The sequence below is a fragment of the Manis javanica genome, chromosome 10, assembly GCF_040802235.1.
Source record: "Manis javanica isolate MJ-LG chromosome 10, MJ_LKY, whole genome shotgun sequence".
Classification (NCBI taxonomy): Eukaryota; Metazoa; Chordata; class Mammalia; order Pholidota; family Manidae; genus Manis; species Manis javanica.
The window spans coordinates 92967969-93112147 of NC_133165.1; the positions used below are offsets into that span (position 1 = coordinate 92967969).

The 144179-nt window shown below is 38.2% G+C and overlaps 1 long non-coding RNA gene across 1 annotated transcript; it reads right to left on the minus strand.

Annotated features, from left to right (window-relative positions):
- Positions 1-33263: 33263 nt before the first annotated feature.
- Positions 33264-91187, minus strand: LOC140843817 (uncharacterized). The gene is made up of 3 exons (XR_012121774.1): positions 90809-91187; positions 85623-85703; positions 33264-33852 (listed from the first exon to the last, which is right to left on the minus strand). It is a non-coding gene; the product is annotated as an uncharacterized lncRNA (long non-coding RNA).
- Between the last annotated feature and the right edge of the window lie 52992 nt (positions 91188-144179).

Consider the following 144179-nt stretch of genomic DNA (forward strand, 5'->3'; position numbering starts at 1 on the left):
TGAATTCATTCCTCACCTACACTGGTCTGACCTGCTCAAGAATTCTTTCTTGTTCAGAGTCAAGAACCCTCCCCCATCCAGGCTGAGGTTTCACCTGGTGCACAGGGAGAGACCTCCCAGATGCAGCTGCCCGGCAACAGGAGGTCTACATACTAGGTGATTTGGGGTTACCTACACAGCATTTGCACTCTGGAAAACCCCTCATCCCCTTGTTCTCCCACGCTTGAACAGTAAGTCTTTTCACTCTGATTTTTGGACCTAGAAACACTGGAAATCAAGGTGGTCTCTCTCCTGCTATTTTATGTGTTGCAAATAAGATCTAGAAACCATTGTTAGTCATTTTTTTCCTCCCACTATGTGAAGAATACCATTCGAGAGAGAGAGAGAGAGAGAGAGAGAGAGAGAGAGAGAGAGAGAGAGAGCACGAAGAACCAGAGAACTGAAAGGCATAGAGAATATCCTGGAGACATTTAATCTCCTGACTTGAATTGTTCCAGAGGGCCTTGCTTCATTCTGACCCTTCGTGTGACCTGGTTATTTACTTTCTCCTTAGATTCTGTGAGAGACCCCAAAGCCTTCCAGTAACTTCCTTTTTTTTGCTGAGGCTAGTTTAAGTTATTACCCCTGGCAACCAACAGAATTCTCAATAACAAAGGCTTCTTATCAAATAATTAACTTCTTGATAGGAATATGAAATACTCTCTCCCATCTCATAATCTTGAGCTAACAACTACAAGTGTGAAGTGAAGCTAGATATACATCTTCCTAACCTCCTTGGACTCTGACATAACCTTTAGGGCACTCCAGCTCCCCTACCCACTACAGTTCTGCCCTGAAGCTCATGCCCACTTTTCTCAGTTCTACTTAACTTCGTTAGGACTGACTTTTTCAGGGAAAGAGAACAAGGAGTATTCTTAGCATTTCCTACAGAGCACCAAGTATGTGTACCTGGCACACAGTATGGATCAAACAGGCATGCTCCTGACTCTCTTAGTCCTTATCATACTGCTAAATTCCATGAAGCATTGTGCTGGTTTGAGCTATAATAGCTACTTAAACTGCTTTATTCTTAGTTGCATATATTAAAATTTATATTCATAATGGAATTGTTTTTAAGGCAGGAAGTACAAGAAACTCTGATATGAAATACATCCTAACAAAGAGCATAGATTTGACAGGATGAAAATTCAAGACTTCTAGCCACCCCAACTCACAATGAACAAAAGGAAAAAGACTAAAGGCAAAACTAGGCAAAATATTTTTAAAGGCTTAACAGGGTTGGTATTCTTAATGAATTGGCAGAGACAGAATGAACAAAGAGTTGTTGGTATGTTATGAGTTTCCCATTCACCTAATAGAGCCAGTGTCCAGGGAAACATTTCCTGCATTAACGTTACATAGACAAAGTAGCAAGAATAGGTGATAGTAAATGATCACATCTGAAAAGATTCCTCTGACTGAAGAGACCAAATGGGATGCTATTACATCCCAAATTACAGCAACATGGAAAAGCCAATTTAATACACAACACACACGCACAATGTGTACAGGAGCAAAGGATATGAAGAGGTAATTCCCAAAGGAAATGTGGAGAGAGGGAGAGGCAAAAAGAGAACAATAATAGGGGCACTGGCACTTGCTAGAGACCTTGCTTTGGTTCATAAGCAACCTCTGGGGCTCTGCCTTCTGGCAATTTTCAGAGGGAGGCTTTAGGGCTATTTGCATTTCTACCCAGAAAAGTAATCTAGCATATGGTCTTCCTAAATTACTCAGATGAATATTTTTGACCTGGGTCTTTTGCGTTCTCTGGTAGACCTGGCAAAAGGATATAATCTGAAGCATAAGAGGGCAGGCTACAGGGCTACATTTGGAGCAGACATTATTCTCTGGGGTGCTACTTCCTCTCCACTGGTAAAAGTGAACTATTAAAGAGAGATTAAAATAATAAGCCAGAAATTTAATTAACCAATTAATGAGATCATTGGAACCTGTAGATACAATCAAAACACTACAGAGTCACCCCAGCCAGGCCTAAATCAGAAATAGAACTAACAGCAATGTGACTCGAGTAGCAGATGCAATGGCAGGGGGCAAGCAGGCAGGGGTGTTTCTTAACCAGGGTTACAAGGCAAGGTCCTGAGGCCTCACACCTCAGGCTTGAGCACTCTCCCTTTTACTATCCTAAAGGGTTATGTGCTCTGACTTACTCATGGGCCTGAACAAGCTCATAAGCTGTTTGCAAATTCTCTGCACTCTCCCTTGACCCCTAAAATGTCACAGGAAGATTGTAGAACTATAGAACCCTTGTGTGTTCCCCTAAAATGTGGGGTTTCATACCAATGGTACAAACAGCCCTCCTATTTTAAATTCTGCTCTGGAGGAATAATCATCTGGTCTACATCCTATTTATCTGTGCATCCAAATGTCAGTTCTATAAATATTCCTTTGTCATATTAAAAGATAAACTGCGACATATGAAACATTTTAAGAGTTTATTTCAGCAAAACTTGAATGGGATCTGGTAGAGCCAAGCCGGAAGTGATCAGAAGTGCTCCACCACCAGAAGCCAAAGAAGAAGAAGAAGCAAAGTAAGGAGCTCACCCGATAGGCTAGAGCTTAAGTGGTCATGTTACTCGGGCAAAGTCACCTTGGCTGTTTGGGGTTGGGTGTCATCAGATACTGATTCCTTAACCTGCAACATTTACAGGCATGGGTTTGGGTTTACTTACATAGGCTACCAAGGTATAGAACCACTTCAGTTTAACAGCCTCCTTAGCTAATCATTATTTATTTATTTATTTATAATTAATTAATTATTTTTATAGAGTTAGGATAACTTTTTTTTTTTACTAAAGAATCATTAATATGCACTCTTATGAAGGTTTCACAAGAAAAAAAATGTGGTTGCCACATTCATCCATATTATCAAGTTCCCCCCATACTGCATTGTAGTCACTGTCCATCAGTATAGTAAGATGCCACAGAGTTACTACTTGTCTTCTCTGTGCTACACTGTCTTCCCCATGACCCCCTCAACACCATGTGAACTAATCATAATGCCCCTCAATCCCCGTCTCCCTCCATCCCCACCCACCCTCCCCAGCCCCTACCATTTGATAACCACTAGTCCCTTCTTGGAGTCTGTGAGTCTGCTGCTGTTTTGTTCCTTCAGTTTTGCTTCGTCATTATACTCCATAAATTAGAGAAATCATTTGGCACTTGTCTTTCTCCACCTGGCTTATTTCACTGAGCATAATACCCTCTAGCTCCATCCATGTTGTTGCCAATAATAGGATTTTTTTTTTCTTACAGCTGAATAGTATTCCATTGTGTATATGTACCACATTTTCCTTATCCATTCATCTACTGATGGACACTTAGGTTGCTTCCATATCTTGGCTATTGTAAATAGTGCTTCAATAAACATGGAGGTGCATATGTCTTTCTGAATCTGAGACCTTGCGTTCTTTGGGTAAATTCCTAGGAGTGGAATTCCCGGGTCAAATGGAATTTCTATCTTTAGTTTTTGAGAAACCTCCATACTGCTTTCCACAATGGTTGAACTAGTTTACATTCCTAACAGTAGTGTAGGAGGGTTCCCCTTTCTCTGCATGCTCGCCAGCATTTGTTGTTCCTAGTCTTTTCGATGTTGGCCATCCTAACTGGTGTGAGGTGATATCTCATCGTGGTTTTAATTTTGCATTTCCCTGATAATTAGTGATGTGGAGCATCTTTTCATGTGCCTGTTGACCATCTGAATTTCTTCTTTGGAGAATTGTCTGGTCATAACCTCTGCCCATTTCTTAATCGGATTATTTGCTTTTTGGGTGTGGAGGCATGTGAGTTCTTTATGTATTTTGAATGTTAACCCCTTGATGGAAAGTCATTTACAAATATATTCTCCCATACCATAGAATACCTTTTTGTTCTACTGATGGTGTCCTTTGCCATACAGAAGCTTTTTAGCTTGATGTAGTCCCATTTGTTCATTTTTGCTTCTGTTTCCCTTGTCCATGGAGATGCATTCAGGAAAAAGTTGCTCATATTTATATGCAAGAGATTTTTGCCTATGTGTTTTTCTTCTAAGAGTACTATGGTTTCATGACTTACATTCAGGTCTTTGATCCATTCTGAGTTTACTTTTGTGTATGGGGTTAGCCAATAATCTAGTTTCATTTTATTGCATGTAGCTGTGCAGATTTGCCAACTCCAGTTGTTGAAGAGGTTGTCATTTCCCCATTGAATATATGTTTAGGTTTATATCTGGGTTCTCTAGTCTATTCCATTAGTCTATGGGGCTGTTCTTGTGCCAGTACAAAACTGTCTTGATTACTATGGCTTTGTACTAGAGTTTGAAGTCAGAGAGCATAAACCCCCAAGCTTTATTCTTCCTTCTCAGGATTGCATTGGCTATTTGGGATCTTTTGTGGTTCCATATGAATTTTAGAGCTATTTGTTCTAGTTCATTGAAAAATGCTGTTGGTATTTTGGTAGGGATTGCACTGAATCTGTAGATTGTTTTAGGCAGGATGGTCATTTTGACAATATTAATTCTTTCTATCTGTGAGCACAGGCTGTATTTCCACTTATTGGTATCTTCTTTAATTTCACTCATGAGTGTCTTGTAGTTTTCAGGGTACAGGTCTTTCACTTCCTTGGTTAGGTTTATTCCTAGGTATTTTATTCTTTTTGATGCAATTGTGAATGGAATTGTTTTGCTGATTTCTCTTTCTGCTAGTTCATCTTTAGTGTACAAGAATGCAAAAGATTTCTGTGTATTAATTTTGTATTCTGCAAGTTTGCTGAGTTCAGATATTAGATCTAGGAGTTTTGGAGTGGAATCTTTAGGGTTTTTATGTACAATATCATGTCATCTGCAAACAGTGACAGTTTAACTTCTTTACCAATCTGGATGCCTTTTATTTCTTTAGGTTATCTGATTGCCAGGGCTAGGACCTCCAGAATTATGTTGAATAAAAGTGGGGAGAGTGGGCATCCTTGTCTTGTTCCCAATCTTAAAGGAAAAGGTTTCAGTTTCTTGCTGTTAAGTATGATGCTGGATGTGGTTTTGTCATATATGACCTTTATTATGTTGAGGCACTTGCCCTCTATACCCATTTTGTTGGGAGTTTTTATCATGCATGGATGTTGAATTTCGTCAAGTGCTTTTTCAGCATCTATGGAGATGATCATGTGATTTTTGTCCTACTATTTGTTGATGTGGTGGATGATGTTGATGGATTTTTGAATATTGTACCATCCTTGCATCCCTGGAATAAATCCTACTTGATCATGATGGATGATCTTTTTGATGTATTTTTTAATTCAGTTTGCTAATGTTTTGTTGAGTTTTTTTCCATCTATGTTCATATATTGGTCTGTAATTTTCTTTTTTTCTGGTGTCTTTGCCTGGTTTTGGTATTAGAGTGATGCTGGCCTCATAGAATGAGTTTGGAAGTATTCCCTCCTCTTTTACTTTTTGGAAAACTTTAAGGAGGATGGGTATTAGTTCTTCACTAAATGTTTGATAAAATTCAGCAGTGAAGCCACCTGGTCCAGGATGTTTTGTTCTTAGGTAGTTTTTGGGTTACCAATTCAATTTTGTTGCTGCTACTTGGTCTGTTCAGATTTTCTGTTTCTTCCTGGGTCAGCCGTAGAAGGTTGCATTTTTCTATAAAAGTTGTCCATTTCTTCTAGGTTATCCATTTTGTTAGCATATAACTTTTTATAGTATTCTCTAATAATTCTTTGTATTTCTGTGATGTCCATAGTGATTTTTCCTTTCTCATTTCTGATTCTGTTTATGTTTGTAGACTCTCTTTTTCTCTTAATAAGTCTGGCTAAGGGTCTATCTCTTTTGTTTATTTTTCTCAAAGAACCAGCTCCTGCTTTCATTGATTCTTTCTATTGTTTTATTTTTCCCAATTTTATTTATTTCTGCTCCGATCTTTTTATGTCCCTCCTTCTACTGACTTTGAACCTCATTTGCTCTTCTTTTTCTAGTTTCGTTAATTGTGAGTTTAGACTGTTCATATGGGATTGTTCTTCTTTCCTGAGGTAGGCCTGAATGGCAATGTACTTCCCTCTTAGCACGGCCTTTCCTGTGTCCCACAGATTTTGTGGTGTTGAACTATTGTTGTCATTTGTCTCCATATATTGTTTGATTTATGTTTTTATTTGGTCATTGATCCATTGATTATTTAGGAGCACGTTGTTAAGCCTCCATGTGTTTGTGGGCTTTTTCATTTTCTTTGCGTAATTTATTTCTCATTTCATACCTTTGTGGTCTGAGAAGCTGGTCAGTGCAATTTCAATTTTATTGAATTTACTGAGGCTCTTTTTGTGGCCCTGTATATGATCTATTCTTGAAAATGTTCCATGTGCACTTGAAGAATGTATCCTGCTGCTTTTGGGTGGAGTGTTCTGTAGATGTCTGTTAGGTCCAACTGTTCTAATGTGTTGTTCAGTGCCTCTGTCTCCTTACTTATTTTCTGGCTGGTTGATCTGTCCTTTGGAGTGAATGATGTGTTGAAGTCTCCTAAAATGAATGCATTGCATCTATTCCTCCCCCCTTAATTCTGTTAATATTTGTTTCACATACGTAAGTGAGTGCATAGATATTTATAATGGTTACATCCTCTTGTTGGAGTGACCCCTTTATCATTATGTAATGTCCTTTGTCTCTTATGACTTTTTTGTTTTAAAGTCTATTTTGTCTGATACAAGTACTGCAACTCCTAGGTTTTTCTCCCTATTAGTTGCATGAAATATCTTTTTTCCATCCCTTTACATTCAGTCTGTGTATGTCTTTGGGTTTGAAGTGAGTCTCTTGTAGGCAGCATATAGATGGGTCTTGTTTTTTAATCCATTCAGTGACTCTATGTCTTTTGATTGGTGCATTCAGACCATTTACATTCAGAGTGATTGTTGATAGGTATGTACTTATTGCCCTTGCAGGCTTTAGATTTACAGTTACCAAAGGTTCAAGGGTAACTTTCTTACCATCTAACAGTCTAATTTAACTCACCTACTATGCTATTTCAAAGAAAATCTAAAGGTTCTTCTTTTTTTCCTCTTTTTTCTTCCTCCTCTATTCTTTATATATTAGCTATCATAGTTTGTACCCTTTGTCTATGCTTTGATTGACTTTGGGGTTTGTTGATTTGATTTTGTATCTGCTCAGTAATTACTTGTTCTATTTTCTTCACTGTGGTTTTATTTCCTCTGGTGACAGCTATTTAGTCTTACGAATACTTCCATCTATAGCAGTTCCTCCAAAATACATTGTAGAGGTGGTTTGTGGGAGGTAAATTCTCTCAGCTTTTGCTTATCTCTGAATTGTTTAATCCCTCCTTCAAATTTAAATATAATCTTGCCAGATAAAGTACTCTGGGTTTGAGGCCCTTCTGCTTCATTCCATTAAATATATCATGCCACTCCCTTCTGGCCTGTAAGGTTTCTGCTGAGAAGTCTGATGATAGCCTGATGGGTTTTCCTTTGTATGTGATCTTTTTTCTCTCTCTGGCTGCTTTTAATATTCTGTCCTTATCCTTGATCTTTGCCATTTTAATTATTGTATGTCTTGTTGTTGTCTTCCTTGGATCCCTTATGTTGGGAGATCTGTGCACCTGCATGGCTTGAGAGACTATCTTCTTCCCTGGATTGGGGAAGTTTTCAGAACTTACCTCCTCAAAGACACTTTCTCTTTCTTTTTCGGTCTCTTCTTCTTCTGGTACCTCTAAAATGCGAATAGTGTTCTGTATGGATTGGTCACACAGTTCTCTCAATATTCTTTCTTTCATGGAGATCCTTTTCTCTTTCTCTGGCTCAGCTTCCTTGTATTCCTGTTCTCTAATTTATTTTCCATTTACTATCTCTTCTACTGCATCTAATCTGCTTTTCAATCCCTCCATTGTATGTTTCATTTCAGGTTATTGCATTCCTTATGATTGAATCTTGGTCCTGAATTCTACCATGTTCTTGAATATTTTTCTATACCTCCATGAACATGTTTATGATTTTTATTTTGAAATCTCTTTCAGGAAGATTCATGAGATAGGTTTCATTTGATTCTTTCTCTGGTGTATGTATGATTTTGCTTTGAGCCAGGTTCCTTTGACATTTCATATTGTATGTGGCACCCTCTAGTGCCCAGAAGCTCTACTCTCTGGAGCTGCTCAGCCCCTGGAGCAATGTCAGGGGTCTCAAAGGGGAGCGGTGCTGGTGCCTGGGTGGGGAGGAAAGAACTGTTTCCTCCTTCCCGGTTGCTGTGCCTGTCTCCACTGATAGAACCAGAAGGCTGAGTGTGCAGGTGTAAGCCTCTGTGCTTTGAGTTTGTAGCTGCCATAGGTGGTGCCTCCCTCTGGCTGGCCTGTCCAGTGCCAGCTGGGCAGAAGGTGCAGCAGGCTGTATATCACAGTGGGGGGCCTCGGAGCTGCATAGCCAGCCAGGGGGATGGAGTGCGTGAAGCCCCTATAAGTTCCCAACCTGCTGGGCAGAGTGCACCCAGACAATTTTGTTCACCTTTCCTTTCTCCTGAGCAGCAAGCTCTGTTCAATCCTTGCCCCTTTAGCACCCCTCAAGCTATTAGGAAGTCTCTCAGACTGCCTGCCTTTCTTTTATCCCAAAGCAGCTGGGTGTGGATCCCCATTTTCCACAAGCAGCTGGAATCTCAGTCTCTCCAAGTATTCTGCCTGTCTTAGCTTTCAAACCCCACTAATCTCCAGAGCACCATGCAATGTATGTTCGTACTCCCAGAGCAGATCTCCAAGGCTGGGTGTTCAGCTGCCCTAAGCTTCCACCCTCTTCCTGCTCCATTTCTCTTCCTCCTGCCAGTGAGCTGGTGTGGGGGAATGGCTTGGGTCCCACCAGATCATGGCTTTGGTATGTTACCCTGCTCCATGAGGTCTGTTCTTTTCTCCAGGTGTATGCAGTCTGGCTCAAACTTCTTTCCTGTTGCTCTTTTAGGATTAGTTGTATTAACTATATTTTCATATTATATGTGGTTTTGGGAGGAGGCCTCTGTCTCACCTCTCATGTTGCCATCTTTAATCTCCAAGTGCTTAGCTAATTATTTTAGCAGTGGATGTAGGAGGTGGAATTTTCAGTGCCTGTTATGGGTCTCATAAATGGTCATCCTGACTGTTAAACTACAGCTTTTTCTTAGGATAACTTCTCTTTAGAATGTTACAGAAAACCAGTTGGCTATAGTGGGAGGTATTCATATTAAAGTTACGAACAAGAATATATGGTGTCCCAGAAGACAGCTTTTTTTGAAAGTAGGCTCTGGTATTTTCCTAATCTGCAAGTACATTTTAAAGCAATTATATATTAAACTATTTTAGAAATTGCTGATTTTGGATATTAGTGATAACATATTTCAATTACATTTACTCTGTGGTTAAGAAATGATATCAACTGGCATGATAGTATATCTATAGAAGGGTTACATTAACTAAATTACACATTTGGCTACACTGCCTGTCTCCATGATAACTATGGTATCTGTAGAGCTTAGAACAGTCAACTCTGTCACAGAGGAGCAATATGAAATCTATTTCTCTAGGCTTCACTTTGCACATTCTAAATATTAATAGATTGTAAGCAGGTGAAACAATGGAAATGACATTCAAATATGTTCTGCCTTTGGTTTACTTTTTTTGCTTTTCAGTGGAGAAGGTTAAAAATTAGGTTAATGTTTTCTGTAGATTTTAGCCTTTCCTGTATCTTTGCCACAAATCCTAGAGCACCTGTGCTTGATAATCACCTACATTATCTTCATTTAGGATACACCTAGACCCAGGACAGGTGATAGATGTACTAGACCCACAGGATTTGCTTTATTAAAAGAAATAATCAAAAATTCAAATCAGTGGGAAAAGGGAAGAAAACAAACATTCTCTAGATGTGAGAAGTATTATGCAGGGCTAGCAATGGTTAAAGTGTCCCATTCAGCTGAAGGGGTCATTGTCAGAGGGGCGCAACTAAGTGCTGGCTGGCATGGAGTGGTTTCCTACGGATACCTTAGCATTTCCCTCCATGCCCACAATTAATAAAATGCTCTTTAAAAATCTGTGGATGTCACTAAACTTGAGGGCTAGCATATTTTATAGAGATGGGTTGAGATAGGGGTAGGATTGTCAGATAAAACTAGGATATCCAGTTAAATGAAAACCAGACACAACAATATGTTGTTTTAGTATATGTATGTCCCATGCTCAAAAATTATTTCCTATTTATCTGAAATACAAATTTAATTGGGTGTCCTGTGTGTTTTATTGCTAAATCTGGCAACCCTAGATAGGAAAGTTACGGAGGAAAAGAGCTTAGACAGTGATGAAAAATAGGTATGAAATTCAGAGTGATGGACATCTTTTCTTAGAATTCAATATAATCCCATAAAATTGGAAAAGTATTCAGATTCCAACAAAGAAGTTGGGTCAAAGAAGAATGTAAGATAGAAAAGATAGGAAAACAATGAAAATTCTATGAGCTCCTAAAGGGCAGTTTTCTTTTTATATCATCTTTGTATTCTTAGTCAACAATCTGTTTTTCAGTAGGTTAGCATTAAGTGGTTTTGAATGAGTGAACCCTTACCTTAAAGATATTCCCTTCACAATGTCCTTAAAAGCTTCTTAAAATTATGGGCTTTTTGTTGTAAGAAATTCATGACATTTATTTCTCAGGGAAAAGATCAGGGAGCCTGTGTAGTGAGGAAATACCCAAGTTTGAGTGCCCCCTAGTCCACAGGAGTTTGGGGATATAAATTACCTATTTGAGATAAATCTACTCCCTGGATAACTTTCAAAACACTGTGACTTTTCCCTAGAAAGAACTTAACCAAGAAGTTAACTGAAAGAGATCCACCTTGAAAGGAAAAAATCAGGCATGATCCACTGAAGGACAGTGTTCCTATAACCCTCTCAGCAAGGGAGGGAGGGCCTTTGAGAATTAAGCTTTGTAATTGCCCTACTGTTATTTTTGGAATCCCCCTGCTCTTGTTTCCCCACCATGTTTTCCCATAGTGATTGACAGACAACCCTCCCACCCACAAAATAAAGAAGGATCAGTGGGTTTGTCTGCAGAGTGGCAGCATGGAAGAAGACATTCAGAAGTAGTCTGGCATGGAAGGGGAGAAGAGTAACTCCCACTCCAGGCCCATGCCAACCCATGAGAGGGTGAGTGTTAGTCTAAAGATGGTAGAATAGGCTTGGTCCCTAGGGAAGGGAAATGTAAATCTACTAAAAATCTATTGAAAATATTTGTAAATTGTATTGATGCAATCTTGGATGTGAAGGTCCATATCTTGTATCAAATGTTAAAGGGTTCTTAAAGATGGCCATGACGAAAGGTTGAATAGGTAAAGTTGGGGTTTGGAGGATAGTTGTGAAAAACTTCCCTTGAAAGCAACAAGATGTGATTTCTGCATTTTTCTTCATGGCAGCCATATTAATTCCTTACCACTTCTAATTCTTAAAACAATAAAACATTAACTTAAGTTTTAAACATATCAAGGCTTATGAAACCACTTTAAAAAATTTCATTTTCTATTTGCCTATTCAGACATTGAATATACAGCAAAGGGAAGAGGATCATGACAAAGTTTACTTGCTTCACAACTTCATTCAAGGTTAGTCCCCTGTGTTTAGCTACCTCAGATTATTAATTATTAATAATTATTTTTTAATAGACACCAGGGCTTTCTGAAAGCAAAGGCATCTTCAATATAGTTTCAGAGCCTGGTTCTGGGGTGATGTAGGTTAAGTCAGCACGGGCCAGCAGAAGTTGCTGTTGTAGAAATACAACAGATTCCTGTGACACACCCTGAACATGTGGTCTGCTGTTTGAGGACAAAGCCTCTATCATAGAAAACATAACACCTAAACTCACCAAGAATCTAGGTGGGATAGGGAGAGGTGGAGGTGAACTTCACAGAGTCTAGAGATAACACATTTGTCACATTCTGAGTGCTGAAAATAAGTGTTCTTGCACCTCCGAAGTTATTCTCACAAAATGAGGTGCAATGACAAGTTAACATCTATGCTTCAGTTACCACTTAGCTGCAGGAGAGTATTTTAAACTATTTATGAAATTAGATTTATTTTTTTTTAAATCCCCTTAAAAGAAGTAAACCCATAAAAAGAGTTTAAATATCACCATGTATCATGGCAATCTATAATCAATTAAACAAGTAATTTAGAAATCACTGACATTTTGTTCCAATGAATCAATAATCAGAAACATGTATATATACAGTAATACACTTTCCCTATTTTAAGTAAATATGTATTTCTCACAGGAGACAAACGTTAAATGCTCTATTTTAAATTAAATGTTATAATCCAAGGTTCTGATTTGTTATATGTTGATATTCATTTGCCTGAAAGCTTGGATGCCATTGTATTTTAAGCAAGTTGGCTGAGCTCCCAAGAAAGTTGCCTAGTTTCTGTTTAATCCACAGGGCAAGAATGGTCTGTCTACCCAAGCCCCTTTTCTTCTTTCCCAACTATATGCCTTCATTTGGCATGTGTACTTTGAGTAAATGAGTAAAGAGCTTGTAATAGCAGATTTTATTTCCTCAGGGAGCCCTCTAAAACCACTTGGGGATGAAACACCATTTTTCTCTGTTAACAATAGTTCCAGAGAACCTGTTTAGTGTGTATCTTCTCCAAAATACCATGAACTTTTTTAAAGGAACCACTTTGTGTCCCAAGATTTGACAAACAGTGAGTAGCCCTAAAATGTGAGTTGAGTAAATGGGTTGAAGTAAAAATAAGGTAAATGGCAAGAGGAAGTTGGAGGCATTTGGAAACACTATCATTTCTGGGGTTGAAGAATGTAAAATTCATGTCTACTCAAACCTCAGAATGTGACTTATTTGAAATAAGGTCTTTATAGATGTAACTCATTTAGGATCTCCAGATGAAATTATCCTGGATTTAGGGTAGACTCTAAATTCAATGACTATTGTCTTTATAAGAGAAAGGAGAGGTGGGGGTTGATCGGATTGAAGATGGTAGAATAGGAAGGCAAGATGGAAACCTCCTCCCAGAAACACATAAAAGAGGAAAATACAGCAAATGCAGCTAGACCTGAAAACGGCCTGAAGACTGTAGAACAGACCCTCTATATCTGAGGAAGAACAGAGGACAGCACAGAAAAGGGTGAGTCAGCAAAGCCAAGACTGACCATTACCCAAGCTCACCCCCAACACCAGCCTACAGGCGGGAGAAAGAGGAATGGAGTGGGGAAGGGGTAAGAGCCCAGGAGTGCTGAACACCTGGCCCTGAAGATCTGCTCTGGGAGCACGAGCCCACATTACATTTGGTTCTGACAATTATCAGGGCTAGACACCAGGGGCAGGCAGAACACTCTGGGAGACTCCAGCCAGTGTGGAGGGCAGGCACGTTCCACCAGTCCTGAGACCCAAAGCAGAGGCTACAGTTTGAAAGACTTACCAGCAGTGGGAGGGGTACAAGAGGTGATGATGTTTGGACGTAACTTGTCCTCAGGAGAAAAGGCAGGTGGAGGATACCTCCCCAGATTTTCCTTGGTCCAAGACATCAGGAACTCTCAGGAGCTCCAATGCTCAATCCCCCTTGCTGGCAATGCAGCCCTGAGGCACCTCCCTGCACTCTGCCAGGAACCAACCTATTTAGCCCAGCAGCAGTGTCAGACTTTGCTGCCTGGCAGATAGAGGGAGACTCTCCCGGCTTGCTTGGCTCCATTTCGGCCCAACCCGAGAGATGCCTGAAGGAGCCAGCCCCAAGAGCTCCTTCCTCCCTGCAGTGTCCAAACCCAGTGCTGTGCATCCAGCTGGGGCACACTGGTCTGCCTACCCCATTAACCTTGCAGCCCTGCCACTGCTGCAGGCCAGGCTGAGGGCAGCCCTACCCACAGCGAGTTCAACAGAGATTCCTGAACTGATAACAAAGGCAGCAGCTCAAGCAAGCTGCCCACTCAGACTTAGACCACTACAGAAGCCAGACAGAAAGAAGGCCCCCCATTGCACCCCAACAACTGGGGTCCCTACCAAATAGAACCAGGCACTAGAGAGTAAAGAATCTTGAGTTTCTGGGTGCCATAGCATAACTTCTTCATAAAACTATTACTCTTTAGATGAGAAAGCATAGCAGGGACATCTAATACAAAGGAAGAAACACAGAATCCCTGACAAAATGAGCAGGCAGATGAATTTGACCCAATCAAAACTACAAGACAGAACCCCAGAAAGAGTGCTAAATGAAACAGAGATCACCAATCTTCATGATAAAGATTTCTAAATAAAAATCATAAACATGCTTGAATACAGAAAAGTATTCAAGATCTCAGGGAGGACTTCAACAAAAAGATAGAAAATCTGAAAAAGAGCCACTCAGAGCTGAAGAATACAGTATCTGAGATGAAACATACAATGGAGGGACTTAAAAGTAGATTAGATTATGTAGACGAGATGGAAATGAAATAGAAATAGAAAACAGGAAGACAAAGCAGCTGAGAGAGAGGAAAAAAGATCTCTAGGAATGAAAGAATTATAAGCTATGTGACCAAAACAAATGAAACAATATTCATATAACAGGGGTACCCGAAAGAGAGAAGAAAGACAAAGGGATAGAAAGTCTCTTTAAGGAAATGATTGTTGAAAACTTTCCCAATCTGGGAAAGGAAATAGACACTCAGGTCATGGAAGTGCAGATATCCCCTAACTAAAGAAAGCCCAGCAAGACAACACCAAGACATATAATTATTAAAATGGCAAAGAAAAAGGAGAAGTTGGAGACGGACTTGCACAGGGAAGAGGGCCATGAGAAGACAGAGGCAGAGACTGGAATTATGCTGCCATGGACCAAGGAACACCCAGGAGCCCTCAGAGCCTGGAAGAGTCAAGGAAGGATTCTGCCCTAGGGCCTTCGAAAGGAACATTACCCTGCTGACACCTTGACATTGGAATTCTTCCCTCCAGAACTCAGAATAAATTTCTGTTGTTTTAAGCCACCTAGTTTGTGGTTGTTACAGCAGCCCTAGGAAACTAATATACCACCCTTTTGACTGCAGCTGTGATCCCAGATGATTGAGAAAGAACTACCAGCTCATTTCCCTTCTCATTCCCAGTGAATTAAGAAAACTGTCGTAGATTTAGTGAGTAATGTCATATGTTGGTTAATACACATAATTTTATATGTATCCTGCTTAAATCATTTCCCTATTTGACAAATGAGGACATTGAGGTTGAGAGGTTAAATAACTGGTGTTAGAAAATATGCAATAATAGGTAACATCTGAGTGCTTACTATGTGTTAGGCATGGTGCTAGAGTCTTTATATGAATTATCTCATTCAGTAAGACTAGAAAGGTAGGAACTCTTTAATTTTTCCCATTTCAAGGATGAAGAAACTGAGGCACAGTGTCTATTATGTACCCAAGCCTCTAGAACTTGGCAAAAGTTAGAATTTGAACCCAAGTAGTGTGATTCTAAAGCCCAAAGGTAATCCAAGCACCTACTAACTTCCCATTAGCATCTTGCATATGTGGTTTTATTACCTTGGCCATTTTCAACACAACACTTTCCTTACCTCTATCACTAATACTCTTAGTACACTAAAAGAACGATAAAGTATGTTTATTTTCTCTAATTTCAGAGCTAATTTTTACAAAATACTTTTGCAATTTAAAGCAAGTCTGATGGTCAAAATATAACATCTTCTACCCCATTTGTTTTGTTTGGATCCCAATGAGACAGCTGTTTTGTCTACATTGTTTGATCTCAGTCCATGTTCTGCTCTTATGTGCATAGGCAGCTCTGAAGGGATCTTTGCATTTGCCACAATTATACAACTCCCCTAGCTTGATAAATACTATAGCTTAATAAATGCTCATCATGGTGGTACAATTGATCTCAGATTTTTCTTGTTTTTGGTTTTTCCCCCTTTGCCAGAATTTGAGCAGTTTTTCTACATATGTAGGGCAATAGGCATAGAATGGAGGCCGAAAGGAGTTTGTGATATGATTGGGGTAAGAAGCTTCAGTTGGCCTTAAATGTCAAACCATTTCCTTCCTGAATAACCAAGAATATCAGTGTCTATTGCGTTCTGCTTCTCGGCATACATCTTATACTAATCTCAAGTTTCATATGACACATTTTCTAGATGGAAAGTTTTTTAGGGACCTTAAAATTTTCTCCATTTACTTTTTAGAGTTATAGTATACATTAGTTGAACAATTCAAATATATTACTAAAATATGTTAGTAATTCAAATTATGCAAATGATAGGTCAAAGTGAACAAAATCTTGAAACAAAATGCAAATCTACCTATCTTATCTAGTCTTCATAATGGCTACAAATGCTGCTATGTTAGGACACTTGATCTGAGCAGAGTCAATCACAGTCTCTTCCTTGTACGTTTCCCTCTTGGGTATAGACCATTGGCTTAGAAGTGGGCCTCTGACCCAAGATCACCCATTCCAATTACTGCCACTAGAGTTTTGGAAACATACCTAAAAAGACATAAATTTCCCTCTGTATGACAGAAACTGAGACAGGTACATATGGGTGCTATTGGTATACTCAGACCCTGAGGAGCAGGCAAAGCAGCTTGGTAATGAAAGAAATGAATGAGACAAACACACAGAGAAAGAAGAATCAAGGAACAGAAAAAAACATTTTATGGATTTCCCCCAATGTGCCTCCTGTCTGTTGCTGACTATTTTAGTTATTTATTGTTGTGTAACAAATTAACTAAAAATGAAATGCCTCAAAACAGCAGCATTTATTATCCCACAATTTCTGTGGGCCAACAATTGAAACATGACTTAACTGGATCCTCTGTCTCAGGGTATCTTGTAAGATTATAGTTAAGGTGCTAACCAAGGCTGTGGTTTTCATCATCAGAGTGGAAAGAGAAACAAGATGGAAGCCACAGTCTTTTTTTAACTTAATCTTGGAAGAGACATCTCATCACTTGCTGTGTTCTATTTGTTAGAAGTCACTAGACCCAGCTTACACTCATGGGGAGGGGATTATATAATGGTATACATACCAGGAGTCAGGGAACATTGAGGGCCATTTTATAAACAGTCTAGTACACTGACATATCTCGGCCCTTAGGTACTATAGAATAATGCTACTATCCCTGTAATGAATCTTAGCTTTTGCTTAACTAGCCCAAATTGGTCTCTATTATTTACAGCCAGAAGTTTAGTAAAATCCATGTTTAGAATCAAGAGATAATTATATTATGACAAAATTTCTTACTACATTTCTAAATTCCCTTCACACATACACATGCACACACATGCACACACATCTAACAGACTATTTAGTAGTGATAAAGGCTAACATATAAGAAAACTAAATATTCAGGACTCTTACCAATAGGAAAATCAATATAAGAAAATAAAATCTCTGGAATCAGTATATATGATGAATAGTGGCCTTTCCTTTTGGTCAGTGATTTCTATGCTTTTGGTTTTCCAAACATTTCAGTTTTCTCTCATCATATTTTAAAGTAGAAAGGCAAACAAAAATACTCTGACCAACTGGTTTGAATATTTCTTTCTGCTTCAGATTGTAAAATGCATTTTTGTAGCCAATGGAGAAATTGAAAAAAAAAAAAAACTTCGGGAAAACCCCTTATCTTGGGTTACTGTATCAATCTGTAGGAAGTAAGAAGCTTTAAAAAAAATAATAACCTTTCATAAAAGTCCCTTCCCTGGTTTTTCCTGCAAACATTAACCTCAAGCATATTACTTATACATTTATCCTCAAAATTTCATCTGAGAAGTCACAAGCAGATATAAGAAAGAGCACACATATCAGCCAAGCCATCTGTAGACCAGACCTGACAAGCTTTATGGTGGGGATGAAAAGCCCCTCATTTCAAAGAACTAAAAAAGGGCCATTGTATACACCAGAAGTTGGGCTGCTGCTCCCCTGAGTCTACCACCCAATCAGGACTTCTATAAATATGCATCTCAACCATATAAACATTTCCTTCTCAGTTTCTGGGTTGGAGTTTGTCTTTGCTATGCAGAATCAATTTAGCTTTGGACAGAAAACATTGCAAGGAATCAAAAAAGAAGGTTTAAAAAGTAAACAAAGAGAAATAATGGGTGTAATTTCCCAAACATGTCAGGACAGGACCATGTGTTGGATTTTATTTAAGAAAGCAAAGAAATCCCCAAAGGATTACCTCAAGCTGGTTTCTTATTTTGGTAAAGATTTCTTGTGTCTATTGAGTCTTTCAAATAAAACAGACCCTGCAGGATATACAGTGATATTATAAACCATGTTCAAAAGACCTCAGAATTAGAAAAGGAAATTTGGTGCCACCCAAAGAGGGTGGGAGTTGCAGGAGAACATGACAAAAGTAGGTCACCTTTCCCAGGTGCCTCCTCTGGATTTTGACAACTAAAAAACAAGGGAAACAAGAAGAAGAAGAGAGACTCACACAGGCTTTTTCCATTGATGTGCACGTTAATTTCTTTTTCATTTATCCTCAGTTGGCAAGCCCCTCAAATGACAAAGCAAAAATTCCTTCTTACAACCAGCCATTTCCTATACTACTAGTTCATGTATCTTGTATTGGTTGGGGCCCTACTGGTAGATCCTGCTGATCTTTTCCAATAGTGAATATACTACCTCATCCTGACTGGCATATCTCATCTTCAAGAATGTGATGTCTTGCATCACTGATAACACTAGGCGGGCCAGTAAATCTCAATCCTGACTGTACGTTAGAATAATCTGGAAAAGCATCAGGAAAAAAATCCCATTTTCTAGGATGCCCCCTGTATCAAGTGTATCAGAATCTCTAGTGGTGGATTCAGGCACAGATTTTTTTTAAAGCTCCCCAGTGACTATAATGTGTAAGCAAAGTTGAAAACCATTATTAGGTGCCATTTTGGTGTATTAAGTAGGACAATAACTGATGAAAGCTACTGAACTGTTAGGGAACTTGCTAAAGAATAAAAAAAAAGTTTTAAAAAAATGAAATGAGCTTTCACTTGGAAACACAATGACCACCCACTAATTTAAGGCAGTAAAACTTGCACAAACTTGCTATTCTCCTTAAGGAAACACATTGCATAAAATTCCACAAACTGTAAAAGATATGGTCTTCTTTCTTATGGAAGAATATACCATCAGGTTCACCGGATGGAAAAAAATGGTGCTGCTTTTGATAAACTACCAAAGAGAATATTGTAAAAAAAAAGAAGTGTCAATTTGTAACCAGCATAGAAGTGCTAATAACACACCCCAAATAACAGGCAACCTTTTCACAATCAGGTTAACTCTGACAAAGTAATAGAATATTGAAGTCTGGAAGGCACTCTTTAGGATATGCATTTATATCCTTCTATGCCTGGGGAAACTTAGGGTCAGAGATAAGTGATTAATGTAATATTTTATCACTTATGAGGGGCATTATCAAAACCACCTTTCTCATTCCTAGTCCAGGATTGTGTTTCTAATGTATGCAAAAGCCTTTCATTTCATGTCTGGCCAATAGTAAATGCTCAATAAACTGCAGGGATTCATAGAGATAATGGTGGTAGTAATGACTATATTGGTAATAATAATGTCTGCAAAGCTTTATGATCACTTCATTAAAATATTTCACAAATAAAAACAACTTTCTTTTATTGACAACACCTCACTTATTCAAAAAACAGGAAGTTGAGGAGCCAATAAAAAGGGGGAGTAAAAAAGGCTTTTATTAGAGTTACAATGAAAACTTAAAATAACCTTTTACTATTCAATTGTTCATCAGCTGAACATTTTATGTGATTAATAATAATATATAATTTGATTTTACTTAATCCTTCATTTACAAGATCCTAGAGTATCCCTTGCCAGATGAAAATACTTTCTATACCTATATATATATATTAAAGAGGTTAAAGTACTTTCATATGTTACTTAATTCTCATATACTGTCATAAAATATAGATATTATTACACCTTCTTTTCAATTGAAAAGAAAAGCACAGAGAATGAGAGGAACCTAGCTAAAGTGGCTGAGCTAATAAGTGGCAGGGCTAGTATTGCATTGATCATTTTCTATCTTTCAGTCCTTCATTAGGTTACATACTTGGACTGTAACAACAGCCTTTTGAATAATTGACTTCACAGAGTGACAGTGTAATGTTATGTCCTTGGCTTTAATTGAGCAAACTGTGAAACACTTCTATTTGAAAAATGCTTTTTGAAAACGTAGTACCTCATTATGTTGTTCAGAATTTCTTATTTAAGGCCTTGGAAACAAATTATTCTCAGAATTCAGGGCCAGGAAAGTATCTTTATCACACAGGCTGGGAACCTCCTTTGGTTAGGTTCAGAGAGTTACATGATCCATTGAGTGTCTCTCCCTGCCTTGGCTTGCAGGAAACTCAGAGCAAAGTTTTATACTTGATCATTCTAGCTCTTCAGTCCAGGTTTCCATGATACATAGTCCCTCCTTCCATTCCCCAACACCTCACAAGACCACCACCACCTTTATACATGACATTTGCTTTTCAATATTTGCCAATGATTCCATTTTATTGCACTGTGTTGTGACAGACATCTGTAGTGTTCAACTAGCAGAAGGATATTTTCCACTTTTGTGAGAATAGAACCTTAGTACTTCTTGGTTACTTCCTTTTCCCCATTCTCAGTCCATACAGGTTAGAGGGGATTAATCCTAGTGTTTTAGAGCCAAGGATGGAAACATGATCCAGACCAAGCTGATCAGTATGTTCTATTGCTTTGGCCATGGTAAAGTGGATCAAGAATGAGTTCATGACCTGTCACAAGTCAGTCTTATTAAAGCATATTCAAATGCTTTTACTAGCATGACTAGGAGGGAGGTGTTAATTTTCTACTAGAATGGCCAAGAAGTTGGGATGAAAAACTAAAGCTTCTGGCTGCCATCTTGTTCCATAGGAGAGAGTGCTTGAGAATGGATCCAACCCAAAGGAAAGAACACCTGAGATATGAAGACAGGGAGACAGAGAGGCCTGTTGATCTCACTGAATCCTTGGATCTAGTTGTGTTAAATTTGGGTTCTACCTCAGGACTTCAAATACATGTGCCAATAAATTCCCTTATGAGCTTAAGGCACTGTAGTTGGGGTTTTCTGGACCTTGCAATCCAGTGCTGCCAACAAATAGAAAGACTGATCTCTTCATTACTATAAATTCTATTTGAAAGTAGGCAGGACACAAACCAAAATGAATACATACCATGTGCAGGTTTTTATCCATAATACCACAATCAACCAAGACAAGTTTTTAATTATGATTATGTTGGTCATCAACCCTTCTTTCAAGAGTACTAAAATATTACAGCATTACAATACATCCTTTCTTTGTTTTGTTTTTGCTGATTGTGTAGAATACAGCAAAATTAAAAATGAGCTCATTTTCTGCTACTTTGGTAATAAATCTGGAACCAATGCCAATAGAATTGTTTTAAATTTCAAATAAGTGGGTTCTATGAAAATTGTACCCTTTTAAGATGAGATTGCTTCAGCATTAAATACAGCTCTAAGATGCTCAAGTTAAATTCAAAAAAGGCTCTTCTGGACTGGTTATTTCAGTGTTTGACCTTCCTGCTGACTTAATTACATCTAAATAGTTCTGATTTCTTTACCAATGATGTCAAATGCATGAACCATCCCTGTTTAGCTTCATTTGTTCTTCTGTTGTGGATTGCTACTCTCATTTCCATCATTCAGATTTAGTACCTCAAGACTGGACATAACCTCACCCATGGTCCCCTTGTCAAAGGTTCAAAGTGTCGGTTAAAGTCTCTCAAGGGTGTGTGTGTGTGTGTGTGAGAGAGACAGAGATGGATTCAGTTTTATTTCTTTTAGTTATAACTCCTGTTATGAAGGAATGTTGAGTCCCCCAAAATTCATATGTTGAAGCCTTATACTCAGAGTGATGGTATTTGAAGATATGGCCTTCGGGAGGTAACTCAGTTAGATGAGGTCATGACTGTAGGGCTCTCATGATGAGACTAGTAGCCTTATAAGAAGAGGAAGAAAAAAGGAACATCTCTTCCTGCCATGTAAGGACACAGCAAGAAAGTGGCTGTTTGCAAATCAAGAAGGGAACGTTCACCAACCAGCACCTTGACTTTAGAGTTCCCAGTCTCCAAAACTGTAAAAAATAAATCTGCTATTTAAACTACCTGTTCTATGTATTTTGTAGTGCAGCAAGCTCAACCTGGCAAAACATTTCCCATGGATGTTTCCAGACTGTCTGATATCAAATATATTGCCAAATACATTGTCTTTTTTAATGTGTTAAATATGGTAATTTAGGAAAAAAGTATGCTAAAATTAAGAATAAATAACCAAACTTGTAACATTGTATTTTATCTCCCTGATGGAAGAAAGATTCCCCATTACAAGGCAAATCTTGCAAAAAAAAAAAAAAAAACTACATCTGGTTAAATACAGGGTGCTTGTGGAGAAAGTGAAGGTCCCTGTGGCCAGGATTCTCACCTGGCCCTGATCGCCTTGCTCACTACCCACATGTGGGCAATACATTGTTATTGACTAATAAAGACCTCTGCCCAATGCTGTGGGCTACATGGAGGCACGGCTGCAGGGCTGCAGGAGAGCAGAGACTAGAGTGGTGACAACACCAAGGACAGAGACTAAGATGGCTGTGGGGGCAGAGACTCGGAGGATTACAGTCCTGCCCACTGGGACTGTTGGATGCAGATGTAATTCTATTGCTCAACCCATTGCCAGGCAATAAACCCTTTCACTACAAGAATGTTCCATTGTCATTCCTCAATCTCAGTGAATCCATAGTGAACTTGCCTGGGGTTGAAATCCATAGGCAAGACAATGCTGGAGATATAAAAATGTAAGGAAAGTTTTTGGCTTTTATCCATAGCATTCTCATTTGAGGATGAATTGGACACGTTTTAATTTATGCACAACTCTGAAGTTTCCTCCATGTTTTTTTCCCCCTTTATTGACAGGCAAACAAGTAAATAGAGTCTGTTAGTTTCATTAGTATTATTTCCATCCTTTACATTATCTATTTTTTGAAGGCAGTGTTTTTGCTGAAAGAATACTAGTTTTAGAGTTCAAAGACCTGTTTTAGACCTGCCTTATTAGCTGAAAGAGTTTGAGCAAACTATTCAATTTATCCTGTTTTCCTATCAGAAAGATCAGAACACTAATACCTGCCAAATTTAGCTCATGTGGTTTTTGTAGGGATTACATGAGTAATTCTGGTAACTGTAATTTTACTCAAAAATAAGTAATCAAGATTAAGTGTTTTGCACTGTGCCATGTCCTGTGAAAGGCACTGGGAGTAAGAGGAGACAAAATAGAAGTCTGAAAAATATGTATTTCAAAATAACACATTGTTTGGGTCAAGATTCTTATACACCGATAGATAAACACATAAATGTGGGGCATGCAATGTGCTCTCTTGGAGTACTTTGTCCTTCTAGCTCTATCAAAGCTTGTAACTCTGTTATTATCTATGTCCTACTTTTCCTAATGTCTTTTTTCCTTACAAGGTTATGGACACCATGAGGATATCATCTGTTTTGCTAACCACTCTCTCCACAGTGCCCTTAGCATATTATTTAGGAACTGAGACACAAAAAAGTCTGGGGAAGCCCATTGAGAAATACAGTGTGATATTACTTCTTAAGCCATTCAATGTTAAATGACATTTGCAGGGCAATCCTTAAAGGAGAGGAAAGCCCCAACCTTCCATTTTTGCTTTCCAACTGGGAGCTTTTCCTTCTTACAATTCTTTGCAAATCAGTTAACCACATACAATCCCTATCACTAGACCCAATTTTTTCTTGGTACTGATTTTTACATGAGGAAATGAAAAAGTCATGTACCAGTTTTCATCCTCATGGACTAAATTACATTAAACCAACAACGTCAATGATAAAAAAGCAAAATTGATTGGCTTCATTTCCCAGGTACACAAGGATGCTCCACTGAAATAATAGCCTTAAGTATTTCATGGTTAGACTATTTCCACACATTTCCAGTTTCAAGCTGCAGCTGTGTCCGGGTTGTCCTTGCAGTAAATATAGCACTAGGGTGCATGATTTTGTTCTGCAACCTCCTGTAAATATCAGAGATGTGCAGAATTCATCAGCTCCAAGGTAAGTGAGGTGGGAGTTTGAAGAGAAAATAATCTCCCTCTTACAATTCCAAGCATATTAAAGAAATGCCCTTAGCAGGAATTTTTACTGATAGGACCTCTTCACTGCAATGATGTAGATGTGTATTTAATTTATTTTACCAAGAAGAGTTTATGGAAACAGATCCTGAAGGAACACAGAATCTGGACTGGTATCTGCCATTAATTTATTCTGTTTTCTAGAACTTGATACCCAGAAAATAGATGTATTGGAAATTATAATGGAAAACAGTAAATTCTGGTTAGGTTGAGATTATATTGCAAAATACATGCATTTATAATTTATACTGTTCCCTATGAATTAGAAAACAGAATCAGAAGGATGTTCTTAATTTGGAAAAATTTCAGAGATTCTCAAAGCATATTTATTTATTTTTTACTTTCCAGAATGAAGGGAAGGTTGAGGGAATGTGCTGATACAAAGAGGCCCTTTGGCTCTGAAAATCAGCTCAATAGTAAGTAACAGATTTTCTAGCCATTCTGACCTTATTTGAGAAGATAATATTGCTTTGTCAGGTCAGAACTTGTATCAGAGAGCCAAGTGTCAACTTTCCACTTAAGGATTAGGCAGGCAGGAGTCAGGATGTCTGGTTACACAGGACACAATCTGTCCTTGACCTGTAGCATTACACTTGTTCTTTGCTGCAGAAACAGTTTTCCAAGAGATCTTAAAATGGAGTGCTGTGTAGGAAAGAAACTTTCATCTCATTATTTCTCCCCAAGCAGCAGATGCCTCTATGATAATAGGAAAATAAGAATATTATTGAATTTTCCTAAAGGCGTTAACTTACTACCCTCAGTCTGGTATTTTTCAAAGCCCATTAAAAGCTGGAATCCATGGCTTTTTTAGAAGCCCTTTCTCCTTCTCCAAAAACACAAAGGAGAAGATTCTACTATTGTGTACAATAGAATAGTACATTTCCAAAAGGTCTGAATAATCACTTATATTGATGAATAACTTAATTTCATCACATTATAACTTTCCTTAAGAGCAATTTATACTATCTATGAGAGAGAGAATATAGAATGGGAAAATTACTAAAATCTCTCAACTGTCTAAATTTGTTCGGGTAATTTGATCTTTTCCTCTGGGGCACAGAGGTAATAGTATTTACTGAGAATAATGTTACCAAGATGGTGAAAATTTGCCCTTGATACACAGGCTTTGAAATGCTGAAGAAGTACATGTGAATAGGTAATGCTCACCTTTGTTGGTTACTCAGGAAAGATACATTACAGTCCCTGCCTCCTTCCTTACTAACCCTCTTGTCTCAGCACATACCGCTTGCCACACAAAGTACATCCTAAATTTATCATCAAATTACAGGGAGTTGTAGAGCCCAGCCACTGAAGTAAATTGTTTTTCATAAGTCATATTGTGATTTGCAAATGCTGGTAAAGCAATGCTAAAGCTGTAATTTTTAATGATAGATCACCATCAAAAGCATTTGATTTAGGAGCACCACATATGATCCCAAAACCAATATTCAACATGTTTGATTTGGCTATCCTTTTGCAAAGATCCATTTTCTCTTATACTCTGTTCTTAATTCATATGGTGAGAACTGGGATAATTAAAACCTAATACCAATTGAAGAGTTCTGAAAATGCTTACAAATTGATGTTACCCGTTAGTTCACTTTTTAAAAAAATTGAATAGGCTCAGAGATGTTGGTATGAATTCAGTTTACCATATGCCCACTTAATGATTATTTGGAAACAAGGAGCAGACCTCCCACAGACAACTCTCTTTATTACTAGATTTCTTCAAAGCGCAGAATACAATGTGTTTTTAGCTTGAGAATGGATAAGAAGCTGGCCCCAAGTAGATAAGTAAATGAATTTAACTGGTCCCTTGGATAGTTATTCAGAAAGACCTTTATACAAAATATACAATGAACTGTAGCCTTTTATCCCTTTGTATTCGAAGGCATTATGCACTCAACATTAGAAAACGAGGAGGGAAAGGGTTATAATGGCGTAAAAAAGCAGAGGGATCCATCATGTAAAATTTGTGCTACACCAAGGAATTCTGACACTAGAGAGAAAAAAATCTGGTTTCAAGTTTGGCAGATTATTTTTTACGTTTTAATGTTCTTCTTTCTACTATAGTGATACAGTAACTATTTTTTGTTCTTGTGATAATTAAAACAGGTAACATATGAAAAGGTGATTTATAAACATAAAGCATTACATTAATGAGATACATTATATTATTTGAATTATATGGCAGAAAAGGTCTGGGGCATTAACATATAAGGTAAAACAGATATTATTTATTTAAGGATAATTTCAATGATGGGCCAAAATCTATACTTGCTGATTTGTACTGGCTCATGACAGCTGACTGTTACATTTTCAGGAATTATGTGAGCCCATTGACATAATGTTGGTAGCCTGAAATCAACCAAAGTGGGGGTATTTATAAGATGGAAATGGGCAAGTACTACAGTCAGTTTGTCCCCTTTTCCCCCACTCTCCTGAGAGGTAGATGACCAGTACATCACTGGAAACTCATTCTGTATGCTTGGGTTTAGTACTAGCAATCTACTGCTATATAACAAAACCACTATGAAATGTATCAATTTAATACAACAGCTACCATATATTATATTCTGTGCAGTGACTGGTCTCAGCTGGGTGGTCCTTCTAGTCCACTGTGGTGTCAGCTAGGGCTGCAGTCATCCAGAGGCTTGACTGAACAAGAATATCCAAGACAGCTTATTCTCAGGATTAGCAGTTTGTACCAACTACTACCAGAAGCTCATCTAGGGCTGTCTTTAGGAGCACCTAGGTTCTCTTCCACATGGTTCCTCAAATGAACTGGGCTTTTTACAGTATAATAGCTGAGTGGCTAAATGGGAGCATTCCAAATATGGAGATTGAAGCTACACATCTCTTACGGCCAACTCTTAGAAGTTAGAGTTTTATTTCCACCCACATTCTCTTGATCAAAATAAATCAGTGGCAAATAATTTGCCACCATATTTAATTCATCACAGATATCATATATCTGAATCCATATAAACCCAAGAGTATTCATTACTAAATTGGATGCAATATTTTTAATGATTCCCTCCCCTAACTTCTTTAACTAAGAGATAAATTTTACTGCTTTATGCTACACATTTTTCTCAAATAGAAAGTCTCCTTTAGTCTTGATGTTTTACCTATGCACCTGGTCAAATAAAGCAGACTACTGAAGATAGAATTTTAAGAAATTTTCTACATATCCTGTACAATGGATTTTTAAATAAGTGTACCAAGAGTTTGAAGAATGAAAGGAAGCTAATCATAAACTTAACAAGGAATTTTTTGAGTGGCTGGATGATTCAAGTTGGTAAGGTTATAAAAGGCAGTCTCACAGGCATCTTGATATAATAAATATAACTGGGTTAGATATAGACTGGAATACTAGACCACCATCCAATCTAGGGAAACCCTATAGGTCAGTAAACATCACAGAAAGAGCACAGGACATGGGATGTATGTCAGTTTTGATGCTCTCAGTGGCAAGAAAGAGAAAACCTAATGAAATGAGATTTATAATCTCACAAAATAAGAATTATTGAGTTTGGTGATTGTAGGGTTGCCTAATTTAATAGCTCAATAATGTCAAGAACTGTGGGCCTGCTTTTTCTTCTCCCTCTCTGGGCATTACCTCATAGTGGGTTACAATACATATGGTGCTCAGACCAAATCCTCACATGGCAAATTCCAGGGACAGAGCAGAAGAACAGTGGCAACCCTGTTTCCTACATCTCTCTCTCTCTATTCAGGAAGAAAAACACTTTCCGGATACCAATTACCAGATTTCCCTTTTTCCCTCATTGATTAGAACTGGTTCCCATTCCCATTCTTCAACCATTCACCAGCAAAGGGGAATGAGTTATCCACAGTCCAGCTGAGCCAATCTGCTGGGACTCTGGAAAAGACTCTTTCTTTCTTGAACACATGATTATCTGATATCTGAACAGAATGGCAGTTGTACTGGCAAGAAAGAGGAGGGATGTGGCTATTGGGAGCAACTGACTGTGTCTCCTGAGTTGATTCTTAAAATGGCAGCATGGTTCTGTGGAATTGACCCCTCTAGAGACATGTCTCCTTAGGAGCTAGAAGTGAAAGAACATGGTGTAGACCCTGGAGGTAGGTGTAGAGCCCTAGACAAATAGGCCTGGGCTAAGGACAGTGTCAGCTGAAAATTGAATGATAGAAAACAGTAGCAGATTTATAGAGCACTTATTATGGGCCAAGCACCATGCTAGGCAGTACCCCTTCCAACATCATATTTAATACTCAAAAAGGAGGATATTATTATCTCTGTTTTAGGAATGAGCTTTAGAGAGAAAAACTGATAAGAGTTAGCAAAGTTAGAAATTACAACTCACATCTCTAACTCCAAGGATGGTTTGGCTCAATGTCATGTTGATGAGAGCATTTCATGATCCAGCTATTACTAGATATCCTTCTCTCCTCATTTACCTCTCCAATATCCTCACCATCTCAACCACCCCACACCATTGAAAGGAAGGACGATGGTGAGCAGTAAGAGCCAGAAGCTTCTAAATTTTCTAATATATACCAATCTACTGTCTCAAAGTTCTGTTCTGAGGGAATGAGAAAAGCAAAAAGCAGCCATACAAACAATGGTAACAGTACATTGCGGTCTTTTATTTAATGTCACTGACCTCATCAATTTGACCAATTTAAGGTGAACTGATGATGGCTGGATGCATCAATATCAAGGGTGAATACCCTGAATACTCAGTTTAAACCCAAATTGGTTTTGAAATTCAGAATTATTTTGATATTGGATATTTTCACGGTTAATGGTACTGAAAGACCTCACTGCATTAAAGCTTTGACCTCAGAAATTTGGTGAGATATAGAAGCAGATTACCTGTACGTACTTATTCTTTCGAGCTGTCTGATAGAGAAAGCAGATGGATGATTGACCTCTGCTACAGAGGACATTTCAGCAAGAAAACAGTCATTAGACTCCTCATACAGCTTTTTCAACTAGGCAGCTGAGTTTATCAAAGATTATTATGTTTTCCTCTGAATCTTCAGGAGGCCACTATATAAAGGCTCATCTCTGGGAAACATTTTAAGAGAAGCTTGTTCTAGGAGGTTTTCTTGGCTGGGGAGGCAGGTGTGGAGGTAGCCAGGGATCAGTTTGGCAGGATATTTTCAGCCCACAGATTAGGTTGTTTATGCACCCCCAAACACATTCCCTTCTATTAAAGAGAGTGAAACAAACTTACATCACTCCCCATAACATTTACTAACATATAATGCTTCTTTCTTTGACATATAAGCTATTTTTCAGGATGGCAAACATCCAGAAGGAATTGCAAAATTCAAGCAATTACTCAGATTCTCTAAACCCCAAATATTTAAATATTTGTTTTATTAAAATATTTTGCAAATGGCCAGGTAATTATCTAGGTTTTGAAGTTTCATCCTAAAAACAATGACATTTAGATGGTGCTTCAATTTAGGCCTGCATAAGTGGTGTCATATTTATAACTCTCTTTTTTTTCCCCTTGCAATGTCTGCTTTTCAGTAAAAGAGATCAGGAACTTGATGATCATGGATCGTGAAACAAAGAAACTGCAACAAGAAAAACTACCCAATGGTGCCTTTATCCTAGTTTTTCTTGGCTCAAAACATCTTTAAAAGTGGCAAGCCTTCCCCCGGGGAGATCATCCAACCAGCAGCTTTAAAAAATAGTGCTTTTAGAAGCCTTTGGTTGTGAGAATGAATTGAGGTGATTACTAGGGTGCTTGTTTGGACAGAGTGTTTGTTCCATTAGTAAAATGGCAGCAGTGAAATATGGAAGAAAAACACATTTTAATAAAAGGAAAGCAACTCAAACAAAAACACATTGCACTGGCTATAGTGGCCCTTAGGTTCTGGTAAATTAGGGCAATTGTCCCCAGTGCCTGTGTGTGGGGTATGTGTGTGGCACAGGCACGCACTGAAGAGGGGGAGGGACCACACTGCAGCTGGGCATCTGGAGGAGAAAAATCCCTCCAGCTGTTGCCAAACAAGAGTGGGGTCTCATTCATACATAATGCAGGCCGTCAATTATGCATGCCCATGCATATTATCAGACATGTATGTCGCAGAGGGAACAAATAGCCATTTTCAACCTTAAGTCCTTGTAGGGAGGGTGCAATGAAAGACCCTTTTGTCCTTTTGTGTACTTTGAAGGTGGGTCTGCATCTAGGTCTGCAAGTAGGGCCTGGAGAGCAATCCTGACTCCACTGGGGAGCCCTTTTGACCAGTCTGGAGAGGAAATGTTTCGAAGCCTCTGTTAATAACGTATATATCTGATTATTAACTCACTTCCACAGGAAGCACAAATTCTGCTTAATTTCTCTTAGATTTATCTTAGATTTCATATACAATACCACCAGAAAAATGTATCTTAAGCTTTTTCACCACTTCCTCTTTTTATTCAATCTCCTTCAGCCATGTGATTAGGAAAAAATTAACATCTGGCTTTAAGAGGAAAGTTTTAGCTTCCAAAATGGACCAGACTTCCTGCTCTATCTTTTCAATCCCTTTTCCTTTGGACTGTACCCAGGGGGGGTGGGGGGAATTCTGTAAAGGTAACAGCAAAATTTTAGAGCTGCTTTCTAAACTAAACCTGCCAGCAAAATTTCACTGAACTGCCAAATTGTGTGGTATCTAAAGATACTATACAATTGAGAGGTATCTGAAAAAAATTAAAAAACTGCTCAGTGTACACATTTATCAAGCACATAAGTTGTGAGTATATATGATGAATCTATATGGTCATATTTATTAACATACCTATCCCCTCTTCCTCTGTTCTTGCTGCCTCTATAGTAAAGACAAACATATTCCATAGAAACTCTGATCCCAGGTCAAGGGGATTGGTTTAGGGTTTGCTAATGAAGTGGGATATTTTTTGGGGGGGACAAAGAAAATGACCTGATATTCCTATTCAGAGCTGTAAAGTTCCAAAGATGTTAGCCATAATGTTTTCCACATGTGGCAAAGGGAAACTGAATCCGAATAGTTTTGTTGTCCTTGGTTGAAATTTTTTCTGAGATCAACTAATATTCTTTACTTAGGTTCCATGAAACATCCAAGTATCCTCATTCATAATAAGTTATCTTCTATTTAATCTAGCTTGAATTGAGTCTCTGTCCTATGCTGGGAAAAGAGTCCCAAGTAATAGAGCAGCTATTTAAAAAGTATGCCAAACTTTGCTCCTGGTGTGGATCTGTGCTCCTCACTGTGAAGACAGGCAGCTATTAATTAGAGAAAAGACAAAAGAACTTCAGCCAAAGGTTGTTTTAAATTCCTTTTTTATCTTTTACTAGCTCTGTGTTCTTGGGTAAATCACTTAAACTCCGATAATACTATCTCCCTTTTAGTATTGTTTTTAGATTTAGAAATAGCACGTGTAAAATAGCAAGAGTATAATAGGTATCCAATGAATAGTAACTATGCTTTAAAAATAACTATTGCAATTACTTACAAAGAACTCTCAAAAGTATAAAACTACAAAGCAGACTCAGCTTATTAGGTGCACTTTTTCTTCTTTGCTCCCCTCACTCTTCCCTCCTTTCCTTCTTCTCTCCCTTTCCTCCTTCCTTTTTGGTTTATTTCCCTTTTGGATAACCTGAGATTGCACAGGAATTCAAGTATTCACTCACTTGGTTGTTAGGAAGTTCCTAAAAGGTTAGTGGAGAACACCTTTTGAACACAAATTCTTGCCAGAACTCTTTTCTCTATTGTTTTAGATCCACTGCTTCAGGGGCCAGTATTTCCAGTATGACCCTTTGTCTTAGGCTGGGGTCCTCAAAGATCCAGTACATACCAGTGGTTAACTGGGAAGAACTTGTGGGAACAACACCTGTGTGGCTGAGGGAGCAACAGGGTTGGGCAGCAGAAGAGTCTGTGATGCAGGTGCCTCTTCAGCTTCAGTCTGCCTCCCACAGAGAGCCTAGAGCTGGGAGAGCCCTTCAGAGTCATTCCCCATAGAGGCAAGGTAGCTGGGCTTCCACAATGAACCCCAGGTTTCAGGCCACTGCAAGAGAGGATGTGTCCTAAGGCAGATCCCTTCAGCCAAGGGCAAACTTGGACAGGAATTCAGCAGCCAGCACTCCCAGCAGCTGGAAGAATGGGTCCCTGGCACATCACAGTGCTCACCAATCTCTAATTGAGGAGTATGTCTTTCAATTCATCACTGTAGTTAACTGAAAGCAAAGGGCTCTTTATGCAACAGAGGAGTCAACCATGTAAAAGACCTTAACAATGTATTTTTAAAATATCACTTTTTGGTTCCTTAATCACAGAGTACTTGCTCACTTCCATGCTTTGAGAAAAAATATTCTTCAGTCACACTCCACTACCAGGCTAGTACTCTTTATGAGAGAACACTATAGTCTACTGTCCAAACAAGGTGCTACATTCCATGTGTTGAGGCTGTCACCTCCATTTTAAGATAGTGTATTTTAAATCCCTACATGGACTAATCCTAGGAAATGTATCCAATAATTTCTATAATCCAAAAGGCCTGTATTATCAGCACAGGCTGCAAAAGGATCTGATGTATTAATACTGATGAGGCAGGAAATTCAGGGCCTTTAAAGACTGGATGTAATGGATTAATACAGAAGAGAGGACTAAATAGAGGGGATGTAAAATTTCACCATACTTTATATCTCATTTAAAATAGGATGACAATGTACTTAATCATTATAATCAAGATGGAATTAGTTCTCTGCTGAGGACATCTGAATGATTCATTATAGGGTTTATTTGGATCTCAAAGCCAAGGCTTACCACTGAGAAGTTCTGTTGTGGTATTTCCACATGCAGGACTTTGTCGAAGACTCAATTATTCTTTCAGTTACTGGGCTTCTATGACACTTAAAAGTCATTCAGTAGTTGTTCTATTTATGTTTTCCAACAATTCTTTTTTTTTTTTTGATACCACTGTGCCTATTCAAAACACTGGTCAAATGATTAAGCTCACAGTGGGAGGAAGTATTAAGTTGTTTGGCATCATGCTTTTCAAAAAACTGTATTGATAGGAAAGTTATACTTTAAGCTATTCATGTTGGTTTATGTGCCATGGCAGATATTTGTGGGTTTGGATACCCAAAATTTCCTCTTAGAAACTATTGGCCTTCTAGTCCCATCCACATGGTTACCTTAAGGAATACAGTTTTTTATAGGACCATGCCCTGTCCCCGTCATGGCTGATTGTTCTACGAGTGAGCATCTGAGCAACATGGGGTCAATGTGTTCTCTTCCCAGAACTTAAAAACTGAGGTGTGCCAAAAACTGGAGAGTGTGCCATTATGGAGAGAAGCAGAGATAAGAGAAAATAATACACATGGAGAAAAAGAAAGAGTGGGCAATGCATTAATTTGCTATAACAAGTAACCACAAACTTGGTGGCATAACACCAGAAATTAATTCTCACAGTTCTAGGGACCAGAAGCCTCAATCCAGGCATTGGCAGAGCCGCACTCTCTCCAAAGTCTTGAAGGGAGAATCTTTCCTTGCCTCTTCCTGCTTCTGGTGACTGAAGGTTTTCCTTGGCTTGTGGCGGCATACACCAGTTTCCACCCATCTTTAGTATTTCTGCATCTGAGTCTTTGTATCTCCCAAATCTCCTCTGTTTCTCTCTGATAAGGACACCAAATCATTGGATTTAGGGTCCACATAAATCCAGGATTATCTCATTTTGATATCCTTAGCTAAATCTGTAAAGACCATTTTTCCAAATAAGGTCACATTTACAGGTCAGTTCCTGATGAAATTATCTTTTGAGGGGCCACTATCCAACACAACACAATTCATTCTCAGTCAAGGGTGATTTGGCCCTCCTGAGTCATTCTGCCGGGAACCACTTTTGTTTGTTACTACCTGGGCAGGTGGTGATACTGACATGATGAAGATGGATGCCAAGGATGCTGCCTAACATCTTAAAATGTACAGGACAGTCCCCTACAACAAAGAATTATCTGGTCCCTGATGTCACTAGTATTGGAGACACCATGCTTTAGACATGACTGTTGTGGTAATATGCCAATCTGATTAATGCTGTGGACAAATGTAACGAATACAGTGAAATACTCCTAGACTGACCTTACATAACTGGCTATCTATCACTGAGGGTAGTTATTACCACATAATTTAATAAATAACCAATTACAACTAATACAACTGCTGTGAAGCAGAATAGTTATCTAGTTATTTCACAATGTAAAGTCACACAGTTACCAAAGATCTTATATTCTTATTTTCACAAGCTTAAGATAAATATTTTCCACATTTTAATCTTTCTAAAATCTGACATGTACATGATATATGTATTTAATGTGTATATTCAATATGGAATTGATTTTTATTTTGTCTTAAAAACCATTGTTAAAACGATGGTACTTCTTAAAATACATATTATCTTAGAATCAGAGACATATATTATAATATATATTCCCCTCCTAAAAAAAAACTGAGGTGAGCAGAAAACAAGTGCTCTGTAAGCAATTTACTTCTTTTTTCTGGAACAAATTGCAAAGTCTTACACAGAATTAGAATTAGAATCTCTGTAGATGAGATCTGGAAGCAGCATTTTACACACTTCCCTTTAGATGATGTAGCAGGTGTTGAGTCTCCAGACTTGGAGATTATTGATATGAAGAAAACACTAGGTTTGGAGATAGGGTTTTAGTCCACTAATTCTCTCGCCTTGGGTAAGTTAATTAACATCTTTGGTCACTACTTTCTTCATGAGAATGGTGGTTCTCAAGCTTCAGGGTGCATTAAGATCACCTTGAGTGATACAAATCTTAGAGAATCTATGAGTTCATGAAGATGTAAGTTAATAGATGAATAAATAAATGGGACAGAAGGGACAGCTCTTTGTTATAGCAGAATGCCAACTACTACATATATAAGGAATGGTGGAGTTAGAAAATCAGCAATAAACACTAAACAAGGTGGGAAAAACTGCATGAAGAACAAGACAATTATATACATTCAAAGTATCTCCCCACAGTTACTTATTAATTACAAAGTGAAGAACAGTAGTTTTATGGTAGATAAACCTGGCAGACACCACCTTAATTGAGTGAATAAAGCTAATATCACCAACAATGGGACCAACGGACATCATGTGCCTACTGATATCATGCACCAAGAGCACAGTGACACTTTAGTGACATTCCTGCCCAAAATGTATAACCTAAATTTAATTATGAGGAAACATCAGACAAACCCAAATTGAAAGGCATTCTACAAAAACCCGGCGTGTACTCTTCAAAAACATCAAGTCTGAGAAACATACAGAAAGACTGAGGAATTCTCGCAGATTAAAGGAGATTAAAGAGACATGACAACTAAAGACAATGTGTGACCCTGGATAGGAGAACTGACACAATGTGAATATAGACTGTGGATTAGACAATAGTAGCATATTAAATTTCCTGATTTTGATAATTGGACTATAGTTATGTAAAAGAATGACCTTTTTCTTAAGAATCCATATTAAAGTATTTAGGGATAAAGGAACATGATTTCTGCAATCTGTTCTCAAATGTTTTTGAGAAAGAAAAATCTTTCCTTCCTTCCTTCCTCCGTCTCTCCATCCCTGCTTCCTTCCTTTCTTCCTTGACAGAGATAATAAGCAAATAACATAAAACGTAAAAATTGGTCTGGAGATAGAGGAGTACTTAATGCTATCTTGCAACTTTTCTCTAAGTTTATACCAAAGAAAAAGTTAAATAGTGATCCCATTCCCACTCTTTCCCATGTTTTGGAGATGAATACTAATTGTGTGTTGCAACAAATAAAGACAATAAGAGCAGTAAGAGTGATTAAAGTTTAGTTCAAAGAGTTTTTTCTTGATTAAAGATTTTTATTGTTTATCTTTAAGCTGTTTTGAGAGGCAATTGGCACATTCATTACTAGAAGCTGAGTTCATGCACTTGAAAGGAGGGACAGTAAATGCATAAAGAGCTTTGGGGAACTTCTTTGAAAATGCCTTAGAGTAGGGGGTCTCATATTTTAATGTACATAGCTATCACCTGGGGATCTTATTAATGCAGATTCTGATTTAACAAGTCTGGAGCAAGTCAAGACTCCACATTTCTAATAAGCTCCCAGGATGCTACTGTTCTGAACACTACACTTTGAAAAGCAATTCTGAGTCAAGAGCACCTGTAACCTGTTTTTTGTAAAGTTTTATTGGCACACTTAGTCATGTCCATTTAGTTACATATTGTCTATGGCAGACTTGGGTAGCTGCAACAGAAACCAGATGGCCCACCACATTATTATCTGGCAGTCAGAAAAAGTCTGAGGTCCCTTGGTTTACAATGATTAAAAATTACAGAATCTGGAATCAGAATGTCTGAGTTTGCATACTGGCTTTGCCACATATTAACTTTGTGCCCTGGGTCTGTCAGCTTCTCTGAATCAGCTTCCTGTTTAAAGAATGGATAATAATGGTACATGCTTCATAGAGCTGTTGGAGGATTAAGCAAAACAATACAGTTAAAGAACTTAGCATACAAATGTAAGTGTGCCCAAGATACCTAGGGAACATTAAGTCTAAATTCCTAGGCTGCACTTCCAGCAATCTGATTCAGGAGGTCTTGGGTAGGTACTGGGAAACTGTATTTGAAACATGCTTCACAATGGATTCTCATGCAAGATAGCCATATAGCTCCATATGGAGGCAAACATTTAGCAAGTTCTTATGTTCACCATATGTTAATACCCACTTCCTCCTCACTATCTATATCATCCCCAGGCAAGGGAAGCTCTGTCGTCTGTCTTGCATCCTCTCTGACTCCAGGTGCTCCAAATGAGCCGGCCCTTAGTCCAAGGTTTGTTTTCCAACATGTCTCCATGACTCCAGCCTTAGACCTTTGCTCCCAACTTATCAATAACTCTCTGGAATGAACTTTTTACTCATTTCATACTCAGAATTCCTTTTGGGTGATTATGATTTCTCCCTCTTGCATATCTCTTATTGCCCTCCTTTGACTCCCTTTTAAGATGGTGGTGCTCAGAAGCTCAACATGGCTGTGACCTAGATTCATCTCTTAGGTTGGCCTTGAAAATCATTTCTATGGAGGAACTGTAGAGGACCACTGAGTATGGAGAAATAGTTCCTATTGGCACCTCCTGAGGACAGTGGATGGAGCAACTGAATATCTGATCCACAGGTGATGTAAGAAGGTTACTGTTGATTCCAAACATAGGGCCTCTGCTTTTGAAAGTACTTTATTACAGAAGTAGTAGGTTTAAAGTGTTTTGAAAATCAATGTTATTCATATCTTAGTTTACAACATCTATTCACTAATGTAACAGTGGACTTTGCAAAGTTTTCTCAACTGTCCCTCACTCTACCCATACACCAACACATATGCAAATAAAAAACCTCACTGATTTGAATGGATTTTGGTATTTCTGAAGAAAGAGAATATAAAATGAATATTAAAGGTCTTATTATCACAATTTCTTAAGAATGTTTTTTCCCTTTCAAGAATTCAGTGCTATCTAGTAATTTTTCATTATGTACCAGTAACTGGCTTAGAAGTTAACAAAGTCAGACACTGAATCTTTTTGAGTAGCCTTTAATATACCAATCACTGGAGGAATAAAAGGTGTCATTTCTGAAGACTGAGTCAGAGAGCATTGGAGCTCACCGCTGAACTAACTGAAAGTCACACTTTAATACCTCTTTTACAATTCGGAATTTCTACTCTAGATCTGCCTCTGACTCCTGTTTATACTACTCTCAGGGTATGATTTTTTTCCCTCCAAACAAACTATATCACATAGAATACTGTGCTAAATAGAAGTCCGAGATACTGTGCAAATGCTTTGAGTTTTCCCTATATAAGGTAAAAAAGAAGCAAGATGTGTATTTGCCTCATCTAATTGCCAGCCATAGAGACTGCTTTAGTTTAAGAAATTGAAGCCCTGACTATACGTCCAAACTATTTTGACTTGAAATTCACTTAACCAAGCAGAAATGGTTACATTTGGTTATGGTTTTATATCTCATTATTCCTTTTTTGCACAAGATGTGGTTTTTTTTAAGTTTCTTTTTCACTTTAAGCAGCATGTTGAATTATAAATTATTTTCCTTTCTTCCTCTCTATGATCTCACTCCCACTTCATTCTATAGGCATGGGACATATTTGTGCATTAAAGCAAAGGGGTGAAGATGAAAAGTCAACAGAATAGAGAGAGTCATATTTAGGATGATGAGAGCATGTGGAAGATATTTATGTTGTATTTGTACATCATATTTTTTGGAAAGTCATAAAAACCTAAATATGAATAAAATAGAAAAAAAAATCAACATTCCAATTTAGAGAAAAACTTAGCATCAAAGAAATGCTGTAACTTATTGATTACTTTTTGCCAGGCTGTGGGCTAAACAATTCATTCACTTGCTCATTCATTCACTTTTTCAATAATTAAAAAAAGAAATTGGTTGAGAGCCTGCTCTGTGTACTTAGTACCAAAGGGCTGAGGATAAAACAAAATTCCTCTTCCAATGAGAGAAGACTTTCTAACCTTGGAAGAGAGACAGTAAGCATAGAAACAAATATATAATATGTTGAGTGCAACATAAAAGGGAATGATGGGAGAGGAGGGTAGGCATGTCATTAGGCTATTTAACATAGGCTATTTGATAAGCTGGAGTTTGAACATAGATTGAAGGAAGTACAAAAGTGATTCCTGAGGCTATCTAGGAGGAAGAGCATTCTAAGCAGAGGGAAGAAAGAATGTGGACATGCTTGCCATATTTGAGAGGCAGTATGGCAGCTGGTGTGACTGTAGTAGACAGAGTAACGGGGAGAAAGCTAAGAAAAGAATCGAGGACAGGGCTGGGAGGTAGATCTTGCAAAGCCTTAAAGTCATGATAAGGACTTTGGAATAAATAAGAGAGATGGAAAGCCATTAGAAGCTCTAGGGCTTGGAGCAAAGAGGGATGTGATCTGAATTAGGTTTTAAAAGGATTTCAGGTTGATATGTTGAGAGAAAAAAGTGAAAGCACAAAGTTATAAATGAGAAACCATTTAGAAAATGTTTGCGATTAATGTCTAGGCTGAGAGTGGCAGAGATTGCCTTGCTATTTATGAAAACAATTCCTCTTCCTCCTAGACACACAGTAAGACTGTATTTCCCAGTCTCCTTTGTGGCTGGATATGACCATTTAACCAACCTCTGACTAATGCAATGCGAGTAAAAGTGATGTACATCACTTGCAGGTGTGGCTCATAACATCTCCATATGCAGCTCTCCATACTCTTGCTTCTGCAGCTTCAATGCCAATGCTGAAGGTGCAGAGTCACAAGTATGAAAGAGGATGGATCCCAGAATCACTGCAAAGATGATAGCAGCCTATTGATCAAGAGCATAAAACAAACTTCTTTGGTATTAAACCACTGAGGTATTGTGATGTAGCATCTACTATTAACTAAACTAAGAAGTGATGGGTTGCTTTTCCTTGGACCAAAGTGTTAGAGATGCAGGTGGTGAAGAGTAGCCAGATTCTACACATATTAGCAGAGTAACAGGATTTTCTGAGGATTTGGATGTGGTATAAGTAAGAGGAGCCAAGGATGATCCAGATGTTTTTGACCCGAACATCTGGAGGAAAGTATTGCCATTTATTGAGATGAAAAGACTAGAGAAGGGATAGTTCTTGCAGGGTGGAAAATCAACAGTATAGTTTTGGACATGGTAAGGTTGAGATACCCTGATGTTATTTTCATAACTATCTTATCATACAAATATTGTTCTCTTCATTTTTAGGATGAGGAGATAGAGGCCTGGTGAGGCCAATAATTTACCTAATGGAATGTGTTAGGACAGGAATTTGAATCCAGCTCTCTGCAACTCAGCACCTGAAGTGAGCTCTTCACCACTCCAGCATACTGTCTTTTTCTAGAACGTATCAGGAGAGGAAATGCACCCAAATATATTAAATACATTTAGCAAACAGAAATCATTACAATGATGTGATACTTTCTGATTTAGCTAATTTAAAGAAAAGGGAAAGGAAGAGGAAAGAAGGAGGAAAACGAAATGATATATAAATTACTGTATTTTTAGAAAAGCAGAACAGATGCCTCTTTTACTGTTTAGACTGAACTGTAAGGCTTAGTGCCTTTAGATACAGAAGTGCTGAGAGCATGGTGGGTCAGCTGAGTCCTGAAGTTGGAATGATGATGCTGCAGAATCCAGAATTTAGATGTAAGACAAGAAAAAAAAACAGGCATATCTCAGCTGATTATACTATAGAACATAAATCAGATTAGCAACTTGATGGCTAATCTTCAGTGAAGACCTTTGACAGTCTGGATATCAGAGGTCCCCCACTTAATCTATCAAACTATGAGCTGTTATTCCACCCTACACAGATGACATCTTAAGGATGAGCAAGGAGAAAGAAAGAAAATTCTGAAAGTCTGAAAAATTACCTGAAATACAGTGAGTCATTAAAAAGAGACTATTTAAATGGAAACATATTGGGACACCATTATTTGGTACATTTAAGATCTGTCTCCTTGTCTCCCAGTGGAGTTAGGGTACATGAAGAAGATCTGATCCTTTATATAAAAACTACATAGAAAATTTTTTTTTCTTTGCCTCTTAATTCTCTGTGCATGGTACATTTGTGGCCCAGAGCTTTGGATATACCATTCGCCAGAGTTTTTATTCAACTGCTACTCTTCCTCTAAGACTATAAAGACAAATGTGTAAATAGAGCTAATTTTCTGCTCTGTTGTCCAAGGAAATTTAAATTTTTTGCTAGGGCTTTTGGGTTTTGTTGTTATTTTGTTTTATTTTAACTTGAATGTGTCTAAGAATTAAGGAACCCTTAGGTAAACCCTTAGGTAAAAGGGAGGGTTTCCAGTTAACTATGGTAGCAACCTAGTGAAATCAATAAATTCAAACACTCTCCTGAGAAAGATGTACAAAAGCATCAGTACATATGAATTATTGTGTACTTGATGCCTTCTGCCCCTCTCTACTCACTTACCCCCCATGACTTTGCTCACTCTTCTCTTTCTGGATTCTCTGTTTGTTTTGTGGATCTGCCATCAGTGATTTGGTAAGTGTTCAACTTTCACCTGTTCTTGAGAGAGAGGGCATCAGACTGTCCTCCAGGTCTTCTGGAAGAACAGTGAGAAGTAGCCTGTCTCACACCATTAGTCTCAAAACCTCTGGAACTGGTCTGCAGCAGTAGTGAGTCTTTTCCAGGACCAGCTCCTATGTGGAAGGGCTCCAAAGTACCATGATGGGAGTGGTTAGACCCTGAGGGTTTCATTTTCATAGTAGCAACAATAATAATAAAATTGGTGAGAGAGATAAGAAACAAGTAAATAAGGGAAAACTGACCTAAGTACAAGAACTAGTTTTCAAAGGAAAAGCAAATGTGAAGGCCTATCACTCAAGCAGTAAAACAGAAAGGGAGATTCCATATCAGGAAAATCACATTCCAGCTATTCCATCTGCCTTTAAGCAAAGTCCAGAAGTAGAAAAATTTTTGTTTAAAAAACAATTCTGTTTTGATACTATTTACATTTGATGTTGACTTTTTAAAAAATATAAAAATTATCAAATGTATGCAAAATAGAAAGAAAGGTACTTTCTTAAATTAGTAAATTACTAGTGATTTACTAATCACTAAGTACAGGTACAAAACTCTGGTGAAATGGTATACCCAAAGATTTGGGCCATGAATTTACCATGCATAAAGAATTAAGAGGCAAAGAAAAAAACTTTTCTATATAGTTTTTCTGTAACTGATCAGATCTTCTTCATGTACCCTTACTCCACTGGGAGACAAGGAGACAGATCTTAAATGTACCTGTTATTTGAAAAAAATAAGCAAAAGACCTTCCACCTTAGAAATGGAAATATACCTAGGACTAAGAAATTTCTTAATATTTGAGAAGAATCCCACTTAAATGATATCTGCAACAAACACATGCTTTGTGGTTGTTACTGTTAATGTTGTTAGAAATCTACCTTCCTTTCTGGTTATTGCCTAATTTTTCAAAATTGAAATATGATCAACATATAACATCATATCAGTATGAGGCATACAATAGAATGATTTGATATTTGTATATATTATGAAATGATCACTACAATAAGTCTAGTTAACATCAATTAGGACACAAATTTTTTTTTTCCTTATGATAAAATATTTTAAAATCTAGTCTCAGCAAATATACAAAGCAGTATTATTAATTATAGTTACCATGCTGTATCTTATATCCCCAGGACTTTTTTATTTTGAACCTTTAAAAAACACCCATTTTGCCCACCCTCCATCCCCCATCCTGGCAACCCCCACTTTTTTTTCCTTTTTCTGTACAGCAGAAGGCAAGCACCCAAGTAGGAACAACTAACCCTGGCGCTAACACAGGGTTGGGCCACCATCCTGCTTCACTGTATGAATGCTTATTGTGGTTCCTCCTCTAGCATATGTGCGTAATTAGCTGGGTCATTTTGGGATTCTAGAAATCTATTCCTTTCCTCCCATTCCTTCTTTAAGGACTGCAATTTTAACCAGATTCTGAGAACTCATGTTTCAGATGCGCTGGCTCTATTATTGCATTATGATACAGTTGGGAGTACTGAGTCATTCTACATCTTCCTTTATATTAAGTAAACTCATCAACTTGTTTCTCTAACCATGCAAATTATAACAACAGCTGGTATTTACTGAAAATCGATTGCTGGCTAAGTTCTTAAGGTGGGTTTTCCAACTTCATCTTTACATTAACCCAATGAAGTAGGTACTATTATTAGCTCAATTTTCCTGATGAAGAAATTGAGATACGGTTGGTTGATTACCTTATCTAAGATTTCCAACCTACAGAAGGTAGCAAAGCTAGATTTTGATCCCAGGAAGACTGATTCCAGAGTCCGAGCTCCTAGACGTAGTATCAGTGTCTCTGGTACATAAAAGCACTTGGCTCCATACTGAGTCAATAATAACTAATGGAACAACTAGTCTACCTACCTTTAGAGAATATATGACTTTTTTTATTATTTCTTGTTGGAGGTCAAGTCTAAGCTTTCACAAATTGAGCACATTAGTTCTTGTTCAGTTTCCAGGACAGTCCCATACAGTATCACGATACACTGGTAGGCTTCTAATAGATTCTGTTTCTGGTCTTGATGTCTTTACTGAACAATTTTACTGAGTTATCTTTGACATATAGTGTTCTTGAAGTTTTACTAAATGTTAACATTATTCATAAAGCTCTCCTAGTGAAAATGAGTAATTAATTTTCTTCCTTCAGTAGATAAAGAAATAGGTTGTCCTTGGAGCAACATTTTCATTCATCTGATGTCTTAAATACCAGGTTTCTCCAGCTCCAGTTTTGTAAAAATGCTCCAGATCTCTTAGCCTTGATGATAAAAATATAGACCATTAAATTCATCAAATAGTTTTTGAATGACTACTCAATGCTGATTGGTTTCCCTCTGGAGAGACAATGATGAATAAACATGGCCTTTTACTCTGATTTATGAGACAAATCTGGAAGTGGGGCAGACTAATAATTAAAGCACAATGTGTAACATGCTCTAACAAAGGTATACCCAAAGCCCTGAAGCACTAGGAAGCACAAAGGACAGAGAAGGACATAATTTACTCAAGGACTGAAGAATCAAAAAAGGATTCAGAGAAGAGGTGCCTTCTTTTAAAGGTAGAAGCAATTCTTTGAAGGACAGTTAAGTACTGATGAGAAGGAGGTAGGTGGTGCTGGGATCAAGGGGGGAATAGTCCAGGACCTTGATGAAAAAGCATGGAAACCAAAGGACTTGGTATGTTCAGGGAATCACAAATAGTTTGGTTGGGCTGGGACATCACATTGGGGTTGGTGGATGGGATATATGAGAGAGAAATGGAAAGATGAAGACAGCTCAGCAGGTGCTTGGGAAGGGTTGTTGGTGGCATGCTGATGAAGATGTGCTCTAGAGTGTTGGTGCTAATAAAGGATTTAAGTGACACAGTGGCATAATCTTTTATTTTAAAAGACATCTCTAGCAGCAGTATCAACAGTGATCTTGGAGTAGAGTGAGACCAGTTATACCAGACACCAAGTGTAGGCTTGATATAATTTTTAGCATTACAGTGATAAAGATCATGTTAGCATGACAGCATTTACAGTGTAAGGAATGTCATGTGCGACTTTTCTACTCAGGACCCAAAGCACCACACACTTTGAGTATCTGGTAAGTAACATTACAGATTTCTCCACATTTGAGAAAAGAGAATTGAGCAAATTTCTTCTCGAGAAAGTTGAAATAGAATATGCAAAAGCTTTATACCAAACCAAACTTTATTGTTGTTAATTCCATGAAGGCACTATCTCAGGCTATCAGAGATCATACTTTCAGTTTTGTGGAACATCAGAATTATTTAACAGTCTCCAAGAAGTGGATTAGTACATTATTTAACATTAAATTCTGTTCTAAGCGACACTCACAAGGCATCTGATGATATTAAACTACACACTTTAAAAACCTCCCTTTTCATTCTTATCTAAAGTTATTTACCTAGCTAAAGGAAGCCACCATTTCCATAGCTAAAAGGGGAAAATAAATGGGCTTTCATCTAAGGAAAAAGTCCATTCTTATTCTAAATCCTAGCCAAGGAGCCCACAAATAATGCCAAGACTGCTTGCTATTTCATCTTTTACCTGTACACTTAGTTTTCATAGATTTAACTATAAACCTTCAATTGTTTTTTACCACCAGCTTTTTAACAGAGAAATTCATCATTAGAACCATTGTATAATGATTTCAAGTTACTGCTCTTATATGTAAGAGAAAAAATTTTTTTTGGAATAGCAAAAATGTGTGGGAAATTACACAGAAATGATCAGATATTGTATGGCTAAGAGATGCAGTTACATGCCAAGACTGGGAATTGTGAAATCCAGGACTGAAGAAAATAAAAAAGGCTTTGACACCGGCAGTATGCAGCAACAGTGCATTTCACTTTTTTATTTTCCATGGTGCCTAAATAATGGAGTTTGTTTACAACAGAACAAGGTTATCCCACAGAGGCCAAGTAAGAAAGAACAGAGTGTGGTGAGAGGTGGGGGCAGGATGAGGAAGAAGTCTTGGCTGAAAATACAGATGTGCACATCAGTGCTAGAAGCAGCTGTACATCTAGAGGCAAGGTCCATAGCAGAAGAGGAAGCGTGGGGAGTGGGTAGGTCTCTTTGGAGAAGGGATTAAACAGGGTGAAGATGCAAACACATATCCAAATCCACCAGGGTGGATAAGGGCATGTTTGTGAGCAACATACAAAAGTCCTGTCCTAGAGGTGCTGCCAAAGGTCACATGAAGAGTTTTCTGGAGGCTGGCTGTCAAAAGATTTACATTTAGATTCAAATTCAACTAATGTTTATTGAGGACCAGGCAGTTTGCAATGGGCTTTCAACTAGCTTAATTTGACTAATCAAAATTTTGCAGTAATTCCATGAGGTATATATTAAATGAAATGGTTTTATGGATCAGGAAACTGAGTCTCAGAGAGGTTAAGGAACTCATTTAAGATTAAAGAGATGATAATTAGAGGAGTCTGGATTCCATCCCAGGACACTTTCCTAGATGAGATTGGCGCCACTCATGTCCTCCCTCTGAAGGTGCTGCTTCTCCTTGTTCCATTCCTGTCCTGCGCTTCAGTGAAAACAGAAACTGCAAAATGCACATGGTCAAGGTGACTGTCAAGGACAGTTCTCTGCTTGCCAAGCCTCAGGAAGCAAGTCAGAGCCATGAGATAGCTCCCAACAGGGCCAGACTAGTAGCACTCGGGGAGATTAAGAGATGACTTAGATTGTCAGTTCGCAGTCTGAAAGGAATGTCCTTGGTGGCCCTGCTCTTCTCCCGATTTTGCTGCTCTTAGGAAACAATGTAGATGTAGCTCCAAAAGCTCTGCCTGGCACACTGACATCCAGAAACTGAATACTGAAAAAGATTGTTGGACAGATATTATTCATTTAAGAATATTTTTCATTTAAGAGTTAGGTCTGGCCCAGACCAAGCTGAGTCGAGGTGTGCAGAGAACAGCTGAAAGATTCACTTGAATCATAGGGGTGGTGGTAGTAGCGGTAACAAGAGCAGCAGTAATGGCAATTTAGTAGTAGTAGTACTAGCTCACACACAGAGTACTTACCATATGAAGACACTATTCTAAGTGCTGTGTGTATATTGACATAACCCTCACAACTCAGTGAGGTAGGTACTATTATTATGCCCCCTTTCCAGAGAGAAATATGAAGGAAAAGAGTAACTGAGTAACTGCTTAGGTCACAAAGATGGGAAGGTGATGAATGTGGGCTAGGTAGGATCTAGGAAGACGTGACAAAGGACACAAAGATCATATTCTGTCTACTACCTCATTCATTTCAATTGGATTGCCCTCCAAATTGAATCTTTGTCCAAAAAGCAGCACAGAATAATCTTTTCCATTTTCTCCATGATGGATTCCAATTGCTGCGGCTGGAATCTTCTCATTAGAAAACTTCCATGAATGGGCAGCTGGGGCTGCTGATCCCACCCTCCTGTGACAACATCTCCCTGCCATCAAATTGGCTCAGACTTAAGTGTGCTTAGGAATACCTGGTAAACTCATTAAAAATGTAGATTCCTGGCCTGAGAAGTCTTTCTCAGTCTGTTTGGGATGGCTCTGAAAACCTTATGTTTAAGAAATAGAGACATGTCTTCTGAATCAAATCATCCTTAGCATACACATTAAAAAAAAATTCAAATATTTATTTTCACACACTGACAGTGAAGGAAACACTACTGTTAAGGACTTAGATGCTCCAGTGCAACGGATTTTGTGTTCCAAACCCAGGGGCCAAAGCCTTGCATGGATGATGTGGGATCTCCAGATAAGTATATCTTCCCACACAGACTGGCTTTCATTGAGCTGTCCAGAGCCCAGGTTCTGAGTCTTGAAAGGTTGTCACAAAGACGCATGTTTGACCTTACAGTGATAAATTTCCAGGAGAAGACAGAGGTTCAAATCTTAGTCCTGTCTGTTACTTTCTGTGGCACTTAAGAAAATATTACTCATACATTTATTTAATCTTCAAATCTTTTTTGAGCACCCCTCCTGTGTGAGGCACTGTGCTAGATACTTGAAATTTAGTGACAAACAAGGGCGACAAAGTCCCTGCTCTCAAAAGTTCATGATCCAGGCAATGAGATAAATATTACTCATTAATTGTGACTGTGGTAAGTGCTGTAAAGGAAACATTCAGGTGCTATGAAAATTTATAAAAGGGGAAATCACCTAACCTGGAGAACAGCACAATTCTTCATCCCAATTTCTTCATTTAAAATATGGGAATAACACTTCTTGCTTCACATAATTGTTGTGGGGATAAAATGAGTGAATATAGCAGAAAATGCTATATAAAAGTACATACTTTTTTTTATTAGCATGGTGATTTCTAGGACATATGCTCCTGATAATCTGCTTTGAATCTGATTTTACCACACACCAGTAATCTGTACAGACTTCAATTGCCTTCTAGATATTAAAAATCTTAGTAGGTAGCTGGCTGGTAATAACTGTCAGGCTTTCTGGTCAGAGGGGAAGCCCTGAGTAGGATGGGGTTGGGATGAAAAGACAGAAATAATAGCCTTTCCTTCTCCATATGTGTATGCATGCTGTCTGAAAGAAACAAACTTGCATTTTATAAACTTAGGTATTTTCATGTCATCTAACTATATTCCATAAATCATATAATGGCATACTTATATGTCATCCAATAATCTTTTAAATCTTTTAACCAGATAGTTTTCCTGACTTGGCTTTTTAATTTTATGTATTTTTTAAAAAACACCCTTGATGACATATTTTTGATTATACATTTTGAATGCAGAACTTTAACATGTCTGGCAGGCAGAAATGTCCCTGAAGGCACAAGGTTCATGCCCCTATGTTTTATTACTTCATGTTCAAATTCCACAGTCAATCTAAGTTGTTTTTTTTCTTTAGGGTAATTAAATATTATTACAATGGCTACTTCTGCTGAAATTATTTCTTCAACTTGGAATTCATTACTATGTCTTCAGCTAGAGAAACACAGTGCTCAAGTTCCCAAGAGTCCAGGTTTCCACACATGTACTTTATTCTCTTAATGGTCAAAGAAAGAAAACCCTTTGCACCTTTAAAGAAAGGAGGCTTGGCTTTTCAAATTACAGGGTCCTTTTTATTACTACATTAAGGCATTCGGCTGAAATATACCTTAGTTATAGGACCTAGTTTATTACTGGGAATAACAGATAGCACAGTAGAGGAAAAAGAGAGAGAGAGAGAGACAGGCTGAAAGTTTATACTCATATTTAAATGGTTTAGTGCAGCAGCCTTCCATTTTGGGTTTATGAAACAGTTTTTTTGCTCAAACCCCAATGCTTATATCTATCTAGATCTCTCTCTATATATATATAGCCATAGTTTAATCAGAGATCTTTCTTGGGTTTCTATTGAAGGTTGTTTTTTTTTAAATTTATGCATATACCAAACAACAGGTTTGCACTTTCAGAGAGTTTCTCTCTGAGAAAACATAGTACCTACATCATCTCATTTCATCTTTGGATCCCAAACAGTCGCTAGGATCCTGTGATACCAAGTAAGAAAAGGAAGTACTTAAAGATGCCAACAGCTCTCCCTCCCATGGATTATTTACTTCTTTTCTCCATTTTCCTTTTGGCCAAGTACAATCTTGGTGATGGCTGATTCAAGAGATGGATGATGTCAAGCTGCTATCAAGCCAATCATGTGGAAAAAAGAAGAATTAACATGCTCTCCCTTCAAACCGTAAGTTCCATTGCTCCACATTCATCACTGGCTCAACATGACCAACTCTTCTTAGCCCACTGCAGGGTGACCTCATTAGCACTGCCCGATGCCCCTACTGTCCCAGCAGCCACCTGGAGGCTCTGCCTGTGTGATGTGGGCTAATGAGGGTCTGAGCCACTGAGTTAGGCTCTCACCTTTACAGCCATCAGGCCCAGCAGTGCTCAAGAAAGGCAAAGGGCCACACTCACACATACGTCCATTGACTAAAGGAGAATGTACTCCTCTTGGTGAGATCATCTCTGTGACCTGGGCTGAATGATTGTTAGACAGTTAGAAGGCCCTGAGCCTGTGGTAAAGGTAAATCTGGCGGTAAATTTATCACCCAAGACAGCCTGCTTTGCAGACTGCAACATGCATGTCCTTAGCAAGAGAGGTAGCCCCAGGAGCATCTGTTCTATTACACTGGGATATTTAAAACCTTGTATAGAAAACTAATGGTCTTGTTTGATGTCTAATGCCAAGGTGAGATAAGTGAAATAAAGAAATTTCAAACAAATTTTGCATTTGAGCAAGGCCCTCACATTCCTCCTCTCAACCTTTACCCCCAAACTCCCTGAAACTTTTGCTCTCCTTTGCTGCTTGGGTACTTAAGTGAGAAAATTTGAACAGAACATCTTAAGACAGTGTTTTCCAAACAGTGGGTCATGACCTGTTAGTGCATTGTGAAAATAAATTTAGTGGGTCACAACTAACATATTTAAGAAATGAAATAAAATAGAACACTTGGTGTGCAGTAAAACATATTTCTTATTGAGGATCATGGTAAAAAATGTTTCAAAGCTTCTCTAGTGATAAATTTCCATAACTGCTTTCTATACATAAAGCAATCATTTTTAAAAGCCTGAAGATAATTAAAACTAAGATTTTATAATGACAGATATTGGCCATGTCTGATGAGGAACAGGAGCAATGAGAAATAATGTTTCCCTAACTTCAGCCTTGTGATCCCATTATTTTTTCTTTAAGAAACCTCTAAATTCTCCATGGTGGAGAATATAACTGACTCAGGGCATGGTGTATACATGTGTATGTATTATCTGTGCACAGGAGCATTTAATTTGACACCTATGGAGAGAAAATCACATTACTTACCAAGTGAAATCTTTGGACATGGTTTTTTATTTCAAGACTTTTCAGTTATGTGGTTCCTTTAAAAAGTACAAAATGAAAAATTGTTTGGGTATTGGTATCCAAATCATGTAATTTCTCTTCCCAATGCCCTGCTTGTTTGTGTATTTCTTTCTAAAACTGTGTATAAAACCCCAGTAATCAGGAGCATTGCTGTATGTTTGAATCATCTGTTTCTATGATCTTTGCCTAATTGATTTGTTTTCTTTTCCCCTATTTTTAATGTTGCATTTGAGATTACTATTTTCTTCAAGAGTAGGTGAATGGTGACTTTTCTGTTAAGAAAGAGAAATTCTGATAAGGAGAAAGGAAGATGGGTAGCTCCACAAGGTGTTTGTCTGTTTGATAAACCTACTCAGAGAGCAAGGAGACATAGACTGTCTACTTCTATCATGAAAACAAAGGTTATTAGTAGGAACCAAAAATGTTCTCAATAATAACTAACATTTATTGAGCACTTACTATATACTTATCACTATTCTAAGCACTCTAGAGGTTTTATCTCATTTAATTCTTATAACCATAAATGAAAGACATTGATATATCCAAATTCTCTGCAGCTAAAATTGAGCTTTACAGGGTAAGTAGTTTGCCCAAAATGCCCAAAGTAGTGAGTCACGATTCCAGAGAGATGGAATGACTCCACTGGCCTTCTTTCCAAACATTGAGTATACTCTATATTACTTACCTTAAAAAAATAATTAATTCAAATAACAGATAGTATTACACATATTCAATTTACCAAATATTTATTGTCTGCCTCCCATGTGCCAGGGTATATGCTAGGTTCAAGGGATGTACTGATCAGTTGAGTTCGAGGTAACAAATCTATAGTATGCAGTAAAATATGTAAAACTATATGTCTCTCGCGCTCAGCTCCAATCATAGCTCTCTTACATATGTGAACTACATAAGTGATTAGGATGGAGGAATGGCGAGAAGAGGAAGGAACATTCTGTGTTAAGAACTTTACTATATTAGTAGTTTAAAAGAGTATCACAAATTAATCTGCAGCCAGTATCCAGTTATTCCTAGACATTATCCTAAGAAGAATTATGATTGTGATGGAGTTTTACAGCATATTTACTTAGCTTTATTAGTACACTGAAGTGGTTAATAAACTAGCTAATTTTTTGTAACCTTTCACTGCACTGTCTAGGAGAGCTTGCACGGAGCAGTAGCAATGGAAGCAAGGAAAGGGATTCCAGTGAGCTTCTTCATCTTTCCTCCAAGTGGCATGGTTCCTTCACCATGAAACAAAAACCTATCTTGTTTCTTCCTGTTTACTCCACATTACTCAATGGTGTGTAGTCCAGGGAGGCTCCTCATCAAACCCTTCATTCCTAGAAAAATAGTTTCCCCAAGAAGACTTCAGCACTGCCCAGCTGGTACAAAGTGTTAATGTAATGCAGAGTATGCAGACTTGTTGGGGGAAGTTCAGCTCTGCTTTCCCTTTAGCAGCTACGTGACTTTTAGCCAGTTGTGGAATCTCTCTCTTACTTTATTTTAAAATCCTTGCAAAACATTTCAGTTGAACAAAAATGGGCAGGGATTGCTACAATGATCACCCATATGCTCAATTCCTAGCTCAAAAATACAACATAAAAATGGAACGGAAAGCTGTGCACTCTTTCTGATCCCTTTTTTCCTCCACCAGAAAAGAACTACTTTGAATTTGATGTTTATCATTCCTGCCCATATCCTTAAGCATTTACTGCACATGCATTTATGTCGAGGCAGTATGTACCATTGTTTGGCACGTGTTGAAAAAAAGTACATAAATTATATTATCCTGTGGATATATCTGTAACTTGCTTTTTTCATTCAACTTTCTGTTTGGGAGACTTATGTATCATATAACCTCTTTCAGTCTTAGTTTCTTCAGTCTATAAAGTGAGTACAGAGACAAATTACATAAGGCTGGTGTGAAGAAGATCTTCAGATAACATATAGGCTGTGAATGGCAGAATATTTGGCACATTGTAGATACTTAAGGGAATGCCATGCCTTTCAGCCCCACAAGGAACAGTGTTCTGTATCTGACAGTTCAGAGGAGGCAGCCACTAGCTTGCTCAACTGTAATGTTCACATTAGTTTGCTCCTAAACATTCCCATTAGTATCAAAATGGACCCATGCAGAATAGGCAGTATGATTAAAAACATTAGCGTCTAATGTTTCCTGAGAGGACCCAGCCTAAATATGTTGCTTTACATGGTTATAGTCATAATTTCTTTTGGTTCTTCAAAATCATGGTTAGATTTCTGAATATAGAAAAATATAAAAAATACCATACCAGTGCTGAAAATGGAACACTGAAAATTCTATGTTAATCATCTCTGATGAAGATATAGAAACAAAACCAAACAGCACTATAATTTAATATACTCCTATTTTCCCTCAATCTATTCTTTCCACACTCTTGTGTACAAGTTTCTATTTTTGTTATTTTATATAATTGCTTCTACTAAAGCAAACATATAGCAGAATTGCCAATTACCTTATAAATATTCAAATCATGCATTGCTTTCATAGAAATGGTTTTAGTTTTTCTGGAATCCCAACATATTTCAATCAATCATTCACACTATAAAAATGTGGTAGTTTAGAAATCTTTGGATAATTTGTCTGAGTATCAGGTTGCTTATAACATTTGGCCTAATGTTGGCTCTGAAGGGATGCCTACACAATGTCAAAACATGTGGCAATTCAATCATTTCAGTAAAAATTGCTGTCATTTTGTAAGAGGGAAAAAGGGCGGAGAGGAAATCAAACTGATTTTTTACTTCTGCAGAGCGTAAACAACTGGTTTATTAATGAAATAATTTGCTTTTCTTAGATTATTTATTTGTTGTGTAAATGTAGGCACAATCACAGAGAACACATTTCTTGCAGGAAGCAACATTAAAAAAGAGAAATTCTTACAATCTCAATGTAGTAAAACATATTGAACCACACACTAACAGTAAATGATTAGGGGGAGGAATAGAACTTATAGAACTTATACTCCAAAGGTTTATTGTTTTCCAACTGAATTCAACTTTCAAGTAAAGCCAGTGCCTAGCACTCTGTGCAAAACACAGAAAATGGCAGCTGTGTGTAAATCTAATTTATAATCTATCTGAAAATCCTACTTAGACAACTGATTAAAGATGAGGCTGGTCATCTGATTAAAGGAACTATTTGATCTCTACATTAAACATATAGATAGAAGAGGTCTTCTACCAGGATAATGCTTAAAGCACTACTTGGTACTATTTTTTGTAAAACAAGCTCAGCCCAAGGTAGATTAGTAGTGATTCACAAAACATCCATAAAAAATTATTATCCCAAAGCTGTTAGTTTTACTTTTTTCCTTTTTATAATTATGATACAGTATCCTTACACATACATACTTATATGTACTATTCTTACATATAAGGCTATATATATATATGTATATATATATATATATATATATATATATACGTATATATATATATGTATATATATGTATATATATATATGTATATATATATATATATATATATATATATACAAGGTTATCATATCCTCACATATGCATAATTAGAGCTAAGGAGATGTTAAACATGTCTATTTCATTTACATGAGACATTATTCTTCACAGGTGGTGAGGACTATCTACAAATTATATAACATGTTACCAAAATATTTATTTGAACTAAATATTTTTAACTGAAAAACTCAGTTAACATTGGTATCCTTGGCTGCAAGACTTCACAGAACTGATGGGACAGAATCTTTTCAATAACTGGATAGCTTTCTTCACACCGGGGCTGTCCCCTGCTTTGTTTCACCAAAATGACTGACTGCTTTACAGGAGTTCAAATGGGATCAGAATTCATGTGTAATGATTATCTAAGATACTGTTAGACAAATAATTAGATGAAAATGAAGCCAGTGATTTTGGATGGCTTTTTGGCATCAGGCAACACAAAATTATCTGTTTTCTAAAAAATTATCTTCTTAGCACATTTATTGTTAGTGTTGCTAGTCCAGAGATAACCATACATTCATGTTTTCCGTGGGTTATACAGGCACTCTTTGTGTTGCCTAGTACAGGATGGTATAAACAACTATGCTAATATGGGCAAAGCTATCTTAATAATCAGTGGGAAAATTACGATTGTTCTGTGACCTTTAGAATCTTTTGTCAAAGTATTAACATCACCATCAGTGTGACCACTGATGTAAATATTAATCTTACTGTTGGCTATAAATAAATAAGAGAATAAAAAAGCAGTAAAACTAACATGTATTTAGTATACTGTAGCGTAAAACATTAGAAATATTGAGAAGTTGTTTTCTTTCTTGGTAAAAATTTATCAAGAGTAGTTTGAACAGTACTTGTTCTCATATAACTTATGATATGGAGCAAGCATTGTTTCTATGCCTCAGCTAATTGTCACACACCTTCTGAAGTTTTAATTAACTCCAACATTTTACTCTTTGCACTTTCAATCTGGTACGATCTCTGAAAGTTCCATCAATGTGGAGATTTTTGCTGGGATGTCAGGCTCTCCTCCACGGGACATCCTCATCCTTTTCGTCAAACCACGTTCCTCATTTATATTGGTAAGTTAGTGGCACCAAGTTCTTCTACCTACATATCTCGGCTTTCTCCAAGTACAGCTGTGTCAGCCTTCCCATGGTCAGCTAATTTCTTTTATAATCCATTTACACTAAGATCAAAATTCACTTCTTGTGCTACCACTTCTTGTTTTGTCTCTGCATTTTCACTTTTGTTGGCCAATTCCCTCTTTCAATGAGTTGTTTTTGTAAAATGCCACGTAATTTTATCACTGGACAACAAGGAGGCAACACAACCAACTGTTTGCTGCCTTGACGTGAACTGAGTAACACACGTTCATTGACCAATAAAGTGACAAATTTTGAAAGAAGTGACATGATTAATCACCAATCATTAAGAGAATCTGTTATTTACATAGTGGTTGTGGACTGAAGAGTTAGCAGTGAAGTCTGGACTTTATGAAATTACTTACAGCTAGTATACTATGGAAACTAAAATCTGCACCATGTGGTTGGGGGACTGGTGTTGTTTAACTAAACCATGGTAACTAAAATGTGTGCATATTAGAGCCATGAAAAGCAAAGATTGCCTGTACTTGATTCTTTAAAGCAATTGTTGGAGCAAAGATTATAACTGCTGTGATTGGTATCACAATATGAGGACCTAGAAACATACATTTTTATATATCAATAAAGGTTGTATCTCAGTTTTAAATTATAAATAAAAAATGTGATTTCATCCATGATATATTTCCAGTGTAGAAGATGAAGAAAAAAGCTAATCTAAGTTCAGTCACTCCTTAGAATTCAGAAGTATAAATATTGATCAAACTCACAATTGAAATGCTTTGGAATGGCACACAAGTTAATTTTCCTAGGATCATATTGGAGTAGTGCATTATTATTCCTAATAAGGATTACTGTATAGTGGCATAAACAGACACAATCTCTTACTTGTCCATTCATGCTTCATGTTATACACAACATAACACTGAACTCACAGGATATAAAAAGATCAGCTCTCCGATGTAGGAATAACACATATATTGATTGTATACATGAAATTATAACATTATACACACACACATACAGTCAGCTCTGCTATAATGCTTGTTTGGGAGTATGAATTTGTTCTATTAGGGAACATTTAAGCATAATGCAAATTTTGCATTTGCTCATGCATATGCACATATGCACACATGTCAAACATCTACCAGATGTGTTATGTCATATGTATGTCATGAGCTACATTCATCCACAACTAGTGCAACAAGCTTCTGTTATGTTTCAGATAACTACCATTTCACAGTAACTCACAAACTACAATCCTTCTGATACTCACTTCCACAAGTAAACTTCAGCTCCCTTTCAAGATAGAATGCCATTATTATTATACATTTGTGTGTTTACTAATCATTTAAGATGGGGAAACTATTATTGCTATTTTTGTTAGGTTCCTATTTCTTTTTGTGCGTATGTGTGTCATTGACAGTAACATGCCCCAACTTCATAAGGCCTGTGGCTTTTACTGCACAATTTTGCTTAGTGCTATGATTTTTAAAAGACATTTATCATGTTATATAGGTATATGTACACTGTACCTAATGTATGTAACTTTTTCTCACCCAAGGTAAAATTCACTAGTATAAAATTATTTAAAATCAGAGTGGTTGGCAATGGAATACTATTCAGCCCTAAGAAAGAAACAAATCCTACCATTTGCAACAACATGGATGGAGCTGGAGGACATAATGCTCAGTGAAATAAGCCAGGCGGAGAAAGATAAATGGCAAATGATTTCCCTCATTTGTGAAGTATAACAATGAAGCAAAACTGAAGGAACAAAACAGCAGCAGATTCACTGACTCCAAGAAGGGGCTAGTAGTTACCAAAGGGAAGGGGTGTGGGAGGGCAGGTGGGGAGGGAGGGAGAAGGTGATTGAGGGGCATTATGTTTAGTACACATGGTGTGGGGGATCAATGGGCAAACAATGTAGCACAGAGAAGGCAAATAGTGAATCTGTGGCATCTTACTACACTGATGGACAGTGACTACATTGGGGTATGGGTGGGAACTTGATAATATGTGTAAATATAGTAACCACATTGTTTTTTCATGTGAAACCTTCATAAGAGTGTATATCAATAATACCTTAATAAAAAATTTTTTAAAAAATCAGAGTGGTTGGGTCCATTGTATGATGTTATCTGAAGGCTTTAAAATCTATATGACAAAGCTAAATTTGACAAATTGTCAAAAGAATATCCACCCATTCTGACCTCTCAAAAGCACACACAGGTCAGTGAAGGTCATTTGACTATCCTGTCAGTACAATCTGCAGTTGATAAGAATTTTTAGCTTCTGCAGAATAAAATTCTACCCATCTAGCAAATTGTTCAAGCCAGTTGTTCTCAAAATTGAATGCGGTTCAGAATCACCTGAGGAGCTTGTCAAAACATACATCGCAGAGTTTCTGATTCATTAAGTCTAGGGTAGGCCCCAAGAATTGGCATTTTCAAGTTCCCAGCTGATGCAAGGACCAACTTATTCATTAGGTGCAGCAGGCATAGTGCCTATGCACACTTTATTTTAGTGGCCCATGAAAATGGTTGGATTTTAATTTCTTAAAATCAGAAGAAAACAATTAATATACTAATAGTGGATGTATAATGATGACTCCCACCTGGACTGCAGTCATATTCCTATCAATGTAGTTTACAAATATTAATTCTTTATCTTTTTTTTTTAACAGAGGGGCACATGAAGGCAAAGGTGCCCCTGGCCCACGGAAGTTATGGCAGGGGCCTGGATGACGCCGCTGCTGGTGGCAGACAGTGAACACTTATGCCACTGCTCCAACTGCACTGATCATTTGGGATTTTTCAGTGTTCTGCTTTTGATTCTGAATTGTTTTTACTTGGAAGATACAAGGTCATTAGGCCTTCTTTATAATACCAAGGAAGTTAATTGAACAAGATGCTAATTTAAGGACATGGTGGTGGGAGTGGGGTCACAAGAAATGGTCAGAAATATGCATCTGATGGGGCTGTTCTCTTCCTTACGCAGATGTAAGTTGCCCCTCCATGATTACAAAAGGACCAATTAGAAAATTCAACCAGTGAGGAATCCGGACTGTATAAGACAATACCTTACACTGTGTTCGTACAGAACTGTACTGCCCCCAAACTACTTTCTCATTTAGGATCCCTTTCTTCCTCACAACCACCTGTTTGTAATTGTTGCAACACTTTTAAATCTGGTAGCAGTAAGAATAAACAAAAACCCTCCACACCCCACAAATCAATCACAGGATAAATCAAATAGCCCTTTGCTAACATGGGGCAACTCTAATTCAACTGTGGTGCCCCTCCTTCCAAAATCACTATAGTAAGAACTACACAAACTCGAAGGATACAATGAGGGCATTAATTGCAGCCTAACACCTTAAGCATTCTCAATCCTCTCCCCCACTTAATATGATCAGTAATGAAAAAGGAGAGTCTCATGAAAATGAATAAAGCAAAATTCTTATTGTATTTTGATATTTAAGATGTTTTATAAATTCATTTTGGAAAATGTAGAGCCTACCAACTGACAAGTAAAAAAGAAAAAAATAAAAAACCATAAGTCCTCAGAGATAACCATTGGTAATATTTTATTCTCATTTACCGGTATTTTTGGTTATTTCATACATAGTATTTAAAAAAAAGATGATACAGTTTATACTGTTTGCAATTTTACTCTAAAGTTTGACATATATTGCAAATACAGTAAGTAAATCATTTGGCTAAATTTGCATGGTACACCGTGTGGATTTTTTCTTCCTCGCTGGAGATTTGTTTTTTATTTTCTGTCTTACATAAAATGCTTAAATGAACTGTGTGTGTGTGTGTGTGTTTAAATATTTTTTATTTTTTATATTATTGGAATCAGTAGGTTAGAGAGATAGGTAATTTTAAGGCATCTGACTCATATTTTCAAATTGTGCGTTAGCTGTAAGACTGCTCTAACTCACACTGAGAAGAAAGTACTATGTATAAGATTGGTTCCATTACTGAGTATAAAAAGACCACATAATTCTAGAGGTATGTTAGCAGTAACAGAGATCAGGAGCATCACCCACACAATGGAGTCTTGCGCTAATAGGAGTGTGCCAATGCAGGCTGCGCCAGGAGGGAGGCAGCACGAGAGGAGACAACCTGCGCCATGAGCAACCTGCTCTTGACTCTACTCCCCAGCTCCTTCCATACTCATCAGCTACTGAAAAGTCTCTCCCTTGCAGCTAGGGAGGCAGTGACGGCAGAGGACAGAATTACACAACCTTTAAAAATTGTTAAAATTTTGCCCATTAAATTTTGGTGCCTAAGGGCAAAGCCTTAGAAGAGAGCAGCTCATCCAAGTTACAGCTCTAAGGGCCTACCCTAATTCTAGGGAGATTTGCTGTTTTTGTCTTTATTTTTCCTGGAGAAGTGGTACCACTGGCCTCAATCTCAGATGGCTCTAGAAGACATGCTTCCAGGGCCACAAAGACGATAAATAAGTTTTACCCTTAATGCCAAATAATGGTATTGGGTGCCTGGAGCGCCGTGTTAAGAAGGATCCTGAAGCCGCAACCAGAATAGGTAAGGCAGTGTTGTGATCAGTTGGCATTGTCTGTTATGGGCACAGGAATGGATACTGAAAATACAGATATCCTGTGCTTATCATTCTTTTTCTAAAAGTTCTCTTTTAATTAATGCCTTACTGCTGGTCACTATAACAGTACATCACTGAATTACCTACAGTCCAGTCCCTGTACAGTGTACACTTTGACCTCAATTATAGTGATAGGAATTCACCTGGGCAAGCCTTCATATTCCTTTCCTTTTCTTTTTGAAAAAAATAAGAGAAAAGCACTTTAATTTACTTGGATGTTTACTTGGATGTTTACAATGTTTTCCCAATTTTTCTGTTTCTTTTCTTTTTAAAGAAAAGACATAAAGGAGTAAAAAGCCTATTAAAATATATTCAACTCCATGCTACAGACATTTAGTATAAGTTAGAAAAAGAGATACATTGAACAAGGGAAAATAGAGGGAGACAGAAGAAAGACCAAGGGAGAGAGGGTTGCCAGTTGGCATTTCAACAGGGGAGAGAAATGTATGACTTTCATAGAGGGAAAAAATGGGGGTCTTGAGCTGTGAAGGAAAGAAGGGAAGGGAGGAAGTGAGGGGAGAAGGAAGACAAAGGTCCTATAGTTCTTGAAAAGACTATCTATTCTAGTAAAAATGAGCAAAGTGTGAGATAGAATGAAATCTCAACTTAAACATATGGAGGTCAGTTGAAGTAGCTTTGAGATTTCACAGTGGGAGTCCAGAAAGATTTTTGTTGAATATGCAATTTCATGTAGAATGAAGATCAAACAAGTTTTATTGGCCATTTTCTTCACACAACTTGCTTCAGGGTATCTTCAGCTTCTATTAAGGCTGGTAGTTTGCTTAATGAATCACAACGGTGACATCACAAATTTCTCACATACAAATTCCCTAAATTCAGTAGAGGGTAAACACAAATCCACTGTCAGACAAGCGATGTAAATAGTCAGTGTGGGGCTGTCATTTCTCTAGCAGGCTGTTAAAGTGCAACTCAGTGCACTGAGGACACTGTCATTATTGTTAACACTCAGAACAGTCCTATAATATCAATATATATGTAATTTTGACCAAAAATTTCTTGAGTCATTTTCTGTGAAAACGCTGCTGTTTTGGAGAGTTATTTTTAATTTCTTGGCATATACTAGACCTCTCAGTTGTCTCTTGTTTTCTGACTCTTCTTTCAAAAACCAACCAGTTTAAAATGTTAAAAACCATACCATCTGTATTCACATTCAAACAATACATCAGTGTCTAAAATTAAAACTGAGTATTGCCTCAAAAAGAAGGAACATTCCTTATTCCTCGGGGTTACTACTGTTAAGAGGTTAGTGGGTAGTTTTCTAGACCTTTTAAAATCCACAAGCAAACACATATAGTTAAGTACCTCTTCAAACTCTTCTCCTTTGATTCCCCTCCTCACCCACTCTGCTCCAGCCACACTGCTCCCCCCATCCCTTCTCCAACACATCAGGCACACTTCTGCCTCAGGTCTTTGCACTTCTGTTCCTTCTAGCTGGAATGTTTCTCTCTCCAGGTGTGCTCATGGCTTGCCCCCCGACCTCCTCAGGTCTACTCAAATGTCACTTTCTCAGTGAGACTTCCTGTACTATCCTATCCAACGTTGTACCCCTGGACCAACACTCTCTACCCCCTTCTCTGAATATTTCACCCCTTAACATGCTAAATATTTGACAAATTTCATTTATTCTCTGCCTCCATCCAGTAGAATGTAAGCCCCATGAGGACAGGGATTTTTGTTATGACTTCTACTTGAATCCCCAGAATCTAGAACACTGCCTAACACATAGTAGGTACTTAATGTATATTTATTGAATAAATTCACATTTATCTTTAGAAATATTGGAATATATTCTATGTACAGTTTGGCAACTTTTTTTTCCACTCAAAGGTATGTCATAGATATCTTTCCACTTTGGCATTTGAAGATACTCCTCATTCTTTTTCATGATTACATAATTTTCTTTATGTAACAAGTATCATAATATAACCATTCCTCTTTGATGGATATAAGATTTGCTCTACTTTTTGTATGTAGAAAATAATGCTGTAATGAATGTCTCTGTTCATGTATTTTCTTAGGACCTCTTTTACTATCCAAGTAAAATTCAGGCCATCAGACACTGCTTCTTGGCAATGCTTCATATATGTAATTTGCGATGTCTTTTTTTTTTTTTTGGCTAAGAATACTGATAACCAGTTTATGAAACACCATGTTATTTTTTTATTGTCTCACAAGTGAGCTAATAATTCATATTCTTTAAATTCAGCAAATAGTGTTCTATCAGAGTTTCCAGCAAGAGACAAATGACACATTGAAAAGTAGTAGCAGAAGGGAGTTCAGCAAAGGACTTATTTATAAAAGTGTGGGCAGGGTTAAGGAAACCAACAAGAGCGAGGGAAGCACACCAGGGCTGGCAACAGTGAGAAGTTCTGGGCAGTCAGAGCTGAGGGGAGAGGGAAGGCATAGTTATTGGAAGCTGTGAGACCCAGAGCTGAAAAGAGAGCCACATATTAGGAGCTGTGCTCTCAAACAGCCTTAGGTACCTAAGGCTAAACAAGAGTCTGCCACAGAGAGGGGAGGGATAAAGACCTAAACCTTCTGCTACCCTTCAAGTTCCAGCCAGAGGCTTCCACTGGCTGCACCCAAACAAGGAGGCCCTGTTAGGCAGTCCATAGATTGTCAGGACCGTGAGACGAGAACAGAGTGGAGAAGAGAAGCAAGTAGATCTGGAAGAACAAACAAAATATCTGGCATTAACAATCTATTAGTTTTTCTTCCTACTTCCACATTTGGTTGGCTTGGTGGACTGAACTAGGAAATTCTAAAACTAAGGTGTCCATAGTAAGTGGCACAGCCTATGCATCTATTATTTTCAGTGTCAGATTATTTAGTGCACCAGAATTGAATGCTCCAACAGACTCATAAGACAAGAAAGTAGCCGTAAGCACTAACTGAAAAGCTCCAATGGCATAAACACAATGCCATCTTATAGGGTGCCTCATTTGGTGCTAATTTTTAAAGCATTACTTTGGAGCCAGATAATCCCGGGATTGAATACCTACTTCTGGTTTTTGCTAGCCATGTGTACTTGGCCTTAGACCTACACCATCCAATATGGCAGCCAACTAGACACACGTGGCTCTTAAAATTTATCTTTACTGAAGTAAAATTAACAAATTCAGTTATGTGCTCTTGCCACATTTCAAGAGCTCATTAACTAAGGTGGCTAATGGTTACCATATTGAACAGCACAGATATAGAATATTTCCACTATTGTAAAAAGTTTTGTTTGACAGTGCAGGACTAGATGTTTAAGCTCTTTCAACTCATCATATAATAATACTTGCGGGTTTGTCCAAGGATGAGACAAGATAATATACATAAAGTTCCTAGTGAACTGCAGTGCACAGAGTAGGCAATCAATACATGGTAGCTATAGTAATGATAACAGCAAGAATAGCAGAAGCAGAGACGTAATTGTGTTGTGTCATATCCCTGGTACATACTTCTGGCAATATTGCTACACAAGGCTCTTTGCCAAGGCTGTTGAGGCTGCCAGGCCTTAACAATGATCACAAAGCTGCTGCTGATGAGAGCTCTGTGTCACTGCACTGAGAGGCTCCTTATTATGAAAGATCCTCAGCTTTGCTAGGAACTGGCTAGCAGGCTCCCATCGTGCAAGTATGGTCATGCATATCTCTTGTTGAAAACACTGTTCTATCCTGAGACATTTTGTCCCTAATCTTCTGAATAAACTAGGATTCCTAATTTTTTCTAGTGGTTTGGAATGGCCTGTTCTGTTAAGATATTATTTTTACAGACTCTGATTTTGTTTTCCTTGTATTTGCAGGTAAGACATGGCTCAATCTTCGGTAGAACTCCTATTAGGCTAAGCTAATATCCAGCCATGCTATTTCCTCTCCATATCAAATGACCAGTTTAATTCATATTTTAATGGAATTACTTAGGTAACACATAGTCTAATTTACAGAATATACCAGTGATTTGGGGGTATTGGTTTAATTATCTCTAGAACAGATATTCTATTTGTAAAGTAGAATGAGAAAACTATCGATCAGCAACCAAACGACTCATTTCCTTCCATTTCTCTCCACTTCCATTTCTCCATTTCCATATCCCAAACCACTGTTATTATTTGTCTTCCTACAATCAATTTTTCACTATGCCATAGATATCCAATGACTTCCTGATGCGCTTAGAAAATAATCCAAATGCCTGTCTACAATCTTTTATTTTCTTCATAGAATTTACTTCTATGTGAAATTATTTATTTCATCTGTTTATTTTCTTTCCCCTCTCCTCACCCCATCCTTCCGTACGTGCTCCATGATAACTCACTGAACTGCTCATTGCCTGCTCACTGAACATCATCTTCTCAACACCTTAAAAAGTACCTGGTACTTCTGAAAGATTAGAAGTTTTCAAAAGGCTTCAAGGCCATTTTCAGGCAGGATACAAAGAGTAGGCTGCAAACCTCTAAATTACAATCTATCATTATGTTTGCTACATTTCAATGTCTTTGTCCAAAAGCCCAAAACACTTAAAAGGATTCTGAACCTTGTAATATTTGAGCCATGGCCCCTGTGGGGGGTCTGGTGATTCCTAGGAACTACTTTTATGTATGCTGAAATGCAGTTTTTTTTTTAAAAGACTACAAAGGAAGCCAATTATGTTGATATAGTTATCAGAATACAAACTTTAAATTTGTAATATAACAATAGATGTGTTTCTTTATTACTGTGTTGAAGAACAAGATCTAGTGGATGGTCTAAAAAGACTTATTCTGAGAGTACAGAAGTTCATATTTTGAGATATAATAATTATAATGAGATATGAAAACATCTGATGTGTATTTGTGTCAATGTCTAGATATAGGCTTGTTGCCTGTATTATTAACTTCAGAAATTGTAAACTTCAATTTAATATTAATAAAAATGCAGATGTAATTTTTTTCTTTTTCAAGTTCACAGACATCCTGAACTCTACACACAGATCTTTGTGGGTCTTTGGACCCCAGGTGAAAGTGCCTGAACTAGACTAAGCAAGGAGCGCGTGCACGTGAATCTTGGATTTAAGTGCATTCTTACTCATGGTACTCACCTTGGGTATCATCTGCAGCTTCAAATGAGATCCCTGGCCTTTTTTTAGTCACTAATGTTACTTATTTTGTATTTTAAAAAACTGAAAAGCACAATAAGCTAAGCTCACTCATTTCACCATTTAAAAAAGTATCTAAAGCAAGAACTGAGAATTGTCCTCTTCCCTACCAATCCCTCCTCCCCAAATAATCACTGTTATAACTTCAGTGAATATCGTGATTTTTAACATGTGCATATGTATGTGTGTACGCCAAATATTTTTATTTACAGGAATGGAATTTGAGCAAATTTGAGGATATTGAGCAAATACTTTGCTCCTGACTTTTTTCACATAATACTATATTTTAGACATTTTTTTCAGAACACACTTCATCTTTTTAAATGACTGTTTGATAGTCCATTGTATGAATGCATTATATTTACAGAAAATTTCTAGTAAGCTTTTTTTTACCACTACAAATAATGCTACAATGAACATCCTGTACACACCTATTATGTACCTTGATGGTATTTCACAAAATAGATCCTAGATGTGGAATTCTCAGGTAAAGGAATATGCTTATTTTAGATTTTAAATAGATTACAAACTAGTTAGCAAAAAGAAACCTAATTTTTACATTCCAGCAGAGTGCCCACTTCCTCATACCCTTGCCAAAACTGAAGAGTGCCCACTTCCTCATACCCTTGCCAAAACTGAATAAACATATATATATATAGAGAGAGAATACACACACACACACACATATATAATATATATATAATTTTTGCCAATATGATGGGTAAAACTGTTAGCTTACTGCTATATTTACTTTCCCTTGAATATTAGTGATGTTAGGCATAGCTTCATAGCTTTATAGACCATTTATATTTTCCCTTTTAAATTCATCTGTCTTCATAATATTGTCTCTGAGTTAATAATCTTCATTAGTATTTTGTATTAAGCATTTATCTTTCACATATTAACTTGTAGATGTTCTTTTATTTTGAGGATAATAACCTTTTCTCAGTAGTGGGTGTTGCAAATACTTTTTCCCAGTCTTTGCTTCTCTTTACACACACACATGCATATCTACCCATACATATGTAATATATATATATTTATGAACAGGTAGTTTCCAAGGAGAGTTGATAAAAGAAGTCTACTTTTAGTTACTCCACTTTAAAAAGGGACCAAAATGTCACAGTATTTTTTAATTTGACTTAGTCTTACAGTTAATATAAAATGAAATAAGGAATTAAGTGTATCTTATGTTTAATTCTTAAAATCAGCTGATTCTTAAAATAGTCAAGCAACTATTTTATTTTGACAGTGGGTCAGTCAAATTTGTATTCTAGCACTTTAAGAAGCCCTCTACAATATGAATGCTTTAAGTGTGATTATAAAGAACACTTATTTGGCAGAAATATTCGGGAACTTTTTTCTTTTGGGTAAGGACCTCTATAGTAGTTTACGGTCCAAGTGCATCTGGATCCTCATTTGTCAGAGGCTTTGCTTATGATTCAGACAATTCTCCCATGTGTCTTTTGTGATCAAATTCACAAATTCTGAAAATTCTATAAGATTTATAACTTTACTTAGTAATCAATTTCTATTAAATTCGAATTGTTTATTCATTGTTTATAATATCAATCATTAATTCATTGACACAATGGTGTAAATAGATACTAGTATTAATCATGGAAACAATAGAGGTGTTTATATTTATTAGTGGGCATTTTTTTATTATGATAACTTAGACTTCTGCTGAAACTGATGGGATCTGGATAATAAATACTCTGGGAACTGGGACCCTTAAGGCCAAATCTGTTCTTTTATAACTCTTTTATATTATAGCTTCTGGATTTCCTGTCTTACTTAAAAGTTTTACCCAGCCTGATGATATTTTCCTATTTACTTTTTCCAGTTTTTATTTTATTGTTCTGCCTTTTACAGTTAGATATTTACTCAATCTGGGATTTATCAGTGAAATACCTGTGAAGTTTTGTTAGATGACTTTTGTCTTTTTTTCCAAGGAATAACTCGTTTTCTCAATGTATTTTTGAATAAAATTTTTGATAATAAATTTTAGATTTTATAGACCAAAAAAATCAAAATACTTGTGGAGATGACAGAGCTGTCAACCCTTAGTTTGTCTAAGTAAGGATTTTACAACCAACATATTATCATCTACTACCCCCATTATTTCATTAATGACACCAAAGAGTAGACTTTCAGAATTAAAACAAAATAACTTAGATTTATTAAAGCTTCTCAATCTTAACCTTAATTTTTCCTCATTGCACAGTGGATGGTTTAAGAATTTGATCACACAGTGGAATTAGTGTGGGGACCAGTATGTGGGATCAACTGATTTAAATAATAACTGAACTCGTCGAGGTAATTTAAAGGCACAAACACCAATCCTTAGCCAGGGAGGCCATTTTAACTCGTGCATCTTAGAGCAGACAGAGCTGAGACATGCTTTTATATATGATAGTGGCAATACTCTGTCCTTTTTCACATTGTAAAGAATCTGAAGCTCTGAGCATGACCACATTGTTGGAAGAAATGAAAAGCTGAAATGGATGGGACTCGTGGGGAATCACGTAGAAGACACTTCCAATAGAAAGCACCTAATACTCAGCACAGTTCACAAAACCCTATTATGAACAATTGGTTGTGCTGAATGAGGTCAGTTCCACCATGGTCTGATGCAAGGAGGAGGTCGTTAGAGATCTCTAGTTGCTCAAATAAAGGAAATGGGTGAAATGAAGCAAGAAGAAATCAGGTATTGTTAGCATGTATTGTTGAAGATTATACTGTTGGATGGTAAGTTGTTGAAAATTTGTATTTCATGATTTATTTTTCAGTTCCTCTATACACATTTATATAAATTATTTCACCCCATACCCAGGAAGATTACATTAATGCAGTAATTTGAATGTCAGTTGACATGTTCCTTTGTTTATCCCTATTTCTGGCTATTTAAGCTATTTATTTACATAGTAGTTCTGAACAGCACTTGGAAAGCTATCATTTTATATCTTGAGTTCTCTGTTACCCAAATAAAGACAAATATCCTCAGGCATCCGTTTGGGATTGTTGCCTTTGAAATCTAATAGTAAACTGGCTGCCTCAGCATCTGTGGAGCCCAGCTCATTCCATCACCTTCTAGAATTATAATTCTCCATTTGGGGTCTGAGAAATATAGTGATGGGGGAAAATGGCTATGAGAAAAGAGACAACTGATGAAGGAATTTATGGTGCTACAAAATGAATTTTTATATCTTTGCTCCTTTTCTTTTCTCTGTCTGAACAGGTGTTGCATTTTGCAGAATAGCATGCTTTTTTTGAAGTTGCCTGTAAGGTGAATTTCTATGTAGTGATCATAGTAGTACGTTGACTTACATAAAATTAAAGGTATATTTTTCAGGGAGAAAATATTGATCCCTGCATACTAAAGTTTACACATGTATCACAAATACATTTTAAAAGTAAAAACTAAAAATTTTAAATAAAACATGAGGAATAACTCCAAGAATAAATTACAGAATGAAAACACAAAGGAGCTTTGCATTTGGAGCAAGAAGCTGAGATTTAAAAGAAAAATAACAATGCAATACTAAACAGAACATGCCAGAGGCAGAGCTGAAAGACGGTCTTATGAAAGACATTTTTCATTCTTAACCAGGGTATGCTGTGTGTACAAGGTGACAAAATAATCAAGTGAAGAGTGAATAATTCAGCTTATCACCAGGTTGTTTCGTGTCAAATTGATGCAATGCCAAGCAGTTTGGATATTTTTCCCCTCGTAATATTTGTCTAAACAAGTACTCTTAAAGGAAGAAAGCAGCTGAACTCCAGTAAAATAAGCCCTGAACTTATATTTTAAATACTTGGATTCTGTGCCTGGCTTTGTTTGAGCAAATTACTTGAGATTTCTGAACCACCATTTCCTGATCTGGAAATAGAAGGCATTACTGCTCAGAGGGTTGTGAGGGTAAAATTAGATAAAAGACATGAAATTATGTGGCAAATAATATACACTCAATACAGAGCCCAGCGCTGGCCCATGCATGAGCCTTTTATAGTATTCTGTGAATTTATAAAATTTTCCATAGTGTGGTTTCTGTATTAAGCTAACAGCTTACCTATGAAACACAAGGAGAACCATGACATATATGGAATTTCAGCATTCCCAGTGTTGAGCCAGTGTGTCCTCAGAACAAAAAGAAAGCTTGGATACCACTAGTATAGCATCAACTAACAAATAATTTTTAATCATTCACTAACACATTTATTTGTTGTCTTCTATATGCTAGGGCTGAATGGGCAGGCATCTATCTTTTATGCCCTTATAATCTGGGAAGATAGATGATATGCAGCGAACTATAATAAAATGTAACAAATGCTATAGCAGAAGCTGGAACAAATTATGTGAGGAAGAAATCTGTATTATTTTGTAAAGTGTCACATACAGGCTTATATTTAATAAATGCTTTTGGTAGAGATAAAAAAAGTAGATTCATTTATCATGGAATCATTTCATTAACTCTGTGTATATGTATGTATGTATATGTATGTGTGTGTCTGTATTCTTCCATTTTTATCACTTATATTTAACGTTGGATAATTTAGAGTCTTTCTTGATGTCTGGTGCTCAGTGACAACTCCCACGTGAACACTGATGCTAGGTTTTGTATCAGACATAAAAGACAGTAAATCTGCTAATGGAATCTTTTCTTTCAAATACTATTTTGATGTGACTAATCCTGCTGTTTGGTCAAATAATGCAGCTCTGTGCTGACTATAATACTTAATTTATACAGCTTAAGTGACTGCTTTTCAATGTAAAGGAAAACTAAAAAAGAAAATCAGCCATGGTATATAATCTATATATATGATCTCTATTCCTATATTTTTATTGCTTAACTTTAGGCATAAACGACAACCACCATTTCCCCAGATCCCCAGATCATAATTACCTGGAATATTTGATTCTCTGAAAGATATGAGCATGTTTAAGCTTATCTGCTTTTATACAAATTTACTTGCTAAGGAGATTTCATAAAAAGCAATTTAACTCTGGGCCTCTTAAGGATATATAAAATGAAAGAAAGGTATTGGATTTTCAAGTTTTTTTCCCTCTACCAACTTAATTCATCTGCTTTAGTTTTTTACCAATGGAGATTCTACAAGCAGTGTTCTAAAGAAGTGATTTTATTGTACAATCACACTGTTTGCATGTCGGCTTGCTTGCAGCCCAGCTATGAATTATGTGTGGTGTAAAGGCACAGAGAATAAATCGAAAGGTAAGGACTGATTGATTTTCAGAATCACCAAGAAGCTTTTCCAAAGTGTATATCCCTGTTTGCTTACCTCTTCATATCAATCAGTTGTAGAACCAGTAGTCAAATGAACAAAATAGCCAGTGAGTATGTTCTCACAGAGAGTCCAGGGCATAAATCATTCAGGTACAGACATTACATATCTTATTAAGGATAGTGTTTATGGGGATAGAAGGGAAGTTCAGGATTGTAGAAGAATAGCTATGAATCTGTTAGTATAGATTTTTATCATCAAAGAATTTCAGTTTACCGTTTACCTAAGAACCGTTAGCAACCAGTCAGGAAACTTCTGAACCAACTTGGGTCATCTTACTTAGCAGTTTATTAAACTTCTCTTATGAATGCAAAACAAATAAGTTCACACAAATATGTCAGTAATAAAGAAATCAAACTTGATTAATCCTTGTGCATAATCATCCAGACCTCCAAGATGTAAAACTGAAATTCAGTAATCACTAATTCAGACTCACTGATAGACAGCAACCTGGGTTTCCCCAGAAACAAAGGCCAAGTCAATCCTGTGTGTGGGCAGTTACTTTAGAAATGTGAATCCAGCGAGCAAGAGTCAGAAACTCGGGAAGTGAAACAAGGAAGGAGGGAACCCAGATAGGGATGCCTTTTCCAGTTAACCATTGTTACAGTTGACTGGTGCTCATTGCTATAGGATCTTCTGAAGAGTTTTAGCAAATGCATTTGGGAACTGTCCACGGGATTACGCCAGGGGGAGGTGGTTCATTGGCTCCTACCCACATTGGTCAAGGGTGAACTCAAGGGCACTGGATCCCTCCCTGGTACTGTCCTGCCAGCTTGCACCTGCTATAGCTGGTCAAAGCTTCATGAAACAAGTCATAGCAGCTGTGGTTAGATAAGAGGTAGGATTAAAAGGATTCAAAATCCACACAAGAATTGTCCCACATATTGAAAAATAGAACACATTTTAAAATTAAAACAAAGCTTTTCACAATGTGTATTATTCAGTACCCAGACTAACACTGGGGTATTCTATGGAGAATCTTTAATAAATAAAAAACATGGGAAATGGATTTGGAGGAAAAATAACAGGTCCTAAATCTGACACTTTCTGGCAGTGTGAACTTAGGCCAGTTACATAGAATTTTGCTGAGCCTCAGTTTCCTGATCTCCAAAGACAGGGATAAATGATATTCTCCTCATGGAATTTTTGAATACTAAGTGACATGATGAATGTAGTAGCACAGCTAGCATTTCAGAAAATAGGAATTTATAATAATAATCATTAGCATTTGATCAATGTCAGCTCATAAGGGAACTTGAAGGGGACACACCATTGTTAAGGGCTGTAGATTTCAGTGAGCCAGGATATGGAGAGAGAGAAAACAAAAGTCGCAACAGCTGGTGGGAGCTGCTGGTGAAAAGAGCTTTTCTGGATCTTAGGAGACTACAGATTATGCAGAACAGTCAAAAGCAAGTTGGGAGTTGGGAGTCAAAGATCACACTAATGCCAGAGGTCAAGTGTGGTGACCTCAGATCCAAAGCTAGGAAACACAATGCTCAGAAGCTAGAGGCCAAGTCCTTTCAAGGGTCAATGGCAGGCAAATGGTCAAACCAGCACATACGTTGCTCCATTAGAAAACTTCCCTGTCAGGAAGCTTGTCATTTAATTTCCTGCCACCCTGAAAATTAATAGCTGATTTCTTAGGTGTGGTCACGAGGAGTCTGAGAGATCAAACATACACAGCCCTACAAAGATCAGATCAGATAGTGGTTAACAGGAAGAGCTCTAAATAAAATATCTTTATCATGTACTTATTCCAAGAAGTTCTGCACTATTTCCAAAGATGCCTAGTATTTAAGAATTCTTGTTTACAATTTACAAGGTATGACTCATTTTTCTGATTTTCTTTGAATTTCCTGCATGTTTCTTTGCTGGCCCTATACCTTTAAATTGGTATTTGACCAGAATTCACCTAAATAAGCTCCTAATCTCATGCTCATAAATGTCTTAACATGTTTTACATTGTTCCACACTTCACTGACTCCAATACCCATCTATCCAACCATCCATCCACCCGTCCATCTATCCATCCATCAATCCATCCATCTTAGTCCATTTGGGCCACTATAATAGAATATATAGTAGAACACCATAGACTGGGTGGATTAAACAACATTTATTTCTCACAGTCTGGAGGCTGAGAAGTCCAAGATCAAGCGCCAACAGATTCCATGACTGGTGAGGACCCGTTTCCTGCTTCATAAATGGCCATTCTCTCTATGTGTCCTCACATGGTGGAAGGGTTAGGGGAGCTCCCTGAAATCTCCTTTAAAAGGGTACTAATTCCATACATGAGGATTCTGCACTTATGACCTAAGAACCCCCCAAAAGCTTACCTCCAAATACGGACACACTGGGGATTAGGCTTCAATATATTAATTTTGGGGGGAACAAAGCATTCAGTCCATAGCACCATCCATCCATTCATGCATTTGAATTAATGATTAAAAATTAAATAATCCAATAATTTAATCATCTAACCAGAAAACAGATGTGTTTTCTACATTACTACCATAAAGGGTATGAGAGTAAACTCGTAGCTGGCAAATAGTATAGAGCCCACCAATAGCCTAAGCACTTGACTTTTATAGTATGCTATATATTTGATAAATTTTCCATACTTTTCTTTCTATATTAGCTAATAGTTTACATATGACATATAAGGAGGTAGGTGTGTAGTACTATCTCATCGATTTTAATTTAATTTAAAGGCAAATGATATTGAACATCTTCTCATGTCCTTGATTGCTATCTGTATACTTTCTCAGTGAAATGTCTCATGTCTTCTGCCTATTTACCAATAGGATTATTTGTTTTTCACTGTTGAGTTTTGAAAATTCTTTTTTAGTCTAGATTCTAGTCCTTTGGATATATGGTATAAAAATTTTTCTGCCAGCCTATAGCTTGTTTTTTCATCCTCTGAGCAGGATTTTTTACAGTCAAAGGTAAAATTCTGATTAAACCTAATTAAGTTTAGTTTATCAAGCTTTTTCTTGATTTTGCTTTTGACAAAAAATCTGAGACTCCTTTGCCTAGCTCTAGATCCTTAAGATTTTCCTATGAGATTTTCTAAAAGGCATTATGTTTTATATTTAAGTCTATGATCCATTTTGAGTTACTTTGTATAAGGTGCAAGATTTTGGTTGAGCTTCAGTTTTGCCTATGGATATCCAATTGCTCCAGCATCATTTGTTTAAAATGCTGTCTTTCCTTCATTAAAATGCTTTTGCATTTAACTTAAAAATCAATTTGGCATATTTCTGTGGGTCTATTTCTGGGTTCTCTATTCTGTTCCATTGTTGTATGTGCCTATCCCTCTGCCAATAGTACACATTCATGGTTATTGAAGCTTTATGGTCAGTCTTGAAATCAGGTACATGATTCCTCCCACTATATTCTTCCTTTTCAGAGTTGGTCTATCTATCTCAGTTACTATGCTTTTCCATATGCATTTTAGAAGTAGTTCTGTCTGTATCTACAAATGTTTCCTTGGACTGTGACAAGAATTGAGTTAAGCCTGTATATGAATTTGGAGAGAATGACATCTTCACTATGACAAATCTTTTCAATGCATAAATGTGGTATGTCTCTTCATTTAATTAGGTCTTCTTTTATTTCTTTCACGACCACTTTGTAGTTTTCAGCACATATGTCATATACACATTCTTTAAATTTATACCTAAATACATCATTTTTTGACTAATGGTAAATGGTATAATAATTTTTATTTTGGTGTTCATTGCTAATATGAAATGCAATTATCTTTTTTGTATGCTTTTTGTATTCTGCAACCTTGATAAACACACTTCTTAGTTCTAGAAGGTTGGTTTTTTTGTTGTTGTTTTAGGTTTCATGTAATTTCTGTGTAGAAAATCATGTAATATGGAAGGAAATAGGCTGTTTTATTTCTGATCTGTATGCCCTTTTTATGTATTTTAAATGTAATTATCTTAACTACTTCCTCAATATACATTTAGAACCATATAAGATAATGTTATAACATTGGCTTCAACCATCAAGCATGATTCAGAAACTCAAGAAAAAAGTCTATTGTATTTTACCTTATATTTCTTATCATGTTCTTTCTCCCTTCCTAATATTCCAAGGTCCATCTTTTAATATTTCCTTTCTGTTTAGAGAACTTCCTATAGCCATTCTGTTAGGGAAGTTCTGCTGGTGACAAATTCTCTTAGTTTTTCTTCATCTGAGAATTTCCTGATTTCCCTTTCATTTCTAAAATATATTTTCACTAGCATAGGATTCTTCACTGACAGTTCTTCACTTGCAGCACTTGAAAAAATATTGTACTACTTCCTTCTGTCATGGCATGATTTTTTATGAGAAATCCACTGTTGTTCAAGTTGCTTTTCCCCTACCAGTAAGATATTGTTTCTCTTTCACTGCTTTGAAGAATTTTTCTCTGTCTTCTATATTTAGTAACTTGACTATATGTATCAACATAGATTTCTTTGCTTCTTTGGGTTTATCCTGTTTAGGGTTAGCTCAGCTTCTTGAATCTCTAAGTTACATCTTTTGCCAAATTTTGGAAGTTTTAGTCATTGTATTTGAGTAATTTTTCAGCCCGATACTCTTCCTCCTTTCCTTGTAGAACTCCAAAGACACAATATTAAATCTTCTAATATTAGTCTTACATGTTCCTGAGGGTCTCTTCGCTTTGGTCATAGTCTATTATTTCTTATTCTCAATATGTTTATTTCTTTCAGTTTCAAAAGTCAAAAGACAAAATATTTCAAATGCTTCCTGATGCACTAGATTAGAAAGCATTACTCTTTAGCCCAGGATGTCTATGAATTTCAACCCTGACCTCTAGCCATATGACAGACCAATCAGTAGGTGGACTTGGATCCCCTATTTTATGGAACCAGTTGGTGCTGTAAGGGCCCAAGAGCCTCAGAGAAAAATAACAATATACTTATTATCTCATTCAATCCACATGACTGAGGAGGTACCACTGTAATTACCATTTTACAAATGAAGATGAGCCTTAAAGAGACGTAGAATAATTTGCTAAGACAACATAGCTAATTAGTGGTGGAACCAATAAACAGGATTTGAACCATGGAGTAGCTATGATCTTAACTATAGGATGGATTGACTGAGGTGTCCAGCTTCCCTGAAGTATACTGCATGGATGCTTTGATAGTTCTACTTCTGTATAATGCAAGGTTCTCTGACAGCTCACTGTACCTGAAGAACTACTCAAGATCCTGGCCAAATTTCTGTTAGACTTCATGGCAGTCTAAGATGCTTCCACCCAACCCTTCCCTTCTCTCTCCCTCTGCTTAGGATCAGACATGCATCATCAATAATGGTTCTCCCCGCCTAGCCCAGCTCCCTCTCCCATTTTCTCCAACACAAGCATTTCCCTTAAGAAAATCTTTGCATGTTTAATCCCATCTTGGAGTCTGTTTCCTGGAGGGTCCAAACTAACACAATCAAGTAATCTGATCTAAGAGCCCAAGCTATTGCCTACCACTTTGTAAGTGGTAGAAAGAACTTACTTAAGATTCCACTGGGAAGATCAAATAAGATAATACATATGGGGAAATTTTATAATCTCTTAAACTGAATGCAAATTCAAGTTGTCTTTATTATTTTGAGTTCATACATCATGGTTTGTTCTGGGCTCTGCCTGCTCCCAGCCACCAGTCTAGGTATGGATGATTTCCAATTTGTCATTTAATCTAATGATTGCTTCTTGTGAGAACTGCACCCTATCACTTTAATCTTTATAAAAGGTAGCATAGGCATGATTTATCAGGCATGTTAATGACATTACAACTCTAAGTTACTTTTTATCCCAATCAACTGGGATTTGGCAATCACTGAAAAAATGGAATATAATTTGCACCCAGCAATGATCCCATTCATTACCATCCCAATTTTCTAAGTTGTCTTTAAGCAAGGGTGTGGTGAGTTCTTGAGAACTAATAATAAACTACACACAACCTGTCCTATCTGTCCCACATCAGCAGTAATTAAAAGCTTACCTATTATTATCTAGCCTCTTTACCTGAGAAGGAAGAGACTGAGTGTGAGAAGCTCTTGTTCAATTAGGCCACACAAACTAATTTGAATGAATCACTCAGCTATTTGCAATAGCTAATGTAAAATGATTCTGTTATGGTTGTTAAACAGACTACTGATGCTGAGTAGCATCAGAATGAATTGAAGTTTACCAAAATGCCAAGAATGTTAAGCAGAATATTTCAAAGAATACTTTGAACAAGAAGAAAAACATGAAAAGGATTAAGCCGACTCCTTGAAGGAAGGTATATGATTAATGTGTGACAAAAACAAGAGAAAGTTCTCCATTCCTATTTACTTTCATCTTTACTATTGAAAAGCAGTAAACTAGAAAATGTGGAAAATACAAATCCAGTTTAAAAGAGAGAATTAAATAAAGCTCAAGATAGGTGAGCAGATAAGAAAGCATGTACAATTATATGAGCTCATGTGTGGATAACTATATTCTAAGGTAGTGTCGATTATCAAATTCAGAGGACTACACTAAGTGCCTGATTTAGATTCCCTAACTTAATCCTCACAGAAACCTAGAAGGTAGATGATGTTATTATCCCCATTTTTCAGATGGAAAAACTGAGGTCCAGGGAGGTTAAACAGCTTGCCCATGATAGGACTAGAATTTTAGTCCAGACAGTCTGATTCTAGAGCCTTCTAGTCAGCTAATGGTCCACAGACCAGCAACACTGTTGTTATCTGGATGCATGTTAGAAATGTGGAATCTCAGATGGAATCAGAATCTACATTTTAATTAGATCTCCAGATCATTCTTATGCACACTGTAGTTTGAGAAGCTCTGCTGAGGAGCCCAAACCCTTATGCTCAGTCATATGCTTTGCTATCCCCATCACATTAAAAACCAAATGAATGTGAGTGCAGGATACATATATATAACCTTTTAGGAATCATTAAGTACAAAAGGGGTAAAAGGAGAATCGTGATGAACAAACACCACAATTTTCAAAAAGGATATAGGAAGGAGGAGGATCAAGAGATTAAAAATTTATAACTGACACAAATCCCTGGCAAATTCCAGATTAGAGAGCTAAAAGATGAGTACTAGGAATCGATGTGGGTTCACAAAGGAAACATTCTGTCAGATTAACCTGATTCAGGAAGGTTTATTCTTTCATTCAAAAACTGTTTATTGAACAACCCCTCTAATCCAATGCTCTTCTAGATGTTGGGGAATACACTAATGAAGCCAACAATATTCTGCTCTCATAGAACAGCACATAAATAAATAAAAGATAATTACAAACGTTAAATAAAAATATAGCATGCAGCTTAACTAGAGTGAGAAGAAGAACCTTCTGAGATATTGCAGGTCAAAGATGCTGGTCTCCTTTGCCAGCTACTGGCCTTCTTGACTCTTCTTATAGCCATAGTTGGCCATGTGATGCTGTCTGGCTCCTAGAAAACATTATCCTTCATACAAGGAAGAAAGATGCTTTGTACACCAGGTATGAGAATTAATGCTTGGTATGGCTCAGCCATCCTGCAACCATGAGTAAGGCCAAAAGGTCTCAGAGATGCCAACCCAGAGCCACTGAAAAAAAATCAAGACCTACTTTCTCTGAACTTCTTTTTAAGTGTCCACAAGTTTGGTCCAACATAAGCTGGGTATTCTGTAATTTGCAGCCAAACACATGTTATTTAATCCAATTACTATTAGTTTCTCAAAGTCCTTGGCTCAGAAGCTTACTTGGAGTAAGCATCAGTATAATACATTGGCTGAAAGCTTCAAATCTCAGTTATAGTGAAAGAGATTGTTGAATTTGAAGAGTTCTTTACATATTCTGGATAATAGTCCTTCGTCAGATGTGTCTTTTGCAAACATTTTCTCCCAGACTGTGGCTTGCCTTCTCATTCTTTTGAATTAGATACAAGTTTATTTTCACTTTTCATATGTGAATGAGAGACAGACAAACAAGGGAGTATCAAGACAGACAGTGGGCCCAGGAGGCACAGCGATGCATGGCAGTACATGAAAGGGTCCATGAACTGAGATGGATGTGGGAAGGTAGGAGGGAGCCAGAAGGAGGAGGCAAAAACATTTCTGGCAACAGGTACAAAGCAATATGGGAACAGGGCACCAGAAGGACAGCAAGTTCACCATGGCCAGAATACATCAATAAATGCAGATGGAGAAATGGACGTCGTATATGAAATAACAATAACTAAATTTTATTGAGTATTTATTATCTGCCAGGTACTCTTACAGATTCTTGGCATGTTTTTTGTCATCAAACGCTCTGTGAAGTAGGTACTATTCTTATGTTACTATTCCCTTTTACAGATTTCTTAGATGTTCTAAGAAATGCCTGTTTTGGATCTGTAGCCAAATGTAAGATGTTATTTTACGAGCTTACTTTGGTTCAGTTTATGTTCTGATGATTATTTGTGGAGCCCTAAAATTGCAGCTAAGAGAGTAAGTCCACAATGTCAGTCATATTGGAAATATACATCACAGAGAGACACTGAATCTAAAAGTCACTTTCCAGAAGGCCATTGGTATTGGAGATGTAGATGTTGTGGGTTACAGTGAAGATATGTAGCTTTCGTGAGTGGAAATATTCAAACCCTTGGAGATTTTTAGGTAGAGATGAACTCTGACATTATGTCTCAGTGAATCAAAGAAATTTGATCATAGAATTAACAATATTCCATGAATGGGGGTCTAAAAATGCAAAAATATTTGAATTCAGTGCAAAAATTTTTTTCAGTGCCCACTGTGGCTCCATTTAGGAATTTTAAGGGTAAAGGTTTTTTTAAAAAGGTCTTAAAAATCCAGTCAGAGAAATGGACATGGGGCATAATAACAGTGATATCTGGAGTGTTATGAGCAGTAACAGAGGGGAATGGTATTTGTTCCATTCTGGAAGTTCAGAGGAAGTTTCCTGGAGGAGATAGTGCTTCAAATAAGTTATTAAAGATGACTCAGACACAACTGGCCTGTAAAGAAGGGTGGATGAGTGCTCCAGATGGAAGGGATAACTACCCCAGAGGTACAGAGCTGAAAGCAGCATGGCACAGTAGAGAATTGAATGGGTATCTATGGCAAGAAGGGCGAGTTGTTGGGAGATATCACTGGGGAGGACCTGGGGAAGTCAGTAAGTGTTGAGTTCTGTAAATGCTGGGGAATTTTTAAAGATTGTAAGTACTTTAGGTAGATTATTCAAGCTGTCACATACAGTCTTAAATGAGTTAAAGCAGAGGGACCAGTTATAAGCAAATCGAGATGACTCTAAGAGCTTAGATTATGGTAACAGGAGGAATGCAAAGAAAGAGATACATTTTTTAAAACTTCAGAATTTAAAATCAGCATCAGTTGGTGATTAATTGGATGCATATGAGGATAAGTGGAGATGGAGAAGAAAAAGATAACTAGTTCCAGGGACCAATGAAGTGTGATGTCACTAACAGAGCTAGGAAATAAAAGAAGGGAGCAAATTTGGGGTGAGTTCAGCTTTGGACATGCTGTTTGAGGTGTTCATTTTACATTTATGTTGACAAGTCTAGGATGATGCTCATAGGAGTTCAGAAAAGACATATGGATTTGGAGGTTATCAGACTACAGATGGTAGCAGAATCCATGAGAATGGAGAAGGATATCCAGGGATGATGGGGGGAAACAAGGTAAAATTAGCTCACCCAGATTTCCCAAATGAATGTGTGGTGCCAATTTAGGGCAAAGTTATGATGGACTCAAGCTAGTTAGGTTTAGATAGGGGAGATGCTCCCTGCTCAGGGCCTCGGAAAATTGGTTTAGGGAAATGCCAAGTTGCTCCAGTATTAAGGAAAATAAATCAAGACCTAAGCCAAAAGACTGAAGCCAGTTATTCAGAGAAATCCACGAGCTCTCTCTCTAAGGAATATAGTTGATCCACACCCTACAGGGTATTTTCCTTTCATTTGTCCTTGTGTGCTGAAGTTATAATGAGATAGGTGTGAAGGTACAAGATCATGCCCTCTTTCAATGGTGGACGACTTGTCATGGCCATTGTCTGACAACCTGCCCACAGACAGTAAGTTGAGAAACCTCTCCAGATCCCAAACATTAGGAAGGATTTTCCAGGTGCCAAGTAGTTGCTGCTTCTGTTGATTGTTCCAGGCCCTTAGAAAAGTGAAAATTATCCCAAAAGCCACTGGGCAAATGCCAGCTTGCCTGCAGGAGTAGCCTAACACTGAAGAAGTGTTACTTAGGAGACATCAAATTCCCTAAGCTTGTCCACACATGACAGCTTGTCAGGGTCTCTGCAGACATAGCAGTTATTGAAGAAAATATCGGCAATGGACATGCAGGCCTGTCTTTCCCACCTCTTATCTTATGCCTTTTGCTACTAAGCAGATGGTGCTATGGCACTTGTTAGAAGCCTGGGCTAAATTCAAGAGCATATTTTTGCTTTCAATGAAGCTGCTGAATTTGAAGGGACCTGGGGAGAATTAATATAGCTCAATATTCCTCTAACATCTTTTCCCTGTGTGATACATCCATTCTCACCTGCTGTTTTCATATTGTACTCCTTTCATCCCTCTGTCTCATATTGAAAGCCTGCTGTGCTGGAACACCGCCTCTATCATTCTTAACAGGCTGTACACACTGTCAGTTGGCAAATGGCAATGCCCTTCCAGCAGAAACCTTTCCCTGGGCTTCCTTCCCCAAGGTCCCAGGCCAGGAGGGGTTAACTAGAGGCCTGCTAGTGAGCCCATCTCTGGAAGCTGACTTGTTCCTACTTGCCTGGCTTTGAGTTTTTGCCTTGTTTTAATACCTTTGAAACTGGGCAAGGCTGCTGTAGGATAACTGTGTGGACCATTGCTAGTGAGAAAAGTCAAAGAGTAGCAATTAGATAATTAAATTGAAAGGTGTTCTTTAAGAAACAATTCACCACAGTTCTTAATCATATTTATAGGCTGCATCTTCTCTGAGTTCCCTTAAAGATCCCTTTCTGTCCTTAGAGCAATTATGTTCCTTAATTCAAGGGGATTGTCTGGAAGGAGGCTGGATGGAAGGCAGGACTTTGTTCCCAGCTATGGCTGCTGGATTCTCCAACTACTGGGCACCCTCCAAAAAGAATCTTAAAAGCCTAATTCAAAGATTTGTCATTAGGAAAACCCAATTTAGCATCTTTATTTGTGGGTCACAAATTCTTTTTACCTTGTTGGTCTAAATGTACAGATAGACAGATGACAGGGCAATAGTTAATTTTGTGTGTCAACTTGGCAGGGCCATGGTACCCAGATATTTGGTCAAACACTATTCTGAATGTTTTTGGGAAGGTGTTTCCATTTTTGGATGAGATTAACATTAACATTTAAATCAGTGGAGTTTGAGTAAAGCAGCTTACCTTCACTAATAAAGGCGGCCTCCCCCACTCAACTGAAGGACTTAATAGAACAAAGACTGACTTTCCCCAAGCAAAAAGGAATTCTGCCAGCGGACTGCTTCTCAACTCAAGCTGCACATCTTACCTGAGTCTCCAGCCCACTGGCTTACCCCTCAGATTTTGGATTCACCAAGCCTCCACAACTACATGAGCCAATTCCTTACAATAAATCTTTCTCTCTTTCTGTACACATACTACTGATTCTTTCTCTGGAGAACTCTAAGAGAGATAGGTAGATGCTTACAAATACTGCCGTTAACAAAGTTGCCGCAGGTACATATTAAAAAGATGGATACAAGTGTGGAAGGGTGAGATGGAAGGGTTTGTGGTAATTTTTTGAACACAGACTCAAGGAAAGCCCTGCCTCCTCCCTAGCAGACAAAGCTCAGTTACAGAGGGCCTAAGCATTTGTTAGATGGTTTCAACAAATCACTGGAAGACAGAGTATGTTAGCTAAGGCAATCCCACTCAGCACTGCAGGACAGTCCCTAACTAAGGAACATGAGCCCCCCACCTCTCTTCAAAAGCAATGACCTGCCTGCCTTTCTGGGACACTACAGCCTCACTTTAACCAGCTGCCTTTTTTGGCTCTGCGTTATCTGTCTGAATGATTTTTATTCATCTTCTGGGCCTCTCACAAAATTCCAGCTGTAATCAGCGCTCATCATCACCCCATCACCACAGCTTGTAATGAAGAGGAATGTGTCAGATAATGAGGAGAGCGGCCACCATCATAGTAATGAAGAAAAATGGACTGAAGTGCTACAGGAAGGCCACCGCAACTATTTCCTGGTGTAATTGGCATGAGGTAATTGCTTTTTTATCCTCCCTGCCTTCATCTTTGCAAACTACTTCCAAATTCCTCAAATTCATCACTAAACAGAAAATTGGAATTATGTAATAAATTAACAAGGCAAAAGAGCTCAGCTTTGTGGTGCGGGTCTCTAAAGAAGGAAATAAAAACATTTACAGAATTAATATAAAGGATAATAAGCAGGGGGTGGGGGATCATTAATTTTTGTTGTTATTTTTGCCATTATTGACTAAGCCTTCTTTCAATTACATACAAAGACAGGCTCCAACAGGAGTAACTCTGAGTATACATATCATGTTCTAAACACATCTGCTGCAGCCAGTACTGCCACTCAAAGGCACTCACTCCGGAGCATGAAACCGAGGCAGGACTATTTCATTCCTCCTGCTGCTAAACCCTGGTGTAAGAGCAACCTAGAAATTACATTTGTGTCTACAATACCTCATGGACCAAAATAAGCTTTGTTAGGGAACTGTTTTTAAGGCGTGTCTTTTTTCTGGTTTGCCTGTTTTCATTATTATGTTCTCAATGGGGCTACCCTAGGTGTAGTCCCTAGAAAGATTCTTAAACTCAGGATTTTATAAAACCATTAGGAGAATGAAGGACAATAACTAAGCCTCATAGGCAGGATCTTGTGCAATTAGTAAAATTAACTCAAATATCTTTTATTCTTTTAGAAATATGCTGGCAAATTCTTTGATACTTCTCTCCTTCCCCTTCCCTTGAGTGTGGGCTTGATTTAGTGACTTGCTTCCATGAGACAGATTACAGTGGAAGTGCTGGTGTGTCACTTCCATATTAGGTATAAGAAGACTGCAGCAAGGGTGGAAACAAGCCAGATGTCCATCGACAGATGAATGGGTAAACAAAATGCATATATACATGCAATGGAGTATTACTCGGCCATTAAAAGGAATGAAGTTCTGATACATGCTACAACATGGATGAATCTTGAAAACACTATGCTAAATGAAATAAGCTAAACATAAAGGGACAAATATGATTCCACTTATATGAGGTACTAAAGATTGGCAAGTTATTAGAGACAGAAAGTGAACAGAGATTACCAGAGGCTGGGAATAGGGTATGAAGAACTCTTGTTTAATGAGTACAGAGCTTCTGTTTAGGTTGATGAAAAGGTCTGGGAATGGATAGTGGTGATGGTTGCACAACAATGTGAATGTATTTAATATGCTACTGAATCATCGCACACTTGAAAATGGTTAAAATATACATTTATGTTTATATATTTTACAATCCCCCTGCAAAAAAAATATTCCAAAATGAAAGACTGCATCTTCCATGTTGAGTGCTCTGTCTCTCTTTTGTCTCTTGGACCTCTGAAGTGCCTGAAGTCTTACCTGAGTCTCCAGCCCACTGGCTTACCACTCAGATTTTGGATTCACCAAGCCTCCACAACTACATAAGCCAATTCCTTACAATAAGTCTTTCTCTCTTTCTGTACACATACTACTGATTCTTTCCCTGGAGAACCCTAAGAGAGATAGGTAGATGCTTACAAATACTGCCGTTAACAAAGTTGCCCCAGGTACGTATTAGAAAGCTGGATACAAGTGTGGAAGGGTGAGATGGAAGGTTTTGTGGTAATTTTTTGAACACAGACTCAAGGAAAGCCCTGCATCCTCCCTAGCAGACAAAGCTCAGTTACAGAGGGCCTCTCTCACTCTGGGAGAAACCAGCCACCATGCTTTGAAGTCACCTAGGTAGCTCCACGGAGATGCCCACATGGCAAAGAACTGAGACTTCTGGACAACACTAATGAGGAATTGACAATTACAATGAGTTAGCCTTCATGAAGGCAAGTCCTTCAGGCCCATTCAGATCTTCAGATGATGTATACCTGGCTGATATCTTTACTACAATCTTAAGAGACACCCTGAGCCAGAACCACCTAGCTAAGCCACTTCGGGATTTCTAACTCTCAGAAACTGTGAGATAATAAATGTCTGTTGTTTTAAGCCTCTGAATCTTGGGGTAATTTGTTACACAGTATTAGATATTGAATACAGTATAACTATATGTACACAATTCACACTAATATTGAATAATATAAATTCACAATAATATTAGATGATAATATGCATCTAAAACAAACTTCTTCTTTCTACAAAGCAATTGGGGAATGCTAGCCACTGAGGATAAGAAAAACATCTTAAGTCCTGATCCTATTTGTATCTTTTCCTTGCACTCGTTTGGTGCTCTGCAATATGGCTATCTCCATTCCATGTGATTCTCTTTCCCATATTTGTCTGTGTGGGAACGACTATTTTATATCAACTACAGAACATTCTTGGTCCCTGTCTACAGTAATTTAAGTTCATAGTTCATGTGCCAAATCTGTATTTCAACACTGTATCTGCTACTCCAAATACTACTTGGTTATTGCAAAGACACACGTCATATGGTAACTCCACAAATTAACCCCATACTATCCACTTTCCTTTCTTCTCTCTCTCATTCTTCCTAAACTCTGTCTTTATTACAGTGATAACAAAAAGCAATTTGTATATAGCTCTGGAGTTTATAATTATAATAACTATCACCAGAAAAATTCTTCACTGCTCATCAGTGTCTAATATAGAATGGATGGGAACCCAAGAATAATGTTACCTATCTGGCCTCTTGAGGAATCACTCAGCAACTGAGGATAGACCTAAGCAACAGCCAAAAAACAAGCTGAGGTGGCAAGTCATGAGGCAAATCAAAGGAGGTTAGGAGGAGATTTTACAGAGGACCGTGTAGGAAATGGAGTTGACAAAAATGGAGTAAGAAACTACAATGCAATGAAGTCAGGAATCCAAGCCATTAATCCATATATACCATGTTGCAGGGCATTACTTTGATTGAGTTGGGTTAAGATTCTTCATGGAGGCAAATTAGACTAGACTCAGATGGGAATGATATCACAGGGCTTCCTATGTTGCATTATTAAGTATTCTATTCCTTTCCTCTCCCTTGGAAACACCATATGTACATAAGCCATACTTTTCTTTAAATATTTGTAAAGTAGCTTAAAGTAGGAGGAAGATAAGCTCTCCAGGCCCCCTATACACTAGTATGAGAAGATAACCAGATAACCTTAGATATGGCTTTTGGTCTCTCTGGGTCTCTACTGTGTCCTCTATAAAATGGGTCATTCTACTCAAGATGTTTGGATTGGATCAAATGACTGAAATACATTCTAACCCTAAACACTGCAATTCTATAGGTTAAATTCTGATACAAATACACTTCTCCATAGGGTATTCCTAGGGAACCATCCTAGCATGGCTACCTAGACAGTTCCAACAGTTTCTCCATTTTCACATTATTTGTCCTTCAACTCAGATGCATAGTTTCTATGCTGAAAACTCAAGAAATATGAGTGGCTTAAAAATAAACAGTGGAATTGTGAGCACTTATAATAAGAGCTTTACTTCCAGGGAAGTTCTTACCTTAGCAGGAAGATGGCATTCCAAGAGATGTAAACCTGGCTGAATGTCCCACTCAGTCTGGATAGCAAGCCTGGAAACTACCTACGGCAACAAAAGCATTTACCTGAATGTTGTGTGATATATACAAGAATTGGGTAAAGCTAGGAAAGAATTCCAGAGGCTACACTATGTCAGCTTCACTGCTTTGACCATCACTGGTGGCAAATGAGTTTTGCTGGTGCTCAGAACATGTTCTGGGAAGTGACACCGCAAGTAATTGCTTTTTTTTTTCTTAAAGGGTTTCTCCATTTCTCATCAATAGACGAATCCTTGTGCATGAGTTCTCAATTAGCCAACTAGTAGATGAGAATCTGCTAGCAGATCTCAAAACCTGATCTGATAGTGCTCAGGTCAGAGGCCTGGGGGATTCTAAGCTCCCCCAGGGAGGAATGAAGCATCTGCTGGAAATTCCCCACCTCCATTCCTGACCTTAAAGCTTTAGGGGAAATGAAAAGCAGCCTCTCTTGACAAAGATTGGGAATCCCTGCGGCAGCACATTACTGTTTCTTTAAGGCTTCCATGGAAATGAAAGATGTTCCCAAGGAAAGATAGGTCAAATCTATTAAGAGAGTGGGTGAGGCATTTCCCTCCTGAAAACCAAAGAATAACAGAAAAGAACCTTTCTTGATGAAACAAGAGCATCTTTTTGTTGTTTGATTTTGTTTCACATTTATTTACTGGACATTAGGGAGAAACAATTTAATTTGGGTATGAAAATAGCTAATTACTAGAAGAAAAGAGGAAGGCATTTCAAACATGGAGTCTCTGTAGTTCACATGTCTTGTGAAGTTGCTGCTCCTTCCCTCAGCCTTTCCCACCTCCTCTCCCTCAGCAATTCTGTTTCCATCCTCTCAGCTCCTAGGAATCATCAAGAAGCCGAGCTCCAGCAGCACAGACGACCTAAAAGACATTTTCTTCTTTTCTCCAGCCCCCAAATGGACCATCTTACCACACTTCATTCCATCATTAGAGGAGAGGGGTAAGTTGAGCATCTCAGCCTTTCTCCAAACTACAGCCACTTTTTTATATTAATCTGACACCTGCTATCTGTTTTATTTCCAGGGAAGTTCTTCTTAGCAGGAAATAAGCACTCCAAAGGGTGAAAACCTGGCTGAATGTCTATGAGGATTCATCAGATAATATCCAGAAAGCCCTTTGGAGGGCCTTGCGAACTACAACTTAACAGTGGTGCAGTGGTTTCCTAAATCTAAGATTTCAGGTTTATCTTTGATGTTCCCAGGACACTAGCAGTGTTTGAGGAAGGAGAGGAAGGAAAAATATTAAACAATTTTTATTTCAGCTGACCTTTTACAGAGACAAGAAGTAATTTTGTTCAAATTCTCCACTTCAGTATGGGACAATAACAGCTGGGCAGGGATTTTGCCTAACACTTTGTGAAGTTCATACTCAACAGTCTTTATCAGATTGGAATTTTATATTAAATCAAGAGTGCACTATTATTAAGACACCAAACTGCTATAACTATAGGAAGATCCTAAACCAAGAAACTTTTTCTGGATCACTAGTCTCCATGACTGTACAAAGGCTGATGTACATGAAAGGTTCATTCCAGCCCAGGTGGCTTATACTGGAATGATGTGGAGTCAGACTCTCTGGATTTGAAATTAACCCTACCATTTGCTTACAAATGCTGTGATTTTGACAGACAATATATCACAGGGGTTAAGAATATAAGCTTTGGAGCCTGACTGGGTTGGAACCCTGATTCCACTCCTCACTTGCTGGATGATCTTAGGGAAGCTCTTCAAACCTCTGGGTCTCAGTTTCATCATCTATGAAATAGGGGCATTTATAGCACCTAATCTCCAAATGTTGGGGGTAGGATAAACAAGTCAATGCGTGTAGAATGCTTCAAGCAATGTATGGCATATAGTAAGTGTTCAATAAATGGTAGCTAGAGTGATTGCTATTATTGTTCCCAAATTTTCAGCATTTCAGCCAATGTTAGGCAAAATCAATAAAGAAAGGGAGCTGACCAACAAGAACTCTGAGAAAAATGCTGAATTTGGCAAAACTGGGAATCAGATAAAACTTACCTTTTGGCACCCTCTCTCCATGCTACTCTCTTCTGTTAGTGTCCAGGTTCCTCCTCTAACATTGCACCCAAGCTCTAGATTTTTTTCTCTGCTCCCCTCTACTCTGACCCCTAGTCAGTCATCTTTTATCCATACTAACAGATCTTAAAAGATAGATCTCTCTCCTGTTTGTCCCTAAAGGAAAGAAAAGTTCCATTCCTTTAAGACTTTGCTCTGAGCCAGGTGATAATAAAAATTACAAGTATCAAATCTGATTTAAGGTATTAGCGAATGCTGATTAAGTTAACATTGTGCTTTGAGGATGTTGCCTTTGCATTTTGTACAGTGAAGATTGCCTCATCACCAGGAGTGACCAAAACTGAGAACTTCAGGTAATATGAGAGGTGTGTAAGGACAATATTTGGGGGCAGGTAGAGCACTCGGTTTCCATAAATCACAGACAAGCTGCTATCTGGATAACTCACAGAGCTTGTCCTAAAGTTGTTAAATATAAAACATTACAGACAGACTTTGAGGCTAAAGCAGAACACACTCTGCTTAACCACATTATTCGGTTGACAGGCATGACATCAAGGCCCCAGAGTTACTGGTCCCACAGCGCCCAGGACTGCCATCAATAAGTCATGACAAATTGGACTAGCCAAATCTTTCAGTCACATCGGATTTTCCTGAAGACATAGATATACCTGCTGAAGATGTTCCAAACAGAGGAAAGCCAAGACTGCAGAACAGAGCTAACAAATGGAGAAAAATGGTAAAGGTCTAGTACTGACTTTCTTTACCAATTATTGTAGCCCTGGGATATGCAGCATTCTGAATTAGAAAAAGCAGCCAAGGATAGAGGGATTTGAGTTCTGGATGCACCTCTGCCACAAAGTGATTGTGTCTTTAAGCAAATCAAGTAGCTTTATCTTGGGAGGTCCTATTTGCAAAAGCAACAGAGAGCCCCCTCTAGAGCATGATCCCTTCATCATACCCCACTCAGAGGTCCCAATGGGGTTTTAGAGAACCCCTGAAGCCCTGCAGGGTAATTTAAGCATGTTTACAGACAGGCAATGGAAAGCAATGGGATTTCCTGATCAGAGAAAGCCATGAGGAAATTAAGATGCTGAGATGATTAATCTGGGGGAGAGAAAAGTAATATGGATTAAGGTAGGGAGTAGCACAATTAGGTACAAGAACACTAACTAGAAGACTTTTATAGTAATTAATATATAGTCAAATATGAGAGGGTAGCCAAGTGACTTTCAGCACTGGCTGCACCCAAAGGAACTTTTAAAACATTCAGATGCCCAGGCTCTATATATCAGAGTTATATGGAACTTCACGGGTGCAAGGTCTAAGCTTCAGTATAATGTAAAAAGCTCCCTATGTAATCCTAATGTTCAGCCAGTGGTGAAAAACACCAGTGGTCAACTATGCTGTTTTTTAACAATGAAAAGGAAGAGCTGTATGTAAAAGATTTCTGAAGGTCACCTGAGAGAATTGCTAACTGATTAGACAAGAGAAAAAGAGGTGTGGAAAGCCTTCAAGACAACTAGTTCTCAAGCAAGAGTGTTAAGAGAATGGAGAGGTCGTGACACCATAGTGGAGAGGAAATTGTTTTGGAGGGAAGATGAGTTTGAACTGAAGTGGAGAGCAGGATATCTGAGTGATTCCATCTCTTTACAATTTCCAAAGTAATGGCAGTGCCGTATGTACTCTGACCAGACAATTTAACCTGGAATTGATGACTCACTACCTTGTATCAAAAGCCTGGCTGAAACACATGGCAGTACAAGAAAGATGGATGCTGAGAGGGCTGTGTATTTCTTCAGTGTGTGTGTGTTGGTTGGTCTGGGTTTTTTTTGGCTTAACTTCTTTGGGAACGTTACAAGTTTTTGCATGTTTATGAAGGCTCATTCCCAGAAAAAATACCATTAGAAGCAATACATGTAAAACTTTAAATAAAGTCCAGTCAAGAATCTCTTTTTTTAGATAGGGACTAAGGAGGTACCAAGCCAAACAGTTTTTGTTGTTTTTATTAATACTATTATTGTTGTTGTTATGTAAAATGGAAAACTACAGATGGAAGAAAAACATAAGTAGGGACAAAGAGATAAGAAAGAGATCTATCTTTTAAGATCTATTAAGTGGGCAGCAGCTATTTTTCCAACAGTGAGGTCACTGCTGAGTCTCAAGAGGAAGCATTATCTTTCCTAAATGCTTCGGAGCATTTCTTGTCTCCTCTTTGTTCTTCCTTCTTCAGTTAAAATGTTGATCTATTATGTGCACCTGTCCTTAGTTTTGTCGTTAAAACATCCTGGCAACCATAAGAAAACATGCCAGCTTGTGATAACTATCTGCATTTTTAATAGTGTCTAGCATTTCCTACAAATAGGATTTCAGTATCTAAAACTTTTGATTTGGAAAATGAAAACAGCTCTTGGTAGTTCTAATAGAAAAAGGCAGCTTGATTTCCAACACTCTGTTTCAATTTGGGTTTTTACCAGCCTGTGATTTTATTGAAAGTGAAATCCATATTCCTGTTTAGCTTTAGCATCTCAACTCTAAAATGGGAAAATCACAGCTTTAGTAACAGAATTAAGAATGAGGTCCTGGCATGTTTCTTAAAAAAAGAAATTTGGATAAGACTTGTCGGTAAATGTTCACAAATTACTCATGCTGTACGTCTAAATACACAAAGACAGGTTTAGAAAACCTGGTTGAATTCAATGAAATAATAAAGTATGAAGAAAAGAACCTGGGTTCCTTTGACAGATTCTTATCAACATGGGCCAGGCTTGCTCCAAGGCAATTAAGAGGCAGGGTCAAGGTCATGACCAGGTGGAATTCAAGGGTCCCAAGCTGTTATCCCCATGAAGAAGTTTTGTGCTTCCCCTCACTACCCGGAGAGGGGTCCAGGTGCTCTTGTTCAGCGTTCCCCTCACAACTTGGAGGGAAACCGCTCACAATGGTTGGAGCCCTTGAAGTCCCGCAAATGAAGATGGAGGATGCCCGGAAATTCCATGCAGAAGCCAGTTAGGTGACACCGACCGTGACTTCCAAATACAACACTACTATCTACAAAAGGAGAAGGGGTGGCATTACCTCATACATCTGAGGAGAACCTGGGAGCAGCTTCTGCTGGCAGCTCGTGTCCCTGTAGCCCCTGAAAACCCTGGGGGGCAGGTCAGTGTCACGTCCTCCAGGAGTGCCGGCCAGCCAGCCGATGTCGGCCGCCGCCACGGGAGCCACTCCTGTGGCTGGCCCTTCACTCCGGGCACCGCAGGCAGGAGGCGTTCAGGGAGCCTTCAGGAGTCGCGACTTCTGGTGGGCACTGCTCCCGGGCTGACCACCAGCGTGTCACAGAGGCGTCTTCTGTTAACTGCCTGCCGTCACTCCACGTAACAGCCTCTCCTCAGCAATTTGTGGACGTTGCCTCCCACGTAACGAAACCGAAGCTCTGGGTGGGCCTGGCGCGAGGGATGCTGGGGGCTGGCAGTTGTGCGCGTGCGTGGCGAGGTCTTCGCGCTCAGCGTGGGAGGTCATGCTTGACCAGTGCTCCGCCGGAGATCCTCAAGCGCTGGAAAAGGAAGAGCAGGTGGCTGCTGGAAAGACTGTGACTAAGGAGGAAGATCTGACTTTAGCGGTGTAAAGGAATTACTTTGCAAAGGTTCCCATCGCCTTTATGCCTGATATACACGGTTCAGAATAAAGGCTTCCCAGGAACCAACGTCATTTGAACAGATTTCTAAGAAATGGCTTAGAAAAAATACAAAAGCCTCCTGCTAATACTATCCATGTAGTAATGGATCGTCTGGAGTCTAGTTTCAGCCTATACCCCTGGTAGCCCCACAGAACTGCCCCTTACTTTCCTAAGAAAGTAATTAAGTAGGATGCAAAAGTCAGGGTCTTGGTTTAAAGGGTTTAAATCCCTGACACACTCATAAGTGGCTTCATAGACTTTGAAAAGTAACAACTTTTCAAGGGAACCTCGTTTTCTTTGATTGCAAAATGGAAACAATATCCAACCAATGGATTCAATGAGATGAAAATGCAAGGTTTACACAGTATCTTCAGTATACCCTTTCCCTGTGCTCCCCTCCTTCCTGAGTCACAGACAATAATTGCCATGCCTTTTCCTGGTCAAGCAGTAAGAATTCTCTTTGTCTTGAACAAACTCAAGGCAGAGAACACCCTTGCTTATAGGAGGCTGGAAATTCACAGTAGCTGAAAAGTTTTGGACATTTCATTTATTCTCTTTTTCTATTTTACTTTCTCGTGACTCTTACAACACAGGCGCTGTTCCCTTGGCATTTATAAATTTATTTTCTTATTTCTACAGATATAGGTGGATTGATTCAATAAGAGAAATGGTAACCCACAAGAAAAACTTTTCCAAATGTAGAATGCATTTCAGAAAGGGGGAGTGTCTTTCACAATTAGCTAACATTTGAATGCTTGCTCTACACCACACACTATTCTACACATTTCACACATGTCAATCCATCTCATGCTCACAACACCATGAAGTGACTACTTGTATTAGTGGACAAGGGAACTGAAGCACAGAGAGGCTAAATAAATAATGCAAGGTCACCCTGTTAACAAGCGGCAGTGCTAAGATTTGAACCTAGGCAAATCTAGTTTCAGAACATATGCTCTCTGCCACTTCAGCAATCTACTCATCCCCTTTCCTCAAGAGCTCAATATATAGGAAATTAAGGGAACATAGGTAGGGAAAACACAGATCACAAGAAAATGAATCCTGAAGCACATTGGAAATAGATATTGAGCTTATGTAATTGAAATTTGAGACTACTGTTTTCAAACATTCATAATAGAAACATTAATGTTTCTTATATGGGCAGGGAGCTCAGTCCAATCAGCCTTGATATTCTAAGTAATGATTTCAGAAAGCCGGCTGAAACTCCTGAGAAAGTGTTTGGGGTTTGCTAATTTCCCTGTGCTAATATTCCTTGACTGAAAACAATCTCAAGGCTTCCAAGGGTGACCAGAATATCCAGTCTGCTTTCTTTGAAGGGAGAAATATTTCCATATTGAGAAAATGAGGTGGACATTTTCTTGGCTGCATATCTGATAATGTTTCTTTACTGGAATTGCCTACATTTCTTCCTGAACCAGACTTCTAGATTTTTTTTTTCTACCTACAAGAAACCATTGATACATTTACTTCCCCTCCTATGCTCAAATACTTTCAGTTGTCTCACTTATCTAGAAGCCAATCTAGGATTCAAATCCAGTTCTGACTTCACATCCAGTCCTGCCACTCAACCACATGTGTTTCTTTCTCTTACACACAGGCTCTTTTTGGCCACCAGTAAACACACTGACCTTTGAAATATGGAAAGAAAAGTGCTTTGAAATAAAACTGGCACAAACAGTGGTTAGACAGCCGTCATCTGGAGGCTGAAACAAAGAGGGGCATAGTGTTCAAGCTGTCTTCGTAATTGCAAGAAGCAGTTATCACTCAGGCCCCAGTTCTGAGCATTACCCCCCAAACAAACAGCTGAGGTTTGCAAAAGCACATAGGCCACTTTGTTGCTCTAGCATACTGGGGGAGTGGGAAGCCCCCCAGCTAAAGATCACATGTGAGGCTGGGCCTGTTTTCCAGAGCTCCAGGCTCTTTCCTTTCTTCCTTCTCCATTAAACCCCTCTGCTCTTCTTGGCAAAGGCCCTCAGGTGAGGTAAGTGCCAATTAACAACAAAGAGCTTGATGTATTTCAAGTTTATGACTTAGAACTGGGTTCTGATGAAATAAATTCTTCTTCTCTGGCACAGAAGCCTCAAATTGCAGAGAGCAAAGATTCTAAGTGTGGTAGAAATTTGGTTCATTTTTGCTACTGCCCTGAAAGCAATTTCTCCTTTTGGAGTTCACTTAAATAGAAACCTGGGTAAACAAACCCCAGGAAAGAGCAAAACTAATTCTGAAACTTTAGCTGCAAAGATAACTGGAGAAGACTCAACAAACTGAGGTTCTGGAAAAAGTAGTCTAAATTTCTCATGGATTCACTGAAAATAAATATGGCCAAACTTCAGAGTGACTAGGAGAGATGAGAATATGTAATTCAAAGTATCTCTAAAGTCTTTTCCAGCTTTCAAATTTGGATTTGATTTTTCTATCCTAGGAATAGTTTTAATCATGTTATAACTATTTGGGTATTATCACATGGGTTTATGAAAAGTACTTTTGTGAATTGTTCTTAGGCCACAGAGATCTGAGATGTGATCAATAAAATGATCTGATTTGACATGTCAGAGCCCTGACAGACCAAGAGGTTTGACAGTAAAAACGTTGATGAACTAAAATATATTTCAAAACAGTTCTTCTAGTTATTAATTGTGCTCAGTTGTTTAATATTTTCAGTGCCTACTGAATTTAGCAAAGGGAATGACAGATGCATACTGAAATTCATGCAAATACTACACACAAGCCACATTTTAATATATTGTTTTGCATTCATAATTTTAGTCTTGTGATTTGTATTTTCATTTGCTTGGGAACAAAGACTTTCTTCTTTCCCCACTTGGGAAACAAGGCAAGACTTGTTTCTGCCAGCATCCTAATAGTATTCCTGAAAAAGCAGCAAACTTAATGGTTCAGGAACTGCTCTCCACCTGCTATGGGACCCTTAAATAGGGGCTGCATTTACAATGTACTGAAAAGGTGAAAATATGCAATCAATCGGTTGTTTTGTCACATAGTGGCAGGCAATCATAATTTTTTGTTGTATTAAAACTGAACAGACTGCTTTTTCAAAATATTAAGCTGTTTAGTTGTACAGTCTCTTTTTAAATAGAGGGTGTGGCATAGTGCCTGCTATGCAATCACCAAATCCCATTTATTTTTAATCCAAAATCACAGATAAAACACAGCTCCCAGCCTCCCCCACTACTGAGTGATTTCTGGCCTGTGGAATGTGGGCCAAAGTAATATATACAATGTCCAAGTCTGGCCACTAGAATCTACTGGGCGACCCCTCCACTAGTGCTCTTCCCTTGCCTCCTGACCTGGCAAGATGCAGTGGATCCAGGGAGGGATGCCAAGGGCATTCGGAGGAGCTGTTGGACGGAGAAAGATTGGGTCATGGAATATAACTGTGGAGCAAATTCTGCTCCCATCTATCTCCTCTGACCTATGACTCAGAATAGAGTATGACCATGTTTATTGTGTGGTCACCAGCTTTCAATGGTTACACCTCCTGGTATTTATACTCTTGTGTATTCACCTCCCACATGGTACCAGCATCAGTCTGTGGGACCAACAGCATGTGGGACCAAAGGCATCTGGCAAAAATGATGGGGTGTCACTTCTGAGATTATATTATAAAAGATTGTAGCTTCTGTGTTGGGTATTCTCTTGCTCATTCTCTCTCAGACTCTTTCTCATCACTCTCTGGGGGAAGCCAGCTGTCAGGTCTTGGGGTCACTTAGGCAGCCTGTGGAGATGTTCACATGATAAGGAATGGAGACCTCCTCCAACAGCCAGGAAGGAGTTGAGGTCTGCTAAAATTCAAGTGAGTGAGCCTGGAAAAAAATTCTCCAGCCCTTGTTGATCCTTCAAATAACTGCAGCTTCAGCAGATAGTTTGAATACATTTTTGTGAGATGCTGAGGTAGAATCACCCAGCCCAGCTGCTCCTGAATTCTCAATTCTCAAAAACTGTATGAGATAGTAAATATTTCTTGTTTTAAACTGCTAAGTTACAGGGTCATTGGCCACACAGCAATAGATCACTACTTCAATGGGAGTAAAATTGTTTTTTTTAACGTATATAACATACAAAAGTCACTGAAACATTGGGACTGTTTGTTACAGTACTAAAATGCTGACTAATATAGAGGGACAATGCTTACAATAACTGCACCCTACAAGCAGCCCTGCAAGGCTCCTGAGGGTAAAGACTTTGGTTTGCACTTCTTTAAAAAAATCACTGCCTAACACAGTGCCTGGATGAGTGTAGGCATTGCATAAATGATAAATCATGAATGTGGCTCTCGGTAAGGTGCATAATGTGTTTTTGCATATAGTATGTGCAAAATCAACACTATTAAAACAGATACAACTTTAAGACTAAATGGAATCAACTGAACCATACTTTGGGTCAGAAAAGTTCTGGGATTGTATTTCTAACAAATGCATAGATTGTAGTTTGCCAAACATTCAAGTAAAGAAGAGAAAAAGTCAGTGATCTAATTATGTTTGTGTTTCCAGGTTGTCATGCTTAGTTGGTATGGACCAGTTGCTGTTCTAATAGGCACACATGTTAATTTATTTAATCTTCATAACAGCCTGTCAGAGAGTGTACTGATTTTACTGATGAGCAGATAGTCTCAATAAAGCTGAGCATGTTGTCCCAGGTCACAGAGCAGTTCTGTGGCAGAGACTTTGCTTGACCTCTGGACTCACAAACTTCAAGGATCATGAGGTTACCTATTATACTCTATCCCTCCCTCAATGTAATTCTCAAGAGAGAACAAAACCAAAAGTCCAGGGAAGGGCTGCTAAATTGACAGAGTGGATTAAGAGATGACCTTGTGAGAGCAGAATAGAATAATCAAGACTTTCAGGCCTTGAGGGAGTCATGTTAAGAGACGTTATGATCAAAGTTTATAAAATCCTGAAGGATGTGAATTTATTCACCCAAACTGAATCACACCACAGCAGTGGGGCCCCTTGCAAAGTTCAGCCAACATAATGTAGGATAATTAAACGGATGCTGCTTGTAAATGACTGGCTACGTCCCCTCAGCCTCCATGTCAGCTGCACAGAGATGAGACCCAGCCCCCCAGAAGCTGCAATGGAGAAGGAAAGAATATCCAGAACCACAGGACAACCAGCTCCATGTGGAGCAGCCAAGCGGGGGAAGCTTGGCCTCCCTGCTAATTGGCAAAAGCTTCGTAACAAATTCCTTCCCATACTTGAAAATCAGAGCTAGCCTCGAAGAAATCAGGAATGGGCCAGGGAAGCACTGGGAATCGGTAGACATCTCTGTGTCTGCCTCTCCTGCCAGTCCCATTTTGCTTGTTTTTCATGGGAACATGTGTGTGGTGAGCACTCTGGGTATGTATTTGCTACAGGCCGCTCCCCAGTTCTCCTCAGCTCAGCGTTGTGGGAAGCAGTGGAAGTTGCTGTTTACGAGGAACACTGCCAATGGCTAATGAGGATTTTTCATGATTTTTGGATGTTTGCAGAACTAACGGCTTTTGAAACCCAATTCCAAGGCTGACATAGAGTCTTGGAGACAAGGCTAATAACCTGTGGAAAGAAGCTGTGGCTAATATAGAAAAAAACTCACTTATTCTGACTTTTATGTATTTTAGTTGCCAAAATATGCTCCCCTCAATCTTAGTGAAACAGATTTTTAATCTGTAACAGCTGGTGCTAGGACAGAGTTTTAAACTTGTCCTTCACTTTGTGGAGCAATAGTGTGGATAAAATGAGAGTTCCTGTGGCCAGGATTCTCACCTGGCCCTGGTTGACTAGCTCACTGCACACCTGTGGGCAATACATGGCTGTTGACTCTATATAAAGAGCTCTGCCCAGTGCTCTGCATGTGACACGGTGGCAGGGCTGCAAGGCTGCTGGAGAGCAGAGCAGAGGCTGGAGTGGTGGCAGCACCGAGGCCAGTCCCCCAGAGGATGGCTGTGTTGGACAACTGTGCAGAGAGGCCCAGAGGACAGCTGTGTGGGATGGCTGTGCAGAGAGGCCCAGAGGACAGCTGTGCGGACAGAGAGGCCCAGAGACAGAGACTGGCTTGCTGCAGGCAGACTCGCTCTGAGTGAATGGGATTCTAGTGACTGACCTGCCACGTGGAAATAAAGTTGGGTATGACCCTTTCACCCCAAGAACGTTTTGCTGTCAATTTCTTTGGTCACATTGAATCCATAGCGAACTTGCCTGGGGCTGAAACCCATCAGCAAGACAAATGGGTTTGCTAATGAAATGAATGATGCTTTAACCTTTTGCAAGGAGAATATTAAAGTGTAGAATAATACACCATTTTTAAAAATGCGGAAGTCCTGTTTACATAAAAATAAATTGATATGTCCACTACAAATCACTTCCAAATAATTTATTAAAGCAGGCCTTTAAGGATCTAATTCTAACAGGAACTGTTTGAATTCTTACATTTGAAGATAAGATTAAATGCTTTATAATGGTCCATATTTCAGAATATTCATATATTTATGTTAGTAATTGCTTTCTCTCAATCATATAAATTGATGATGTCTTAGTAGAGAAATAAAGAACCTGCATTTATGCATCTTTGTACTCCTTTCCAGCTGTGGGTCACAAAATCAAGTATTTGGCATTAATTCATCTCTTAGACTTTCCATTAGAAAAAAGATAAATTTTTAAAAACAGGCAATGACTCCCATTGTGTAAATAAATTCAGGGTCCACTAACACAGGGATGGCTAATATGCAAAAGGCCTTGTTCAAGGCCTTCGGCAAGAGAAGGGGCAGCCTTGAGATTACAGGGATCCTCCCGCACTTACCTTATGATGTCATGTGTGTTCAATCTGCATCTTTTCACTTAAATATTCCTAAAGGAGTAGCAATTTCGAGTGGAAGAAGCTCTGAGGTAAATATAAGAGACAAAGGAAGCTAGGAATGGAAGGAAAGTGAGAAGCAGGTAAAGGAGTGTGCTTACTCAAGGCTAATGGCTGAGTATCCAAGTGAAGGTTCTGGCTACCTGGCTCCTCGGTGATTCCTGCTCTTCTGTAGCTAGTGGTTCACCTTTCTTTACATATATATCTTTACAACTAAGGAATGCTTTGTGTGTGTGTGTGTGTGTGTGTGTGTGTGTGTGTGTGTGTACATATATATATATATATATCCTGACAATGAACCTATTGTTTTACACTTGACACTAATAGAGAAACTACTTACGGCTCCCTCTGTCCTTGTTTATTTCTTCTCTACCACACTGTCATTTGAATAATGTGTCTAAAATGCAAACTTGATCCCATTATTTCCCTGCTCTAAAGTGATGTCTCACCAATGGTTCCTCAATCCTATAGGCTTGGCTTTCAAGATCCTGCATGACCTGCATCTAGCCTACCTTTCCAACATGGTATCTGGTCACTCTTCCGGTCAGCTCTAGCCTCATAGAGCCCCTGTGCAGGTGGCTCACTCCACCTTGCTATCCCCTCAACTGTGCCACCTGTGGTTCTGTCTGCCTGAGGAAACTCTTTATCATTCTATACAAGCTAGAGCTTCCTTTTTAGAAGCCTTCTCTGGCCTCCCAAACAGAGATGAGCTCTTCCACCTTTGGTTCTCCACAGTGACAGGTGTAGCATTTATTACACTATTTTAGCAACTGCCTGTTTGCATCACTTCCGTTTTTATCAGTATCTCAAAGTATGGTCCAAAGAACAATTGCCTCAAAAATATCTGCCTATGAAACATGCAGATGCTTTGTTCCCATTTTGAACAGCCATCCGGAGCTTCATAGGTGACCCAAGTTTGAGAACCGCTGAACAGAGCATTAATCTCAAGGTCAAGCCTCATCTCCTAGTACATGGTAGGTAACGAATAAATAAAAGGAGTGAAATTGCTTTTGAGAAACAGGTTGAGCATCTGTAGCTCCTACTATACACAACATGAATGAGTGTGATCTGGTCAGTCCTGCTCACCGTCTGACCTATCCCACATCTTGGCTCAGGGGCCCTGAGGCACAATGGGCACGGAACACTTTCTCACTGAAGGGAACTCTGGCCTACAGCAGCTCTGAGTGCCCTGCAGCAGGGCAGAGATGCAGCCAGAGCATCCACAAGATTAGCACCAGGCCTGTTCAGTCACTCAGGAAGAGGCATGAAGTAAGAGCAAGAGAATAGCTGGCAGTGCTCTGCTGTTTCTTTGCAGAAATCCTTGATGTGGGCTGTGAAATGTCAAATCCAGATTTGATTAAGCCCAACTCCAAATCCCCAAGGCAAGTGTGTATCCACGGTCTTAATGTAATTATGAGAGCCACCTCCGTCTGTTACTTTCAAAAGGGCTGAGCTAGCACCCCTTCCATTGATACCGACTCCTACAAAATGAAGCCTGCAATTAATTCAGCACGTCCCGGGCAGATAATGCCTAAAAACCTTGATCTGGCTCCTTCTGAAAATTAAGTATTAAATTAAACCAAAAAAAAAAAGTCCTTCTAATCTGCTGAAAAGCCAAGAGAAAGGGTGGGTCCCAAAGGCTACAGTTAGAAATCAAAGTTTGTTTCTTTTGTTCAGGGCTAAACTGTTGTCTGCTTGGAACTTTCCACTTCCCCCTTCAAATAATAACCTATCAATTTTCGGTTACCCTATACTTTGAAATTTTCAAAGCAGAAGCCAATAAACAACATGAACTGATTTAAGGGCAGTGGACTTCTAGCTGTTCTGGCTGAATGATTCAGTATTTACAAGTGGTTACTTGGCTTCCCCTGCTTGTACACACTTGAGGGATGGGCAAACTAAAAAATCAGGCTGGAACTGAGTCCCATACCAAAGTAGGCACATTGGTATCTATCATACTAAACCCAAATGCCACAGCTTCACTGGAGCAAACTAGATTTCACCACTGCTTTCTTAGAGGAGAGAGGGATGGGGGGAATCTTCTCCCAATTCAACCGCAAGCCAGAGCTCCACTTTGTTCTGTGAAATTCAGAACACATTTGTTTTCCTTTTTTCCCCTTCAAAATTTACTCCTGCCTTTACTTAGGGTCTGCCTGGAGTAAAATCCTAAGATCCAAAGACACCAGGGGTAAGACTGTTTTATTGTGAAATCCAATCTGAGCAAAAGCAAGACAGATCAGCAATCTTTTGACCTTACCCGATGGTGCAGTCTAACTGATCCTCATGGTTTAAGTAACTTGGAAAAAGTCTGATGAGCTGTCAAACCACTGAAAACTTAGATTTTTGCTTGTTACCTTATAAAGAAATTATTCAGAAGTTTCTCAAGTTCCAGATGCTTCCTAAAGGAGGATGAACAAGTCTGAGGAAACACAAGTTCCTGGGCAATCCTAGAACCTACTTCATATTTGTGGGCCTCTTAAGATTAACCCAAGCCAGACATCTAGAGGGTATAATGGCTTCTGCTGGAGCAATCTGCACCAGACTTACCACGAGAGAGGGCATTTCCAAACCAACATCTCATAGAGGAGGGTGACTGAAGCAAATGGCTTTTCACCATTTTTTGGTTCCTACTTCAAGAGCTAATCCCACACATGCCAGTGACATTAAGGCTGGAGGCCTGGCAACAGCTGCCACTGGGATGAGTGGTGTAAATACCAAGCTCTTAGGCATATATTGTGTTAGACATAGTTCCTGCCTTTCAGGGCCTCCCTTGCCTAAAAGCATCCATTGTCTCTCTCTCTCTTGGTTTATACATGACATCCAAACTCATTTAATCCTTTGCAGCTTGCCCCTTGTCTACTCTTCCATCTTCCTACCAACTCTACCGTGCATTCTAGGCTTCAGACCACAGGTTGGCAAGCTTTCTGTAAGAGGCATATAGAAATATTTTAGGCTTGAAGGTCATATGGTCTCAGTCACGACTATTCAACTCTGCTTTTGTAGGACAAAAGCAGTTCTCCATAATACATAAATGAATGAGCATGGCCATGTCTCAGTAAAACTTTATAAAAACAAGTAGAGGTTCAGAAAGGAAAGGAAAAAAATATATAAATAAATAAAAAAAAATAAAAACAAGTAGAGGGCTATATTTGTCCCCCAGGCTATAGGATGCCAACCCTTGCTCTAGATAGACAAGATTTATTCCTTTGTAGGGGCTCATTTCTCCTGCCCAAGAGCTTTTACCCTTCCTTCCCAGCTCAAGTAAATTAATTCATGAAATTATTTACTGGAAGACTATGATGTAGCAGATGCTGTCCTGGGATGTAGAGATGCAGCAGTGACAAAACAGCCTACTCTTTCCATTGTATAGAATTTAGATTCTAAAGGAAGCAAAAAGGACAATGAACAAGTAGTGAACAAAAACACGCTGGAACTGGGATGAAGGAAAATGAGGCAGCATAAGGGCATGAGAACGTTACTTTTAAATAGGTCAGGAAGGCCACTTTGATAAGGTGATATGGGAGCAGAGCTGAAAATAATCATTCAGTCTCTGTGGATATGGGTAGCAGGGGGTGGGTAAGAAGCATGAGTACAAAGTGCCCAAGGGAAATAGGAGGAAGCGGAATGAGGCCAGTGTGGTTGGAGTATAGTTTTTAACGAATGGGGGACGAGATCAGAAAGGTAGCAGTGGGTATGATTTTGTAGAATCTGATGGGCCATGGAAAGAATTTTGATTTTATTCTGAGTAAGATTAGAAACCATTAAAAGAGAGTAGAAGAATAATAAGATCAGCCTTTTATTTTAATAGGGCCACTCTGATAGTCATGTATAGGATAACGTGTAGGGAGGTAGGACTAAAAGCAGAGAAACTATTGCAATAATCCAGATGACAAATGTTGTCTGGGGTGATAAGAGTAGAGGTGTTGTGATAGATGGTAATTAAAGCTCTGAAAGGAGGTAGAATCACTTAGGGAGAAGTGAGAAGAGATTAGAGGTTAGGGACTGAGCTCTGGAGCATGCCAATGTTTACAAATTGGGGAAAGGAAAAAGAACTGACGCAGACTTTAGCAGCAAGACAGGAAGTACAGTAAGAGTGACTTCTCAGGAGCCAAGTGAAGAGTCTTTCAAGGCAGAGGAAGTGAACAACTGTGTGAAATATCCTTATATAGTGCTCAGGATGAGGACTAAGACATGACCCATATTTGGCAACATAGGAACCATCCTTGACTTTTTCGTCTGAGGAGTGGTGAGGATGAAAGCCTGTATGGAGTGTACACAGCAGCAAACATGAGAAGGCCCAAGACTACCTTCCTTCCCCTGAGATCCTATATTAATTTTTATTCTTATAAAGTTTTTCACAATTATAACTAGTGGCTTATATTTCTATCTCCTCAACTAATCTGTGAGCAGTTTGCATGTTGAGCCATGTTCTGTTCATCTTTACAAAACAATACTAGGTACAAATTAGTTACTCATTAAATGTTTGTTAAATGAATATGAAATTGTAATCTAGGAAAAAACATTTTGTATAAATGAATATACGTGCCATTTAGACTAGAAAAAGTTTAATACTAGTCATCAGGACTCAAAGGGGTTGAGAATGGACACTATGTTATTGAATAGTGTGACACTATACTATTTTATTTTATATATTATATGTAGTGGCCCTATAGATACTTGGGGTTATACCATGAAGTGTTTACTCTTTTTGTTTTAAAATTATACATAGCTTATTCTCCATAACATATACTGAGAACACTCAGTAGAACTAGTCAAGTTCTGCTAAGAAGGATAGTGAAGCTCTGGAGGAGTTAGGAAATGTGCCCTCATCCTAAAGACTGGGAGTACTTGGTATAAAATTCCATAAAATGTGTCTCTCTGCCTACCTCTGAGTTTCCAAAGTTTCCAACATGCCATCATTGTAAGGAATCTCCAAAAATTCCCATTTCCCTATTCTTTTCTTTAAGATTACATGTTCAGAAATGAAAATCACTACAGTGAGTTACCTTGGGGTCTGAATAACAAGGGGTTGATTAATTCTTTCTTTGGTGAATGGTTATTTTAGCATTGTCTTTAAAGCCATGACTATTAACGTCCAGAAGAACAGATTATTACATGAAGATTCAAGTGACTTTATGATTATACTGCTTAATAAAATTAACACAGAAGTCTGAAACACTGTGCCCAGAAGTCAAGTGGTGATTTTCCAAGGGTCCATTAAAAAAAAGTAGCTTCATTTGAGAGGATAAAACATTACAGTCCTTTTATTTACAAGTAAGTAAGGTTTAGTTTGTGTTATTAGTTACTGCAAATTAGTGATTCAGTTGTGTTTTATTTATTCAATATGGGAGAAGTTTTTATAAGTGTTGGTGAGTCATTTCATAAGACCAAAAGCCAAGCAAAATTAGAGAGTCCCAGGCTGAAGATATTTTTATTGCAATAAGAAGGTTTGTTTATGCATATTAGATACACAAATGTGGTCAAATTTTGGCCTAGAAAGTAAGTAGAATCATGAATTCTAATGCAATGACTCCTAATGTCTTGAATAATGCCACAGTCACATCTAGAAACATTTGCTATAAGAAGCCAAAAACACACAATGGAGGAAATTAGACAGAAGCTGTTGAATATTCTTCCCTTTATATTCCATCTATCAATATCCCAAGGACCCAAATACCCACTCTTTCCCTAAGGAGCATTTTTTTTTTCAGTTGACAGATAAATAACCTAGAAAACTGTTCTTGTAAAGTATTCTTTGGTGCCTATCGAGCTTCCTATTTTGTGGGTTGTGGCTTTAACAGGCTGTAATACTGCTTAAACACCATAGATACTCAATGCACCATGAAAAACCCTTAGACTGTGGGAAATTACAAAAACGTCTCAGTGTCACGGTCACAAACGTGAATGATCTTCTCGACATGAACTTCAAAGGTAAAATGAAATTACATTTCCCATAGACTTCTGAATGTTCAATGTCCAGTGACCATGGTCTCTCATGATTTCACCCATGCCTCTCTTAGGGATCTGTTCCAGCCAGCCAGCTAACTCTCAGCTCTAGTGGCTCTAGAAACTCAGCTCTGGGACATATCAGGAATTTTCATCAACAATACAGCCAAGAGGTTGCTGTCACAATTATCTTCTAGACACACAAAATAATTACCTTGTGCAGGTTAGGGAGCAGTTTCCTGGGGTTTTCAGTGTCAGTATAATAGGCTGTTAATCAGGTGTCTTTGGTCTTAAGAGAGTATCTATCAATGAAGCAATCATATACTAAATGCCCATTATTATGATCAATTTTGACAAATTAACACAAATTGCCAGAAATCTTCAAATTGATGTATAATGATTATAATTGCATAGACATTCATTTTGGAATTTGAAAAATATATAGAAGGGAATAAGATATTATGGGCTTAGCAACATAGTGGTGTGATGTGCAAATGTAATGAAATGAGCTTCTGTCTTCATATTTTTCTCATTTTTATAGTTGTTAAAGGGTTGAAAGAAAGTTTATGAAATTTCATTAGGAGACTAGAATCCTTTCTTTACTAAAAGGGAGAATTCAGTATCTTCTCCAAATCAATAATGACTCTAATTGATAAAAGGGATTATATGTTAGCTCCATCAAATTCAACAACTGATTTTTAAACATGGCATTGCCTGTAATCCTTCTTGGAAACGGGGCAACCAGATGAAATATGCTTTCTCGTATTAAATTAGTTCTCTGCAAACCAGGGTGTTCTCTGCCCTGCCTTGCCGGAGTTTTAATAGCCACCTTCCAGTTTTCTCTACCATCACCTGCAGGCTATGCACAAAAGGAAATTTTTTAATTCCTTTTTCCTTCTTTCCTTTTTCTTTAAAAAAAAAATTCTCCCTCTCCAACAATTCTTAAGATTTCTCCCTCTTCAACAATTTTTAAGTTGGCAGTGCATGGTTTTGAAAGGCAGTTTAGTATAGCGGTTAGCTTGGAGCTGAAACAGCCCTAGGCTTGAATCTCAGGTCTGACACTTACTAACTATGCCCCATTGGTCAAGTTATTGTACGTAACTCCAAGCTTTGGATGTTTTATCCATACAATGGAGAGATCAGTGACTACTTTGGGCGTCATTGTGATGACAAAATGAGAATGATATAATTCAAATGTTGAGCAAAGTACAGTAAGCATGAGTCATAGTTATTCTTATTCTAAAAAATGGCAAAATGACTTGTGAAAAACGGGAAACATTATAATTCTTTCACAGCAATAATATTTGTAAGGACTTAACGAACCCACTAACCACTGCAATATTTGCTCGAGAGGGCATTAATAGGAATGAAATGCAGACCATTGTCACCCAACTCCTGGCAAGTTTCCTTTAGGACAGACACAGAGTGAAGACTGACAGAGAAAAAAAAATTGAAATCTGCTACACTGACACTTAAAAACGGTACATTTCTGCTCCTCACTCTGTCTAAGAAGGCACATTAGAAAGTGCATCTGGCCTAACAAGCTGAGAATGTGAGTTGTGGGTCGATTAAGGTTGTAAAATAATACAAAGAATAGGGCTTCATCAGAGTTTGATGCTTTACAATAGGTGAAAAAGCAGAGATTTAATCATTTTACGCAGGCGTGGGATTCTCTTCCTTACTTTTAGAGGAAAGAATCTTGCTTTATCCGGGCTATTTCCTGAGTAGAGCCCTGCTCCCTCCCTCAAGTATTCAGGCTAATTACAACTGGTGAGGTTGTTTCCAGGCTGAATAAGAAATCAAAAGGGAAGAGAGGAGAGGTGGTGTGGATTTCAGAGAAAAAATAACAAGAAAAAGTATGTTCTCAGAGGGGGGAAAATCAGAGAATCAGGTCACTGAGTTGGAGCCAGGAAAAATCCACGCAAGTGGTAACTGGAGCAATGAAAACTATTTCATATTAACACATCTAAAGGCTGAATGTGCCCGACCCAAAGGATGTTCTTCCCCCTCCTGGAAAGTGGCTGGGGGCTGAAAGATCTAGGCTTTTCTGTCACATTCATTCACTAATCAGCGCTATTCAGCCAATTGCACACGTGGTCTTATGCGAGGTGCCCTGGAAAACGCAAGAACCACATAGCAACGATTATAATCAAAACCACTGGAGACTCTTATTTCAGCTTCTGAAATATGAAGCTTCAAAGGCAGACATGCCTCCAATAAAAACCACACTTTCCCTTTCTTTCTTCCTTTTCTGTCTCCCTTCCTCTCTCTTTCTTTCTTTCCTTCTGACTCTGCCAAGTCTACAATTTCAGATTCAAGTACTTGATAATTATATATCAGTAGACACAGAATGCATTTTGCCTAAAACAAAGATATAAATGGTCTAAAGGACAGGCAAAGTGTCATGTGTCAGTAGACATTAGTTGAGGTTAAACTTGGTTGATGTGACTAGAATATTGACATCTCCGTTAGAGTCAATATCTTGAAATTGGTGGTGTGGCTTGGCATACATATTTCCTTAATGACTTTGCAGCATGATATGAAAATATCTAATAGTACTCCACACATCTGAGGGTCTTAAACTCATTTCCCTTGTGTTTTCACCAAAAATTGTCGAAGCTTTTTGTTATTCAAATTTCAGTTCAAAATGAGACATGAGGTACAAAACACAGTCCTGCAAATCTTGGCAAAGAAATTAATGTTTTATTTGGATTGTATGGCTAATTATGTTGCAACTGAGGTTATATATGACCTGAATTTTGGAGTTAGGACCTAATGAACCCACCAACACACTACAAAACTATCTCAAGACAACATTAATAGGAATGAAATGCAGACCTTTGTCACCCAACTCCAGGCAGGTTTTGTTTAAGACAGACACACAGAAAAGACGGAGATAAGGAGAACAGAAAAATATCTAATGCTCAAAACAAAACAAAACAAGAAGAGGTCCCTTTGGCAGTTTACTCATATATCCTTGACTGCTGTGTTCCTTGTTTGTCCCTCTGCAACTTGTCTGACATACTGTGGCATCTTGTAGATGACAAAGGAGGAATTTTGTGTTTTGTTGTATCTGGCTAATTCCAGTTATTAATGACTTGCTAAAATCATAGCTTTCCATTTCAGCTCAGTTTGACTTCCTAACACAATGAATAGCAGTATGATTCTGGCCAGACTAATGGTTCTGAATCCTAGTTCTACATTAGAGTCTAAAGGAGAACTTTTAAAATAAACCAATCCCTGATCAATTGAATCAGATTATCTGGAATTGGGGGGCATGGGAGTTAACCAGTACCCTTTAAATTTGAAATGGAGAAACTCTGTCCCATCTACTATGTTTCAGTTATCTATTGCTGAGTAGGAACAAAATGATACATGAAGTCAAAGGCAAGAAAGATTAACTCTAACTGGAGGGATCTGACTGGACTTCATGGGGGACAAGAATGCTAATAGGATAGTTTCTTCAGAGGAGAATAACTTGAATATCAGAGAATTAAGATAAATTTTCTGAAAATTAAGAAAGTTATAAAGTATTTTTTGTACAAATATTTTCTTTAAGATGATACTATAAAGAAAAGATGCCATTTCATGACATCATACTATTTAGTTGCAAAAATTATACCAAAACAAACACAAGTTGCTATGTTCCTAGTTAATTCTAAGAATTTCCATATAATATGCACCCATCATATGAAATTTCTAAAATGTATATTTTAATAAAGTTAGTTTCATAAATTTAGTTTTCTTTCTCAAAATAAACATCCAATCAAACCTATTTTCTCACTGTTTATTATGTATGAAGTTTAAGACCCTATTTTTTGGTCAATTCATTGTAAGTGGCATTTTTCTGGTACCAGTTATAATTGGGTTATAAAGTTAATATATAAAAAGTACATACCATATAATGACTGCTTCATAAATGTTAATCATTTACTATTGCTTTTAGTAAACATTTTATTTTATAACAGTTTTAGATTTACAGAAAAGTTGTGAACATTCCTATACACCCCACATTCAGTTTCCCCTATCAGCATCTTACATTTGCATGGTATGTCGTACAGTACATTTGTTACAATTCATGAACCAGTGTTGACACATTACTGTCTAAGGTACATACTTCCACTCAGATTTTCTCAGTTTTTCCCTAATGGCCTTTCTCTGTCCCTGGAACCCATCCAGGGTACCACATTAAGTTTGGTAATTGTGTCTCCTGTTGCTACTCTTGGCTGTGACAGTTTCTCAGACTTTCCTTGATTTTGATGATCTTGACAATGTGAAAGAGTATTGGTCAGATGTTTTGTGGGATGTCCCTTAACTGGGATGTGTTTGATATTTTTCTCATGATTATACTGGGATTATGTGTTTGGGGAGGAAGACCACAGAGGTATAGTGTCATTTTCCTTACATCATGTCAAAAGTATATGCTATCAACATGACTTACCACTGTTGATGTTAACCTTGGTTACTGTATTTTCCACTATAAAGTTACTCTTTTTTCCCCTTTTTCCAAACTGTACTCATTGGAAAGAAGTCATTATACACAGCCCACACTTAAGGAGTGGGGAGATATGCTCCAATTCTTTGAGGGTAGACTATCTACATAAATTATTGGGAAAGCTGTATGGGAGATGTGTCTATTTCCATCCTCCCCTTATTCCTCCCCAGCCAGTCATTTTTTTACTCAATTCTTTATATCGATTTATTTTATATTTGGGGTTATAATCCAATACTCTTTTATTTTATTGCTCATAGTGTTGCATCTTTGGTCATTGAGAGCTCCTTCAATTGAGTCTTGCATCCCTTTGTCTACTCCCATTGGTGTGGGGTGTTTTGCATTGTGGGTATGTTTTTGTTTTTGATTTGTTTGCTTTTGAGCACTTTCTCACTTCCTGGAGCTACAGGGTGCTGCCAGCTCAGCTTTCTACTTCTTGCCTCAGTCACAGAACCAGCCATTTCTCCAAGGAACGTTGGTTCCTTTTACTGGAGAATGTTAGAAACCAAGATCTAGGTGTTAGGTGTTCTCATTGTTGCTGAAAGCTGGCTTCTAGACCATCTCAGCTGACAAGCTAAATAAAAATTATGCACATATACTAACTTAGGTATATACACATACCTATAAATGTTTCTATAAGTAGCCATCTATATCTACATGAAGTTAAATAGAAGTTCCTACTGATGTCCCATAGATCATTCTAGCCTCCTCCCCTTGTTCATTTGTAACTTCCCACTCAAACAGTGAGAAGCCTGGCTCCAACCCCCTGCTATCCATTTATTTCATTGTTTCATTCCTGCATACATTTATAGTGTTATCAGAGTTTCCGACCAATACCTAATTCTATCTAGAGCACAGCACTAGGGTACAATTCCTTTTGCCTTCAGTCTTACAGACTACGCTCATTACAGTTACTTTGTTGGGCATCTCTCCCCCAACCCTCTTCAGTGAACTTGTTCTATAAATCTGTCATACAGTTAGATTGTTTTCCCATATTCTACATTCTATTCAACCTCCTAAAAATCTTTTAAATTTTAAAAAGTATTTTAAAAACTTGCATGCATTGAAGTTCACTCTTAGTGTTTTAAATTTCCATAGGTTCTGACAAACGCATTATGTCAAGTACCTACAATGCCATTATTATTTTTGTTTGACAGAGATTTATATGGTGCTTACTCTGTGATAGACACTAACTCGGTTAATCCTTTTAGCAACCTTATTAGACAGACATTATTAGGGCATCATCTCCAGTGCAGGTAAAAGAAGTTAAGACATAGAAAAGTTAAAGAATTTCCTAAAATCATACAGATCTAGATTGAGAACACAGAGCAGTTCTTCTCCTAAACACTGTACATCCTGCCTCCCTGATGTCATAATTATTTCTGCTACTTTGCTTTTAAGACTTCCTTTATTCTTCCTCTTCATCCTAAAACACCTTCCCTTTTACCGCACACTGAATTTAACTCTTACCTCTTTAACGGCCCTCTCAATCGCTATTATTTTCATTTCCATATGTTTATTCTTCATGCAAAATCTAATCATTCTAATAAAAGTTTTTTAAGTAAGCACTTTGAAGTATAATTGATTCTGTAAGTTGATTGGAGACCAGAAAACAATATAGGGTAGAGGGAAAAATAGATTATAAATATTTTTACTGAGGTCTAATTGACATATAACTTTGTATTACTTTTAGGTATACAACAAAATGACTTGATATTTGTATATATTGTGAAATGAGCATCACAAATCCAATTAACATCCAACCAATTCTGATTTATTCCAGAATCAGAAGGGTGCAGACAGATAGAAGCACTATGCTGAAATCAGTGTACCAAAGCTGGCAGTTACGTGACTCCACTAACAGGCTGTCCATGGGACCCTTTCTGCTTTGGAACCAAAGGTACATAAGTATCAAACTAGTGCTTTTAAAGGAAAGGCAATCTGAAGAGTAATACAACCTTTTAGTTACTTGTAAATGGGCATTTTTCCTGTTATTCCCCCAAAACACAAAGTCAGTCTTTCTATCACTTTCAGAAATTCTAGCAGCAGCTGAAACAATAGATAAAATTTTGGAGACACAGATTCCAATCACCTCTATGTCTCCTCTTTGGGTAAACAGGGTGCACGTCTTGGAAATATTCATAAAAGCTTTAAGAAGACAAAATCTGAATCAAGATGCATTTGCTCTTCTCTTCTCAATGGATTTCATATAAAAAACATAGGTGGAAAGAGTAGGGTAATTGATTCAAGCAAATATCACATGGGTGTTAAGAAAGAAAGTCATCCAATTAACTAATTATTCCCTACATATCCTTGGTATAACAATCAAAATCAGTTGCTGTCAAAGAAATCTAAGCTCAGAAAAAACAGATAATCCAAATTTGATACTCACTCAACATTTAAAATCTCAAAAGTCAATGCTTCTTGGAATTCTAAGATATTTTACTCTCATTGTGCCATGAGCAAGGCCAAAATTTAGGCCAATGGCAGTGGGAATTGTACTGCCAGTCCCAGTATTTTCCTGAAGTTCTCCAGTGGGTAGGTAGCAAGGGAAAGCAATTCATGTCTATTAGGTGCCTACTACTAGGCATTTATAATATGTTTCACTTAAACTCACAACAACCTCATATGGAACTTATAGATCGAGTAGGAATTTATTGTTGTTTTTAATGCACAGGAAGTTATTGAATGTGAGGAAAAAACAGACCGTAGGAGATGTTCAGACCCTTTCTCACATAAGCAAGTGGTGGAGTTTGGACCAAAACTCAGGTCTTGGTTCTCTTAGCTCTGAATTCTTTTGTTCCACATCTGTCCTTAGCTTCTGAGACCCTGAGCTGGGAGGTAGGCTGGTGGAGATGGTGCAAACAGTGAGAAAGCAGCTACATAGAGGAGCGGTAGTGAAGAGAGGTGGGAGGGTACACGGTGAGAAGTGTGAGCAAGGGACTGGCAGGCCAGGGAAGATCTGAAGAGGACTCCATGCCTGGATGGTTTGGCTTAACGTGCCAGGTTTGATTCCAGTTTCTTTTCACCTATGATCCAGTTCCTGGGCAATTTCCTACCTCCCTTCCATTTGTGGCATGATATTGACCAAAAAGCGGGGGCGCCGAGGGCCTTACGCAGCATAGCAGTGTTTCCTGTCATTAGCTTGTTTGCCTCAGAGCCTAGCTCATGAGAAGTCTTGGCTTCTCAGCCAAAAGGACCTGGGGTGGTCAGGCGGTAATTCTCCGATTTATTGCCCCTGTTCTACATTCCTGACCTATGAGTATTTGCAGACACAGGGACAAGCTTTCCAAAGCCCAGCATAGGCTCTGCTTTAATTTTGTCCTTGTCCTGTAATTTCATGGAAATGGCTGCTGTGAAGCCAACTAATGACTAATAAAATCTCTCTGCCTACTCATTTTTAATGTCATTCTGGAGCTCCAGAACAGGGACCATCTGGTCACAGGGCTTACTTTAATATGAAAGAGTGGCTGAGTTGACATCATATTTCTGAGAGAAGGCTGGAACGAACCTTCTGTTTGGGAAACCAAAGCGCAGCAAAACAAATCTAACGTTTCATTTGGGTGGTGATGAGGTATGCTGAGTGTCTATGCTCAGTTCTGCCTGTGGAGGAGTTAAAAGCTTATGCACACGTGTATGATATACAGATATCAGTCAATAATCATGATAACTGTCATATCTACTGATCACTATCCATTGATCAGTGACAATGTGCAAAGCACTCTGGGATATTTTGTAAGGGGAAGGTATGAGTAGTGTACTCAAATTACTGGTGAAATAGAAATACAGACAGAAGTAAGTAAACCTCCAAGTCACACAGTTAGTAATAGCAGAACCAGGCTTGGAACCAAAGTCCATCAGTTTCTACATAAATGCTCGGAGCAATTGAGTGATTTGTTATTGCAACAAGCATTTTTTGAAGAAATGCCATCCTAAGCAATGACTAATCTTTCGACTAGGTAAACTCCCAGAATTAGGAAGTATGTGGAGGTTTGTGTGTGTGTGTGTGTGTGTGTGTGTGTGTGTGTGTGTGTGTGTGTGTGTGTGTGCGCGCGTGTTTTGTGTGTGTGTGTGTGTGTTAGCCTTTCTGTTTTGGAACAATTTTAGATTTTATAGAGAAGCTGCAAAAATAATACACTGAGTCCCTACCTACCCTTCATTCAGCTTCTTCTAATGTTAACATCTTACATAACCATTCTGTTTGTCAGGACTAAGAAATTATCTTTGGCACAATACTATCTACTAAACTTTATTTAAATGTGCTACAATTTTTATTTATAAGTTTTCCTTGTAACTTCTGATTGATCATTTTTAGTATCTCTTATCTTTTAAAATATGAAAACTTTTGTTAGAGCCATTTTAGGTTCACAGCAAAATTGAGAGGAAGGTACAGAGTTTTCCCATATACCCTCTGTCCTCACAAATGCATGGCTTTCTTGATTAACAACATCCCCCATCATGTTTGTGCTTGCTGTGTTTGCTACATCTGATGAATCTTCATTGGCATATCATTATTACACAGAGTCCATAGTTTACATTAGGGTTCATTCTTGGTGTTGGACCTGTATAATGACATGTGTCCACAATTTGGTACCATAAGAATAGTTTCAGTGCCCTAAAATTCTTCTGTTTTCTACCTATTCATCCTCCACTATCCCTGTCTATCCCTGGCAACCATTAATAAACATACTAGTAGTACTGAGTCTCCATAGCATTGCTTTTTCAGTATATCAGTATAGTTGGGATCATAGTTTGTGACCTTTCAGACTGGCTTCTTTCACTTTTAAGAAAACTAATTATGTATTTAAGGTTCCTTCATGTCTTTTCATGGCTTGATAGCTCATTTCTTTTCAGCGCTGAATAATCTTCCCTCATCTAGATGTACAACAGTTTGTCCATTCTCCTATTGAGGGACATCTTAGTTGCTTCTAAGTTTTGGCAATTATGATTAAAGCTACTATAAACATCCATGTGCAGGTTTTTCTGCAGACATGTATTTTTAACAACTTCAGGTAAACACCAAGGCACATGATTGCTGGATTATATGGTAAGAGTATGTTTAGTTTTGTAAGCAACCACCAAACAGTCTTTCAAAGCAGCTGAACCATTTTGTATTCCTCCTACCAATGGATGAGGGTTCCTGTTGCCACTATTCTGGTGGTATCAGGGTTCTGGGTTTTGGCCATTCCAATAGTAGGAATGGTGAAGCTGTGTTGCTGTTTTTTTATGCTATAGGGAGTTGAATGAGGTTTTCAATTGTAAAGTTGTGTATTTAACCTGCTCTGTCCTTGCCTGGCATTAGGGGCTCCAAATGTTGCTGGGATTGGGGTGAGTGTACACTTCCTGGCCAATGGTGAGCAGTTAAAACCCAGCCCCTCTCCCTTTTGCTGATCTTTTGCATCTTCAGCTTCACCTGGTTTCTGTATGTGAATCTCAGCCATGTGGTTTGGGTTAGTCATTCTGACTCTGCTCCCAGGTGTTTCTTACCAAGATTTGGCAACCTGACTCGGAACTTGCAAGTTCCTGACCTCAGTTTCTATGTGCCACATCAATGTTCCTTCAGGACACATTTTATTGGGGTTCATCTTCAATTGTTTCTCTATGTTGACATTTAGATTTTTGTGTTCTTATCCATGGATTGTACACTGATTCTGCTTATCTCAGTAATCATAATTCATAAGAAAGGACCAAAATTCCCTGCACTGACAGCTAATTTGTCTCATTCTATGGCAGAACCTGGAGTGAATGGTTCAAAATTATAGAATATGCCTGGAAAATTAAAAGACACAGAAAAGGAGAAGGAACTTCCTGAGTGTTCTTAGTTGTTAGGACAAGTGGAGCTTAAGATAAAAATTAAACAGAGATCAAACATCACAGAATGGTATATTTTGGAAAAGAACTTAAGAGCTTTTTCCCTGCCAAACAGCAGAAAAATTTTAATCCAATTTTGGAAAGGAATGCAGTTATAAGTCACAGCATTTAAACCTGGGCTCTGACCAGGCAAAACAAGTAATAAAATCAGACTTAACATGTCTAAAACACGTTTATCTTCTTTTTTTTCTGAAACCAGTCCCTCCTCCTGCCTTTCCTGGTTTTATTACTGAGTCTGTCATGTTCCCAGATACCAGGCTAGAAAAGTCAGTGTCATCTCTTTTATCTTGTCCACAATGACAGGTGATCAGCTGCCAATTCCTGCTGATTTTGCCTCTGTCCCTCTCATGTTTGCCAAGTCTTTCCATTTTTACTGTCACTATTCTCTTGCTTAGGTTTTTCTAAAACCTCTTGGCCTATGTGCCTCTAGTTTGTGTAGGCAAATTAATTTCTAATGTATAGTCACTGCAGGTCATCAGTTTGCTCAAAAATTTCAATGACATCCCCATACCTACCAGGTTCAGAAAAGACTCCTTACTCCAACATTTGAGGGCCTCTAAATTCTTGCCCCACTTTCTAGATGTACCTATTATTACTCCCTTAGCTTCTCACACCATAAACCAGCCTTGCTGGGATGTGTTTTCCCCTGAGCATGTACTGCCACCAGGCATTTGCACATGCTGTTGCTTCAGCTTGGAAGACCTTTTCTATTCTTCTTCCTAGTCTCATACATCAGAAGGTGGCAAACTATAGCCTGAGAGCCAAATTCAGGCTACCAGCCTGTTTTGTAGATAGAATCTTATTTGAATACAGTCATACCCATTTATTTAAGCATATTTTCCATGGCTCTGTTTGCACTGAAACAGCAGTGGTGAGTAATTGCAACAGAGACCTTATGGCCTACAAAAACTAAAATATTTATTTTCTGACCCTTTCCAGAAAATGTTTGCTGAGTCCTGCTATCCATCCTTAGTCAATACTAATTACCCTAACTGAATATTCAATTTCATGTGTTTTAGTAAAAATTTGTTGAGTGCCTACCATGTGCTAACTAGACGTAAGCAAACAAGCTATGGACCATCCCTCAAGGAACTAACTGTTTAAAAGTAATGGCACAACTGTAAATGAATTATCCCTTTACAAGATGATAAGCAAACTAATAGCACATCTGATAGGTACATGCAGGCAGAGACCAGGGAGTGATTCTTTGGAGGGGTGAAGTGGTGGGGAAAAGGACTTTAATCCCTGAGGTGGGTTTGAAGCTATGCATAGGAATTCATCATGGAGATGAGGGATTAAAGTCATTCCAGATAGAGGAAGAGTGTATAACAAGGTTGTGGAGGAACATAACAGCCTGGTCTCTTTGAGGAACTTCAGATAAACACTTATGGAAAGAGAATGGGCTTTGGAGTCAGATGAATCTGGTTTCGAATCCTGATGCTGATACTCATTAGCTGTGTGACCCCTTGAGCAATTCTTTAGCATCTAATCGGTCCTTTTGTCATTCTAGCTGTATTTGCATGGCATAACCGATGTGACATGGGTGAAAGTTTCTTGTGCAATGTTTGACATCAAGCATATGTGAAAAAAAATGTAGCTCTTACTGTCATTATGTGGCAAAACCAAAATGTTCAGTTAGTTTGGTATGGAACAGGAAGGGTAAAGAAAGAAACACATCAGCTCAAAATACGAAGATGGCTGCTCTTGTCTCTGAATCTCAGTCTCTATTCTTTCAATAGCACTTGCTCTTCTGTGCATTATATATGGCACATGTGTTCATCTAATCCTTCCTCCCAAGTGGTGGCCTCCTTGAGGACAGAAGGTCCTCTTGTGTCCTGTATTCTTTCTTGTGTCTCCCGAAGTGCCTGGCTCTGTGTCACATATACAACATGCCTCTGATGAAGGTTTGTTGAATCTTTAAATCTTAGATTGTGAAGGAATTTTCATAATTATCAACCCATTATTTTATATGAAATTGAAACCAATGGGTGTAAGATGTATGGCTTGCTCAGGCTTGCCCAGTGTGATGATCACAGTCCAACTTGTTGTTGCCAAGAAGGTGGAATTTGTTTTTGTTCTCCGTTGTTGCATTCCCTCATGCTCTCATGCATGTACACTTTCCCCTTTCAGAAACTTCCTCCACCCCACCTACAGGTGTCCATGTCCACTGTTCTTGTAGATATGGTCTGCATTTGTTATATTCATACTACAATGCTGAGGATTTGTATCATATCTTTTCCAGGTTGGCCTGTGGAAAGGAAAATTCAAATAATCAGGAGTGGATTGGTAGTGGAATTTTAGGCATCAGGAGGAAATAATTATGTTTAAATCCTTTCACCCCAGCAAACCCTAACCTGCCATATATAAGGACAGTTCTTTAGATCCTAAAAATAACAAGACCTATAATTATAGCAGTACTGATAGCTGTCATATATCAAGAGCTTACTATGTGGTAGACACTCTGCATGTGTATGTCTATCCCTTGTAAACCCAGGTACACTACTATTGTACTTTCACAGATGGGGCAACTGAGGCTCAGAAAGGATAGGCAATTTTCACAAGGCCATACAGCTAAGGAGCAGAGCCCAGATCTGCCTACTCCATGAGAGTCCCTGACAACACCTTCTGATAGCCCCATGACTGGGCAGGAGGTGAGGTAATCTTTCAGGTTTTTCAGCATTCTTCTTTTTCAGCATTTTCCAAGATGATTTCCTTGGAATACTTTCCTGAGAGCAAGGCTAGCTATAGAATATGTGGGGCCTAGTGCAAAATAAAATTGTACAGAGCTTATTGCTGAAAAGGAAAAGGGTGGAGACTGCCATTAAAGGTATTAAAAGATAAATTTTTTTCTTTCTTCTATGGCTTCTCTCTTGACTTGTCATGGTGCTTTTTATTTACTATTAATGTTGTTCCAAGTAGAGAAAAATTAAAAATTTAAATTATTAGCATGAATTCTACTGATCATTTTTATATTGAACAATGTCAGTTTTAAGAGCAAATATAATAGTATGTGCAGAATAGCCAAAATGGCACAAGTCATATATTGTAGCTCACGCCTGCATATGTGTTTTGTTCTTATCAGAAGAGTGGAAAGGCTGCCCAGTTTTTAGTTCACTTCTTGATGTACATACATTCTCCCAACATGCTCTACCTTCAGCTTCAAGTAAGTAAGGGAGAACTGAAAGGAGAGGGAACCAGGGGTTGCCCTAGTTCTCCTTGTCCTTCTAGGCCATCATTTTCAGCAAAAGTGCTTGGCTAATACATGGGAGTAGCATGAGTAAAAATGATAGGATTCCTAAATTGCTGATATTTCTTGGAATCCCATTGCCTTCTTTTCCTCTTCAAAGCACTTGCTGATTCACTCTTGGGACTGAAAGAATACTCTTTCAGTAACGAAAGATAGTTATAAATGTTACCCTGTCTTCACTTTCAGTCTTGCTGAACTTGCCTGTATCATGCATCCACCAGAATTCTGTGCTTATGGGCATATGCAAATGAGATGGCATGATGACTGACCACCATGTTATAGCTATCTGCTTATCTGTGTGCTATATTGCACCATGGAATCTCACTAGCAAAACACGAGTTGTAAATAAAATTCTTAAGAATTTCAAGAAGGTGACAGCTGAGCATTAAACCAAGTGTGGAGACCCCTCTGACTGCGTGGGTTGGGATGCCCCTGAATCTGGCCCTGCCTGGCAGATGTTGCTAGGTGTGCCAGAAGAAGAAAGTTCTGAAAATCAAACTGAAATCTTCCTCTGATCTCTTAGTACCCTTAACTACTTACCAACCTTCTTTGGCCAAGTGTTGAAAATCCCACTTGAAAGTCTTCAGCAAACATAACCAGTCCTTAAAAAACTGAGAAAGGGAAGCCTAGGGCCATGTTTTTCAGCTGCTCTGGTCTCAGGAGCTGTATTGGTCTTTCCAGTGGCCACACTCCCACCCCACATTCCAGTTTCAGGCCCTGGTCTTGCCAATATCTACCTCTTACACCCCATGTGAGTCAATCCTTTAGTATAGGTACCTATGGTACAGGTCTATACTTCAATGTAACATTTAAGAGAACACCTTTAATGACAGAAAGGAACCCAGTTACTTAAAACTCTATTCTTTGCCTTGTGTGAGCTTTTCTTTTGTTTTTAATTCAACATTCAGCAAGCATTGACCAGCTAGCTTCTTTTAGTAGTAGAATGGTGCAAAGGGAAAGATGTTAGGCCGCTGACCAAGTCAGCCCTGCTCTACAGCCTTCGGAGCCTGGAATATTGTTATTAAATACATTGTTGAAATTAAGAAATGTCGTAGGCAGCTCCCTCTTTGCCCCTTTCTATTACAGGAGTGTGGTTTATGAGATAAATGAAAGAGCAGGTGCCCTGAGGTCATTTTCTTAGATCAGCCCTCTATGCACTCTCTCTAACTGGTGATGTTTTCAACATGATGTTTGCCTTACGTTCAAGTAAATAAGGTACTCCTTCTAATCTTCGGTGCTTGGTCAAAATTTTCAAAACCGTCTAACTCTAGTTTTCTAACTCATTTCCAGACTTACCCACAAAGAATTATACAAGGTTTCTTGCCCCTGTGGCTTTGCTTCTCCCATTTCTCTTAACTCTTAGTCAACCACTTCCCTGCATTGGACTTACCTTGCATTTTCAACTCTTCTTGAGAGTATTCTCAAGCTTGTTGCCAAGGGTACAGACGCTTCCAGTTCTCAATGTGATTTAGCTAGAGATTTGGCTTGAATGTTCATAGGGCAGTAGACATACTTTAATATCACTACTGGGGGGATAGTACAATTATTGGATAATTATAGGCAAAAGGACTCTTCTCTGGAGTGGTGGTGACATCAGTAGTGGGAAGGGGAAGGACTAACTCCTTATTTAAAATCACTTTTATCTGTGACTTAGGAAATCGGATTATCATCAACAATTCCGCTTCATCAAGGCCAAAATTCTGTTATGCTAATTAGTCATTCATTTACACAACAAATAGTTTCTTAAAGGTTTACTCTATGTCAGTTGTGCTAACATCTGAATAAAACAGAGAATGAGACACAGCTCCTGCCCTGTAGACTGTAATTACAACTTAAGGGTAATGTGAGGAAAGAATATGGGAAAGGCTAACAAATCTGGTTTTGAGGAGGATCAGAAAAGACTTTCTGAAACAAGAAATAGTTAAGGATATCAATCACTGGTTTTCAGATTTCAAAGAGTCCTCTAATTCTTTAGGTCTGAGACTAGCCAAGAATTTGTGTTTTAAACAAGGACCACAGGCGATTCTAAGGCAGATGTCTTCAGAATGTGCTTCAAAAAATATTTATTTAAGCTGAGATACAATTCCATTTCCATTTCTGTTTGTGTTACTCCTGGAGAAAAAGAATGGAGTATTTTTTTTTAACTTTTTAAGAGACGCATTATTTTTTCACAGAAAGAGGCACAATTAGGTAACATGCTGCACAAGAGGCACCACTACACCTTCATTTTCCTCTGTAAAGGGTCATGAAGTTTTGTTATGATGTTAAATCATCATCTGTTAAAAGAGACCAATAGCTGTCATAGGGTTTGCCTCCACACCCACCACTTTGTGAATATTTGAACAGTGCTCATGGTCAACATTTTTTTTTCTTTTCTTTTCTTTTATTTATTTATTTATTTATTTTTGGTATAATTAATCTACAGTTACATGAGGAATGTTATGTTTACTAGACTCCCCCCATCACCAAGTCCCCCCCACATACCCCATTACAGTCACTGTCCATCAGCGTAGTAAGATGCTGTAGAATCACTACTTGTCTTCTTTGTGTTGCACAGACCTCCCCGTACCCCCCCACATTATACATGCTAATCTTAATGCCCCCTTTTCCCCCCCCTATTCCTCCCTTCCCACTCATCCTCCCCAGTCCCTTTCCCTTTGGTAACCGTTAGTCCATTCTTGGGTTCTGTCTTTCTGCTGCTGTTTTGTTCCTTCAGTTTTTTCTTTGTTCTTATACTCCACATATGAGCGAAATCATTTGGTATTTGTCTTTCTCTGCCTGGCTTATTTCACTGAGCATAATAATACCCTCTAGCTCCATCCATGTTGTTGTAAATGGTAGGATTTGTTTTCTTCTTATGACTGAATAATACTCCATTGTGTATCTGTACATCTTCTTTATCCATTCATCTACTGATGGACACTTAGGTTGCTTCCATTTCTTGGCTATTGTAAATAGTGCTGCGATAAACATAGGGGTGCATCTGTCTTTTTCAAACTGGGCTGCTGCATTCTTAGGGTAAGTTCCTAGAAGTGGAATTCCTGGGTCAAATGGAATTTCTATTTTGAGTTTTTTGAGGAACCTCCATACTGCTTTCCACAGTGGTTGAACTAGTTTACATTGCCACCAGCAGTGTAGGAGGGTTCCCGTTTCTCCACAACCTCGCCAACATTTGTTGTTATTTGTCTTTTGGATGGTAGCGATCCTTCAACAAACAATTTTTTTTTTTTTTTGAGAGGGCATCTCTCATATTTATTGATCAAATGGTTGTTAACAACAATAAAATTCAGTATAGGGGGGTCAACGCTCAATGTACAATCATTAATCCATCTCAAGCCTAATTCTCGTCAGTCTCCAATCTTCTGAAACATAACGAACAAGTTCTTACATGGTGAACGAATTCTTACATAGTGAATAAATTCTTACATGGTGAACAGTACAAGGGCATTCATCACAGAAACTTTTGGTTTTGATCATGCATTATGACCTATAAACAATCAGGTCAAATATGAATATTCATTTGATTTTTGTACTTGATTTATATGTTGATCCCACATTTCTCCTATTATTATTACTATTTTTATTTTTAATAAAATGCTGAAGTGGTAGGTAGATGCAAGATAAAGGTAGAAAACATAGTTTAGTGCTGTAAGAGGGCAAATGTAGATGATCAGATGATCAGGTGTGTGCCTATGGACTAAGTATTAATCCAGGCTAGACAAGGGCAGCAAGACATCCACGGATGCAGAAGATTTCTCTCAAAGCAGGGTGGGTGAGGTTCTGAGCCTCACCTCTGTTGATCCCAAAATTCTCACCTGATGGACCCCCTGCGACTGTGCCTGTCTTAGGTTGTTCCTCCCTTGAGGAATCTTACCCGTCTCTGGCTAACCAGTCATCTTCCGGGGCCATACAGGGAAATGTAAAGTTGGTAAGTGAGAGAGAAGCCATATTGTTTGCAAAGGTTAGCTTTTTACTTCTTTGCAGATTTATGCCCTGTGGCTTCTATGCCCAGCACTTGTCTCGAGGTATCTTTACCACCTGGAGGAATTATGATACTTGGTAAATTCGATATGAGGCACGAATTCTATTTAAGGGTTGTAATTAGGAAGGAAGAAGAAAAGCTATAGAGGTAGCATATGAAGGAAACATGGGAGGATTGATTATTTCTTTGACATATCTTCTTGTAGAGTACCTTAAGTATGTATAGGTTTTAAACTACTAACTAATTTGCACACACATATTAACATAATAGGAATACGGTGACATAAACAAAGCAAATCTATAATTACCATCCATCTCCAGTGAAGCCAAGAAAACCAGTTAGGCACCCTAGGCATTTGTGAAAATTTATCTATGATATGATGGATATTGTCCAACTGTACTTGAACCATCAGACAAATTAAAGCAGCCCATTTCTGGGATCTGTTCACATCCCATATGTTCTTTTAACCATAGATAGTCTATAGTCATAAGATTTTGGAGTGCTACAACTTGCACCCCTCCCAACTCCTGGTTGAGTTCCAACAGTACAGATCCGGTCAAATTCGTTGTCTCACTGTATGCACATGCCAGCCTAGACATCTCCCTCCTCATTCCTATGGCAAGTCCAGGAGACGGTGGGCTGGATGCAGCCACAACCACAGCATCGTCCGGATACCTGTGGAGGCTTTTTGATGATCATCCCCTGACACAAGTCCTCCAGAGAGTGCTGATGCCGGAAGCTCCTCCTCATATCGTATCTTAGTTCATTTTCTGGGTATCCAAGTTAGGCCTTGATCTTCTGCATAGAAACAAACAGACCCTTTGCCCACACTTTGACATGCCCTCTATACCACTGTGCAGAACTCATTGGAGGTCAGCACACAGTAACTGCTTTTTTTTTTTTTTTTTTAAATTAAGAGAAAGGCATATTATCAGAAAAGAGTACCTCCATAGCTGATCATCTGACACCCTTTAAGTGATCAACATTAAGAATATTTAAAGCATGCGTTGATCTTTGATTTACCAATAGTTTTATCCTGTCAAGGAGTAATCCCCCTTTTCTTTCTTTCTTTCTTTTTTTTTTTAATTTTTAATCTACACTTACATGAAGAATACTATGTTTACTATGCTCTCCCCTATATCAGGTCCCCCCTAACAACCACATTACGGTTACTGTCCATCAGCTTAGCAAAATGTTGTAGAGTCACTACTTGTCCTCTCTGTGTTGTGCAGCCCACCCTCCCCTTTCTCCCTCCCCCCCATGCATGCTAATCTTAATACCCCCCTTCTTCTTCCCCCACCCCTTATCCCTCTCTGCCCACCCATCCTCCCCAGTTCCTTTCCCTTTGGTACCTGTTAGTCCATTTTTGGGTTCTGTAATTCCGCTGCTGCCTTCAACAAACAATTTTGTAGAAAAAAGTCCTGTGTTTTCTTAAGAATGTGGAAATGGGATGTACATGAAAATGCATGTAAATATAACAAGAAGCACTGTATGGATTAAACCAGTTTCATTTTAACAGACTATTTCACTCAATTTCCTTAGCTTAGTAATTATTTTTTTTTAAGATGTAGGTGTTTAGTAATATTTTAAAGACATACTTTTAAAAATGTTAAATTGACATTTTTGAACTAATTTTTTATTAGAATACAATCTGATTTACAAATCTAGATAATGAGAGACCCAGCTGATAACTATAGTCATGAAGGGGCTTCAAATCTACCTTAATGGCACTAGAAGAACCAACCAACCAGAGGCCACATTTCAATATTTAAACAGCATATTAAATAATTAAACACCATATCAAATTATGTTTTGGATAACTGTCACAACCTAATTTTTTTAGATACTCTTAAAAAAACTATAAATGGCTCATTAGAGGTAATTTTGAAGCCAAAAATACTAACGCAAGTCACATGGCAGCCCTCAAAGGAACATGGCATGAAACAGGGAGTGAACTTGCTATTGAAAATAGTGGGTTGAACAAAAACTCAATCAATAAGGCTGCAACTGAAACATATATCGATAGATGCAATATATTTTAATGGCAAACATGTTGATGATTTAATGCAAACATGTTGATGAGCTAACATGTTCACTTTGCATCCATTTCACATATGTTCATAAATGCCTTTGTTTAACCAGTTTCATGGCCATGAATGAAAAGAATACTTCATGGCTTTGGAAATACCAGGCTAGGAGTGACAGGAAAAAACATGAATCTTCGCATCTGATTTCCCATCTGTGTTGACACAAATGCCTTTGTCCTACAACAGAAAAGAAAGGTGTTAGATATTTTAGGTTGATTGCCAGTGTGCTTGTTAAGTGATGCATTTTCTCTTGCAATACACTTGAGAATTTCTAAGGTGGTAGTAGTTTTTTTCCTTCATGAATTCCATTGTTTTGTGTTCCAGGTACCATTAACTATTAGTCCAAACACAACATTTATGTGATGAGAATGTTATCACAATCTTTGCATTGGTTGTTTTCCTTGTTTTAAAAATACTGCTTTCCATTTACATGACTTAAATTCTACATAATAAAATCATCTTTGGCTGAGAGGGTATAATGGCCAAATTCTTACACTATATATGAGACTATTCATTTTACATGGGATGCCTCAATGCATATTTTAAGGAATAAATTTTCCTGAGGTTCTTTATTTTGAGGTTGAGCCATATGAGAGCGTGGGCTAAGGAATCTAGTAATAATTAAATCAAAATACTTAATCAAATCTGTTTATCAGCACTGCAGCTCTACTGAAAAATAAATTCTAATTGTCAGAACTTGAGTTTATTACACCATTCACTCAAAACAACTGCTTAGTTCAGTGGCCATCTCACTAAAGTCATTTACTTGATTGGGTATGGAAGGTAGAGTTTGAAGCCAAAGAAGTGTCAATGAACTTGGTTTCTAGTTCCATTTGTCACTACTAGTTATATGGCCTTGGGAAAACCATGTCACCTATCTGTGCCTCCATTTCCATACAGTGCTGGGAGTGACAACTAAGAATCCTGGACATCTCTCCTGGCTGGAAAATTCAATAAGTCATTTAAAGTGGTTGTTCTACCAGCATCATTAAAAGGCAACTCAGAAAAGAGGGGATTGATGAAGGCTGTCAAAGGCTGTGGCCTGGAGACATGCACCTACTCTTCCTCATATGAAATGATTGACTCATCTCAGGCCACCCAGCTTACTCATTTAGGATTGCCGTCTTCACCACCATTTTGGGTAGGGATGAGATGAGACCCAGTCTAACCTTTCTGAACCAATTATACAACACCCCAAAGACAGCTGGTTCAAAATATCTGAGATGACAAATTCAGACCTGGGAATGTGCCAGTACAGCAGCCTCCTCTTCCTCCCTGTGAGGGTTGCAAGATAAACGAAAGATAAACAAGGGAAATAGAAGATATTGTTTGGGGGTGTTGAGTGAGGTGGAGGGGTGAGGCTCTAATTACCATCTGCAAATGTGCATATATCTGCAGGTGTCAGGGTCTGTGAATTCAAAATCTCCATAACCCATCAACCAAAAGGAGAACATTTTCACACATAACATGTGAAAACTGTATTACACTTACATCTCTAGACTGTCTAGAGATACATGCATATGAATTTAACAAAATGAGTTGCAGTCTTCAAAATGTGACTGAGTGTGGCCGTTCTAGTAAATGTTTGACATAGAAATTTTAGGACTAGGCTAGGTTTAGATTTCAGGCTTAATTCCATCCTGAATGGCTATTGATATTAATATTGTCTGTAGGGTATTAGAATGGAGTCTAATTCTAAAACATTTCCTTGTGTGAAACAAGTGTTTTAAAGATCCAACCCTTTCAATGCAGCCATCATTTCCATTGTAACTTGCTTTCCTCTTAGACTGTATACAGCTCTTGGAACCTTAGGAATATCCCAAGGTTTTTCACAGCTCAGAGATGACAAATTCAACATATAGTAGACTTAAATCCAAACTGGATTTTAAAATATAGCATTTCAAAACAGGAAACAAAAACACCATGTTGTTCATAAAAGAATTTCTCAGAAGGCAATGTGGTAAAGAAGAGAGGTCCTGTGACCTGATTATACTTAACTTGGCCTGTGTTTTACTCTCAGGTCTAAAGTAAAGTCTGTGAACTTAGGAAATAAGTGAAAATGTTAAGTAGCTCAATTCTGTCATCTGTAAAATGGGTCAGATAATACGTTCCCTACCCATTTACAAAGGTAGTGTTGAGATCAAAGAAACAAACTGATGCAAAATACAATGCTTAGCACACCCAGATAGGATTAAACTGCCTGAAAACAACACTTTACTAAAATGCAGTGTCTACTGAGGTTGGTCTCTCCATCCTAAAGCTGTGAATGAAATTGTCACCTGGGGGTTCAGTTATTCCAGGTGTCATGAACAGCAATTGAAAGGGTTTTTGAATAAAAGGACTAATTGAGAATGACCTAATATACTACAAAATGAGAAGGAGAAACAATTTCCTGCAAGTTAATTATGTAACAAGTAACAACAATGTGGGCCTTGTGGTAACATTCTTCCTCTTCACTGGGGAGTTGGCCACTTCTCTGCCTTAAGGGACTTAGAACCCCTTATTTAACCATCTCCTGATTTCGCAACTCCCCCATGTTTGTCCGATGTGTTTCCTATAATTATGTAGACTGGTTGAAACAGTTGGTTCCCTATCTCTGGTCATTTGCAGTTGAACCACTGATAATTTCTGTATTCCATGGAATTTACATTTGTGAGTTTCACATCCCTGCTGTCCTTTGGGAAACTCTGAAATCCTGGCTGTTTCCTATAGGGGATGGTGTTTCTGTTAAATGTGCTTCCTGTTCTGCTTGGTTCTATTTATTGAATGTCTACATGCTCAAGGTTGTTTGGGGCCCCTTAGATGCAAATATATATCACCTGTGAGGTATTGAGGAACACTTAAATCCATCTCCCTATCCTCTCCTGACCAGGACTGCATTTTTCTGAGCTGGTTGTGCAGATAGGAGGGGTTAGATATGCCTGAGTATTTGGCAAAATGAGAAAATCATTTATGGTGGGTGCCTTGAAAATGACCCTTCTGCTGTGCAGGATTTATGAAATCTAAGGGACTTCCTAAATCTCCTTGTCCTCTTCATGATCATCATTGTAACTGCCATTTATTGCATACCAACCATGTGTCCAGTACCTTATATTGTACAATCTTATATAATCCTTATAAAGACTCTTTAAAGTTACCTCATTTTACAGATGTGAAAACACATGTAAAGAGGTAGCTTTACCTCTTTCCCAAAGTCACACAGCTGGATGGGCTCTGAGTCATGTTTTAATACTAGTCCTATTTGCCTGAGGCCAAAGCCCTTGACTTAGTCATATCCATCCATCATGTCCCTTGCCCACCCCAACTGTAGCCACCTAGGAAACTAATGTTTAATGTTTTAGTGTCCTTTTTTGAGGCAAATATTTTTTCAGTTAAAGGTTTTAATTAGATATAAAGTTTCATTAAGTGTTACTTCCAAAATGTACACTTAGCAATTTAGTGATAGAGTCTTCACTTTTAATCTCTTAAAAAATGTTAGCAACATGTGTTCTTAGCGTCATAAATTCTCCAACTGAGACATGGCATTAAATGGCATTTAACCAATGCCTGAATTTCCCACAGCATCTTTGCTAACAAGCTTTTAAACTCTGAACACAGCATTCCCACTGTCTGCTCAGGTATCCCATCCATTCCTTTCTTGGATAAAATTGAGGTCGTGAGGCTGAATCTCTGGTTACTGTGCAAAAATATCTTATTTGACTGGGAAGGCCCTGGCCCAGGGAAATCATATGTAATCAACATCTGAACACAGGATATACTTCAGTCACTAGGATTGGTGTTAAGAAATTTCTTTTGTCTTGCCCTCACTTGTTAAGATTAGCCACTAAAATAAAGGAATGCAAACTTGCATAATTGTTTACTATTCTACCTTTTGTATTCTTTGAAGGGGGAGTCTACTTTAGACTGGTAGGATTCTGAAAGATTGCTTTATAACCGCAACACATTAAGTCTTTATTGACGATTAGTAAACTGAATTTCTTTAAGCATTGTTAAACATTGTGTTAAGCATTTAAGGCATTCTTTTATTTAATCACATGAAAGGGAAATACCACCTACAGATGTGATGCGGACTACATGCGATAAGATAGATAAAGCACTTAAAACCACGCCTGTCTGGACACTCTGTAAGCCTGGGAGAATGTAAGCCATGATTATGATCAGTTATTTCCTTACTCTTAAAAGGGAGGCTGGAACAGGCTGGTAATGGATAATTGCCCTCAGTATTAGCCCACTTTTTCTCCCTGATGCCATTTCCAACCTGCTATGAAACTCTATATCCAGACCTGAAAGTGATCCAGTACGTATTCTCTTGGCAATTTCAACCTGACATATTCTACCTTCATGGCGGATTGAGTCTGTTTGAGGCATAGGCTGATCTGAGGTCTTAGCACAGTGAAAAATAATCCACTGCCAGTAATAAGGGTGCGCCTGGCCAGTCAGTGTCAGACACTCAACCTTAAAGTGTTGATGCAGCAGCTGGATGATTTGAACACTGAAGAATGAGCAAGTCACAGAAGCTCCTGCAAGCCTCAGGGACTAACACTCAGACAATGATGTGCTTTTCAGTAGGAGTCCAGACAGTGCATTTCAGGGAAACCTGGGGGCCAGCCCACCACACTCAGCAGTCTTAACTTGTTTATCCAGAAACTAGAGGAAGGAGAAGTCAGTGATTAGTAAAAACATTTCATTAATAAGCTTAATCTTTGGTGCAACTTCCTTTATTGAATCCGGAATTTCCACTTATCACCGATGCTGAGTTAAAAGAATGCATCTGGAAGTCTCATCTCCAGCATAGGAAACCAGGACAGGGTGGTCTGTTTTTCTTTTACATGGTGAGACTATCTGGGATAGTAGGTAATCTTTTAAAACAATTATAGTGTATAATGTTGGGAATGCCATATAAGAATATAAAGAAGCTCATTACTTTTCCAGGTTCTCATCGATTGTCTGTCTGCAAAAATGCTCTGAGTTAGCAGGACTGTAAGGCTACAGAGGCTGAGTTTCAATTTGGTGATGGTGGTGGGCCTAAGGGGATATTCCAGCACTCTAGACCTATATTATTATTATATATTGCTTGGTCTAAAAATAATTCTATTCAAAAAATATTTTTAAAATGTGTAAAAATTCAGAATAACATATATTCATGTACAATAAATTTTTTAAAATACTCTTTTTATAATTATTTGAATATTAAAAATAGGATAAGGAGAACAATTATTCTATTTATGTAATTTAATCACCTAAAGCTATACCTAGATCTAGTATCATGACCCTGGAAATTTTCTGAAGATTGTATTTTTTAGTGGTCTTATTATTTTAATTTTTCCTACAAAATTGCCTACAATCTTCTTTAAAGCTGTATTTCTTAGTGGTTAATAAATCTGATATTTTAACAACCTTAATTGACTTTTCTGTGTTGAATATAAATTTTTTACAGAGAAAATACTCTATCTAAAGCTGCTGAGGTATTTTGTAATTGCAGAGTAAGTTCTGCTCAATGAAGGATATCTTAAGGGAGTTTATTGAATTGTATAAATATTTTATTCTAACTCTTAAAGATTCTGTCTTACATACTTCATTCAGAGTGTTTCCTTTTTCAAATATTTTTGGGAGACAAAACACATCAAATAACCTTTATCAATTTTTGCAATTATTTTAATGTTTTGCCAAGTTAAGACCTTATAGGTCTTCTTAATTTTATTTCATTCTGATATATAATATAAATTATCCATTTTAAAGGGGAGTCCATGAAAAGATTTTTCTCACAAGCTGAGATATTTCAAAACACAATTATTGAATTTCAAAATTAAATTCTGTTTACCATGTGAGATGTCATCATTTAATTTGTTCAATTCCTTCCATGCTTTTGTGGGAATACACTATAATGTCTTTTCATCTGCAAAGTTTGTTTGTAAGAATTGTAATCATTACAAGCTTCAAAAGCCAGTTTGAGGCTCTATTTCTTTCCAGTATTTTCATAAGTTTTCTAAGTATTTTTGACAAAATTTAGAGTTCTCATTTTCAAAACAAAAGTTCAATACCATGGCAGGATATTTATAACAGTATAAAAAGTAGTTCTTCAAAGAAGTTTAAGTATTTCTAAAGTCTGGTATAAGATGGGCAGCAAAGAGAGAAAACTCATACTTTCGTAACATAATTTTCTGTTTCTTTGTCATTGTTTTTTTTCTTTTTCTTTTTAACATCAGCTTCATATAAACAACAGAGATGACAAAAATATGTTATGGTTAAGTTTAACTGTATATGTAAGTTTTCACAAGACGTCTTCGATTTCATTTCATTACAACTGAAATAATTAAAAGTGGTTATGGATTATGTATGATCCATAACCAATTCCAAGTGCATTTCTGCTCCATGGGTTTTATAATTCGATTCACCAAATTTCACATCCCATTAGTATTGCAAAAGCAAACATTTTGTCTTCAGTGTAGAATATTTTATCTGATTTTACAGTCAAAGGCTTAATAATAATATCTGGGATTTCACTTTAATAATGTGAAAGTCCAAAAGCTTTATTTTGATCCCATGAATTACATTTTAAAAACTAAATCATGTTGCAACTAACTAATTTTTAAAGAAACACCCAATGACATTGATATAAAATTGGCATAATTTAACTCTAGGAAGTTCATATTCTGCTAATGAAACCAGCATACAAGCCATTGCTTCATTTTTAAAAATGTGTACAAAAGCTCTTGAAATTAGAAAGGAGTAACTTGTGAAATAGTCACTTGATCTAAGTGAAAAGTCATGCATCACAGAGTGATAAGTAAACATTCTTTAGAGCACGTGTGAAACTGTCATCCTCAAGCAAAATTTTAACTAATAAATTTTGAAATAAATGCTAGTGTTTATTCATCAGATTTGTATCTTTTGGCTACAATGTGATACTCCCATGACACAAAAAGTGATAGTTTGGATTAGTATTTAGCAAATCTTCATTTTCCTTCCCCTGTACACTGATGTTAGATTAAAACATAGGTCATGCATTAGCCAATGAACTGTTGGAAAACTTGACATGGGTCAGATTCTTAAATGTTGTGACATGATCTCATTTTTGTACTCTGGTAATCCATGAAAGGAGCATGACCTTTGTAGCTGCCATTCCATCAGACAAATACATTTGGAGCACACCAGAATCAAACCTTCAAGCTAGAATCAAAGGCAGCCAGTATGCAGTTTGAAGCAGCTGAATCACCTAGCTGTGTCTTGCCTATATCCCCCAAAACATAACAAGAATATAAATGCTTTCTGTTGAAACCACTATGTTTTGGAGTGGTTTGTATACAACATCAAAGTAACAATTGCTTATCCAGATGGGAAATGTCAGCAAACATTGTATGCAAGTTACACAGTCATTTCCTCAACCTTTTTGAAAAATGGAAATTAAGCACATGATTTTTACTTAAACACAAACTTTCAGTTTTTTTTAATTGACTAGAGCTCAAAGAGCTTTGTGGCAAAACAAAAACTCTTTATCAAACAATAAGATAAATGGCTTCAGGTTTATGCCATAAACTAATGGACAAGGTCTCTATAGCATATGTATTAAGATGCCTCTTTATGCACTCTTTGCACAAACTCATCCTCAAATTTTCCACACATATTTTACCTACATTTAACCTATATTCTCCACATTTCCACTGCCCTCTGAGAACCTGATGGCTTCATGTATCTTACAGAGACACAATACATGTAGTGTGTAGCCATACAATTATTGAATTAGACACATTTCAAGTGTTCCATAGGCATTTGTATCTATCATGTATCTACTATATTGCACAGGAAAGCTATAGAACATTTTCATCATTGCTGGAAGTTCTATTCAACAGCACTAGCCCAAAATGCCCTGCTCACATTGTCTCATATTTAATCATGTATGATCTTTATTGCTTAGCTCAAATAGCACCTCCCCTATGACCCGCCCTTTTTTGCAATAGGATTTTATCTGTGTTGGTGCTATGGCACTTACCACTTTCTTTCTTGGAATATAATGACTTAAAAATGTGTTGTGTTCTAGACTGTTATTTCCATTTGTTTCATCCTTTTGTTTCCTTGGTAGCTACTAATCCAATGCCATGCACAGAGTAAGTGTTCAGAAAGGATTCATTGACAAGTCCCACTGAAATAGTCTATACCTTTGTAAATATGGGAATATTTCCATAACAAGGAGTAATAAGTCTGCTTCACAAATTTACCAGAAAGAATTAGCACAAAATTGGGGATGTGGAAACTGTATTTGTAGACATGATATATTTTAGAAAGCCTAATGATAAATCAACATGATTTCCATAAATTGTGATTGATTTTCTTCTGTGTGGGGGGGCAGCATAGTGTAATGAAAAGAAGATGGATGTGCCATATTGCCCATATTAGAATCCTGTTCCCCATTAATTAGTGGCTAGGCTTAGCCAATGTACTTAATCTCTCTGAACCTCATAGAGATGGTAATAGCTACCTGCATTAGCTTCAACTTTTTGATAGCAAATGACAGAAATAGAAATCAAGCTAGCTTTTTAAGAAAAAGATATTAATGGACTCATGTAACAGAAAAATTCCAGTGCCTTCAACATAACTTGATCTGTGTTCCCAGTCATGTTACATACAGCTCCATTTTCAGACAAGCTCTTGATACATCGCAGTGAGCTGGCTGCTAGCAGCTTAAAGGCTCACCTGTGCTTTATAATTTGGGATCCAAGAGGAAGGAAATATCATTCCCCGTAGCTCCAGAAAATGTCCCAGGAGTACTCTCATTGGTCTATCATTGATTAGGAACAGTTATGAATCAACTGTGGATAGGAGATGGAGAGTCTGTGGTGCGCCTACGGTGAGGACACCTACGGAGGAAAATAGTCAGGCCCACCAGACCCTATGAATGGCAGAGGATTGCTATGAAATGGAGACTGGTTCTCCAAATACAGGAACACTAGATAAATGAAACAGGTTATGTCCTCTAATTTCTGGGCATTACATTGCACAATTGCAGCAGGCCCTCTTTTCATTGTATTCTATGTGGATAGTGCCTACTGCAGTCTGACAACCTGTAGGATCTCTGTCTCTTATAGGTTTGTAGTGATACTTAAGTAGGATAATAAAGATAAAATGACCAGACATTAGTAGATACTTAAAAATATATTCTCCTTGATTCTTCTGTGCCTGTCTTTCCCCACTTAAACTGAGAAAGGGCATGTTATTCAGTACTGATTAAGGTCTGGATTAGAGCACTCGTGATTAGCACTTGCTCTAAAGTAATAGTTTTATCCAATACTTTTACCTTCAGAACATTCTACTTTTAGCCATATAGGAGGGTAGAGGGTTAAGACATGAGTCTAATATGATTAATTTAGAAGTGGTCCTTTACTTCATTATTAATGCCATCAGAAATGCTACATTAACCCAAAGTTGCTTAATGTATATCTTATAATTCAAATACTATGGTAGGTAGAAGTCTGGTCTCCATTCACCTTTATTCCAACCAGAGAAATGTCCTATTGGTCAGTTTAAGATTCTACAAGTTAACATTTATCAGCTTAACAGTTTTGCATTAAAGTGCTCTTTTTCTGCTAATGCCAAAACCTTCAAATAAGTAATACACAGACATAAGTAATATGAAGAACTTTTTCCTTATCACATAAACAAGTTCACAAGTAGCAGCTCAGGGGTTGGTGTGGTGGCTTCATGATTATCATTAATACCCAAGTTCCTTACAGCTTTCTGTCCTCACATCTTTGGAGTATGGCCCCATTTTCATGTTCTCAGGAAGGCTGTCAAAGCTCCATCCATCATGTCTACAGTTCAGCCAGGCTAGAAGGAAAGAAAAGAGTAAAAAGATACATGCCAGATGATTTAGTCCTCTTTAAAGAAATTTCTGGGACATCTCCTACTGTATCTTCTTTTGTCTAGATCTGTGTCATGTAACTGCTTTTAGGTAAGTGGGAAGATGGGAAATTTCATTTTTATTGTTTTAAGCTGGGCAAATTGCTCTTCCAAATAAAAACTGGAGCCTTGTTAATAAGAAGGAAGGGGAGAGTAGATACTGAGTTCGTAACCAGCACTCTCTGTCCCCTACAAATTACCATTACCTCTAAGATGTTTGAATAAAAGGTTTCAATCTTAAAAACTTATCTAAAAATCACTGATGTAATCAAACTATAAGAAGAGAACTGTCAGGTATGTTTAATTTAATGGAATGATGTTCAAAGAAGTCAGGGTTGTTGTGACATTCACACCCTAGGTTCAAAAGCATTAAACCCTACTCTATCAACATTTTGAGTAATGAGTAATACTGATGGACACTTTTCATTACTTCCTTAAGAGGCCTTTGAAAATCGAGTTTATAGACCTATGCATGTGTTCCCATTCAACATTTACTTCCCGTGGTGTCCCTGTACCATATGCACCAAGAGGATGGTTGAAAATGCAGCCAAATAGAAAATGGGTATTGTGTGCAATTCCACATCTTAGAACTGCCACTGAAGCCCAGGCTGCCCTCGGGATTCCTTGCCTGGGCACATGCTCTGGCCCCTCCATAACTATGGGTAGTGATTATGTCAGCAAGGCAAATGGCTCGTTAATGTGGTGGGGAACCAGAGGGAACATTTGAAAAACACCCATGTATTTAAATAGATCAAAATGGGTTTTCTGTTCAAGCTGCCCAGCTGGTTTACCTGTAACATCTCCTTGCTTAGAAGAGGGGAGGGAATCGTGTTTACAAGCACTCATTCAGGTTGAAAAAAAATGTGCCTTGCTTTTATTTTAGCAGTCTGTCAAGTGAAGAGTTTATTGCATGATCTTCTGTCTTCACTGCCTGAATTCTATGTGCTCTTCAAGAGACAACTTGAGTCTCATCTTCAGGCAGTTTGTCAGATCACTGAAGTTCTCAGCAGCCTTTCCTAAAACGTGCTTCCACTCACCAAGAGCACAGATCATGTATTTGGCACTCGTCACACCTTGCTTTATTGCGTTAGTTGTCTTTTTCTGTTTGTGTCTCCCATCTCCCAAACTAAATGTAAGGCCTCTAGAGTCTAGGCGGCCTTATAATTTATTATCCAAGTTGAGACCATCTGAGAGTGAAAAGAGATGTTGTCAATAGCTACGTCAGGACACTTGGCACAAATCTGAACTGTCTAAGCAAATTATGGTATGTGGCCACTCTACCCAGGTCAAAGGCCATTGTTTACTACTTCTCTTTCTTATCACCCACAGGGTCTAGTGTACTTCACATGCAAACAGACATTAAAGTCTTAAAAATAAATACCTTAGCAAGGTGGCAAACAATTTCTCCTACAACAGCTGTGAAATAGATGAGGGAAGATGGGGACAAGTCCCTACTGGTGGGAGATTTAATAGTTCAATATAGGAAGGAACCAGAAAGTGGAAGGCTTTAAATAATCAGATGAAGACTGTTCACAGAAGAAAGCAGCCTAGAATTTATATTCTTACTTCCAGAAACTATGAAGTTCAAATAGGCACTTTCACTATAAGACTAGAGGGGAAAGTATTTTGAATCTGTGTTTTTATAGAGTGTGTTCTTGTTTCAGAAGCATCACATATCCTAATCATCACACTAATGTCCTTGTCAGTCTGAGCAGGAGGAAACAGGAACAGAATTTGATGGAAATACAGACCCACACAGACAAGACACTGAATTCTCTGCAGTTAGTGCCCTGTGATGACAGAAAGTTTCAAATTGTTGGGTGTAGCTCAGCTGAGAACTAGAACAAAATAGATCTTCCTGAGAACTAGAACAAAACAGGCATCTGAATCACAGGTTCTCTACACTGATGTGTGTTTTGTATATACCCAACTTCTTTGATAACTCTCATCATTGCTGTTGAAAATGACATAAAGCGGTATTTTTCTCCTTGAATAAACCCAACTAAATACGTATTTCTAAACTCCCAAAACATTTGCTTTATGTCATTTTAAAACTTCACTTGGACCATTCTGCTTTGTTCTACATGTATAGGGATACTTTCCTTATATCCCTTCTCCTGGTCTCCATCAAATTATAACCTCCTTGAGGACACAGTCCAAGTTTTTCTTGATTTTGTATCTACTCTAACTAATTTGACCATGTAACATTTTAGAGTGAAGGGGTCTGTTGCCTAAGCTGATAGGACACTTACTGGCATAAATCAGGACTGTTCTGGGCAAAACAGGATGTACTGCCTGCCCCTCCTGCCCCCACATACCTACTTGGTGTCCTGCACATTTGAGGGACTCTGTGAATATTGGCTGATGTGAATTTAAGTCACTTTCTGCTGAAAGTATTTTGAGCTTAACTTAAAGGCCCAATTCCATTGCTTTGTCTACAACAACTGGTTGTCCTTAGAGACCTACTGTAAGATAAATTCTGGGTCAAGTCCAGAACTAAAGGTGTTTCTTACTTCTTTCCTTAAAAAAAGAAGCCCAAGGCTACCACTAAATACCATTCTGCCTCGTGATTCCTGAGATTCAAATAGTCCCCTATTGACATCTAAAACAAATGAGGTTCCTCTTAGAGAACTCCAGATTTAGAATTCTGATTTGTTCACATAACACACTAAAAGAAACTAAACAACATTGGCAATATGGTATCAACAGTCACATTGAAAACATGGTCCTGGCAAAAGATTATCCCATCACGTGCTGGGTTTTAGAAACATGATGTGGTAAAACAAGATTTGGAGGCTCAACACCTATGCTCAATTCCTACTCTGGCACTGCAGATGATTTTGCATCTGAAAATCAGAGATGCTAACAGCACCTCTATCTGCAGAGCCATTGGGTTAATTAAATGAGATAATGCATTGAGTGGAAGTATTAGAAACTCCAAAATTCTGTAGGAATGCACATTCTTTTCATTGCCTGCTTGAAACAAGTCTTTCAATTCTGTCGCACTTGGTAGCCTAAAGTTGGGTCACCAGAACACAAACGTACAGTTACAAGGTTTAAAAAAAAGATCAGCAAAGCAACTGGTTGTTACATGAACCCTGACAACAGTTGGACGGACTTTTCCCCAAAATTAAATAAAGCTTTTTGGCAGCCTGTAAATGTAGCCTAAAGTACAGCAAGAGAAGAGAATTGTTTTCCTTAGGGAGAGTATAATTTTAACAGTTCAACTGACACATTTTAAGATCTGTACTTCAAATGTCTCTGTTAAGTGCAAAATGAATATAATTAGTTATGAGATATCTTGCCCTTGGCTACAGTATGCATTAAGCTGCAGCAGAAAATCATTCACAACCTATTCATACTCGGTGGCATATTTCAGGACTTCCTGTGCTGTAGTCTCTTAAAGCAAACACTGTGTAGAGTTTCAGAATCTAACAGTTGTTCCTTCAGAAGGGTTTGGAGTGGGTGCAATGTGGCCTTCAAATAGTCTAGCCAGACGTATAAATCCCTTATGGACAGGATCTACATCTTTCATGCACGAGTCCCTAACATGTCAAAGAAACTTGGCACACTAAAGTAAATGTGTGTAGAATAAATGACAGGACAGACAGATCTCTGATGAAATAAATATTTCAGTGACGTAGTACACAGAAAATGACCATTTTCAAGCATTTTCAAGCTTCAACCTACTTTGAACCTCCATTTGCCCCCTTATTTATCCCCCAGAAATGATCACTCAGTGTAGCTGTGCTTACAGAATGACTAGTGCAGTGGCTAATGGACATGCCCTGCCTGGAATCTCCTGACTTCGTGACCATTGTCCCAGCATATAAAGCATGGCGTTCTAAGGGGTCATGAGGGAAAGGGTGAGCACACGGTCTCCAGCAGCAGGGAGCAGTTTCTTAATAATTCATATTATCAACTATTTTCATGCATGGGAAATGAAAAAAATAAATTGGGTTTCCTCTGATGTGGTTTTCCTGAGCTCTTCTGCAACCCAGAGCTAACTTCGAGAAATGTGAAGAACACAGATACAAACAGTTTCTTGTGTTTGTGAAGACTAAAACAGGAAATGATTCTATGTCTGTTTCTAGAATATGGTTAGACTTTCACAGCCTAGAGACAAGATCTGCAGCTTGATAATTATTAAGGCACAGGTCTGTATTGCAATTAGTCTGGGACCTACCTGAACGCAGAGATGGACTTAACCTATTTTCTGTCTAACACTGATTTACCTTCCTCCAAAGCATGTCTTGGACACAATGAATGCTAGATAAATGTTGAATCATTTTTAAAAGATTAAGAAAAACATTTTTAAACCTGTAACTTCTTACCCAGTTATATAATAGGTTTCTAAAAAAGAGAGAGTTTCAGTTAATTAAGCTTCTTTACGGAGCAAAAAACTACACGCCAAGTACCATATCCCTAGAAGGGGCTGTAAAAAGTATGAGCAAAATACAGTCCCCGCCCCAGGACACCACAGCTATGCAGCTAATTGGAAAGTCAAACAGAATAACATATCAGTTGGCAACATTTGTACAAATGTATTGTGTTCATTACTGCTGGACATTATATAACCATTTTTTTGTCATAATTATGAAGAATTTATTCGATATTATACATCTGAAATGAACCTGTTTGATATCATATACATGTGAAAACAACTGACTTCCAATAATTGACTTCTCAAGTTATCTACACCTAAATAGTCCCAGGAAAACCATCCAGTTTCGGTTCTTTCAATTCAATAGCTTGGTAGGCAACTGAATTGTTTGCCTTCCAGTTTCTGGTGGTGGTTTGTGAATGTAGCCTATAAAAGCCAACTCTATCTTTCCTAATAGTCCAAGATAATTATATCGGTGTGCATGTGTATGTATATGTATACACACCTACATACATGAATATATACCTACATGTAATGTATATATGTATGTACACACATGTATCTAAAGCTCACATCATTTTTGTTCTCTCATTGTTAAACTGGGCACAGGTCTATTGAGGAAGCTTTTCACCCAGACTGCAACAGCCAGCTGTCTCTGGAAGTATCACTGAGCCTTTTCCAGGCACAAAAGAAAAGGAATATTTGAAAGTGTAATGACCCTGCAAATGCTCAGATATTCATTGCATATCATGATGATTACATCTGAGAAATCTGTTGCTGCTTTATTCTATTTTTTCTTAAGAAATAGTCTTCTCTTTAGGAATGCATGGAGGCAAAATGACTAGTTTATAACAGACGGTATTAAAAACTGTTGTTGAGTACAGTGCAGAAACACAACAGTAAAATTGCAAACTGAGAGAAGGAATCAAACAAGGGCAGAAAAGCATAAGATCTGAGAGCAAGTTATTCATAGGCCAAACCAGTAATCATTCTGAGAAGGAATGTCAAAGTGGATTTAAATGGTCAAGCAATAAAAAGTAATTATTCGTTAGAGGCTTCCTAGTGTAGCGTTCAACAGCATGGACTTTGCCCCAGGAGTTTGAACCCTGAATCTCCCACTTATAAGTGGTGTAACTTTGAGCCAGAATTCAAGCTCTCTAAAACTGTTTCCCCCCTCCACTTTGCAATAGGGAGAGGTGTACATATAAAGTGAAAATGATGGTTCACAATAATATGTAAGTAACATTTATTGAGCAATTGTTATGTGTCACGCACTATGGTAAGCATATTACTTGAATAAGTTTATATGAACTTTCATATTAATCCAATAAATGAAGTCTATTATCATTATTCCCATTTAATATATGAGAAAATTGAGGCTAGACTAGATTGGTGACATGCCCAAAGGGATAACACTGAGATTTGAACCTGGCAGAATGATTCTCAAAGCCTGTGGTTTAAGAACTATTCTATCATATTGCCACACAGAATGCTTTCCATAGTTCGGCCATGAGTAAGGCTTCAATAGACAATAAACAGACAACCAAAAGAGATGTATTAAAAATTAACTGAGGAGGAAAACCAAATCACCCACCAGGAGGAAATGGACTTGGCCCTTTCTTCCAAATATGTGGTGTGATATGATGTATGGAGATGGGGGATGGTGCTGAAATGGCTGAAGGAGCCAGTTCAGAATCACATGACGAGCTTACTCATTCCAAATGAGTTTCAACTGCTCACCACCACCCCGGGCTCAGTTAGCTGATACATCCTGCCCTACATGTTTATTTTCCTTCCATATACTATATTCCATATTTCAAAGATAGAAATTTGAACCAAATAAAGTCAGTACAGACTTGGATATTAATCTTTATCCTCATAGATGATTCGTAGTTGCTCTGATCTCATCAGCAGGCTGTGAATGTGAACACATGGTTAGAGCTGACCTTGAATCCAACTCAAAGAGTAGATTCTGTTAGAGAATCTGACAGTGTGAACACGTCCAAGGGGAGCTGGCCGAGAGGAAGGGTGAACAGGGTGGGGGTGGAGGTGCTGGATGCTTTGCCATCAACTGAGATGAAAGAGGGCTGTGGCTTAAGGTGTTTGCCCATCTCTGTCTCTCAGAAATAGTCTCATTATATGAATCAAAGAATGGCCCACCCCTGTCTCCTTGTCCTCCTTCTCCCTGGCTCCAGCACAAACCCGGGTGTGTGCGCCACACAATCGCTCTTGTTGGCTGCAGGGCCCACAGGAAACCTGTTACCCCAAATAACTGTCACATTCTCATGTGCTCAGTCACAGGGAAGAATTTCAGTTTCTCTTCTCTATCACTGGAGAGGAGGTTGAGGTCATGGCACAGAAAGGATCTTGTCTTGTCTCCCAACAAGAGGGGTCTGTGCAGCTGCTGTGCCCACAGCAGACAGAAGGCATGCGGCAGCTGAGGCTCTTTAGAAAGCTCTTGCCACCCACTTCCTGTGTCTGGCTTTGATTTCTTAGAGGGCAGATGTACTTATTCCAGGGTCCCTCCCCGATTCAGCTGGGGGAAAAACAACCACCACCACCACCACCAAGAATATAAAGCAACCCTTTCCTTTTCTGAAGCCCTTTTACTTTGTCTCAGATCCTCTTTTCTGAGTTATCTGCTACCAATTCTCTCTCCTTCCGTTCAGAGCAGCTTGTGGCTGAGTTTTGTTGAGTGCTAAATGATCACTGATTTTAATTACAAACAGCCTCAGCTGAGAGACATGGTTTTAAGAGTGAAGCCAAGCCCAGGAAGTAAAGATGGGTAGGTAGTAAAATGGAACCCAAATCAGCTTCCCAACAAAGAACAGAAAAAAATATCACCAGGATTCGCTTCCTTCTCCAAGTCATGGCTCTCTGTGAACTGACCCGTCTGCAGTCCCACTTCATTCTTCCTTTATTTTTCCCTTCAAACTTTATGCTTCAGCAACAGTGTTGATTTTACCTCCAATATACAGATGAGCTGTTTCATGCTTCCGAGCCTTTGTGGAATCTTCCCTCTGCATGAAATGCTTTCTCACTATGTGTCTTGCCAATGGGTTTCAGCCCCAGGCAAGTTTGCTATGAATTCAATGTGACCAAAGACATTGAGAGCAAAACGTTCTTGGGGTGAAAGGGTTATACCCAACTTTATTTCCAGGTGGCAGGTCAGTCACTAAAATCCCGTTCACTCAGAGCGAGTCTGCAGGCAGCAAGCCGGTCTCTCCCTCTAGGCCCCTCTGTCTGCACAGCCAACCTCTGGGCCCCTCTGCCCACACAGCTGTCTCACACAGCCATCTTCTGGGCCCCTCTGCCCGCACAGCCATCCCCTGGGCCTCTGTCCTTGGCGCTGCCACTTCAACCTCTGCTCTGCTTTCCTGCAGCCTTGCAGCCATGCCACCGTGTTATGCCCAGAGTACTGGGCAGAGCTCTTTATATAGAGTCAACAGCCATGTATTGCCCACAGGTGTGCAGTGAGCTAGTCAACCAGGGCCAGGTGAGAATCCTGGCCACAGGAACTCTCATTTTATCCACACTGTGTCTTCCTGGAAGTGTCTTATCTGACTTTTAAAACCTTACACAGACATCACTCCATCTACCCACAATGATTCTGATTTAATTGGTCTGGGGTGTAGCCTGAGCTTTGGGACTTTTAAGCACTCCCCTGGTGATACTAATAAGCACCAGACTTTGGAATCACTGCTCTAGGCCAGTGGTTTTCAAACTTGGGCAAGTGAAAATCAGCTGGAGGGTTTACTCTAGAGTGAATTCAGTAATTCTGGGGCCTGAGAATTTGCATTTCTAGTAAGTTCCCAGATAATGGTGGTTCTGTGGTTCTGTGACCAACTTTTGAGAATTAACCCTCTGTTCAAACTCTAACTTGCACAAATTCCTTACATTGTCCTTAGACTTACATTCCATAAGTTGCACTTCTGTTGCAGTTATCACACTGCGTTGTTATCAATGTATTCACATATCTGTTTCTGTCATCAGAAGGTGAGGACAATAGCTTTTTTTTCTCACTGCCCAGATGTGGACCTGCTACATAGTGGATGCTCAGTAAATGGTTACCGAATGAGTAAGCATTTAATGTCTAATTACCACAAAGGAAGACAGTCAGGTGCCATATTTGTGCCAATCTTTTCGGAGTATTGAATCTATCAAATATCTCAAACATCTGAATTTAAATCTTGAAAGCAATTTTCTTAGCCTCTATGAATTACATCTTGGATTTTGGTGATAGGACTGGATTTGTAAAGTACTCTTCAACAAACTGGCATAAAAACCCTTATGTAAAAGCAGATTATATTACATTACATCAGCGACACCTCTTTTTATAATTGACATTTAATGAGTATCTCTATCAATAAAGGCCTTTTAAGAATTCTCCAAAAAATGTTGCGAAAAATGAGAACATTTGAAATACAGGCAAACAATGAGCCCCATTCATACAGCATCATCTTATTTCCCTAATATCATGGATCTCATACAGGCTCATTCAGTGTCTTCCAATAAAGTTGGCATATGTTAACCGTATTGATTGTCTGATTACAAGTATAGACTGTGGCAGTGAGGAACCTGTTTTGTCCCTGTGGCTTATGTGTAGGTCTCAGACTTAATACATACTCAACTACAGAGCAATTGAACCAGATAGTAAAATGTTATTCCCCAGGAGATTAGACTTTGATACAGAACACTGATTTCATTGTTTCATTTAACTTTATAAAGTAAGTCCAAAGAGATATTTCAAAAAGGATTGCCTAATCCTTGCTAATTTCTTAAATACCTCACCTCAGGAATAATAAATTTGCTCTCTCTTCTTTGATCTGTAGAACATAAAAAAACACAGTGTGTTGGCACAGGCCTTTCTGAACCCCAAACCCAGGGCTGGTGATATGGTGTCATTTGTGTGCACGCATCTGTGTGTGTGTATGTGTATAAGTGGGTGTGTTGATTTTTGTACATTTCAGCTACTTTCTACCTTGATGATCATCTGATTGTTCTGGAAAGGTAGTGCTGTCCTTGGTGGTACAGAGATAATGCCTTTTGACATTTGAAGAGTATCCAGATACCATTTTTCAATGAGTCAGTGAGAGACCCTAGATGGAAAATTTCTTCTTCTGAGTTTCTGGTCAGTCCCTCTTAATTGGAGCTCTATGTCTCTAGTCACCTCTAGTCATTATCTATGATTCTAAGAATGTCAAAATACCTAGATATGGACTTTCTGAATTAAGTATATTACTATTGGATTCCACTTCAACACTAGCACGTGCCCAAGGGATTGAACATAATAAAATCAAGAATGAAAGATTCTCCAGGCTGTGCCTGCCTTTCTTTAACAAAATAAAATAAACATTTAAAAAGGACAAATTTGCCTTAAATTTATGGGCAGTGCATTCAGCTTTCAGAGTGACAGTGTTTAGGATGTAAATGCCGTGATCTGAGCAGACAGACGAATCCAGTGGCTGTTTTCTATTGATGTCCATTCTGTGTCTTTGGTTGGCTGGTTAGTTGGTTAGTTGGTTTTCAGACTGGCATCACTGACTTCATTTCTCTTGTTTCTGTCTCATCAGTCTTGGATGGGAGGACTGTGTACCACCGACAGGCCTGCTCCCAACCTTACTCCCACATCAAGGGTGCAAAGGGAAGCCTCTACACCTTAGATCTAAATATTTAAAAGTTATAATGCAAGTATACAGACAGCTTAATAAAGTAGATTCCACCACCTACCTTAACAAGTATAGCTCCCTGATGACAAAAATTTTCTAAATATGTAAAGCTATTGTTTTTACACAATTAAACATCTATAAAATATCAAGGATGACTGGATTTAATTAATATTGTGCCTGTCTGGATATTCATTTGATGGGCTTGCAAAATCTGGGTGAATAATCAAGTAAAACCATACCAATTTAAAAAATTATTACATATTTATTTCATCAAATGTATTTTTTGCCTTCACTTTAGCAAAATTACTAATTATATTATTCTTATTAATTT